This window comes from Prosopis cineraria, unplaced genomic scaffold (genome assembly GCF_029017545.1).
Source record: "Prosopis cineraria cultivar Desert tree isolate PC_DT_omini unplaced genomic scaffold, ASM2901754v1 PC7, whole genome shotgun sequence".
Classification (NCBI taxonomy): domain Eukaryota; kingdom Viridiplantae; phylum Streptophyta; class Magnoliopsida; order Fabales; family Fabaceae; genus Prosopis; species Prosopis cineraria.
The window spans coordinates 6,750,002-6,894,180 of NW_026555338.1; the positions used below are offsets into that span (position 1 = coordinate 6,750,002).

The following is a 144,179-nucleotide window of genomic DNA, read 5'->3' on the forward strand; positions in this document are numbered from 1 at the left end:
AAACCATAGGCTCATCTTAGACTAACGCACAAGTTCATTACCCTTAAGCTCACCTGTAGTGGTAAAATCACCTGGCTAAATGTGTTCTATGTCACTTCTGGACTATGGTTTTCCTATCACACAATGGGGTATCGTTGACTCCAATTGTAACATCCAGAATTTCTTAATCCCGTGATTAGTTATTAATTGAGGGTAAAGTGGTATTTAGTGTAGGATTATAGATTCGAATGATTACTTAGTAAATTGACTTGTTGGTATGTTGTATGAGTAGATACAAGTGAAAGGAGTACATTTTGGGTTGAAACAAGTGCGCATGGTGAGAAAAAATCTCACTGTGCCACGTGCCACGGTGAATGGACTAGAAAATCACTTCTTAAATTGTGAAATCTGATGATTTTCAAAAGGAAAAATTTGAGAAACACATGAGAGGAGAAGAGGAGAAGGGCTTATGTGCTAGGGCAAGCAATTTTAAGCCATTAAAAGGTACTTCTGATTGATAACTTATCAGGTAAGTTATGTATAACTCTTGCCTTCCATTCTACATAAATTTTTCTACAAATAAATTATATAGAAATTGAATCGGTGGAATTTAGGTGTTTGATTTATGCTTAATAGTAATAAAAAGGTTTTTAGGAGTTAAATTAGAGCTTTGCAACTGGTTTAAAGCTAAATGATAGAGCTTTGAACCCGTAGGCTCAATTTTAGCCCTTAGAGAGAGAAAGTTAGGGCAAAAATCATGTTTGAGTAAAATGAGATCAATTGAAGTGATGTAAAGCAGTAATTAAGTAGTAATGGGCCTAGAATGGATAAACAAAAAAGAGTTTATGAATGAATATAGCCCTAAGTAGTAAATATGAGTTTTTAGTCAAAAATAGAACAAATGACTAAAATGTGCCAAATGTGTTCAAATTGGTATATTGGATATATGAGCAGAGAAAGGAAGCTTAAGATAAGCTATAGAGGTTGTTGAAATCCATGGGTAACCTTTCTAGTGTAGAAGGGTTGAGGTAACCGAATAACTTCCTTTGTTTGACTGTTTATAGTAACTGTATATTAGTATGCTACATAGTGCATGAGCTTGTTTTAGATTAAGCATGATTTATAGCATTGCGTGAATGTTGCATGAGAAAGCTTTTGATTGAAATAAAGTATTGAAATGGGTGTTTTCAAATGGTATGTTAATATATATGCTATGTATAAGAAAATGAGTAAAATTGTAAATGGGAACCTTAAATGGTTCAGAAAACATGATCATAAGGGTAGGAGTTCACCCAAGTAGAGGTGGTGATAAAGACTATATGGAAAGTTTTCCTTAGTACTTGATAGGGTGTGGTGTTGAAAACAATTTTCCTTAGTACCTTATAAGGTGCAGTGTTAGAGAAGATCTCCTTAATGCTTATTGAAGTGCGGTATTAAAAATGTAAGACTCTTTAATGTCTATATGATATGGTGTTGAAGTAAAAAACACCCCAGTGTATATTGGGGGAAACCATAGTCCTTATGTGCGATAGAACATCTTTAGCCAGGTGATTTTGCCACTACAGGTGACCTCAAGGCTAATAAGAGTGTACATTCGTCTAAGGAGAGCCTATGGTTCGTGTTAGGGTGATTTGGAGGTTCGATCGGTAGTGATCATGCTAAGTGATGTTATGAGATGCTAAGGAATAGTATGTGAAAGTAGTGAAAAGTTGAGAATGGATATGTGTTATGTAAAAGTGAATGGAAATGAGATATGTGAAATAAATGCTACTTTAATAAGATTTTAAATGATATACTATGCTTTACTTCCATACTGTTACATGTGATAGTCAATAGGAGTGAGTCATTCTATTACTGAAATTTTTATCATACCTCTATGGTTACATATTTACAAGGCCGGGCAGTAAGCAGGGCAAGAGAAGACAGTTGGGACCGGCTTGAGTTGTGAAGCCATGTATACTCGAAGTTATGTAATGAACTAAACCAAGATCTTGTGTATATTTATGTAATGAATTTTCATAAGATTGCATGTATGACTTGAATAATGATTATTGTGGAATCCAAGCCCAAATTATATGTATTTGTGATGAAATAAATTAGGGGCTATGATTGGGATGATTGTGTGTTGAATTGTTATGATTAATGGTGAATCTTAAGCCTGAGTGACAAATTATGATGAAATGAGTAATTTAGGGCTAAAATTGTATTATGAATGTGAATGTATATGTTTATGTTGAGAAAATGGCCTAATGGGCTAAGTTATGCCAAGTAAGGGCAAAGTGTGTAAAGTTATAAAATGTGGAAATTGATTGTAGAAAGGTCAAATTTTGATATATGTGTATGATTGTGATGGATTGAGGTCAATCAGGTGTATTAAGTTCTTTTGAAATTGATTCAAGGCCTAGAGAGGTCTAATAAGAGAAAGGGATTAATTTGAGTGCTCGGGTATGCAAATTTTTCAAAAAAAAAAGTGACTCTTTGCACCCAGGTGTCCAAATTTTGATCGAACCGTTAAATCATGTCCAAACCTATCTCATTAGCTAGCTTACGAGCTAAGCTACACATGGCACTCAAATTACTCTGATCAGATGTCATATGCAAAAATGGCACACACCAAAAGTTTGTCATTTTTGCTGTCAAAATGATAGCAGAAATTTAGACAGGCACGATGTGTGGTTCTATGCCACATGTCGCATGATAAGTCATATTTGTTATACACTTTTTCTTAGGCATTTAGGACTACATTTCATGATAGAACACCCTAAAATGTACATTCTAGGTGTTAAATTAGGGTTTTGGGTCTCAGTAAAAAAGTGTGCATATTAGGGGTATTTTGGTCATTTTTACACTTCGTTGGAAATTCAAGGACAAATTGGGAATTTTATGTGTTTATTAGTTTTAGGGCCATTTTTATATGTTAAGAGTCTCCATATGCATTGATATCATATTTTTAGTGCAATTTTGCCTAAATGTTCAAATACATTAGGGGTAATTTGGTCATAAAATGCACTTTTTCATCAAATTAGGAATAAGCTTGAGATTTATATCTTTTGATGAGCTAAGATGATTGGTCTAATTAGTTTTCATTGATTCATCCTAGGTTGAGATTTATTAGAAAAAGACAGCATTTTAAGGTTGTCTCCTTAAGAGTTTCTAGTTAGCCTTTAATTTTGGTTCAAGTGTGTCCTTGTCTATGCTTGAGTTATGTGAGGTTTTCATATTCATTTTCATTTATTCATTTCAATACCTTGGATGAATTAAATATTTCCTATCTTACTCTACTTAAATAAATGTCACATTATGGTTATTTGATTATTTGATTTAATTGTGATTTAGGTGGATAAGTGTGATAAATAAAGAAATAACTCAATTGGCACATGGGGAAGCTTGAGCACGAAATTTCAGACCTGAATGGGCTTCAAAATGGTGTGATTTATCAGGTCTAATGAGGCACACATAAAGGCTCCATGCACTTGCACACAAGGGATCAAGTTTACTTGTCAAAGCTCAAATTAATTGCAATATGTTTGAGAAGCTTGGAGGCAAATTTTCGATCTAAATTTGAGCTTCATTTGGAGTGAATTCCAAGGCAATTGAGGGAGCATAAGAGCTTATCATATCCATGCACATATGGGATTAGAAGAGCATGTATTGGAATTATCACCCAAGTGACTTGCAACCTAAACTACCCTTAACCTCACGTGACCTAATGACTTGTAATTAGTTTTGTGGCAACTTATTTAGTAGGTGACCATTATATTTTCGTCCAATAACACATTTAGAGAGGATTAGGATCAGATTTTCAGATCATTCACTCATAATTTCATATTTTCATCTTCATGTTCTTCATTTTCTCTTAATTTTCTCTCTACACTTCCACTCTCTCTCCTCCATATCTCTCAATCTAACCATCCAAATTTAACCAAACCACCACCATTCTTTTCTTCTCTTCCTCCTCTACAAAACCTAATAGTTTCATAATGATCAAACCTTGTTTGATTTTGCTCAAAATTTATGGGAAAAAGAGCCAAAATTTTGGAGCTTTAACTTGGAGATTGCTTGAAGATGCATGGCTAGATTCTTGAAGGAGCTACTATTTGGAAGAGGAAACCTTGATTTATATTATTTTCTAGTTAGATTTAAATTTCTTCTCTCTACTTTTCTCTCTCTAGAATTATAAATTTGTATGATTCTTTGGTCTTGTAATTTTAAGTGATGATTTATATGATTGAGAGATACTTGTTGCTATTTGAGTTTTGTTACTTGAGCTCTTGATTTTGGCCTCTTCAAGTTGATTCATAATCTTGGTTAACTTGATGAGTTTAATATGTTTTCTTGTGTGTCATAATCTTGCCAACTTAAATACATGTAAATATCTTCATGAATCATAATCTTGAGCATGTTGATTCTATCATATGTGCTTGACCTAATTGACTCATATTTGTAAAACTCTGGTTAGGCTTAATGCTAGCTTTACTTTGGCTCTTTCTAAGACCATAACCTTGGATTAGGGTTGGTCAAGGTATTAGCTAAGTCTTAGTTGATATAACTAATTCACTAAAACCAAAGAGAAGGAAGAAGAAACTAAACTAGCTAGGTTATAATTAAACAAGGATAGGTGACAAATTCTATATAAGAGTTTCTACTTTTAATAGGTTTTCACACATCCACTTAATTCACCTTAAAATTAGGTTTAATAGCTTAATTAGTTTTGAGTTTAAATATGTCTCACACACTTTTTAACTTGTAACACAATTCAAACCTAATTTCCAACTAAGCATCCTCATAAAGATCAACCTAGATTCATACTAGTACTACATTAGTGTAGCTTAGTATTATCTTGTTAGGGTAGTGACAACCTTAGTCACCACAATGCATGTATTGCATGCCACAGCACACAAACCAATTCCCACTTGATTTTTGTTATTTTAAAGGCATGCATTTGAAAAGGGAATGCTTATGGGTTATGTCAACTGTGTATTAGATGATTGTGTAATTACTTCTGCTGTGTATTCTCTAATAGGGTATGATTTTACAAAATAAGTCTTTGGCCAAAGCTTTTCAAATGAGATTTAATTATTGTAATTGATGTGTTGATATGGTAACACCATTAATCTTCTCCTATATTTAGAGCATATGGAAGGAGGTTACACCAACACCGCATTATATCAATGCTAAGGAGTCCAAATCTCTAACACCACACCTCAATAGGTACTAAAGAGATAATCTCCAACATCATATTGTAATAAGTACTAAGAAGATATAATTCTCCAATACTACACCCCATCGAGCATTAAGGAAAATATGCCATATAGTCTTTCGCTGCTTCTCCCTACAAGTGAACTCCTGCCCTTAAGATCATACTTTTGTATAAACCATATATTCGCATATATATAACAAACCATATGTATATATAATTATAAAACATGCAATTCATTAAACTCACATCTTTAGAGATCACTTTCATGCATAAAACTATCACTTAGAAAATATGCAGACTCTAAAATATTTTATTTATTAATAGTTATATTTCCAAATGATTACAGTAGACAATCAATTAGAGGAAGTTATTCAATTACCACAATCCTTCTATCATAAAAAAGCTTACCCATGGATTTTCACAACCACTAATGACTTACTACAAGCTTTCTTTCTCACTTTATACACAAATTAGGCCAATCTACACACAATTGGCACTATAAGTCAATTATTCCAATTGATCAAAAATGATTAATTATTAACTAAAGCTACATTTAACCTTCCATTCTTTTCCACTTAAACAATCTAGGTTCATTACCCCGCAATTACTACTTTCTATCACTTCTATCAATCTCATTTCACTTCTACCCTATCTCCACTCCATTTTTCCTTTGATTTAGGGTTAATTGGAGCCTATAGCTTTAAAGTTCTATCATTTAATCCCAAATCAATCACAAAGCTCTAATTTAACTCTCAATAACATTTTCATTACAATAGGGTAAGAAACTAACCCCTTAATTTTTGCCAATTCAATTTCTCTATAACTTCTACTAAGAGAAATTATAGTAGAATCAAATATTAAGGTTGTACGATACTTACCCAATAAGCTACTAATTGGACATATCTTCCAACACTCTAAAATTTGATGCCTTAGCTAAGCTTTCTCTTCTTCTCCTTCCTGCTCATGCTTTCCTTTTGTTTCTCTCCAAATTCATGGGTTGACTCACACACTTATCAACCAAATTATGTGCCATACACACACGCTTTGTTCCGAGATGCAGTTTTGCCACCCATATCTTTCCAGTCAACACTCCAATGAATCAAAATATCAAGAATCATCTAAATTTTTAATAATTTACTAATTACTAATTCACCCCTTGATTAATAACTAATTATTAGATTAGAAAAATCAAGATGTTACAGGAGGTGAAACAATTTTAGTGTGCAAACTAATACATACATACATACATATATAATCAATATGTTAAAAAAATGAAACAAAAACAAAAACAAAGAAATAGAGGTGTGGGACCTATGTCTCTATTTAATATTATATTTCCCTCCTCCTCTATTGTTTTCACATATATAGTTTTTGAAAGTTAACAAACTATTAGAATAGTGATTCTACCTGTTGGTGCATTTTCTTATGAGTGACTGCTATAATCACACGTCAATTTACACTAGAATTATTCCAAGAAATTATATGTTATAAATTACGTGTGAACACCTTATCCTCTCACGTGTGATTTTGCACTTCTAAATAATCATTCAATTCTGTGTGCCAAATCACACGTGATACCATATTGCTCTCTCTCGTGGTCTTGTACTAATGAATATACATTTAGTTTTGTGTGCTAAAACTTGTGTGGTACCTCTTTGCTCTCTCGCATGGTTTTGCACTTATGAATATACTCATATATCAAAGTGCTAAAACTTGAGAGTGCAGTATTAGCTCTCACACATAATTTTGCACATAAGAAACTATCATCTATTTTATGTGACAAATCACGCGTAGAACCTCTTCTCTCTCACGCGTGAAATGATTGGTAGAATGCCAAAGCCATTTTATGTGATCAAAATTCATGTGGAACTAGAATGTTATCACCTGTGAAATTGCAAGCATTAAAGCACAAACTCGTCTAATGCATTTTCACTCATAAAACTTCAATAACTCAAGCAAGATTTTACATGATCAAGAGATATAGATTTGTGAATCAATGATCATACAAGTAAACAATTTTAGCTTGGCTTGAGTAGACTTAAGACTCAATAATTCAAAATGAGATTATGTAACAAGTGAAAAATCATGCGTGGCTACCATCAATCTCATATGTGGTTTTACACTTTGATACAATGCAATGAAATATAGATGCTAAAACTTACGTGAACAATAAAGGCTTTCACGCGTGGTTTTTCATGCAAAACCAAAACTTAAGGCATCACATAACATAAGTGCTTAATCACGCATCAAGCACTTCTTCACACTCGCATGATCTAGCAGTCAGTGTGTCTAATATGCAAAAACCTGTGAGTAACCTATAGAATCATGTGTGATTTTGCCTCTCACCATGCAAACATCTTCTATGAAAATCAACACGCAAGACATTGTTTGCAAGCCTTAACATACTTAAATGAGTCTTAATGCATATAAATGAGGCATATGATGCATTCATTAAATAATTATAAAAGGTGATTAACCTCTCTAAGTTTTCACATTGAATCTAAAAAAATTTAAATAACTTATTCTAAACTTCTTCATCTTCTATTAATTCTTCATGCTTTTAAGGTTTTGTCTTCATTCATAATTCTTTTTATCTGCACACATAACAAATGCCTCTTCTCTCTTAGTTTTGTAATCATCAAAACACATGATCCAATAATAATTTAAAGATAATAATAATAAGAAGAAGAAGAATAAAATCAAGAAGCAGTTATAATATGGAATAAAATAAATAAATATAAAAAATAATAAATAAATATTATATTTAATACCATATTTCCCTCTTCCTCCATTGTTTTCACATTTGCATAAAGAGAAATCGGCATCTTCTTCTTCTTCTCCGCTCCAATCCATGTTCACCATTTTTCAAGTGAATATTTAAGTTTTCATATTTTTTAAGTACTCAAAACCACTCCCAATCCCAAAACCCTCCTCATGAAAATTATCTAATGCAATAAGAGCTTTCTAATGGTATAAATATAGAGGGTGATAGAGCAAATTTAAGGATTAGGGCTTTCCTATAAAATAGTCAATCTGAAGTTATGATAGTTTAAAATGAATGTTGAGTTTGTTAGGAGTGTAATAAAGGCTATAAAACATTTCTTTAAGGTTGGACCAAATTAGTTTTTCTCACACATCTTCTCAAAAGTTCATTTTTAGATCAAAATACCCCTAATACACAAAAACTAGACACTTAGCCAAATTTTCAATTCTAAAGCAATATGTGTGCACTTTGAGATAATAAAGCCTTAATAATGGTTCTAATTGATATAGAAAAGTATGTAATAAATGTGTTCTATGAAAGATGCATGGGGACATTAACTACTGGGAAAAATCCACAAGTAACCTTTCTTGTGACAAAAAGATTGAGGTAACCGAATAACTTACTCTATGTGATTGTCTATTGTAACTATTTGTGAATATTATAGCAATTACATGAAATTTTTTTAAATTATGCATGTTTTGAGAAAATAAGTAATTGTTGCATGAAAAGGATTTCAAATAAAAAAGTTTGTGGGAATATACAATTATATAACTATATATATGGATTTGAATGCAAATTGTTCATTTGTATGTAAGCATGATCATAGAGGATGGAAGTTTACTCATAAGGAGAAGTAGTGAGAACTCCATATAACATAATTCTCCTTAGTTCGTAACGGTGTGAGTGTTGGAGAATTTTATCTCCTTAGTACTTGTTGAAGTACGATGTTAGAGATTATCTCCTTAGTACTCATAAGGGATGCGGTGTTGGAGATTTAAGCTCCTTAACATCTGTAAGATGCAATGTTGGAGTAACAACACCCTGATCATTGTGCATGATAAGGGAAATCATAGTCTGAAAGTGGGACAAAATGCCTTTGGCTAAGTGATTCTACCACTGAAGGTGCACTTAGGTCAATGAAAGTGTATTGGCCTAATAAAGCCTATGGTTTCAATTAGAGTGACTTGAAGGCTTGGATGGTAGTTGATTGTGCTAATGGTGATAAATTGTTGTGAAAAGAGTTTACAAAGTGAAAATGATTTTATAAAGTGAAATTATATTATATGGTTTTATTTGTTTATGTATATGCAATACTTGTTTATAGTTGCTTGCAATAGTTAATAGTAGTAAGTTATTCTGTTACTGAGATTATTATCTCACCAAGTAGTTATATTTTTTTATAGGTCTGAGTGGTAAGCCCAATAAGGGAAAAGATATAGGACCGACATAGTAGTATTATTGCTGTGTGACCCTAGAGTTTATATAATGAATTTAGCTCCTATATATTTGCATATGATTTAAGTTTCCACAGGATGCATATGCATGTTTTAGATTGTGACAAGTGGTGATTTTATGAATCTTAGCCTTATATTTGTGAATGTGTTACATGTGGTGAAATATGCAAGAGTGGGGTAAGATTTGATTCTAAATGCATAAGTAGTGATTATTAGGTAAATTTGAAAGTCATAGCAATCATAGTGAAAAGCAATTTAGGGTTAGGATTGTGTTATATGAAAATGTGTACGTGTGAGTATGATTGTATTAATGACTTTGTGGTAAATGTGTAAAGAATTGGCCAAGAAAATGTTTTATGTCATAAAAGTGAAAAATAGGCCCTATTTCTTATAAAAGGGTGATTTAATAGAAACAACATATAGGAAGAGCTAGTAGCTCTGTGCCATATGCCACGACGCATGTGGTACATGCTGCAACATATAGTCCCTCTTTTGGCATTATTTCTTTAATTTTAAATCATGTGTCGGGAGTGATAAATGCAAGAAACTATCTTTCACTGTGCATTGTTGATATGTAATTGATTTCAAAGGGTTTTAAAAACCCCCCAAGCCTTTTAAACAAATGTTTTTTTCTAATTGTGTTTAATATGATGTGGTAATTTTGTTAACCCCTCCTAATACTAGTTTAGTACAAGGATAACAGTTTGGTTTGGGGAGAGGTTACATTTGGCCTATGTATGGAAGAATATATTCCTTTTACATTTATGATAAAGCTTCCTGAAAAATGGCCAGAATGAAGAAACAAGGTCCCTCCATCGATTTGAGTTAATGCATGAACCTTGAGCTCAATGAAAGATGAAAAAAGGTGCCAAAACATACACTCCACCTTCCTTCCTATCTATTTTATAACATAGGTCTAAGGCGTCAAATAGATTTGGGGCTTCCAAATATCCTTATATTATTAAAGTTTAATAAAACAAAAAATTATGAATGGTTGAGATTAACACACGACAGATGGCCCAAATTTTCTTACTTTAATGAAACGGTGCATACAATTGATGAGCACCTTCATTCCTGAGCATCGAAGATGAACCCTAAATGGAGAAGGGTAAGTAGATGGAGTTAATATTTTTGTGAATTTTTAATTTTACACTGAAAATTGGAAAATGAGGATGACATCTCACATAAAGATAGTAACTAAACTTCAAAAGTGTGATACATACAATGGGAGTGAATGATAATTTACATTTTAATAAATTTTATTGACCAAACAAGATCATTCTATTGGATTTGTATTTTTTTAGTTAATATTATCCTTAGATTTTATAAAATATCTTATAAATTGAAACATTCAACCTTGCTTTATTAAAAAGAACAAAGGGAGCATTTCCTTGGAAAAATGACAAATAAATCCCTCTAAAATATATAAATGACAAGTTAGTCTCTAGAAATGCCATAATTCTACTGAAGTTCCTAGAGACTTTTCTATCATTAATGAATTTATATAAATAACTAAATTGCCCTTGTTAAAAATAAAACAATCCATAAGTTTTGTTTAAATAATCACAAATTTATTTCTTATATTCACAACAATGCAATAGCAAATCAGGAATTAGCATGCAAAGTTATAATTTGTTATTGCGTTGTTGTAAATATAAGAAAGAAAGTTGTGATTATTTAAACAAAAATTGTGAATTGTTTTATTTTCATCAAGGACAATTTGGTCATTTAAATGATCTCATTAATGACAGAAAAAAGTCCCTATGGACTTTAGTAAAGTTATGGCATTTTGAGGGGCTGTAAAGTCCCCGAGTCTAAACTGTAAAGTCCCATCTCAACCTGTACTTTACCATTTCCCATCACACAATCAATAAATCAAAATTAAAGTAATAGCCCTTTATTTGTTTTCAAAATCATGGGATCCCAACTTCTTAAAACATATATTCAAATAAGAGGGCTAATGGAAGCGTAAACACACTCGAAAGACTCAAAATATCACAATTTCTTAACCTTGAAAAGGGGCCTTGCGCTGCGACGTGCGACATATGTGCCGCAGCATGTGGCATAGAACTACATCTCCTATTTCTAACTGCATCATGCACCACAGTGGGCACATCATGTGCTATAGTACGCTTGTCCAAATTTTTACTGTCATATTGACAACAAAAATGATGAACTTCCGATGTGTGCCATTTTCACATCCGACATTCGATTAGAGTGATTCAAGCACCCACACGAAGCTTACGATGTATACTATCTAATGGAATAAGTTTAGACTCGATCTAATGGTTTGATCAAAAATTTGACACCTAAGTGCAAAAAGTCACTTTTTCTTTCAAAAACTTATACCTTAAGTGCTCAATTCTCATTCCTTATCCCATTAGATCACTTCGGGCCTTGAACTAAGTCTAAAAGGACCACATACACCTTATTAACATCACAATACACATATATCACATCAATAGCCCATTTTGACCTCTCAAAGCTATATTACACACTTGTGGTCTTACACGAGGAAAACACATATATAACACATAATTACATACACAATTAAACTTGTTTCACTTTCAACCCTCCAACTCTTACATATAGGGCTCTACCTTACCATATGGTCAAAAATCACAAATATACTCAACTTTTCTAAATGGGGCTCTACCTCACCATTTTTGTTAAGTTCATGCCATTTGTGTCAAGTTCTCATCTAACAACACAACACACATTCAATTCACATAATCAATCACAATCAACTCATATATACTTTAGCGAAACAAGTTACAACTTCATACACTTGCTTGTCTCGCATTTAGGCTTACCTACGTACCCTTCACTAGGCCACCTTCTGCACAGTACAAAATCATATATTATATATAAGCAAGATTCATGTCATAATTTACTCTCTCAAGTTCACATACATTTATGCATCCTAATTGGCAACTCAAACTCTATCAACATATTATACATTCATTTTTACTCAGAGTTAGTCATATCACTACCAATCAAGGCTACTCTTTCCACACTTCTTTTCTTAACCTTCTCAAACTCTCTTTACCTATATTTAAAAGTAACAGAGTGAGACATACATTCCAATAACTCAAAGGTAACTCCAATTACTAGTTAGTAAGTAAAATTATGAATAAGCGATAAAGTAGCATGTATATTCATAAAACAATAACATATACATATACAAGAATTTATTCTCATCAATCTCATTATGCTCATGTAATGTATTTGTGGTTCCCTTTGGTAGAGTAAACTTTACACCCAGACCAGGCCATCCAGTCACAAGGAATAGGGCCCACTATACCACTGCTCAGACCAGGTCATTTTCATATGAGTGGTCTCTTAAGTCTGTCATGGTAGAGTCAAGCTCTATGCTCTAGATCATCAGGACTTTCTAGCCTTATATAGAGTAGGACCATGGCCCTCTACCCTAGTCTAGAATAACCTCATGGATCATGCAATATCCTAAGTCTGTCGTGGCGAAGTCAAGCTCTATGCTCTGGATCATCAAGATTCTTCTCCTAGGTCAATCCTGGTGGAGTCATGCTTTACGTTTTGGATCATCAAGACTTCTTGGACCTCCTTATGGAAGGGCCGCGCTTTCCCCTACCAAAATCCAGGGTATATCTCATGGATGCGTTGCATGTTAGTGTATGTATCACTTCTCAAATTCATTTCAATCAATACTCACGCACCCGCATGCATAGACTTTCACAATGCTGCTACCCTATCAATTCATAATACACTACATGTAGTTATATCAAAATACTTGCAAATAATTTCACAAACAAACAAGTAAAAGGGTTACTCTAGTTACTTTTAACCCTTACTACTAAGGGTTATCAATCATACTAAGCCCCTAAGGGCAAGATTCTCATGAGCAACTTCACAAGTGCTCAATGTACATAACACAGTGCCCCTCAATCAATTTTCAACATATTTCATAGGCATTAATTTGGCTAAACTGAATCCCTTAACATATAAGGTTATTTTGAGCCTGAATGCTCAAAGCTTAATTACTCGACTCTATACTAGTCACAAAACCTTAGTTCTGTATTTGATATCTCATTTTAACCCTTTCTTTCAAATTACAACACCTCAGAATCTCATGATTTGATTTCTCAATCGATGAAATTCAATGAAAAAGGGGTAGAATTGAAGCTTGGGATTGCGTGATACTTACCTAGTAAGTTATCAATCAAAGCAGACTCCCGAGCTCTAACTATGGCTTACCCTAGCAAAGATGGCTTCCTTTTGCCCTCCAAACGCATCTCCAACTCTCTCTTTTCTAATTTCATAAGCTAGTCATGTCAACTTTAAGTGATTCCTAAAAGGTGCATTGTGGCGCACGTAGCTTCCACCGTGGTGTGTGGCACAATGAAAAAATTTTCACTTGTGCTCGTGCGTTCTATCCTGGATTGTCTCTCTACCCTTCAATCCTATCAATGTAACACCTAACAACATCAAAAATCAACTCAACATCCAAATCACAAGTAATCCCTTAATTACTAATTTAACCCTGATTAGCAACTAGTTTCTGGGTTTGAAATTCAGGATGTTAGAAGGGCTAAATTATCATTTATATAATTCAAAACGATTTTATTATTATTTTACCTATTTCCTTCCTAATTTATGTCTAAAATATGAGCTATAAAATGGAAGAATAATAAGATTGAAGAGCTCTATAGGTGGATAATAGAAGGAACATTAATTTGTTCGCTGTGAACATAATATGATGATTTTATTACGATCACAATACTCTTCATTATTTTACCTTTTACTTATGATTTTATTTGCATTTGAGGGCACCATGAGTCCATGATAACTTATTTTGGCTTTGTATAAATTAAAAATTAGGAAAGTTGTATTCAGCTATATATGTGGTTATGAATATAACGTAGTGGTGAGCTTAAAAACTATTTAGTATAATTGTTGATTTGACAACATGCACTATTATAGAAATGGGTATATATGACAAGCCTTAATTATAACCGTCCAATAAATTATAATATTAGATAGTTTAATAAATAACCGTCCAATATAAGAGATATATTGGATGGTTATTTTTAGAACCGTCCAATATATGTTTGAATTTTCCCTTTTCCACTATTTTTTTAGACTTTATTGGACCGTTATTCATATAACCGTCCAATAAAACTTATCAATATTGGACAGTTAATATTTTAACCATCCAATATGTGCTTTTTATATCAGCTCCAAGCTCCAAACTTCAGTTCCATTTTCAACGTCCTTGCTCCCTCCAGTTCCAAATCTGATTTTCGACATCTCTCCTCCAGTCTCCTCTCCTCTCATTTTAGCCATTGATCTCCTCCAAGCTCTCTCTTGCTCTCCCATGCCTCTCTTCTCCTGCTCTACCACTGAAGACTCATCTTCCACAATTTTTGTCTCTCCTCACGCCCCCATTCCGTAAGTGATTGCATTTTCTCTTCCCATTTCTTCTGAATCTCTTGCTCTTTAAAATGATTTAACTTAGTTTTTGTATTTCATTGGATTACTAATTCTTGATTAGGCTTATAGTTTTTTAGATTAGATTATATTGATTTTGAGTGTTATTGGTGTTGCACGCAAGCTGTTCGATAAAATGCTTCATAGAAAAAAATGACCTTTGGCAAGAACCCTCATAAAATTTAAGTTATGAGTCACTTGAAAATGTATGTTAGACTAATAATATATAATTAGAAGAGAGTTATATTTAGTTTTTATTTTTATCCAAATTTATTATCTATTTTTTATGTATTTTTTGTTTGAACAATATTTAACTAGTTTAAGTGAAAAAATTTTATCATTTGATTCTTTGATTGATGATTGAGTAGTATATAAAGCTTCACGGTAATTGGAATTATATATGAGTACTTTTAACTTACTTAAAATTATTACTTATATGTAATTTATAGTTTTAAATAACATGTGATATTGTTGTTTTTGATGATGATGATGATAATGTGATTAAAATGAGGGCAAAATGTTTAGAAAAATTTTATTTTTATGCCATTATGCTACTAAATTTTTATTTGAAATTAATAATTTAGAATTTTAAGGGCCTTTTTGTTTAACTTTTTTTAAATTAAAAGGTAATTTTTTTATACAAGAAAGTTTTTTTTATTTGTTTTGAATAGGGGTAGAAATTTTCAGTGAAATTAGTTTTTATAAATTAATGATATATTATTTTTATAATAGTTAGGCCTATATATTAATGTTAATATTGAAATATATATATATATATATATATTATATTACTTATTATTATAAGTAAAAACTGATTTTTTATGATTGTAACAAACATAAAATAATTCTTAATTTTTTTTAAATTCCTAAAGAAATTATAAAAATAAATGTTATAAATTATTTATAATTTATAAATAAAAGAATTCACTTTTTAACAATTTTTCACATAAGATAAAATACTTATAATTAATTTAATATAATTATAAGTATTATCATAAATTTAATTATCTTAGAGAGGGATGATGTGTGTGTGTGAAAACATGTGGCTCATGATTGAATAAGTTGGTAATTAATATATTCATTAAACTAACTCTTTTAATATGATTGAGTCACTAATATTATTTCTCTCAACAATTATTGTTAGATTGAGAGAGATTATGGACAAGAAATGGATGTCTGTGAATAGAGTCACAAAAGAATATGTCAATGGGGTGAAGGAGTTCATTAGATTTGCATTAGAGTATGAGGTGAGGCAAACCATAATAGCATTGTATGCCCTTGTGTAAAATGTGGCCTCTTGAAGCGGGTTAGTGCAAGTAAGTTGGAAGATCATTTAGTGTGTTTTGGAATTGATCATACTTATACATGTTGGCATAAGCATGGTGAGTCAAGGGATACAACTGATAGAAGCCTTGAGTATAGTAATACATACATGTCACATGATTTCAAAACAAGCATAGACAAGGATGATCATGTTGAAGAGATGACTAATGCTGTTGAAGAGGAACTCCAGGATTGTCTAAAAATACTTGAGAGGTTGAGAAATGATATAAGGATACCTTTATACACCAATTGCATAGAATTCTCAAAATTGACCGCTATGCTGAGATTGTTTAACTTGAAAGCAAGAAGCAGGTTGCTGGTACGATCTTCACATAATTTCTTTAACTTATTCATGAAATATTACTGAAGGGTAACAAGCTTCCAACCCAAACATATGATGCAAAACAAGTGTTGCGATCTGTAGGCATGAGTTATGAGAAGATACATGCTTACCCTAATGATTGCGCTTTGTTTCAGAATGAATATGCTTCATTAACTAACTGTCTTAAATGTAATGCATCACGTTATAGGGATAATGGAAAGAGTTTGAGAAAGGTGGTATGGTACTTTCCCATTGTGCCTAGGTTTAAACGCTTGTATAGCAGTGTAGTATATTCAAAAAATTTGATATGGCATGCAAATGAAAGGATTAGAGATGGTATTTTAAGGCATCCTGCTAACTTTATGCAATGGGAAAAGGTTGACTGAGTGTACCCAGACTTTGTAAAAGATTCTAGAAACCTTCGCCTCATACTAACTACCAATAGAATGAATCCATATGGCATGCAAAGCAATACCCATAGCACATGGCCAGTGATGTTAATCATTTATAATCTACCTCCATGGCTATGCATGAAGTACAAGTATTTGATGATGTCCCTGTTAATTTCTGGGCCAAAACAACCAAAAAATGATATAGACATGTACTTGACTCCTCTAATTGAAGATTTGAAGCTATCATGGGGGACAGGGGTTAAAGTGTATGATGCATACAGGGGAAATATTTAATTTAAAAGCCATGTTGTTTGGCATAATCAATAACTTTCCGGCGTACAATAATTTGTCTAGGTACAGTATCAAAGGGAAACTTGGATGCCCTATTTGTAAAGATAGCACACAGTCAGTGAGATTAAAATATTGTATGAAAAATGTGTACATAGGACATTGTAGATGGTTGCCTCAACAGCATTATTATCGAAGATTAAAAAAAATCTTTTGATTGTAATCCAAAAGAAGGTGGGCTACCTCCATTTTTATCTAGTGATTAGCTGTTTGAAAAAGTTAAGGATTTGGATATTAAATTTGGAAAACCTTTTGCAAGGCACATTAGTATAAGTGGGCGAAAGAAAAGATCTATTTTCTTTGATTTGCCATATTAGATGACCTTAAATGTGTGGCATTTTCTTGATATAATGCACATTGAAAAAAATGTATGTGAAAGTATTATTAGTACGTTACTACAAATTCCAAGAAAGAACAAAGATGGCATAAAAGCGACGCTAGACATGGTTTCTATGGGTATAAGGGAAGACTTGGCACCGGAGGAGAATAGAAGTTGTACATTTCTTCATCCAACATCTCACACATTGTCCAAAAAAGAAAAAAAGTCATTATATGAGTTTCTTGGTGCAATTAAAGTTCCAAAGGGTTACTTTTTCAATGTGAAGAATCTTGTGTCAATGAAAGACTTGAAGTTGAAAGATTTAAAATCACATGACTGTCATCTGGGTTCATACAGGTGAATCTTATAAGGCATGGAAATAAATATGAGCCTTTTATTTTGACATCGCAGGCTAAACAAGTGTTCTATGTTCATGATCCTGCAAAACAAAATTGGTCTATTGTTTTATTATCAAATAAAATAATTGGAGAGATGATTGATGTTTTTTAGGATGATCCATTTTAGGGGATTGCACTTGAAAGCAATCTCATTGAAGATGGTGCCAACTATATAAGACATGATCACAATGAAGGTATTTGGATTTCAAAAAGGGGCAAAAGAATGAAAGAGAAGATTAAGAAATTAAATCAAGCTATCAAGGTAGAAAAAGTTCAAAAGAAGATAAGGAAAAGAAAAAGATCGATTTAATCTTGTGGTGATCAGTTTTCTTAATTACTATTTATATTTTATTTGTACCTTGTGTATTTTAATTTACTTAATTACTATTTCTTTTTTATTTGTAACTTGTGTATTTTAATTTTCTTAATTACTATTTTTGTTTTATCTTTTAACTATTTCATTACAAGTAAATGGCTCCCAAAATATCACCTAGAGACTTGGTGACCGCACTTCAACCAATAACCTATACGATAATCCTCCTAATGCCACAAATTCACCCCCTGACTCACCGATTGGCCCACTTCCTGACCTACTGATGAGTGATCATCCCTTTACATCCACCAGTCATCCTATAGTTAAAAATGCTCAAGAAACTGTGGCTATATCAATTAGAAAAGGCTTGGTATTGATGGGTGAGGTTAATCAAAGACGGTTGGTTGGATAGAAATATTCTCTTCAGTGGAATTCAAAGGGTCAACCAATTAGGAACAAAAAGCATAAATTCTCCAGCTATATTGGGGTTATGACTAGAGGGCATTTAGGATTATCAATTAATAGTTGACGTGATGTAAATTCAGCCTCCAAGGATTTCATATGGGAACAAGCTGAGGTAATATATATGTATTTATAATATTAATTGATTTATTATATTATCATATCAATTTTCTAACTTATATCTTAAATCTACTAATTGAGCAGTCAACATTTAAGATTGATACCAGTCGAAGGCATTTTGTCATAGAAGTAGCATGTAAGGTACATCGTACCTTTTGATATTTTGTAGGATCAAAATACATAACTCATACTGATGGCCATATTAGTCCTATAATCCCTAAGTTGATATGACCTATTGTCAAACAAGAGCATTGGGATGATTTTGTTGTTAAGCGCCTTGACAAATCATTCTTGGTAAGGATTATGATATTTTGTGTAATAATTTTATATGAATTGATCACTAAAATCATGGTACTTTTTATTTTTTTAGCAATTGAGCCAAAAATAAAGATTTAAGGGCAAAAAATCTTTTCCCCTTCCTAAAAGGGCGCTTAAGGTATTCAGGGATTGAGTAACAAGTGGTATGTTTTGAATTTATTAATTGACATGCAATATGTGATGTCACTAATGTATTTTAATGCATAAATCGACGAAGAGGGCACACTAGAGAGCTCTATATCATGGGCTAAACTCTTTATATTAGGTCAGACTGATAAAAATGGCAACTATGTGGGTGAACATTGTAACCTCCTCTTATGTTCACTCAATATAAAAGAAGATTACGGTGTTATCACTACCTCACATCAATTACAATAAATAAATTTCATTTCAAAAGCTTCAGCTGAAGATTTATTTTGTAAAATAAATGAATTCATAATACAATCAAAGAAAAACACAGCAGAAATAAATCATACACTTCTTAAATATATAGTGGACGTAACCCACCAGCATTTTTATCTCAATTGCATATATTTTAACACAAAAATAAAACTAAAATTTGGTCGGTACGTCATAGCGTGCAGTTCGTGCGCCGTGGCATGTGGCACAGAGCCACACACTTTCCCTTTCTGTATTGTGTGCCACGGCATGTGTCACCATGCACCGCAGTGCGCTTGTCCGAATTTATGTTGTCATTTTGACAGCAAAAATGACGAACTTCTGGTATGCACTGTTTTCACATACGACATCTAATTGGAATGATTCAAGTACCCACATAAAGCTTAGCTCGTATACTAACTAATGAGATGGGTTTAGATATGATCTAATGGTTCGATCAAAAGTTAGACACCCAGGTATAAAAAGTCACTTTTTTAAAAAAATTTTATGCACCCAGGTGCTCAATTCGATCCCTTTCTCTCATTAGACCACACTAGGCCTTGAACCAATTCCAAAAAGATCTAAGACACCTGATTAACCACAATTAATCATAGTCATGCTTATATTTCAAAATTTGACCCTTCTACGACTAATTTCCAAAATTCACTAACTTTACACACTTTGTCATTTCTTGGCATAATTTAGCCTACTTGGCTATTTCTCAACCCATACATATTCAATCATATTCATAATATAATTCTAGCCCCAAATTACTCATTTCATCATAATTTATCCTTAGCTTATGATTCACAACAACACTACCAACCATATCAACACAAACATATACAAATCATAGCCCCTTTGTTTCAAACAACACATATACACATAATCAGGCTTGATTTCACAAAATTTCAATTCAATATATGCATGCAACCTATGACAACTCATATACACTTATATATATACAATCTCAGTTCAATTCATTACACAACCTCAGAGTACACGGCTTCACAACTCAAGTTGGTCCAAACTCTCTTCCCTTACCTAATCACTTCCTGGTCCTGTAACCAAGTACCCACGGGGGTGAGATAAAAATCTTAGTAATAGAATAACTCACTCCTATTAACTATCACATGTAACAATATAAAAGTAAATATAATATATCATCAAAACCTCATAAAATAGCATTTATATCATATCTCATTTCCTTTCTCAACTTTTCCTCAATCACAAAGGATTCCATATTATCTCAAGATATTTCATCATATCACATAATATACTAGCATGATCTCTACCAATTGAATCTCTGAATCACCCCGACATGAAACCATAGGCTCATCTTAGACCAATGTACACTTTCATTAGTCTTGAGCTCACCTATAGTGGTAGAATCACTCGGCCAAAGATGTTCTAATGCACAATACCGACTATGGTTTCCCCCAATACATATAATAGGGCATCGTTGACTCCAATACCATATCACAAGGATACTAAGGAGTCTCTCATCTCTAACACCGTACCTCAATAGACACTAAGCAGATCTTCTCCAACACCGCACCTTTCAAGACACTAAGGAGAATTGTTTCCAACACCGCACCCTTACAGGTACTAAAGAAACTTTTCCATATGATCTTTATTATTTCCTATACTTGGGTAAACTCCCACCCTTATGATCATGCTTTTTCAAACCATTTAAGGTTCCTATTTATCATTTAACACTTTCTTACACATAACATATACATATAATACTTTTCATTACAAAACACACATTTCCATGCTTATTTCAATCAAAAGCCATTTCACACACAATAATCAATGTTATAAAACATGCTTAATTTAAAATTGTTTCATACACTACATAGCATACTAACATATAGTTACAATAAACAATCAAACAAAGGAAGTTATTTGGTTACCTCAACCCTTCTATCACTAGAAAGGTTACCCGTAGATTTCAACTATCACACAAGCTTATCTCAAGCTTCCTTTCTCTACTCGCACATTTGATATGTCAATCTGAACACATTTGGCACATTTTAGTCACTTGATCTATTTTGACTAAAAACTCATTTTTACCACTTAGGACTATATTCATTTGTAAACTCTTTTCCATTTATTCATTCTAAGTCCATGACTACCCAATTACTACTTTACATCACCTCAACCGATCTTATTTCACACAAATTAGATTTTTGCCCTAACTTTCTCTCTCTAAAGGCTAAAATTGAGCTTACGGGTTTAAAGCTCTATTGTTCAACTCTAAACCAGTCACAAAGCTCTAAAATAACTGTCTAATATATTATTTACCTGTACCACCTATTTTGACACTATATTAGACGGGTCTTTGAACCGTCCAATATTTGTTTTATCAATATATGACGGTCCCACATTGGACGGTTCAATATAAGAAAAAATAACCATTCAATATTCCCTTTTTTAGTAGTAGTGGTAGGATTTTGAGAGGTTAAAATGTCTTGCCTCTATTCCTGACCTTTATAAAAGCTCTTATTGGCTTTTGTCAAGAAAACTCAAAATAATGTGGGGAATTAAAGGCCTTATTTAGCAATATAACATTTGACTTCGAGAGAGTCATTTTTCACTTTTAAGAAGTCTAAGGTTGTTTGGCTACAATTTTTTGCCCAAAATGAAATTTCTTGAAAGCACATTTAAATGCGTTTGGGTGTGGATTTTTGCCAACAAAAATATTTAAAATTGTTGGGATGTACATTTAAGTGTGGGAGAATGACAGTTAAATCCCAAGAAGATCAATTAACTCAATTAAGTTCCAATCAATTTCAAAATGCTAACAAAGTCTTTTGATCCGTTAGTGGTAATAAGTTTAACAAGGATTTGTAAATATTTGCAAATTTAGCTTCCAATTTTACAATTCCATTGTGATGCATTTGCTATTTATTTTTCAAATTTTAATAGAAAACCTAAATGTTCATCTTTAATATTGAGAAGTATTAAGTCTAATAGCTTTAGGAATTCACAAGTTTGGCTCTCTATTTTGCAATTTTGTTTTGTTGCATTTGTTCCTTATTTTCCTAATTTTATCAGGAAACACAAATGTTCATCTCTAATATTGAAAAATATTTAATCTAACAGATCTAGGGATTTACAAGTTAGGTTTCAAATTTTACAAATTCACTATGGTGAATTTGCAACTTGCTTTCTAAATTTTAATAGAGAATACAAATGTTCCTATTTAATGATAAAAAATATTAAGTCAATTATTTATTCTTTTCCTATTACTTATAAAACAAATATATCTCCATTTCTCCCTTGCCTATTGTTTAATTATTGTTCAGCCTTATAAAAATTTAGAAAATAAGTTGCAGATATATCACAACTATGATGCAAAATTGGGAGTTAAACTTGTAAATTTCTAGAGATGTTAAACTTATTATCACTAAAGGATCAAGAGAATTTGTTGGCACTCTAAAATTGATTGGGACATAAATTAATTCATTCTCTTAAAATTTAGCTATCATTCTCCTATTTAGGTAATGCAAGGCAAAGACAAAAGCAACCACATCAAACAATTTTGGCAGCTTGGAATTTTTATTTCTTTTTATTTAACCTATTAAATTGAAATTTAAATTAAATACTCCATATTTTAAAATAAAAATTCTCTGACAAGAAAACTTTTATTTTTTTTTATATATTTTTCAAAAATTCAATGTAAGACTTATTTATGTTTTCATTATCTCTTATTTATTATTACAAACAATCAACTACACCATTATTTTTTTATCACATATATTTTTCAAACATTTTGAATATATTACATTTGTCCTACAAGAATTATAAATTATGAAAGTCAATGTCATTTGTGATAATTTTACATTCAAAAGCATTTGTCATTGTATACAATCCATATAACTTACAGTTTATCAAACTAAATTTTAGAAGCAAAAAAGTATCTAAGCACAAATTTTATTACAATAATCGAATTTTACCAAACTTATTTTTATTAAATAAACTTTTGACAAATTAATTGACTTTTAATTAATAGAAACCAAACAGGCACTAAATCACACTAGAACTCAATATTAGGCACATTGTAAAATCAACCAAAGTAGATAACAAGAGAAAACTTGAGAGGGAGAGAGTGAATTCTTTCTTATGTTTTTTTCACTTATGTGTGGAACTTGCTCCCACATCTATGGTATGTTGGTTGTGCATGAGGGGTGGGAGGCAGTTTGTCATGATTCATCATTTTTCATGAGGTTGAGGAGTTCCGGAATGATTCAGAACCCTCCAAAAGGCTCCCGAACAACCTTAAGAGTGCTAAAGAGTGCAAGAACATTCTAGAGAAACCTACACAACTCTAGCCTCAATATTTTAATACTGGCCACTAGATATTTTCATGTAAATATCTAGATATTTGTTATAAATATCTAGGAGAGGATTCTAGAGAATCAATTGTAACCATATGATTGATTTAATCTCTACCATCCATTAAGGAGGTGGGAACTTTCTAGATCCAAGGGGGAGGTCTATAAATACCTCAACCTACCTCATTTGTAACCAACCCTTGAGTTCTCAAAGCAATACTACTCTCACATTCTCCAAGCTCTCTTTCAAGTATCCTTTGCCCTCAAGCTTTCCCTTTCCTCAACTTAGCCAATCATCCTCCTTTCATATAAGTTAGGCTTACTTAGCAACTTCCAATGAAGATTGTCTAAGTGCCGCACAGGTCGAGAGACTAGCCCCGTGACAAGTTGCTCCCTCCAATTCAAAAAAGGATAAATTAAATCCAAATGTCATGACTTTAGTCTCTTCATAAATAGACTCTTAAGTCGCCTCGAGTAAAAAATGGGCTTGGCCCAAATCTATTAAGGGTAGACTAAATCTATTAGATGATAAAAAAAAATCCTTTGAAATTTTAAGGGAAAATGATATAGGTCTTTGTAAAATCATATATAGGTCAAAGAGAGCTAAATTAGTATAATTTCTTCAAGCTATTTTATAGTCCCTTTTCCCTCCCCTCTATTCAAGTTGTTATCCCTCTCCCCCAACTCGTGCTAAATGCTAATGTTGTTGTTCCATCCGTTCAAGCCGTCATCCATGTCAAAGTTCTTCATGACTACTCGTGCTACTTCATCTTCCTACCATCATAGTCCCTTCGTCTTTGAAAACAATGGCTATTTCAAGCTTGTGATTCCCCATCTTCCTTTTTCACAAAAAAGCCTTTACCTAACTTTTTGAAATCACCAATCGCGATACTTGTTGAAGATGGATACGTTGTTGTTCCATTTCAACTCAAACTTCAATGTTGCCCCCTCCTTTGGAATATTTTTTTAATATAAGGCTAAAAAAAGCCGTGCATAGAAGGACAGAAATATTATCATGTCAAATTTTATGAGAATCTGTAACCTGAAGGTGGATGATTAAAAATAACAACATTTAAATTATTTTGGGAGGCCTAGCAAGCAAGCATGTCAGTGCATCTATTTGCTTCTCTGAATATGTAATTAAAGGTAACAATCCAATCTTTCATGACAAAATGTTTAATTTTCTTGATAGCTTCTAAAAAAAAGATGATTATTAGGGATATTGTATTGAATAAGTGAAAGAGCTTTCATGGAATCGGAACCTTTAAAATCATTTTTCAAATGAGAAAAATTTTGGGATTTACAAATTGCATGGTTATTTTTATCATGTTAGGTTTTTATCAATACTTTTTTAAAAATTAACATGCATATTTTATTAAATTCATAACAAATAGAGAAAACATTAATAAAATAAGAGTATAATTGTTTATATATAATTATTTTCTCTACCAAGGCGATGGCAATGAAATTTTCAGAGAAATCATGGAGAGGTTGTGGATTTTGTTCTTCGTGGAGGTGATATTATTTGTTGGTGATGAGGCTTGTGCTTTTGAATATAGCTGAAAAGAAAGAGGTTTGTATGTTAGATTTGGACTTCTAGCGGCAGGGAAGAGACGACAACCCATTAACGCCAAATCAGGCCAACAAGAAAGAGAAGGATGTTTTTGATTCTTTGCGATTTCTTGATTCCATTGTTATTTTGGTGGATTTCATTAGGTTTGATTGATTTACCCATTAATGCCCGAGGAGCTTTTTGCTTTTTCTGTGATTTCGTCAAATCTAATCGAAGTCGTTGTTGATTTGGGTAGAGGGGAGTTTTTTTTTAATAATTATTTTGGAGGGTCTTTTTGTATTTTCTCATCTTTGATGCATATATTAACTGAAAATTAAATTAGATTTCCATATTCATGTCAAACAAGTTTTTAACCCTCAAGTTAATGAGTAAATAAGATCATAACTTTTTGCTCAAAAATCACTATGAATTCTGAATTCTTAAAATATATAAAATAAATTTTAAATTTTTAAATTTATAGTAAAATAGATCATGACTGTCAACTTTTTTAACATCGTTACAGTCCACACGAGTACAGTAATAGTCAAGGTTATTTTTATAAAAAAATAAATCCTGAATCATACCTACATATGGTTTGTAAGAAAGTTAAAAAGTTAACGGTTAGTATTTATTTTATTATGAATATAAAAGTTTAAAATTTATTTTACGTATTTTAAGAGTTTAAAATTTAAGGTGATTTTCGAATAATAGTTTAAAATTTTTTTTATTCATTAACCCTTTCTATTTTTATATTTATATTCATATCTATTTTTATATCTATTTTTGTTTTTTTTAAAAGTTACTTTCATTATGTTAAATAAGGAAAAGTGAGCCCATCCCTTCTACTTTTCCATCCAAATAATAGGAGAAAAAATTTCATTAAAATATTCTCTCTCATTCTCTGCCTGTTTTTCCAACCAAACAAGATACAAATTATGCTTTGCTTGGTACCTTCGAGGTTAGAATTGCACCTTGTCTTTTTTGTTTTATGTATTTTTCCAAGAATTCTTTGAAGGACCTCTTAGCAATTAATCTATTTTGGTTACGGATTTGTGTATTTTCCTAAAAGCAAACAGTGCTCGAGTGACGAGACGCGACCATTGCACTACTGAACCATGCTCCTATTATTCGCTTCGTAGTAATGACGACACGGGGAACTCAAGATTCCCTCAGTTGTTCGGCTCAAGAACTAAACCGGAGTTTTAATTGGAATTTCAAACTTGGTTGACGATTTCCATTCCCTTTTCCATCGAACTCTAATCCAGAAAACGGATGAATGTTTTTTTTTTTTTTTGAGATTCTAGGGTTTTGGATTCTTTGGAGCTGAAGACGATGACTGATACCAACGGCAACAGCAGCGGCAATAACGACCACCACCACCACCACCACCACCACCATCAACAAGATCTCGGCCTGTACTTACTGGAGTTGTCTCGCCATGGCTCATCCCAAGTTCCGTGCGACATGGACGAGGACGAGGAGGCGCCGACGGAGCTCAACACCATAAACAGCTCTGGAGGCTATCTGGTAGTGTCCACAGATAAGCTCTCTATTAAGTACACCAGTGTGGACCTTCATGGCCATGACGTTGGTGTGATTCAAGCTAATAAACCTGCTCCGAAGAAGCGCCTCGTCTACTATTTCGAAATCTACGTCAAGGATGCTGGAACTAAGGGTCACGTGGCAATTGGGTTTACCAGTAAAGGCTTCAAGATGCGAAGACAACCAGGGTAAGGACTTTGTTTTTTCTTGTTTGTTGGGTAAACGTATTAAGACCGAATAGCAAATAATGTTACTTCTGGTTTGTCGAGTTGTGTTGAAAGATGCAAATCTTGGTACTCTCTCGATTTTTTTTTTTTGGGAAACGGAGCAATTTTCTAAAGAGAACAAGACTGAAGAAATGGGTGTAGTAGATCGACTAACTGTATAATCTAAAATCTTATTTCTTATTTTCTTCAGGAACTTCCTTTTCTTTTTTAAATACGGATACCTATGCCTATTTCATTAGATCTTGATGCGGAAAAATCATGTCTCTTGAAGTAACAAAGTTCTTTTGCACACCAATCTCATTATATTTCTTTCAATTAGTTATGTGTGCAAGAGAAATAGGATGGTGTATTTTTTGTACAACTTGAATGATGAAGCATGAATGTAATACTTTTCTTGTATCTAACTTTAAGGCTAAAGCATTACGTTTGGAATTTCATCAATTTGGTGACCATTTCATTATAATCTTCTGCATTCCGTGTGACATAAGATACAATATTCTGCATCTTCAAAATATGGATACTGAATGAAGAGTTTAATTCTTTCATGTGCTTTGCTATCAATTTTTTTAGTGTCTTTCTTCCATGCAAAATCAGATCAGTGGTCCATGAGTTATAAAATCTTACATGAGATGAATGTAGACAGTCTAGTTAGTTTGTCTTATCTTGATGCATCTGAGCATGAAATTCTTCAATTATTTTCATAAAGGCTTTACCTATCCCTTTCCTCTGCATGTTTTAGAGTGATATTTCTCTAAAATTAGGTGCATGGCTGATACTATAGCTCAGATGTGGAGCTGTCCTTTGGTACAAGTGTTATTGGATTCGTGTTACAATGGTATAAGTTTAATGACGCTGATTTTTTTGCTTTTTGGGCCAACATGACATTGCATTAGTTGGAGCTTATAGCTAGGTAATTTGGCTGAAAAATTATTTAGAGAAAAGAGGCAACAAAAGTATATTGCATTTTATGTGTCACTCAGTTGAGCAGTTAGTGAATGCTTAAACTTCAGATTATTCTTATTAATTTATTGATTAAATGGGTTAAGGTGCATTTTTATTCTTGAACTTTTCCTTGAGGATCAATTTTACCCCTGTATTGATAAGTGGGGCAATTTTACCTTTGAATTATTTTTTAGAGGAGTGCTAGGCACTTTGAAGAAGAGGTTTTTTGCTTCTCCAAAAAATAGTTTAGGGGTAAAATTGCGTCACTTATTAGTACATGAATAAAATTGCTCCTTGAGGAAAAGTTTAGGGGTAAATTGCACCTTAACCTATTAATAATTAATAATTCATAATAATTTAAATAATTAATTATTATGAGTATCATGGTTTGCCCCCTGGAATTTTCGGCTGTGACTGAATGTGTAGGTCTTGAGGATTTGGTTGTTACATACCTAGCCAGGTTGATGATAAATGGTTGCTTGTGATTTGGTAAAAGTTATCTTCAATTGGCTTTTCTCTGCACCTTTTCTTGTGGAAGGGTGATGTAAATCCATTAATGTTGCTCAAATTCGTGTGAAAACGGGAATTTCGAGTTTGAAACTAGCATGAAAAATTAGATTGAAGTTTTAAATCCATTCTTTGAAGCATTTTATTATATTTAAATGTTTTAACATAAATGTGGCTTTTAGTGTATCTTTTCCTCTGTTTGTGACGGTAGGTGGGAGCCCAATAGTTATGGATATCATGGGGATGATGGATTACTTTACCGTGGACCAGGGAAAAGTGAAACTTTTGGCCCAACATTTACGTCAGGTGATACAGTTGGTGGTGGAATTAACTATGCCACCCAAGAATTCTTTTTCACGTAAGATGTGCTTCATCCTGCTTTGTCCAATGCTTTAATGCTATATCTCCCTGATGATAGCAAGGCAGATAATGAGATTATTATGAGTTAAAAAAAAAAAAAAACCAGCAATTATTTTTCTGTTTTTGACTGCAGCAATAGTTTTTTATCTTTGTCTAACTTATAAAATTTTATCAAAGATATAAGCAGTAAAATCATTGAATGGAGTATATTTTAAATGTTTGTTCCATTTAGCTTATTAGCATTTTTGCCTTCTTGCTGAAACAGAAAGTTATTTGTCAATTTTTTTTTTTACTGTTTTGATGGCAGCAAAAATGGGCAAGTAGTAGGTACAGTTTACAAGGACTTGAAGGGTCCTCTTTTTCCAACCCTTGCTGTCCATAGCCAAAATGAAGAGTATGTTGTTGTGCTGCTCCCTTTGAATATTATTTATTTCTTGCATTAATTTTTTTAATTATCGTGCATATGCTTCCCCTCTGTGATAGTGGATTGTTGCGTTAACATCTTTCATCTGTTGAGACTTGAGAATGTTCAATTGATCACATTTTTAATGCTTAAATGGATATGTTATTCCAATATATGCATTAAGTTCTAATTTATACTTTTGAGCTTGGGGATCATTACTATAAGGAAATAATAAATGAAAAAGGTGACATGTGCATATAAGAGTTTTATTTGACATGTTCTGTAGTTGTGAAATAAATATTAATTTATCTGAGGACAATTGTGCCCCTTGCCTACATCTGCTGGAGGTACTTTCATTTAGTTCTTATTTTCCTTTTCTTTCGAGACATTGATATATCTCATTTGTTTGTATTTCTGGACCCTTGAATTACTGTCACTCGCTTTGCTTTTCTGATTCTTGTGGAGAACATTGTTGTAGCATAGTTTCACTATTTGAAAACTGGTTGGGGTGTTTAATTTTTACGAGTGTTTTGCTATATCTGACAGAGTGCATGTGAACTTTGGGCAGAAAGCATTTGCTTTTGATTTGAAGGTAAGAAGCTTTATCAATTCCATTTTTTCCTATTTAATTTTTGTTGTGTTTAACTGCATTCATCTTCTTACCTTGCAATAAGGCTTTTTAACCTTTTTTTATAATTTACTATGCCTATCACATCTGCAAACTTTACTCTCCTGTAATTTTCTTGCAGATTTTTTCACCCCTGGAACATAAGAAAATGGCTATTTCAATAATTGGAGATGTGGGAAATTGTGTGAATATGATAGAATTGTCCTTTCATTCGACACTTATGCTTGTGTTAACAGTTAATTGCTGTGAAATCAATCAGAACAGAAGTGTCTGCCATCACTGTCGTAGGCCACTATCGTTAACTTTGATTTTTCTTGTTTACTATACATAATTGGTAATATTTTGGTGTTAGTGTTAGTATTTAACAAAGATGAAGCTACCGTGTACGCTGTGCCTCCCAAGTTCTCCCTGCATGGATTGTTAGATGCACAAGTTGACTAAATGTACAAAGGCCCTCAAAGGGAGAGCAACTTTGCCACATCACTGATTATCTCCACAAAGCCAATTATTCTTCTGTGTTTTATTTCAAAAAACTATCAAAATTCAACTTGAAGTTATTAGATTTCTGTGTTTATATATTTGCTTATTTGCTAAATATTTCTATTATTGGATAAGGAATTTGAAGCTCAAGAAAGGATGAAGCAACAACTGAAAATAGAGGAAATACCTCTGCCACCAAATGTTAGTTATGGGTGAGATAATTACGCTGTAATATCTTTCTTGGAATATATTTGTATTACCATTACTTTTTATTCTTAGAGGAGTAAAGTTTATGGTTAATAGCTCTGTCCTTTTTGAAGAGATGACTTAATTTCACAGCTCATCCTTCCATTATCAAAATCTACATTGCCCTTCCCTGGGGGAAATGGAGAAAGAAAAAAAAAAAAAACTATAGCTAACCTCATTTTGCCCTCTCCTGAATTAAAAACAAAAACGATTGTTTAATAAATTTGATGGTTTATTGGTCAAAATGGATTTAGTTGGAAGTTGCTATTTGGCCTCAAGGGAGGCTGGCATTGTGGATTTTCCTAATTAAGGGGAAGGTCATGTAAATTGGCTGTCTCTGAGGTGAGGGGGAGGGTTTTTATCCTTTAAATTGATCTTTCTGGTTTTTGTAGAATTAATATATCTTCTCTTTTCAATTTTGCTTGATCTGATATATATATATATATATATATTTTGGTGGGTTTGTAATGAAAAGACCAATTGTCTTGCTGCTGATCACCTGGGTTAGCTCTCTTTCTAGGGTTTTCCCATGACCTTTTGATTCCAAAAGAGGACAAAAACTCTTGCTTGCTAATGATATCAGACAACTACTGGTCAGTGTTTTTTGTGGTTTTAAAAAGTTTAGTGCTCGAAGCTATAACCTTGAGTTTGAAAGGCTTGGTATGCTAGCAAAAATGAAGGTTAGAATCTGTTATGTTGTACAAATGAAAGTCTAATTGTCTGGTTAAGTACTTCTCAACTAGTTGTAAAGATGAAAAGGATGCTTAATTTTAGAAAAGTACTTCTGTTACTTTACAAGTGTGATTGAACAAGGTATATAGTTACTTTTTTCTCGGTAAGTTATATAGTTGCTTTTAAATGGCTTCATAATTTTTTTTTTGGGGGCTGTGGAATGGAAGATAAAACTGTTGATTTTCCTTTGAGCCCTTTAATTCTTCCTTGCTTAAAAATTTCCCTTGCTCACTTAGTTTAATTAACCCTTTAACTATTAGCAATTGAAATATCAATATAAAATCTATAGCAAGTCAAAATTTGTAAAAGCCTTGGATATTGTGTCTTATTTTGACAATTTGCTCATTGCATGGGACCCAATATTTAGTTTTAGTGTAAAACTCTAACTCTATGGATTTGATTGATGACAGAATCGAACTCTGATTGTATAATTTTTTATAAAAGTGTGTTTATAAAAAATTTATATTCTTATTGTACTTTTTTTTTTTTAAATTAAAGATGACATTAGAACTTTAAATAAAATTAACCATTCAACAACAACAACAACAACAACAAGCCTTAATGCATTTAATTATTTTTCCATCTAAACAATATTCATTTCAAATCCATGTCTAATTATTTCTTGTTTTAATTTTGTCATATGAAATGTATAAAGGTTTGGCAGACAGTAATAACTGTGATAGTAATGCTTTCCTGATTTGGCAAACTACCAATATTTTGTTCTCTACTCTTTTTTGGGAAAATCGTTAAAAAGAAGGAATTTTGAAATTAGCTGAAGTTGAAAGCATAGCAAACTTACTAAGGATTGTGGATAAAACTAGAAATTCTTGTTAGTTTTTATGGTTAAACTTATCTTTCATTGGAAGAAAGTTATTAACATCCCTATGTTATGGGTTTTATGAGGATGAAATATGGCATTACTCATAACAAATAATAATAATTTGTACTTGGCAGAAATCTAAGAAAAGAAGCAAAACAGTGAGATGTGGTAGCATTCTTAGTTTAGTTTTCCTTCTGTTACACCTTACAAGAATTCAGAATTTCCCTATTGGTTAAATTAAACATTTAATCACATATATTATGTCTCCAGGCTTAAAAAAGTATATTATGTCTCAATCTGCTTTCAACTCTGGTCCCTCTCTGATAGGTGCTCAAAATAACTAAAATAAGAATAACTCTATTAGGATGATATAGAACAAGAATCTTGTTCTATATTTCTCTTAATAGCCATGCTCAGGAGAATCTCCAAAGGGTTTAAAAGACTATTTTATTGATAAACTGATATGATAGCTTCTAAGTTGCTAGTCATATTTATAATGCTAAATACAATCTAAAATAATGGATAAAATCTAGATAACTAGATAACTAAATAATATCTCCTATAATCTAAAATAACTAAATAACTAAATAATATCTTCTATAATCTAAAATACTATAAATAATATCTAAATAGATAAATTACTAGATCTAAATAAAATCTAAAGAATAAAATCTGACTAAATAAAATACTAAATCTAAAGAAATATAAAATACTGAGCAAAATAAACAATGAAATCAATCTGAATTTATCTTTTGACGCTTTCTTCTTGAATAAGTCTTTATGGGAATATTATCTGGAATCTTATCACTCTCCCAGCCCCATTTCAAATGAGAAATTAGTAGATATAGAAATAAGAAGAAAGGTATGAAAGAAACTGTTGGCCTAATAATTTATGAGGAAGCCTTAGTCTTTGGTTAGAGAGAATTTAATTTTTTGCTGCTAAAGTTGCACTTTGTTCTTTTATAAAGGCTGAAGTCACCCATCACTCATTGGCCATTTCATCACTGATTTTTTGGGAAGTAATGCTATATAGTGAATAATGAATAAATCTATGTTTCCTGATTTCTGAGGTTCTCTTGTCACCAGAATTGTTCGTTCCTACCTTCTACACTATGGCTACGAAGATACACTGAATTCATTTGATGTGGCTAGTAGAAGTACTGTTCCTCCTGTTTATATAGCTCAAGAAAATGGAGTTGATGGGCAAGGTATAACATATGCTTTAAGTCACCGAAAGACTCTACGACAGGTATGGCGATATTTTGCACATTTTGTTGAGTGTTTGGCTGCTTTTGTGAGATTTTGGTTTGAACTTCTGTTGAAGTGCTTTTGCAATGAAGAGAAAGAACATGCTCCCTAATGAATGAAATGAAGTTTCAATAGTATTTTGTATTAGGACTCATGAGTCTTGCATGTATGTATGTTGATTGATCCATGTCCGTTCAGCTACAGCCTAACTAGGATGTATAGCAGAGAGAATAACGAGGATACATGAGATAAAGGGAGGCCCATTGAGAGGAATGATGAAGTTTCACAAGATGAGGTGTTCTTGCTTGACAAACTAGTTACACAGTGCCATGATTGGGAATATATGAGAAGCTTTTTAGATCAAAGGCAGGGTAAGGAAGAATTTGATGAGCCTGTAGCTACAGTAGTGTTAAAGGGCATATTTTGAGGAGCATAGAGAGAGTAGTATGCATGAAGGCTCAAGATTGTATTGCCCGCTGATGAGAGGGCTGAAGAGATAGAAAAAGGGAAACGTGTGATGTTAATTAACTGTTTCTATTTAGATGATTATATCCATGGCATTGATGTATGAAAGTCACTGGATCTGCTTGATACCATTGCCACTTTGCTGATGAGTTAGTATACTGCCAGGATGAGTGCGAACTCCAATAAACTATCATGTGATTTGATAAAAGGGAATTGCCAATGCACACGATCAGGGAATTGCATGCACAAGGAAATAAATAACAAAAGAAATAAAATTAAAAACTATAAGCAATCTTTGGTATTCTATCTTTTAATCTGTTGTAAATATTACAATTCGTGTATAATTTTCTGTAATTGAAGTCTGATATCTTGTCACATTATCTCCTAAGTTAATAGGAAAGTATGGGAAATGTATATTAGTGTTGTTATTGGTGATTATTTGTAAATTAGGGATTAAACCATTAGTAATAGCAAAGATGAGAATTGGAAAAGTCTAGGAAGTTTCCCTTTTTTTAATTTTAATTGCTTTTATATTATTCTAGGTTTTAATCATCCTTTTGTTATTTATAGTTACTTTTATTTCTTTTCCACGTCAGAAGTTATTTCTTGTGCTGTATACGAAGCCCTTGTGAATCATAATTGCACTAGGGCTATTTAAGGTTTTCAATTGGTTCTCAATAAAAGTTTCTGATTCTCCCTCAGGCCCCTGCTTCCACTCTTTATTTCTCACCATTATCTGCTTCGTTTTCCATCGTCTCCCTGCTTTTTCAGATTCTCGTTTCCTCTCTGTTACTTCTCTGTTTGTTATACATTTGTTAATCGAAGCTATGATATGGAAGAATAATGTCTCAATCACTCATATTAAACAGTGTTCAATGTCCTTTATCCTTATGAATACACGTGTCTGTAGCATTTCCCTTGATTTTGTTGCTAATTTACAATTTTAGTTTGTCTGATGTCTCTTCTCTTTTAATGAAGCTAATCAGAAACGGGGAGATTGATGCTGCCTTTAGTAAATTGCGTGAATGGTATCCACAGATTGTTGAGGTCGGTTGGCTTGGACACTGTTTGCTTACAATAGTATCTGTTTATATTCTGCTTCTGATCTAACCCTACAAATTTATTAAATAAAGTGCTATCTAGTCTGGTTGTGCTGGAGTATATGTGATTTCTAGTGCAAATTAAATGTACAAGTGATTCCATTAAAAGAGATTGTCCTTGGCCATTCTAGCTAACGTTGTTATATACTCGGTTTGTAGAACGAGTACTGCTTTGTTTACATTATTCACCACTATTCAATGGAAGTTATGATATGCTTCATTTTCGTGTCCATTGTTTGTCACTTTTTCTGTGTTTATGTTGTTTAAGGACTCATCAACTACACAAGAAGTCATATTTTCATCTCATCGATGAAAGAACTCATGGTTAGATGGAAGTTGACATCTGTACTTTCCTCTCTGCATAAATAGAGTTGAAAAAATCCAGCGCTCCTCGTTAAGTTGGGAAGTAAACAATCAATAAACCCAGCTTCGAGCTTAATTCATTGAAATTGTTCATTGTAGTGCTTTTGTTAATAAATCAAACATTGGAGTTTAATTCTTTGAAGTCGTTCTCTTACTAAATATGTCATTCACTGTACCCAAAAAAAAAAAAAAAAAGTCATTGAACGTCAGTACAAATTTCAACAGCATTTTGTTGACTTCTTCCCTTTTAAAAGAAGTGCCTCCCTCTCCCCAACCCAACCTCTTCCTCTCTTGTTTTATTTGATTAGAGTCAGGTGTTGGAGTTGTTGTATGTTTAGTAACCAACGCAAACAGACGCAAACAGTTCTTATATACTATTATTTTGCGTAGATCATGGACCAATAGTTAATTTCTTTCTACTCTCCTACTTTACTTCAGCAAATAATTCTCTTGGAGAGGGTAATAGTTATATGGTAGTGATATTTTCCCTTACCCCTAAAGAGTAGGATTAATTTTTAAGAGGAAATGGTATATTTTTTCAACAATTTTATTATAATAATCTATGCCAACACTTCAAGATCGCTTGTGAGTTTTCTACTTAACTAATTGATGCCTGCACACTAAAAGAGAATTATAGTATTGGCCTATTGGGTAATATTCACCTTTAAATACTGTCCCTTGATTTAAACTGGAGCAATTGCGGTTCTACTATGGAATAGGATTCTCTAATGGCACCCCATATTCTGCTTGGAGGTCATGCAAAGTAGTTCTCGCCTGTCTCAAGTGTCATGGAGTTAACTAGCCTATGGTGATGACTGTTGCACAGCAGTGTCTGGATTCTTTGTTGTTGGTGCATACTTTTGATGGGAATGAAGTGTCACACCCTTTTAACTTATCTAGTACATGTTAACCATTACACTGGTGATGGTGTGTCATTTTGGGAGCCTTGCTTTGACATATCTAATTAAAGTATGACTCCGTTATTATTATTATTATTTCTCGAGTGATCAGTTAATTTTGATTTTTGCAGGATAATACATCAGCTACGTGCTTTCTTCTTCATTGTCAAAAGTTTATTGAATTAGTTCGGGTATATTCTTTTTTATATTTACTTTGCTATATATAAAATTCTGTACTTGAAAACCTTTTATTGTGCTTAGTTTTGCAAGTCTAAATAGGTGACGTTTTATATTTCTGTATGTGACATATAGGTAGGAGCACTGGAGGAGGCTGTCAAATATGGAAGAATAGAATTGGCAAGATTTTTTGGGTTGCCTACTTTTGGAGATTTAGTTCAGGTGAATTTTCTCATTAGAATTGGAAACTATTTACTGCTGCACCTGCACTAATAATGGCTCCTATGATTCTAAATTTGTGAGGATCTTGTTAATGAGCTAATAAGAAATTGCTAACTTTTGGGTATTTGGCAGAGTCAAATTTTCTTCAGAAATTAAAGTTGTTTGCTTCTGTGAATATACCTTCTCTGCTTTTAAATTTTAGAGTTCATGCTTATAAAACATTTAATTGATAATCTTATTTGGCACCATTTGAACTCCTGCATTTCACTTTAATCTGTCTGAGAATGTCGAATTATTTGGTTACATTTGCACTGTTATACTTTGAGTTGACAATTACTTTGACTTCTAATTTCAATTTTTCCATTTGTGAATAAAGTTTTATATGCTTTGATAGATTTCATGTATATTGGTGGCCAATTTTAAGTTTTCCATCGGATTCTCTTTGGTTTTAGGATTGTGTCGCATTGCTCGCGTATGAACAACCACAGGAATCCACTGTAGGTTATCTTCTTCAGGACTCACAGCGGGAAGTTGTTGCTGATACGGTAAATGCAATGATCTTGTCCACAAATCCCAATGTGAAAGACTCAAAAAATTGCTTGCGCTCGAATCTCGAGAGGTTGCTCAGACAGCTCACTGCTTGTTGCTTAGAGAGACGGTCTTTGAACGGCGATCAAGGAGAAGCTTTTCAGCTGCAGAGACTGCTTAGCACCGGTAAAAATTGCTAGTGCCAGATCATCTCAATGTTGTCAATGATCATAGTTCTTAGAAGACAATGCCAGGTCATCAAATTGATCTATCTAGTCTCTTACAATGTTATCCTCCCCCAGCCCACCCGAAGAACGACCACCTGTTCCATATGCTCCATTACTTTGAAACCGGGAATTCTCTTTGTGCAAGCAAGCTTGTAGCCTCATCTTCATGATTTAATATAAATGATTAATTGAACTCTGTATGCGCTGTAGCCGCATCGTCAAACGTGTTTTTTTTTTTTTTAAATGAATTCTTGAACAACATCATGAACTTTTCGAGGTTAGATGAATTATGCAAATTACAAATCCAAGAAAAAGGGGAGAGTTACACCCAAGTCATCCCCATGGCTTTATGGGTTTTTTTTTCCCTTATTGTTGTGACCTTATGGTATTTAATTATGTTATGGGGATTTAAATGTAATTTTTCTTAGAAAACCGGACCTAGATATTTTTCGTCTGCACTAACGTATGCATGTGAGGAAGGTGTACTGTATTTCTAAACAATTCAATAGAGGAAAAATATTAGATCACCATTGATACCAGATTAAGAATATGTACAAGGAAATTTGAGTCGTACAGGATTAAAGAATGGTTTATGTGAAATTCATCAACTAACAATGTGTCAGTGGGGTCGTTTGATTTAAGATATCAAGATTTTTCTTAACTCCACAAGCATCACTTTTTTCCATACTTTTCTAAGAACAAATGTTTTTGTGGCGCTACTATGAGATTGATCTAGCAGACAACAACCAACATAACATCACCCATGAGTTCTATGATATTGGTTTTGCAATTTTGATAGCTGCAAATAAACTCACTCAAGCAAAATGAAATTTATCAATATCTTTCTGCTCTTTTGACATATTAATTACGGCACTGATATTTTTCTTGGAAAAAAAAATGAAAGGCGGATAGAGTTTAAGGAAATAAAAACAAATGGCCTGGTATATGAATCAAGTAACTAAAATATAAATTAAAAGCATACTTTTCTTTTGGAGACCAAATTGCCAAATCAAATTATGAGAAGTAGATTTTCAAAAAATCACCCTAATATTCTTTATAATAGTGCTAATGAGTTTGCTGCCTTCTTTTTCGTAAAACATCCATATGTACCCCATTCAAATCTAGAGTAAGGAAACAACAAGAAGCCTAACTCGTGTTGCTCTGGATATTTCCATCCATGGTTGCACGATCGAGCTCAATAGAAGAGGATGATCAACTGATGAGAAGCTCTAAAAAGATTAAAAATGCAGAGGGTGCTATAGGAGGTGGGATTCTACAGGATGATTGGCCAGTACTAGGAGCAGCTATAGCTTCTGGTCCAAGTAATAAGCCCTCCTTTGCAGAAAAGCTTAAAGGTGTTTGTATGGACGATGACCTCTCTGATGATGATATTGAAGATGTCGGTGGGGAGGATTCTGAGAATGTTGCTTCGCAAAACTCTGGATTCAAGGGGCTAACTAATGAGGAACCTGATTTCAAGACAGTAGAAGATCCAATGAGAAACTTTCCCACTTTTATTTTCTCTAACAGAGTGAAGAAAAGGCTCTATAAGGCTTGGAAGAGAGCAGTTATAGTGAAGTTACTGGGAAGGAGTATTGGCTTCAAAGCTCTAGAGGCTCTAGTCCAGTCTTTCTGGGCGAAGAAAGGGGTCATAAAGCTTATCAACATTGGTCATGGTTATTATGTTGTCAAGCTTACTAACAAAGAGGATTACTTTAATGCGCTTACAGGTGGACCATGGATGATATACGATCATTACTTAACAGTTAGACCATGGGAACCCAGATTTAAACCAGAAAGTGCAGCGATAGATAAGGTTGCTGTTTGGGTTCGGGTTCCCAGAGTTTTCTTGGAGTACTATGATATGGATGCGTTAACTTACATTGGCGACAGAATAGGAAAGACGATTAAAGTGGATATGAATACTTCTTGCCACTTAAGAGGACATTATGCTTGAATTTGTGTATTAGTGGAACTAGAAAAGCAGTTAATGTCAGGTTTTGTTTTAGATGGCGAAGAATATCATCTTGAGTATGAAGGCTTGCCTCTCTTATGTTCGAGCTGTGGAGTATATGGTCATAGACATGAAGTATGTCCTATGAAGAAAACTGGAAGTCAAGTTGAGTGTAATGGTGAATCCATGGAGCCAAATGTACAGAAGAAGGTTGATGGAGGAAACGACATAGGAGAGCAAGTGATAACTCAAGAGACATGGACAGTGGTATAGAAGCAAAGACGCTTAAGGAGAGGGAAGGAGAAACAAGGAGACAACGAGCAGTACAATGTGGCAGGTTCTAGGTTTGGTATTTTGGCTAAAGAGGATCACCAATTTCAGGTAAAAGAGAATAGGGTTTTGAATGAGACGGGAGCAAATGAGGAAACAGAGGAAGTGGTAGCCCTACAATGTAGAACGAAAAGAAGACAGGCCAAGGCGAAAAGGACAATGGCTGCAGAAAAGGATGTGTTCCAGGAATTAGGCGTAATTATAGGGGACACCAACGATCACATTTTAGCTGTACAAAAGCAAGAAAAGCAAAGAAGAGCAGAGAAAAGGACAAGGGATATGTTCGTGAACCACAAGAGGCAAAAAGACATGCTGATGATTACTATGGGTGACGGAGAGGATCATAAAGAGGATGAGGAAATGATTCAAGAGGGGGCCCACAAAGTGAATATTCATGTTGAGGAATTGGGTCAATTTATGCCAATTGATCTAGGTGAAAGATCCATACAAGAAAATGATCTAGGAGATAACCATTTTAGGCTAGAACTTGAAAGCCCAATGCAAACTGAGCCAGCGTCAAGTAAATTGAGTGGGGAGATTGTTGTGCCAGAAACCCAATGTTAGATTGGGCTTTCTGTGTTTGTTTGGGCTGACTCTATTTTTTTTTATTACGATTTTATGATTAATATGCTTTATTGGAATACCAGGGGATATTGTGGTAATGGACTCCTTAAGAATTTAAAGGAGGTCTTAAAGGGGCCAAAGCCCAACCTCATTGTCCTAGCTGATACACGCTGTGATGATGCATTGCGTCTTCAAAAAATCAAAAGCCTCGGTTTTGATATGATAAAGATAATCCCTAGTATTGGTCATTTAGGTGGTTTGGCAGTAGCTTGGAAGAGTGATGAGATTGATGTACAAATAATCGAAGCAGATCGCCAGTTTTTCCATATGCATTGCCTCCTAAAATGAGTTGCGATTTTTTTGGCAACAGCTGTTTATGCATTACCCCATTTGAATTTGAGAGAAGAGCTTTGGGCTCGATTAAAACTCCTTTCTACCACCATATTAGAACCATGGATTGTTTATGGTGATTTTAATGATATAACCTCACCAGTAGAGCGAATTGGAGGAAAGGCCGGAAACTCAAATAGGTACACTTGGTTTAGTGAAAGAATTGATGATTGCTCACTTTTGGATATGGGATCGTCAGGACCCAAATTCACCTGGAAGGGTCCTCGCATGCATGGGTGCTCACGATTGTATGAGAGATTGGATCGTGCTCTCGCCAACTCTTCTTTCATTTCAGAATTCTCTGATTGTGCTGTTAAGGTACTGCCACGGACTCTCTTCTCTGATCATAATCCAATTTCCATCAAGATACATGATACTCAAGCTCTTGGAAGAGGGAAAAGACCTTTTCGTTTTGAGGCTATGTGGTTATCTCATTATAATTTCAAAGAATTTTTACTAGACAGCTGGCATGTTGATGATAATTTAAACAAAAACTTGAATGATTTCAAGCATTCTCTTATGGTGTGGAATAAAGAGGTATTTGGTTTTGTTGAACAAAAGAAAAAGAATATTATGGCTAGGCTAAGAGGAATTCAAAATTCTACAGCTTATCCCTTTTCTAATTTTTTGGTGGATTTAGAATTTTCTCTTCAAAGGGAATTAGATGAAATTCTTAAATGGGAAGAAACTAAATGGTTCCAGAAAGCACGTACTGAATGGATAAATAGTGGTGATCGTAATACTAGGTATTATCATCTGAAAACCAAGATGAGAAGAAGGAGAAATAGAGTTGTAACTCTAAAAAATGATGTGGGTAGCTGGGTGGAAGATGAAACTGAACTCCGAGATTTAGTTGTCCAGTATTTTAAAGACATATATATCTCTGATTTTTGTGATGATGACTTTGAACTCACTACTAATGCCTCCTTTCCAGCTTTGGATCATTCTATTTTAGCGAACTTAGATGCGACTCCTTCTAAGGAGGAAGTTAGGAGGGCTCTTTTCTCTATAGGGCCATATAAAGCACCTGGATATGATGGTTTCTCACCCATTTTCTTTCAAGCTAATTGGGAAACAGTGGGGAATACACTGTGTAATTTTGTTATGGAAGCTTTTGATAATAAGATATCTTTAGATGAAGCTAACAAAACACTCATCTCTCTTATTCCTAAAAGAGACAAGCCTGAGTTGGTTGGTCATTTTCGTCCAATCTCCTTATGCATGGCTCATTACAAATGTGTTAGTAAAATTCTTACTCATAGGTTGAAAAGATGTATGGATAGCTTAATTTCTCCTTTTCAAGCAAGGTTTATACCGTGAAGACAAATTCAGGATAATATTATTGTGGGCCAAGAGATTTTACATACTATGAAGAAATCAAAAAGGAGAAAAGGCTTCTTTGTAATGAAGATAGATTTGGAGAAAGCTTATGATCGGATTAGATGGGATTTTCTTCACACAGTTCTTCGAGATGCAGGGATGAGCGATAAACTTATTCATTTACTTATGGATTGCGTTTCAACTGTTTCTTATAATGTTCTGTGGAATGGGTTAGAATCTGAATTTTTTGGTCCGCAAAGGGGACTTCGTCAAGGAGATCCCATCTCACCTTTTTTGTTTATGCTGTGCATGGATAGGTTTTCACATTTGATTACTAATGCTGTGGATTCCAACCAGTGGTGACCCATCTATGTTACAAAGCAAGGGCCTGCAGTGTCTCATCTTATGTTTGCAGATGATTTATTACTGTTTGGAGAGGCTAGTGAAACACAAGCTCAGATTGTGATTGATTGTCTGGATAAGTTTTGTAAGGCATCAGGAGAGAGAGTGAATAGATCCAAGTCATCTCTCTTCTTTTCCAAAAATATCCCTCCAGATCTCAAGGGCAGAATAAAAAGAATTATGGGGATAAAGATTTCTGCAGAAATTGGACATTATTTAGGTTTTCCTCTATCTATGGAACGAAAGTCAATGAACAAGTTTCAGTATATTGTGAATAAGGTTAAAAGCAAACTGGCAGCGTGGAAGTCCAACTGCTTAACTACTGTTGAAAGAGTTACTCTTGCAAAATCCGTGCTAAGCTCTATTCCATTATACCCGATGCAGGTCGCTAAGGTGCTAATAGCGATCTGTCATGAAATTGAAAAGCTTTAAAGAAACTTCATTTGGGGATATAATGGAAACTCTGGTTTTCATCCTCTAAGTTGGGAAAAAGTCTCTTTACTAAAGACTTATGGTGGTCTGGGTTTTAAAAAGCTTTCTTCTGTGAATAAGGCATGTGGTGTGAAACTCGCATGGAAGTTACTTGCAGGATCTAAAGGTTTGTGGGTTGAAGTTCTACAAAATAAATATATGTTCAGATCAGAAGAGAGTTTTCTGAATATTAAAATACAAGATTCACAGCTGTGGAAGTTCATCTGTCAGCAAAAGGATGTTATACAAGAGGGTACTAGGTGGCAAATAAGAAACGGCCAACAAGTTAGTTTTTTGAGGATGTTTGGCTTTTTCCTGATAAGAAAATTCAAGATTTTATTTTCAGACCTTTAACCGAGGAGGAAAAAAATACTTGTGTGGCTGATTGGGTTAAGTATGGGTATTGGGACTTGGCTCGAATATCAAAATTACTCCCTCGAGAGGTGACTCAGCGGCTCATTGCTATCCTTCCTCCGCTGCAAGGTGCTGGATGTGATATAATGGTTTGGAATGGGAATGCTAATGGAAATTTTACTCTTAAAAGTGCTTATTTCATGATAGAAAAATTAATTCCTGATTTGTATGATCCTGTTTTTAAGCTTATCTGGAAATGGAAGGGTGTGGAAAAAATTCACTTATTTATATGGATCTCTATTCATAATCGGCTTCCAACTAATTCATGGAGGAGTTCTTGGGCTGGTTGTTCGTCTTTATGCCAGTGGTGCCAAGATGCAAATGAAGATGTTATCCACATTCTAAGGGACTGTACTTATGCAAAGAGTATGTGGCGCAAGCTTTTCCCTAGAAGTTATTACTCTAATTTCTTTGCTGCTAATCTGAGTGACTGGTTTACTTTCAATCTTAAGTTGAAATTTGGCTCTAACTTTTCTTATAAGTGGAGCCTAATTTGGGGTATTGGTATTTGGAAGTTATAGCTGTGGAGGAATAATTTCATTTTTCAAAATTTGCAAAAACCTCCTGACCCAACTAGTATTATATTAAACTCATGGAATTATTTTACCATTCATGGAGAGGAGAATACAATGGATATTATTCATTCAAGTGACATTACTCAATTCAGGAAACCTCCACCTCATAGTTGGGTAAAGTTGAATGTTGATAGAGTTGTCTCTCAATCGACTAATAAGGCGGGTTGTGGGGGAATTTTGAGGGATCATAAAGGGGTGTAGATTGCTGGATTCTCTTCTCAAATTGGTAGCTGTAATCCTTTTGAGGCAGAAGAATGGGCTATGCTAAAGGGTCTCAAGTTTGTATGGGACATGGGATTCAAAGAGGTTATTTTAGAATCTGATTCTAAAGTACTTGTTCACTTTCTCCAAGAAGGAAATGAGGTGCGAAGCTCTTCTAGCTTGGTGTTGCTGCAAATTTCTAATTTGCTACTCTACAACTAGAAAGTGAAGATTAATTATGTGCCTCGCCATCAGAACTGTGTTGCGGATAAGTTGGCTAAAAGAGGAATAGACAAATCTGAGATTTTCGATCATGTTCCTTTTTTCCTAAAGGACATTGTGCATAGGGAGATTATGGGGGCCCAATCCCCAAACTCTGTTTAATTTGTTCTTGTAATTGGGCTTAGCCTCTCCTTTATCAAAAAAAAGTAAGGAGTTTCCTTTTTTAAGGAGCCATGGGTAACTAACAATCTTCAAAATGCTTCTCGATCATAACATGGACAAAAGACCATTTTTTCACATAAATTTTTTTAAGGAACGTTAGGCACTCTATATTGAAGGATGGGGTAATATCCCCCTAAATATTTTTTTAGTAGCATATATTGTGATAAAAAAACATTCTTACCTATTTTGGCCATTTGATGTGAACCAAAAGGGTTGGAAGTGGCAAAGATAATGGTAGGAAACAAGCCTAATTTTAGTAGTGAAACAACAATAGAATGGGTCAAATACAACTATTCCACGTCATTAGATAACATAAAAGATGATAGATCTTTGACGGAAGAACCATTTTGCTCTTAAAAAAATTATTTAGGGGGGATATTGCCCCACCTTTTAGTTCATGGTGCTCAATGCTCCTTAAAAATAAGTTTAGGGGTAAAAATTGTCTTTCACCAGTCAGAACATTGGAAAATACTTTTGGTTGGATCAATTGACACTTCAGGAGCATTCAAGGGTGGAGTATGAGGAACACTAAAGATGGGAGAAAGATTTAAAGGTTGAGTAGAAGCAAGTGGTATGGGTTGAGAGGAAGGAGAGGGTTTAAGATCAACATGTTTTAAGTGCTTTGATGGCTTGGCAACATGATGAGAAGGCATATGTTTCCTCTAGAAATATTTTGTAGTAGAAGAGGAATCAGTAATGGATTTAGAAGAAGGATGGGTTTGTTTTGTAGAAGGTGAGGGTGATTTTTATTTTTTAGGGGCCTTTGGAGATGAGGAATGTTTTGGTTTTTCAAGACATGATTTTTTGCGGTTCAAGTGAGGAAGATTTTTTATTTTTAAAAGGTTATGGCCTTGCAGGATGTGATTTGTTTTGTGGAGAGGATTGTTTGTTATGTGGAGAGAGGGTGTTTGAAGAAAGATGGGTTTGTTCTTTTACAGGTGAGGGTGACTTTTGTTTTTCAGAAATATTGGAGGTGAGGGAGAATGTGATTTCTTATATGAGGATTGTTTTTGTGGTTCAAGTGAGGAAGGTTTTGGAGTTTTAGAAGGTTGTGGCTATTCATGGTAAGATATATTTTGTGGAGAGGATTATTTGTTGTGTGTAGAGAGGGTGAAAGACTCTCCAATAGAGGGTGAAGAAGTGTTTTGCTTATGGTGTCATTGGTCAAGATTATGAAGAGAGGAATGATGAGAGGGTGACTCCTTGAAGGTTCTCCTTTCTCAAAAGGATTTTGGCATACATGTGTAGGAATTTTGAGGTGATCAACAATTGCTTGAATGTGATTGTTCACAGAATCATGTTTTTCATCAACGACATGAACATTTCTTCATGAGCAGAGCTTTTAGACATAATCTAATCCGTTTTGGCTTGTAGAATAAATATTTATTGGTAAATGAATTCTGGTGTCAAAGGTTGGGTAGGTTGGAAAGGTTGGGCATGGATTTGACTTTCAATTTGGTGTGAGGAGGAATGTTGTTGTACTTGTTAACAGCTATAAGGGAGAGATTGATCCTACTTGGCCTTCTTTTCCTTGGAGGCTCCATCCTCAGTTGCTTCATCACCTTTGATTGTCCTATCTGTCTCTACCCATTGCCATCTTTTTCAACTAGCTTCATTCTATATAGAGATATATTGTCAAACTTTGCTGGCTTTTTCAACTTATCATTTTTCTCTGTGTACTTTACATGAAATCTCCACATTAGACATGATATTGGCATAAGGGAGACTATAGTTATCCTTGTTGTGAGTGAACTATTCAGACTCTAGAAGATATGTTGTGATCTTGTGTGCTAGAGTTGCATAGTAGTTGGGAGAGCTATTTGCCAATAGCTGAATTTGCGTATAACAATAGTATCATTCCAGCATTTAAATGGCCTCATATGAAGCTTTATATGGAAGGAAATGTAAATTGCCATTATGTTAGACCGAACTGAGTGAGAGAAGCATAGTGAGACTAGATATTGTAGACCAGACCACTCAGAACATCGAGTTAATATGGCAGAAGTTATTAACAGCTCAAAGTAGGCAAAAGAGCTATGTCAATTGAAGAAGATCATTGGTGTTTTTAGTAGGCAATCACGTGTTTCTGAAAGTTACACCAATAATGGGAATTGAGAGATCAATTAGAGCCAAGAAATTGACTCCTAGATTCATTAGTCCATTTAAAGTCTTAGAGAGAATCGGGCTAGTTGCTTATCAAATTGCTTTACCTCTACAATTGTTTAGGATTCATAGTGTATTCCACGTGTCTCAACTCAAGAAGTATCAATCGGATCCTTCCTATGTGATTGAGCCTGAAGAGGTGGAGCTACAAGAGAATATGACCTATAGAGCAAAACTTGAGCGAATAGTGGATGTGAAGGATAATCAATTGAAAAACAAGACTATTCGATTGGTGAAAGTATTCTGGAAGGGTATGACTCTTGGTGATGCAACCTGGGAGATAGAAGCTAAGATGAGACAGCTATACCCTCATTTGTTCCCTTAGGTATATGCGAGTTAGTAGTTGTTTCAATTTTAGGGACAAAATTCTTAAAAGGAGGAGAAAACTATAACATCCTGAATTTCTAATCCTGCATTAATGACTGATTAGTGGACGAATTAGTGATTTAATGTGGGATTAGGGTTCTGAGTGGTAAAGTGTTATATTCACTCATTAAGACATTATGTGAACCAATATGAGTAGAAGAGCGAAGTCACAAAGCAGAGCGTGTAAGCATAGTGAGGATTTCCCTCATTATGCCACGCGTTATGGGGGGATAGATGTGCCGTGACGCATGGAGAAAAAATTAGATTAATAGGGACGTGTCTAGCTTATGGAAATAGAAGGGAGAACACGAGAGAAGAGCTCAGACGTGGAAAAGAGCAAGGGATGTGCTAGGGCAAGCATAATCAAGAGTAAGGACGGTGTTTCTGACCTGTTACTTATTGTGTAAGTCATGTACTGCCTTAACCTCTAAATCTACCCTATTTTTTCTTAGTTTTAACGAGTGAGAAATTGAATTCGAGAGTTTTATGGAGTTGATTTCTTGCCCTATAGTAATAAAAAGGTTCTTTAAAACTAAGCTAGTGCTTTGTGATTGGTTGGAGTCGAAATGATAAAGCTTGGAATGAGGGATAATCAATGGCAATATGCATAATTGAGTATGAAATGTGGAATTGATAGCGATTAAGTGTTTAAATGTGATAATTGACACTTTTGGTCAATAGAAGAATTGACTTGGAATGCTAATTTTGTGTAGATTCTAGTGTGTGACACATAAATTGTGAGAAAGGAGCTTGAATAGGGTTGAAGTTACATGCGTAACTCTTTTTATCGAACAGAAGAGTTGGGGTTGAGGTAATCATATAGTTTATTATGTTTATTAACTATTATAACTGTGTAGAAGTGAATACCAAATGATAAATTGTGAATTTATGAGTTTTATACATGATTGTTATTGAAATGGTTTTAGCATGGACTTTGAATTGTGAAATGAATTTGAAAAGTTATTGATTTCAATGATACATATATGATATGGAAGTATATATGTTGTGGAAATGTGTACAAGTAGTGAAAATTGTGAAATAGCATGATCATAAGGGGTGGGAGTTCGCCTAGGATATATAGGGGTGTGTGTGTGTAAAGATATGTGAGTGATAAAATTCATATGGTCAGGCTGGTACCATGGGACATTTGGTGCAGTATTATACGGGCTGTTATCATGAAAAACCAGTACAACATATTATGGGATTGTTACCATGGGACATTCGAATAGTCTAGCAACTCCCTAGTGCCGATAGGGTGAGGGGAGTCAACGACACCTCTATCACAAGTGTGTGAAGAGGGAAACCATAGTCTATAGGTGAGTTAGATTACCTTTGGCTGGGTATTTCTACCACCGAAAGTGTGCTCAGGTTGACAAGTGGTTGATCCAAAAAAGCCTATGATTTCATGTCGGGGAGCATTGGAGGTTTCGTAACTAGATAATCATGCTAGTGTGTATTTGTAGGGAGTTGTTTTGAAAAGATGATATTTCTTTATACTTTGATATATATATGTGTGTGTGTGTGTGTGATATTACTTTATTTTGTTACTTTAGCATGGTTATCTGTGGTAATAGACATTTAATGATCTATATTGGTTACTGAGATTTTTTATCTCACCTGTGGTTATTTACATTTTTCAGGCTTTGGTGCTAGTGGTTCGAAGGAAAAAGACATTAGCTGAGTTGAGATTGCTCGCTAAGCCTTTGTAAGAATTTAGTGTAATGAAATTATTGTTAGTAGCTGTAAGTATATATAAGTTGCCATAGGATTCAAACATGTACATATTGTGTTTTGTGATTTTGAGCTCCCTAGTCCTGGTATATGTGTGAATATGTGATATGTGAAGTGGTTGGGTGGTAATTTAGCTATGTATGAGATTAAAGAAGTGAAAATGTGATTTTGGCCCAAAGTGTGAAATGGGCAGTTTACAAGCCAAATGTTTGTATGTGTGATATATTGTGCATGTGTGTGGTCAAATTAGGTGTGTATTGTCCATTTGGACTTGGTTAAGGCCTAAAAAGTGGCTAATAACAATTGGTTTCAAATTGAGATACTTAAGTGGCAAAATTTTGGCAGAAAATGGTCAAAATGCACTTAGGTGTTCAATTTTTAATAGAGATATCAAATTGAGTTAAACCTAGTGTCATTAGTTAGATTTTGAAACAAGCTTCGTGTGGGCACTTAAACCATCCCAACCGAACATCATATGTGAAAATGGCACGCATTTGAATTTTGTATTAGAAATTGCCATTTGATAGCAAATTCAAGTGTGTGCACAGCAGCACAAGTACTCACATGTTGCAGCGTATGGCACATAATGAGTGACTGTGGCCTCTATGCCACATGCCACAGCACATGGTGCAAAATTGCACTTTGTTTACTTATATGCACATGTTTCTTTTGGTATTCAGTACTCGAATACTTGTTGCTTCCGCTGTGTATGTATTTGTGTGTTAGGGTTTATAACCCGAATGAGTTATGAAATGATATTTCTAAAAATATTTTATTGGGATCCTAATGCTTTCAATATTTACAACTTAAATGATTTCAAAGTAATTGGATTAATTGTAGTGGAGCGTATAGTAATGTCAATGAGCATTACACATATGATAACAATTTCTGTTGTCATAAACAGCTTAGAAGATGAACTTTTGTCATGCATCATTTCCACATCTATGGTCCGATCGGAGTGATTCAAGTGTCCACACAAAGCTTATAACATAATCTATCTAATGAGATAAGTTTGGACTCAATCCAATGGTCCAAACCAAAATTGAACACCCAAGGTTTAAAAAGTCACTTTTCTTTCAAAAACTTGCACCCTAGGTACTTGATTCTCATTTCTTGCATCATTAGACCACTCTAGGCCTTAAACCATGTCTAAAAGGACTATATACACCTGATTGACACTTTATATTACATATATCACATCATATACTCAAATTGACCTCTCAATACCACATTATATACTTGTAGACTTATATGAGACACAATTTGTATAACACATAAACAAATAGATTTGTTTCACTTTTAACCATTTGACCCTTATATATAAGGCTCTGCCACACTATATAGTTGGGAATCACAATATATTCGACTCTTTCAAATGGGGCTAAGTCTCACCATTTGTGTCAAGTTCTCACATATATACACAATTCACAATCAATTTCACATTCAACACATATATACAAGTGGAACAAGTTACATAATGACATACACTTGCTTGATTAGTATCTAGGCCTACCCACATACCCACTACTGAGACACCCTCAATGAGATGCAACATCGCATATAGACAAGTAAGTTTCCACAACACAATTCATATACACATTCATATCTTTCCTTTCACATACACTCATGCATCCTAGTTGGCAACTCAAACTTTAACAGTATATTATACATTCATTCCACTCAATGGTAGTCATACCACTACCAAATGAAGCTACTATTTCCTCTCTTCCTTTTCTGGTCTTCTTACAGCCTATTCACCTGTGCACAAAAGTAACAGAGTGAGACATACATCCCGATAACTCAAAGATAATCCCAATTACTGATTAGTAAGAAAAATCATAAATAAGAGATAAAGTAGTATGTTATTCAATAAAAATAGTATAGTATGCATATATAAGAATTCATTCTCATCAATTTTATCATGCTCATGCTAATACATTCCTGGTTCTACCTAGTAGAGGAATCTCTACCCTTAGACCAGGAATTTTAGTCACACAGAATAGGTTTCACAATACCTGTAACATCCCAAAAATTTTAAGACTCAAATTTATTTTAAAAAAATAAAATAAAATATCTATAATTAAATTAAAATTAAGAATAATTTGATAGAGATCTAGAGTTTGAATTTTACTAAGCAAAAGTTAGGTTTTATTTTATTTTTAACTATAGGAAAAATTACCAAAGTTGACCCAGGCTTTTGTGCTATAATAAAAAATGTTGGGCCCTTTATTGTAATTTTCTCTAAAGTCTTATATTAGCAATTTAAGAGGAAAAGAGAACGTAGAAAATAGAAATTGAAACAAGGAAAGAAATGCACGAACGTGAGAGAGGAAGAAGAGAAGAGAAAGAGAGGGAGTTAGGCTTGGATTTAGGAGGCTTTGCGACCGTTGCGAGCTCAGCTACACGATAGATAAACTCCCTACTTCAATCCTTTTCCCTTCCTCTTGATTTTCTTCAATTTTTGGAAGAAAAAATTTCTAAATTTTGATCCTAAGGGCTTTATTCTTGTAAGCTTTTGTTTCTTTAGATTCTAGGGAGGATGTTCTGAGTTTCTATAGTGATCTAATATTTTGAGTGGATAATTAGATGAAAAGAGGTGTTTTGGGCACAAATTAAACCCTGAAAGATTGGGTTTTTCTCCTCAATGGTTTAAGCTTATTGACTTAGTTATAATTTTGCTATTTGAGCCCAATAAGATTTAAATTAAGGTTTGGTTTTCATTATAAGGGCTAATGGTGAAAGTTGGTGACATTAAGTGAAGTTTTTTAATTGATAAAAAATTATATAAATTGAAAATTAGCCTAATGATGGCTAATAAATGGTTTTGGTGGTTAAGTGATACTATGTGAATGGTTGGTTTAATATATGGACCATTAGGATGGATTATGGCTCATTGACCCAAGTTGTGTGGTATGAGTTATAGTCTTCATTAATGCTATTTGACATGATAAGTAATGTGGATCACTTATATATTGTAGGGATTGTTGGTGGAATTTGTTTGGAAGTTAAGGAACAAGCCGAGACCTATTTTGTATAAGAGGAACTCTTTTGGTACCAAAGGATTGAGGTAACAGGAGAATTTATATTTCTTATTACTTTGTTTTAACTATTTTTGAATAAATATTACTAGCTATCATGCATTACATGTTTTAAAAGATTAAATGTGTTTTATAAGGGGTTATGGGGTACTACTTTGATTATAGTGTAAATATATTTTTTAATTGTTTAACAACATTGTTTTTATGGAAACGAAATTTGTTTGCATGTATTGTAATAATAAAGAATAGAAGTTGCACTTAAGGAAGTGTAATTAAGTAAGATACCTTAGATAGGCTAAGGAACCATTTAAGGGAAATTTATAAATTTTATATTACCTTAGAGTGTTGAAGTGGTCAATACTTAGGAAAGGCAGACACAAATAAAAGGCATGATCTCGGTAGGAGTTCACCAATGAGAAGGTGTGGACTTTTGATATTCTATGGCACATTGCCAGTACTTAGTGTTACCTTACGTATTGTGGGCTCAGTGCACTAAAGTAGTTAGTGTATTGAGTGTTCGACACCTCTTAGTGGGGGAGGAAATCCAACATATGAAGTGTGAGGTTGAGTGCCTAGGTCAAGGTAGCCCTCACATTGAGAGTAAGTCAGGCTGGCTCTGGGAGGGAGTTAGCTTTGACTGCTCAGGATTCACGTCGAAGGGGCATAGGCGGTTCGATAGATTAGATCATGCCTTAGATTATGTTTTGTACTTGTAGAGGTACAAGTAGGTATAAAGGTTTACCTGTGAGTTAAAGAGTACTAGGGGGCATTCTGTTGGTCATGAAAGGCCATACCAGCCTAGGTCATGCATTCATGCATTTTAAATGGCTAAATTATATACTATGTTGAATTTATTATTCATTTATTCGATTATAGCTTGCTTTGTAATAATCAATATAGATTTCTCTGTTACTAAGACTGTGGTTGTCTCACCCCTTTCTTTTCAATATTTCTAGGTCCAGGTGAAGGAACTAATAGAGGACAGGGAAAGGAGCAGAGCTAGGGGTTGTTTGTGAATTGTAAAGAACTACAACCCCTTTCTTTTGAGCAAATCTATTGTAATGTATTTAGGATTAGGGTGCTAGTAGGATATGATTATGTATATGTGCGTGAGTATGTGTGGATTATATAGCTTGTGTATGAATTTTTGTTTGCTTGTAGACTTGTAGCTAAGAAACTTAGCTATGGTGTGTGGTTTTAATAGATTTATTTAGTAGATCAAGTTTTCACTACAAGCAAATATTTATTTTGGTATATATGTGATTCCACAAGCAAATGCAAAGTGGTTGCATTGCAAATGGTGTGCTATGGGCAAACATACACCTTAGATAGAGAGAGTGGGTGCATGGGCCCCACAAAGATCTCTGAGCCAAGTGAAAATGTTTAATGTGTGTATTCATATGTGTATATGATATTTGGAATAGTTTTTGACCACTCTTGTGTGATTTGTGCATTTTGGGGGTTTAGGGTCCATTTTGGGAAATGGCACCCGGGTGGTCAAATTTTGATATAAAGGATTTTTCTATTATTTAAATGTTCTATCAGGTGTTTTTAATCCTATTTGACATGTCCAAAGTGATCCCACAAGCTTGTGACAATTAGGATGAGATTTGGACAATTTTGAAAATGGTTTTTACCAAAAAACTACACTTTTTCATCTGGGTGTCCAAATCTTAATCCGACCATTGGATTTCTCTAAAATTTGGGTCAGAAGTAAAACCTTTTATAATCTTTGTGTGGACTTTAGAATCACATCAATCGCATACCAGATAGAGAAATAGTGAACTCTAGAATTTGGTCTGGAGGACACTGTCATGACAGCAAAAGTGCTGTCTTGACAGCAATATTTGTTAATGTTGCAACATGCACGAAATTCAATCTGTCTTTTGGATCTTTCCAAAATTTGGTTTGCTAATAGTACTATTTAAAAGTGACATATGGGCTTTGGAATTGCTCCGATCGGAGGTCTGATGATGAAATGGTGCACCCCGAAAGTTAGTCTGGAGGTACTGTCTTTTAGCTGTCATGATAGCAAAAATAGCCAATCTTTTAACATGTCTAATTTCTAATCCGACCGTTGGATCTTTTTGAAATTTGGTATACTTATAATACCCTTTGAATTTGATGTGTGATCTTTAAAATCACTTCGATCGGAGGTCGAATGACGGAACAGCACCTCCCAGAAGTTGGCCCAAGAGGGCTGTCATGACAGCAATTTAATGCTATCATGACAGCATCTTTTTATTCCACTTTCATCTAGCTTGCTTCCGTGCGCTATAGGTAGAACCTATTATTTTTTTTTAGGTTTTAAATGTTTACTTTGCAATCATGTATTTGCTTAGTGATTTAAATGATTTATTTCTTAAGTTGGTTAAAGGATCAACTCCTTAACCACACTTAGTTTATTTGAATTATGTGATTTTTGGATAACATTCAGAGCAAGTGTTACAATACCACTACTCAAACTAGGTAATCCTCTCCACATATGGGTGGTCTTTTAGGTCCATCATGGCAGAGTCAAGCTTTATGCTTTAGATCTTTAGGATTTCCTAGCCTTATACAAAGTAGGACCATGACCTCTTACGTTAGTCTCAAGAATAATCATGGACCATTCCATATTCTAGGTCCACTATGGCAGAGTCAAGCTCTACACCCTGGATTATCAAGATTCTCTTAGGTTCATCCTGGCGAAGTCAAGCTCTACACTCTAGATCATCAAGACTTCTTGGACTTCCTCAGTGTAGGGCCACGTCCCCCAACTATAATTCATTGTATACTTGCGAATGCAATGCACATGTCTGCATATGTCTCTTCAAATTCATTTCATATACTCACACATCTGCATGCATACTCTTTCACAATACTGCTACTTTAACAGTTCATAACACAATGCACATAGTTATATGAAAATACTTGTAAACAATTTCATAAACAAACAAGTAAAGTGTTACTGTCACCTTTAACTATTACTTCTAGGGGTTACTAATCACACTAAGCTCCTAGGGGTGTAGATTCTCATGAGCAATGTTATACGTGCTCAATATATACAACACAATGTCCCTCAGTCAATTCTTAACACTTAACATAGGCATTGATTCAACTAAACTGAATACCTTAACATACAAAATAGTTCAATTAGACTCTGTAAATTTATAAGTCCATTATCTATAGTCATTGGCCTTATAGGCTAGTCAAATGATCATAACAACCTCCTAGCTCATTTATCCATACAATTTCATCCTTTTAACCTAACTTTTTAGGCTAAATGAGCCAAATTCTCAAGGCTCAACTATTTAACTCTATATTAGTCATAAAACCTTAGTCTCATATTCGATAGCCCTTTTTAGACCTTTCTTTTAAAGTCCAACACCTTAAAACTTCTTGGTTCAATTTCTCAACTGATGAAATTCAATGAAAATGGGGTAGAAATGAAGCTTAGGGATATACATTACTTACTCTACAAGTCACTAGTCAAAGCAAACTCCTGATCTTTGAATATTGCAAGCCTTAGCAAATCACAACACCTCCTCCTCTCCAAACACATTTTCCTCACTTCTCCCTTATGATTTCACAAGTTCTAACTTAGCCTTTAAGTAAAAATTTGTACCATGCATTATGGCACGTGTAACTTCTACCACGATGCGTGGCATAGTGAGAAAACTCTTACTATTGCTCGTGCATTATGTCCCAGATTGTCATCCTACCCTTCAATCCTATCAATACAATAGCCAACCAACACAAAACATTAAATCAATATCCAAACCACAATCAATTCACTAATTACTAATTTACCCCTGATTAGCAACTAGTTTTTTTGGATTGAAATTTAGGATGTTATATATGTGCTTTCTGTAGACTTCTAGATTGCCTCATTTAGACGTTAGACAGAGATTTAGGGTGTACTAAATGTTGGCCCTCTGATCTATTTTTTGTTGTTTTCATATCTGTGCAGCTCATTATGGTGAATAGCGCCTTTGCCACAATGAACTACATAGAGGAGGCTCGCCGAGGCACACATGTGCATTGGCTATAGCGAATGGTCTTAGTATTGTCTGCCACGATGAGTGCACAGTGAGTCGCGATGAATGACCTAAAATTTTTATAAAATATCATTTTTGCCTCTCTTACATTTTTTTTCCAAAGAAGTGGTATCCTATGCTTCCTAGCAATATAAAAATTCTAATTTTTTTATTTTAAATAGATTATTTAGAAATAGTAAATGCTTGGGGTCATCATTATTTTTTAAGATTGTCTTGTTACACAAATGGAAGGGTTCTTCACCCACATCAATATTCATGGCTTGCATGCTACATGTATCCAAAAATATCTTATTAATTATCAGAGATCCACATGATAAGCAATGAAACAAATGAACTCATTTTCATGAGTGAGAATACAAAACTAAATGTTCTTTTGAATTGAAATAAAGGGATGTGAAAAGAAACTTATCCAAACATTGAAAACAAGGGGAATGACATACTCACATAGAGTCCATTGTGCATATGACCCATAATAGAGAAAGGGAGATATTGGGTTGGAATGAAGGAATGGAGAATTGAAACGGTAGCAATTTTTGAAAGAAAAGTACATTTAATATTAATATATTAATATTAATTAATATTGATATATTACAATCTTTTTTATTCAAATATATATATATATATAATATTCATAAATTTTTATATGTAATTACATGCTTTTTCTATGCTATACTTCGATGAAATATTAACTTAGAATCATTTTTCAAAAAATGAATAATGTTTCATATTAATATTGATATATCATAATATTTTTTGAGTCAAATATATGTAATTGATATTTATAAATTGTTATATGTAATTAGATTCTTTTTTATGTGCTATACTTTGGAGAAATATTAATCAAAGTTTTGTAAAGGTTCTACTATTTTTGAACAATAATAATGAAATATGAATTTTTAAAGTTGGATAAAAATATAAATTGTACCTCTCTATGAAAGAAATAACCTCATGGATTGATGGGTGAACCAACAGGCATGGGCAAAAGAAGGTGCTTGAGATTTTTTTTTGATTTGTAGCTAAAAATAAGCAACGTATGGAAAGCTCTATATATACATATATGTGTATATCTATATACATAAGTAGTAAACAATAATTAAACATATATAGTACCAAAGAAAAAAAGATATACTTATGGAAGTTTTGATCTTGCACCATTGGATGATGACAATAATAGAAAATTTTGGAGATGTATTCATGTAGCTAATAATGTCCTCAACAAAATTGCCCCACAGTGTGGGAGAAAGATGATAATAACTTACAGTAATTGGAGAAAAGGAAAAAATATGTCAAAATTAGTCAAAATTAGAAAAAGAAATATTGAAATTAAAAGTAATTAAGGGGTCTTAACGTACAAATCATCCTCCAACTCTATATCGATCCTATGTTCTGGGTTTCCATTAACCATAGAAACTTGTATCTCTCAAACATCAGATACCTTTTCAATCATATTTAACAAGAAAAGAATGAAAAAGAACAATATTAACACATTTTCTTTTAATGACAAAAGATAACATATGACAAAAATAAAAGATGGGTTGAAATGTCAAACCAACTAAAAATTCATCCTTTGATACACCAAAGTTAATATCTACAAACTTTGTAAAGTGGAAATGGCATGGGTGTATATTCCTTGTATCCTAGAATGCTTTAATGGATGTTGAAAATTGAAAAAGAATCTTGTACTTGTGTTGTGTTGTTCTGTATGAGCCAATGTTTGTACTGACTCCAAATTGGGTAATCACAAAATTCTCCACTCTTTTATCCACTTTTTGTGATGTAATTATCTATATCGTAATGGATATAGGCTCCTATGCAATCACTTTGTCAATTCATAAATGACAACAACGTCAGAAGACAGGAGAGTACATGCAAAAGAAATCAATACAATTGATAAAGCATATATCAATTCCTCTTGGAAAATTATCTCAATCGCAAAACCATCATCTTGCATCTTAGTATAAGTCACAAACCATAATTAGACTATTCAAACTTTGATTTCCACTGTTTATGGGTGTTATCAATATCTCACACAGCATAATCAGCCATATGGGACATCGGAGTATTGCATGCAACAATAAAAGACCAACATAGAAATAATATTATAGCAATTGCAAAAAGCTAAACTCGTGATAATCTCTCACGTCGTGGCTTTGTTGGAGATAAATGTAATAGGTGGGTTGTGAGAGATAATATGGGTTAAAGGGGATAACCATATTAGGGAGAGGTCTGGGAGGCAACTAGCGATCACATGGCATATAGTGAGTTGTAGTTAAAATATATAAATTTTAAATTTTAAATTTTGTAACAATTACAGATTTAAACTTTAAATAGCTAATTTTAGAAGTATATATTATTTAATAATTAAAGTAAAAATTGTGAGGGATTTAGATGGCATAACTATAGTTTAAACAAATTTTATTCAAATGAACTAAAGTCAATATTAAAATAGTTATTATACTTGATAAATGTGTCGACTGTTATATATTTGTTAAAATAAAATATTAACTAAATATAATATATAATCTAATTAGATTGTAAGTTATATATGTTATTTAAAATTATATGAGGTGGTAGATAATTCCAATACCCACGACCGTTTTCTATCTTGTGGATGGCTACTTAAAATTTTTATTTAAATTTATGTATTTTGTAAACTAAATATAAGTTTAAAACTTAAAATTAAAATTATTATTTAAATTTATATATTTTGTAAAATAAATAAAACTTTAGAAACTTAAATTTTAAATGCAAATTTTTATTATGAAAATGAAATTAATTTAAATACATTGATTTAGTTTTTAAATTTAAATTAATTCCATAATATTAAGATATGATTCGGTTCTTTGGATAATTTCTAATGCTAATAATATTTTTTTTATTTTTTTTAATAGTGAGCTTAGTTGATTATGGCTGAATCACAAAAAAAAAAAAAAATGCATATGGAATTGGGTAGTTATAAAAAATACCTATTTAAAAATATGTTCATTTAAAAATTACAAAAGTTGTTGTGGGATACAAATCTATATATAATTGAAAGTTATCATGATCGTAGGTGATTGTGAAATTTAAAAATACAGAAACAATATCAAAAAAATTGGAAAATATATTAAATTTTATATTTTGTATATAAAATTTAAAATTTTATGCATCTAATTTAAGTACATGTGGTATATAAAAGAAATTCTATACCTACTATGGATTTCAAATTTACCTTTAAGGGTCCAGTGTGAGAGAGTGCATCTCCATTCTTCACGATGGACTACTCAGACCATCAAATGATATAGTTCTTCTACAAAGTTAACATGGCCACCACAGCATACTCACAAGTCACACCTTTATGGTGGTGCCCTCCTATGGAATCTCTTCTGACTGTTAATGTGTCCTTACAAAACAAAAATGATGAACCTCTTGAATGGAAGAGAAAGGCATAATCCAAACTTAGAGTCATAGAGACTTGTCTTTTATCATATCCCCTATTGCAACAAATAATGATGTGACACTTGTAGATCATAATCCAAAGTTAGCCGCACTGCAAGATGTGTGTTGATATGTAGGCGATATAATAGAATTAAGAGGAGGCTATACTGGATGCTTGACTACTCTGTTACAAATGCATGATGCAACTAACACCTTCTCTCAATCTAATTTTAGTGTTTTTAAGTATGTAAAAGTTAAGGTCATTTGATTCTTTTTTATTTAGAATGTCTAGTGCTTGTATGTTATGATTAATATACTATCTATCATTATTATAAATAAACTAAACTCTTAATATTTAAAAAATTTCTTTATTTCGATTTTTGCAAGACAAGCAACGAAGGGACAAACAATTTGCCTAATATTAATTAAATTAGAAGTCTTCTTATTATTTTTAAATTAGACTAAGCTTGTAAAGCATCGGTAAGCTTGAATTTAGCTTAAAAACCAAATTGTGATTGAGGGGTAACCTTTGACTTCTTAAATGTTTGAGGTAATTGAGGAAAATTTAGCTTGTGCATTTGCTTAATTAATTGATTTTATGTGTGTGAAAAATTATTTGATAATCATGTTATATTTCATAAATTTATATTTGATACAAGTTGTGGCAATATGAATAAGTTTATGTGATGTGATGAAATTGATGTGAATGAAAATTGTAAAGATATATGTTATGTATGATTATTGTTGTGAGTAGACATGAAAGTATGTACAGGTGACAATGAAAGAGAAAAATTGAAAATTTTAGATATGTGTTGAGCATGATTGTGTTGTGATATTGTTGAGCATGATATGATGATTGATGTCTAAAATTTTCTTGCTAATTGTTATGGCAAGATCATATAAGGCGAGAGTTCACCTATAGGGAGAGGAATAGATGTTGTAAATTCATGTGGTATTGGTGGTTTACCATTAGAATGGGAAGCTAATTAGACTAACAACCATTGAAATTGAGAGGTAGTTATTGTCTCATTATTGTATAGGGACTATCATACTTGTTCTTTAAGGGATTCAAACTTAATTAGTTTTCACTAGTTCATAAGGAGGCTAAATTAGGGATACAACACTACATAGTTATTAGTATTGGGGAAAACCTTGTTGCATAAGTGTATTAGCCTTAGCTGGCTAGCTCCTCATGAATGGAAGGTTGGCATTGTTCATGCATATCATATCACAGCCACATGGTTGTAATTTTTATGGTCTGACATAATTTGACAGGAGCACATGATTGTTAGTATTGTAACCTCATATGTGTTTAGATTTATATTATTATATGACCATATGGTTGTTATTTTTATGTTCTTGCATGTCTTATAAAGGGAACATGGTTGTTATTGATGTCATCCTTGCATACTAAGTAATCGAATGTTATATGATTGTTAGTTTTTAACTATATGAATTGGGTGGTTTAGTATGTGAATGTGTTTCATTTGAATATGCCATTTGCATCACTATGATTAATTGACCTGTATTTATATGTGCTAGATTAACCTTCATTATTGAGTGGTTGTACTTACCCCTTTATTTAACATTTTATAGGTATTAGTTCTGTGAAGGATAGAGGGAAAGCACCAGAAGCTTAAGAACTTGGTTTCCTACTGTGGGCCTCTTGTAATTTTAGATGCATATGTGTGTGATATTACCAACTAGGTTGTTTATATTTTGTTATTACTTGTGCTATTAAATATTGAGTATTGAAATATGTATTTTGGGCCCTAATGTGTGTGATATCTTTTTGTTTGAGATATTTGAGCAAGGTCAAAACATTAGTACAAATACACATTTGACTATATGCCTGTTTGTATTGGATTATATTGAGTTTTGAAGTCAAAAGGCCTCCTTATGCTATTTGTGAAATCGAGGGGTTGAGGGTTGAATTTATGAAATATGTGATATGTGGTTGTTATGGTATGTTACATAGGTTGTCCTAAGTCTATTGAATGTCGTCTAGGTGTTTAGTTGCGCTTTTGGCATTTGGAGTGAATTTTGGATACCTAAGTTGTGGTTTATTAGTGAAAATGTGCTAGTTTGCATTTGGTTGTCCAATTTGTGATTAGATTAGAGTTTGTAAATGAAACTAGTGCCATTAATTAGAGTTTTGAAAGATCTTTCTATAGATAGCTAGATCACCCCAATTGGATATCAAATGGAGATTTGGTGTGTGTCGGATGTTTGGCTAGAAAATTTGTCATGACAGCAATAACAAAAAAATTTGTCATGCAATACATTGTTGTTATGGGTTATGCATTTTATGCCGCAACATAAAATTTTATGCCATGGTATACTGCACCAAAAATGTTGTTTTGGGCTTTTTTAACCCTAAGTTGATTTGTTACCTTATCTCATATATGATTTTCACACTGTCGTATATGTTTTTACTATGTTTTAATTAGTTACATTTAATTTCAAAGTTTAAGCATTAAAATTTGGATCCCAACTTTGAAAGGTTTATATTTTCAAATGAAGTTGTTGTTAGATTGTAAAGTGAGTATTCTAATACTTGTTTTGAAACCTTTTAAACCATAGTAGATATATGGTTTGTCTTTTTCTTCCTATTATGGTTATTTTTTTAATAAATGGTTAAAGTCTACAACCATGGTTTGGTAAATCATATGGTTTAATCCATACTTACCATGGAGGTTTCGACTAAATGTTGAGGTATTAAGGAGAATGTTACACATTGCACCTACCCCTCAATATCTTGAATCTCATAATATAATGCCCTCACTAACATTACCATACAATCCTCTACTTAACTACCCATCAATCCAAAATCATTTATTTTGTAAATCTTGGGATCCCAAGAGGACATTTTCAAAATCATATAATAATATACTCGAGTTGTAAAATAACAGGCGAAACATTTTCATATCCACAAGCAAACATGTGCATTTTAATGTTATTAAGTCAAAATTAGGATTGTGTGCTACGGCTCGGGCGTGACTCTCTATGTTATGCACCACGACATGTGGATACATACACTACAATCAATCTAATCCTTTCGAATATACTTTGTTTAAAAACATTGAAAGCCTTGGGATCCCAATAAAAATATTTTAAATCATTTTATAGATCACTCGAGTTATAAAACCCTATACACAAATACATACACAGTAGAAGCATTTAGACTTGGTGCATTAAAGATCAAGAAAACATATGCATCTCACAAAATTAAGTGAAATCTAGCATAGTGCATAGTAGCTTGTGCCATATGCGTCACGGCATGTGGCACAGAGGCCACATTCGCTCGCTCTGTGCCATGTGCCGTATCATGTGTGTACATGTGCCAAGGCACATACACTCGAATTTGCTGTCAAATGGCAATTTCTGATACAAAATTTAGATACATGCCATTTTCACATACAAGGTCCGCTTGAGATAGTTCAAGCACTTACACGAAGTTTTTTTTGAAATCTAACTAATGACACTAGGTTCATTTCAATCTGATATCTCTATTAAAAATTAGACAATAAATGCAATTTGACCATTTTTTGGCAAAATTTTTATCACTTAAGTGTCTCAATTTGAAACCAATTGTCATTAGCCACTTTTTGGGCCTTGACCATGTCTAAATGGAAAATACACACCTAATTAACTACACACATGCACAATATATCACACATATACATGTTTAGCCTAGCAACCACCCATTTCACACTTTGGACCAAAGTTACATTTTCACTTCTTTAATCCCATATAAGGCCAAATCACTACATATACACTTCAACCAACTCATATTCACACACATATGCATTCATCTACTAGCCCATCCATTCATGTCATCTTTCACACATACACAAGGGCTAAGGAACTTCAAATCATCAAACATACCACAAATACAACTTTATACACATGATTGAATCCTATTGCAACTTATACATATTTACAACTACTGACAACCAAATTCATCACACCAATTCTTACAAAGATTTAGGCGAGAGATGACAACTCAGCCTATATCCTTTCCCTTTGATTCACTAGCACTAGAGCCTCAACATTATAAATAATCATGGGTGAGATAAAAATCTTAGTAACCAACATAGTTCATTTAATGCATATTACCACAATATAACCATGCCAAAGTATTAAAACTAAGGTAATATCACATATATATAATTTTATGAATACATAACATCATTAATTACATACTAGCATGATCATCTAGCTACCAAATCTCCAATGCTCCCTGATATGAAACCATAGGCTCTCCTAGATCAACCACTTATTGATCCGAGTACACTTTCAGTAGTAGAAACACTCGGCCAAAGGTAATCTAACCTACCTACAGACTATAGTTTTTCTCTTCACACAGCTGTAATAAAGGCGTCGTTGACTCCTAATCGCACCCTATTGAGCACTAAGGAGTTGCCAGAATGTCTTATAGTAATAGTCTCATAATATGCTGTACCAAATTACCCATGGTAACAGCCTGTACAATGCTACACCAGATGTCCCATGGTGTTAGCTCAACCATATAGATTTTTCACTCACATATCTCCACGCACACATATCCCATATATCCTTGGTGAACTCCTACCCCCTATGATCATGCTTTTTCACAATTTTCACTATTTTCTTTCACATTGCCACAACGTGTAATGTCATAACACACACACACACATATCATTTGAAATCAATTATCCTTATAAATCTCATTTCACAAGCCATTGTACATGCTAAAACCATTGTAATAACAAATCATGCACAAAACTCTTAAAATAACAAATTCATCAATTTGCATTTACTTCTACATAGTTATAATAGTTAATAAACCTAATAAACTATATGATTACCTTAACCCTTCTGTTTATTAGAAAGGGTTACCCATGTTCTAAACAACCCTATTCAAGCTCCTTTCTCGTAATTCATGCATTATGCACTAAAATCTAGACAAAATTGATAACTTAAAGTTAATTGTCACTATTGACAAAAGTGCCAATTGTCACATTTAATCACCTAATTGCTATTAAATCCACATTTCATACTTGATTACATGCTTTACCACTGATTACCCCTCATTTCAAGCTTTAACATTTTCTAGCAATTTTCTCTCACTACTCTTTCTAGATTAGGGCAATTCTAGCCTACAATTTCAAAGCTTTATCGTTTCGACTCAAACCAGTCACAAAGTACTAGTTTACTTCCGAAGAACCTTTCTATTACCATAGGGTAAAAAATTAACTCCTTAAAGCTCCCGAATTCAATTTCTCACTAGTTAAAACTAAGTGAAAATAGGATAGAATTAGAGGTTAAAGCAACATATGACTTACTCGATAAGTAACAGGTCAGAAACACCATCTTTGCTCTTGTTTATACTTGCCCTAGTACACCCCTTGCTGTTTTTCATGCCAGGCCTCTCCTCTAATGTTCTCCCTTTCTATTTTCACGAGCTGGCACGTCTTTATTAATCAAAATTCTGCACCATGCATCACGGCACATCCATCCTTCACCGTGATGCATGGCACAATAAGGGAAATCCTCACTATGCTCACACGTTTGCTTCGAGATTTTTCTCTTTCGCTCGTATCTATTCATATAACATTTCAATGGGTCAATATAACACTTCACCACTTAAAACCCTAATCTCGTATTAAATCACTCATTTATTCCTAATCAGTCATTAACGTAGGATAAAAATTCAAGATGTTACAATATTCACCACATCATGCACATGTTTTGAATCCTAAGGCAACTTATACACATTCTTAACTAACAGCATACAAGTTCATTACACTAAATTCTTATAAAGGCTTTAATGAGAGATCCTAACTAAGCCAATATCTTTTCCCTTTGAACCACTAGTATTAGAACATGAAAAATATAAATAACCATGGTGAGATAAAAATCTCAATAACTAGTATATTTCATTAAACGTCTACTACCACAAATAACCATGCCAAAGTAACAAAACTAAGGTAATATGAAATATATATATATATATATATATAACAAAGTATGAAGGAATTTCATCTTTTCATAGTATTTTTACATAAATATGCACTAGTATGATCATATAGTCACCCAACCTCTAATGCTCCTCGACATGAAACCATAGGCTCTACTAGATCAATCACTCCTTGACATTGAGCACACTTTCGGTGGTAGAAACACCCGGCCAATAGAAATCTAGCCCACCTACGGACTATGATTTCCCTCTTCACATACTTGTAATAGAGGCATTGTTGACTCATAATCACATCCTAACAGGCCTTAGGAAGTTGTCAGACTATCCAGATGTCCCATGGTAATAGTCTTATAGTATGATATATCGACTACCCATGGTAACAACTTATATAATGCTACACCGGTTGTCCATGGTGTCAGTCTGACTATATGAATTTTTTACTCACTTCTCTATGCACACACATCCCCAAATATCCCCACACATCCTGGGTGAACTCCCACCCCTTATGATCATGGTTTTTTCATAATTTTCATTGCTTTCTTTCATATTTTCATGCCATATACTTTCATAATATATATATATATATTCATTCATTCATTCAAAGCTAAAAGTTCTCAAACTTTCCTTTTATAAATCCATTTCATGTTAAGCTTGTTTTCAATACCAAATCAAGCATAGATCAATAAAACCACAGTTATACAAATACTTCTACACAGTTATAATAGTTAACAAACATAACTGACTATATGGTTACCTCAACCTTTTGTTTACTAGAAGGGTGACTTGAGTTCCAACAACCCTATTCATACTCCTTTTTTCATAATTCACGCATCACATACTAGCATTTAGACCAAATTGGCAAAAAAAGTCAATAACCCTATTGACAAAAGTGCCTATTACCACAACTAAACATCTAACTACTATCACTTTGGGAAAATGACAATTAAGGACCTCTAAGGACATTAATCCCAATTGAGGATCATAACATATGAAAAACCCAATTAAGGACCATTGGGATTTAAAAAAATGTAGATGGTCCTAAATGCTCTTGAGAAAAAAATGCAAAATACTTGTGCATGCAACTTCATTTCTTGCTCTATTTCGGTGTCTCCTTCTTTCTTCTTTCATTCTCCTTCATTCTCGTTCTTTTTCATTCCTTGGCAGGTCCATATTAGCTCCAGTATTGTCAACATATCATGCTAGATCTAGAATTTGCTATGGTTCATCTCTGTTAAAGCTTCATACTCTTTCCTTCTACTCAGCTTCACCCTTCTTAAATGGTAGTGACATTCCCATTGTCAGAGAGAAGATTGATTAACAAAGCTGAAGAAATTGTTGATGATGAGTATGCCATCGAGTGAAAGAGTACATTACTGTGAAAAGATTGTTTAGAACATAAACTTGCAACCCAGGAATGGGGAATGTAGGATTGGCTATTCTAACAAATGAGGAAGAGAAACTCTCCCTAAAATATAAAAATGACATCTATATGTATTGAAATCAGTGTAACATAATGTTGATGTCTATTTCAAGTTTAAATATGTGTAAGTGTAAATGCTATTATCATATAAGACCGTTGAAATCACTAACATAGCATAGGAATATATCTATTATAACTAGTGAAAACATAGAACATCACTTGGGAATAGATTTTTCCATAATATTTCATATTTTGAAGTGTAAATGCTGTCATAACATAAAACTCACTTTTGAAATGTTCTAAGGCTGCTTATGAAAATACAAAATCACTTAAGAAGTCACTAACTTCAATAAAAAATATGAATACTACCGTGACTTATCAAATTTTACTAACTCGACTAAATTGGGATCTACTAATGTCACTTAGAAAATCACTAACCCAACTTAGCAAAATGGCTAACGTGTATTGTGAAAACATGAAACCCCACTTAGAATAGACTGTTTAAAAGAAAGTGACATCCAAATTGCGATTTGGTAACATTACTTGGGAATCCACTAACCCAACTTGGAAAGATGCCTAACGTATATTATGAAAACATAAAACCTTACTTAGGAATAAATTGTTTAAGAAAAAGTAACTTGTCAAATTGGGATCCAGTAACGTCACTTAGGAATCTACTAACCCAAGTTAGGAAAATGCCTAATGTATATTGTAAAAACATTAAACCCTACTTAGGAATAGATTGTTTAACATGGACATGTATTTTGGTTTACTTAATCTTGAGTTTAACTATACTCTGTTCCTTACTAATTGGATTAGAGTCTAAAAAACTCAAAAATTTTCATGGTCCTTACTAACTATACTCTGTCACTTTTTCTTAAATAATCTATTCCTAAGTAGGGTTTCGTGTTTTCACAATATACGTTAAGCATTTTCCCAAGTTAGGTTAGTGGATTTCTAAGTGATATTACTGGATCTCAATTTGGACAAGTCATTTTTTCTTAAACGATCCATCTTGAAGTGGGGTTTCATATTTTCACAATATATGTTAGCCATTTTCTCAAGTTGGGTTTAGTGAATTTCTAAGTGACATTAATGGATCCCAATTTAGTCAGGTTATTAAAATTTGACAAGTCACATTAGTATTCATATTCTTCACTGAAGTTAATGACTTATTAAGTGATGTTTGTATTTTCATAAGATGCCTTGGAACATTTCAAAAGTGAGTTTTATGTTGTGATAGTATTTACACTTCATAGTCTGAAATATTACAGAAGAATTTATTCCCAATGAGGTTCTATGTTTTCACTAGTTACAACAGCAATATTCTTGTACTATGTTAGTGACTTTAATGGTCTTATGTGATGACAACATTTACACTTGCATATATTTATACTTGAAATAGACATTAGCATTATATTATACTGATTTCAATAGATGTAGACATCATTTTTATTTTTGAGGGAGAGTTTCTTTTCCTCATTTATTGAAATAGCCAATTTTATATTCCCCATTTTTGGGTTGCAAGTTTATGTTCTAAATAGTCTCTTTACCATAGTGTACTCTTTCTCTCAATGACATGCTCATCATCAACAATTTCTTCAGCTTTGTTAATCAATCTTCTCTCCTACAATGGCAATGTCACTACCCATTTGAGAAGGGTGAAGCCGAGCGAGAGGAAAGAGTATAAAGCTCTGATAGAGATAAACCACAATAAATCTTAGATCTAGCATGATGTGTTGACAACACTGGAGCTAATATGGACACGCTGAGGAATGACAAAGAACAAGAACAAAAGAAGAAAGAAGAGACACTAAAATAGAGTAAGAAATAGAGCTACATGCACGAGTATTTTGATATTTTTTCCTAAGGGGCATTTAAGACCATCTATATTTTTTTAAATCCTAATGGTCCTTAATTGGGATTTTCATATTTTATGATCCTAAATTGGAATTAATGTCCTTAGGGGGTCCTTATTTGTCATTTTCCCTATCATTTTCTCTATTTGTATTCATTCACGTGCATTCTAACCAACTACCACTCACATCATGCATTAACATCCTCCCAATCCAACTTTCTCTTACTCTTGCTCTTAATTTTGCTTGTCCTAGGAAATCTCCTACTCTTCTCTATGTTTGAGCTCTTCTTTCATGTTTTCCCTTTTGTTTTCACGAGCTAGACACGTCCCTATTAATCTAATTTTTACTCCATGTGCCGCAGCGGGTGGCACAGTGAGGGAAATCCTTACTGTGCTCACAAGCTCTGCTTCATGACATAGTGAGGGAAATCCATGGAAATGCTGTCCCATTTTCATTTAGGTATTTCTAATGGCTATAGCATCCTAGTTAGCCTTTGATGCTTGATTTTCACCTTTTGACAAGTCAAGCATCGTGCTACAAACTTAGTCACCTTACTTTTCATTCCTGGCCTCTACTAATAATACTTAACATCCTGATACTTCTTCGTAGCTCCCAAATAAATAGTGTATTTACTGCAGTGTGCTTTATTTAAGATCACTCTTCTCAAGTCCTCATCACTAGGCACATAAATTCTATCTCGGTATACCATAAATCTATCATCATTAAAGCTAAAATCTGTAGCCAGATTTGACTCAACCTCTTCTCGAATCTTAAAAAGATACTTATCCTACAGCTATGCCATTCTTAATTCCTTCTAAAAATCACTACTGATCATAGTAATATAGGCACCAACTAAAGCTTTCAATAGTGCATCTTATTAAGAATCAATGAAAGACTCCATCAAATTGTGTTCTCAGATCATTAAATTAGCTATGTGTAGCGTCTTCCTACTCAACACATCAACCACTATATTAGCTTTTCATGGTTGGTATTTTAACTCAAAGTTATAATCTTTAACTAATTCCATCCTCGTCTCTATCTCATATTCAACTCCTTTTGATTCATCAGATACTTTAAACTTTTATAGTCACTGAACATACTAAACATCGAACTAAACAGGTAATGATGCTAAGTCTTTATCGCAAAAACCACTACTACAAGTTTTAGGTCATAAGCTAGGTAATTTTCTTCATGTAGCTTGAGTTTTCTTGATGCATATGCCACTACTCATCCATCTTACATTAGTACACAACCCAAACCTTATAGAGACGCATCTGTGTACACTTTATATGGCAGTCTTGAATTTAGAATTATTAACACAAGTATAGTAGTCAATTTCTCTTTCAACTTCTGAAATAGAATCTCACACCTGTCATCCTAAACAAAAGGTTAATCTTTCCAAGTCAACTTTGTTAATAGAGAAACAATATGAGAGAAACCCTGGATAAACCTTCAGTAATATCTAGGTAATCTCAAAAAAGTTTGAATCTCCGTAACTGAACTAGGCCCCTCCCATTTCAACACAACATTTATGCGAATTAACAGAAATCCCATTTGTTGATACTACATGGCCTAATAATCTAACTTCTCTCAACCAAAACTCACACTTATTGAGCTTGGCATACAGCTTGTTCTCTTTAAGAACTTAAAGGATAATCTAAAGAAGCTTGGCATGTTGTTCCTCATCTTTAGAATAAACTAGAATGTCATCGATGAAAACCACAACAAATTGGTCTAAATGTAGTCTAAAGATACAGTTCATGTAATCCATAAAAACTATAGGTGCATTGGTAAGACCAAATGGCATGGCAAGGAACTCATAATGCCCAAAATGCATACAAAAGGCTGTCTTAGGTACATCTTTCTTAGAAACCTTCAATTGATGATATCTTGACCTCAAGTCAATCTTGGAAAAGACTGAGGCTCCAGCCAATTGATCTAATAGATCATCAATTTTGGGTAAATAGTACTTATTCTTCACCGTTAACTTTTTAAACTGTCGGTAGTCATACACAACCTAAATTACCATCCTTCTTTCTCACAAACAACACCGATGAACCTTAAGGTGACACGCTCAGCTCGATAAATCCTTTGTCAAGCAATTCTTCAATTTGCCTCTTTAACTCATTCAACTCTGATGGTGACATTTGATAAGGGGCCTTAGAAATTGGTTTTGTACCAGGAACCAAATCTATTAAAAATTCAACTTTTCTTTCCGAAGGCAATCTAGACATCTCCTTAAAAAATACCTCGAGAAATTCACTTACCACTCCAATCTTCTCAATACCACCATCATATACACTATTAGTCACACAAATCACCATGTAAGCATTACACCCTTGCTTGATTAGCTTCTCAGCTTGCATAATTGATAAAAATCTAGGTTGCTCAACAGAACTAGTTCTTGCCAACAATATTGGCAAAGACACTAGCTTCCTGGCACAGTCCAACATAGCATTATTAATTGCCAACTAATCCATGACAACTATCGCATCAATCCTTTCATGGGAATGTAAATCAGATTGATCACACATACTTAATTCTCAAATACAATCTCAACTTTCTGTCATGCTCTACTAGTAATACTTAAGGACCCAAAAGGTGTTGTCACTTTAACTACTATAGGTAACTCTTTCAGCTTCAGCTTCAACTTATTTACACATTCTTTCGAAATAAAGGAATGTGTGGCTCCAGAATCAAACAAAGCTTCTATTATATTACCATAGATAGAAATAATACCATTAATCAAGTTCGGAGATGCTCTGGCCTCTTCTTGCATAACAACAAATACTCATCCTAGAATCGTGGCTCGCTGCTCTGCCATCTTAACTCCACCTTTAGAGCAATGCCTAGTGATATGGCCTGACTTCCCATACTTGAAACAGGACCAACATCTTTCTGCATGGAATTATCATAGATGTTATACTAGGTGACCTTCCAGTGGTAAAAATAGGAGCTAATGTGTTTGAGGCTTTCCTTGAAGGTTGTTGTGGCCCAATTTTAACCCTACTATTCCTCTGCATAGATCCTCTTAGAACTGATCAGGTTTGGGAACCTCTACCAAAACTTCTCTTCCCAGAAGCTCCAAAACTGCTTGAGCTATACATAGGCTTCTTCGATACACCACTTGACGGACCTAGAGAAGGTATAAATCTTCCCATACTGTCTTTTTTCTTCTTAGCCTTTACTTCTCTACCTCTCTTTGCAGCTATTCTTAGCTTATGACACATATCCTCATAAGTGGTGATGTAAAAAAAAAGCAATTTGCTACCTGTACTCTAGATGCATTTTCTATAAAAACTGTTCTACCTTCCACTTAGTATCATTATGGTGATATAGGTATGTAAAATAGGCTAATAAATCATTGAATCTCTTAATAAATTCCTCTTCATCTAAGTCCCCCTGCCTGAACACATGGAATTCTTCCTCTTTCTCAGTATTGAAAGATGTTTGGAAGTAATAGTCAAAGAACACCCACTTGAATTCTTCCCAAGAATACCTCACACCACCAGATGGCCTTACTGAATCCCACCATCTCTTAGCTATTCCAACTAACTGAACAGTAGCTAAGCTTACTCTCTGCTTTGAACTACAAGTCACTACCCTGAATATTGTCTCAAGGCATTCCATTCACTACTCAACTTCTCCTTCTCTCATACTATTGTGAATGTAGGTGGACTGAACCTCACATATGTCTTCCAAGCTCGGTTGATAGATAGATTTATAGTAACTCCCATAGTCTGTCTACTACTTGAAGCTTGAGGTGGCTTAAGTCTGCTATGAACTTCTTTCGGTATTGGCCTTTCTTGAGCTTCTCTTTCCTCTACTTGATCTTTAGCTCACAATAACACATCATGGTCTCTAACTGTTTGTCAGATATCGATCATCATATCTCTCAATTCTTCTAACAAGTCATATCTTCTATTGGCTTATTAAGGCACATCTAGTTGAACCTCAGGCACAAGTTCATTCTTAACCAGATGCTTAGATACTCGAGTGCTATGTGTGGCTTAAGTACTTCTTCTTCTCATTTTCTCCTCGCCTAAGGATCAAAGTAACATAAAAGTTAAGCAAAAAGGAAAGAATAGGTGTAATGAATGATATATAAGTTGCCAAAGTCTATATTGAATGCACCAACAAGGAGAAAGACCATATCTCAAAACTTAAAAAACTGATACCAACTAATAATGTAATGCCCTCACTGACATTACCATACGCTCCTCTACTATTAATCTAATTACTTTGAAATCATTTAAGTTGTAAATATTTAAAGCATTAGGATCCCAATAAAAGATTTTCAGAAATCATTTTATAAATCATTCGGGTTATAAAACCCCATACACAAATAATACACAGTAGAAGCAACAAGTATTCAAGTACTAAATACCAAAAGAAACATATGCATACAAGAAAACAAAGTGCAATTTTGCACTGCGTGTTGCAGCTTATGCCACATGCACCATAGCTTGTGGCACAGAGGCCACAATCACTCTCTCTGTGCTGTACACAAGTATATGCACTACAACGCATACACCTGAATTTGCTGTCAAGTGGTAGTTTTTGATATGAAATTTAGATGCATGCCATTTCCACATACAATGTCCGATTGGGATTGTTAAAGTGCTTACTCGAAGCTTGTTCTAAAATCTAACTAATGACACTATTTTCATCTCAATCTGATATTTATATATAAAATTAGACACCAAAGTGCATTTTGATTATTTTTTGCCAAAAATTTGTCACTTAAGTGTTTCAATTCAAAACCAGTTGTCATTAGCCACTTTTTAGGCCTTGACCAAGTCCAAATGGATAATACACACATGCATAATGACACACATACACATATTTAGCCTGTAAGTTGCCCATTTCACACTTTGGGCCAAAATCACATTTCCATTTCTTTATCTCATACATAGCCAAATCATCACATATATTCTCCACATATTTCATATTCACACATATGCACATGCTCAACTCCTAAGCCAACTTATACATAATGTTGGCTAATAATTTTCAAATCATTACATCATATCTTACAAGGACTTAGGCGAGAGATGTCAACTCAAACTATATCCTTTCCCTTTGATTCGCTAGCACTAGAACCTAAAAAATGTAAATAACTAAGGGTGAGATGAAAATCTCAGTAACCAATACAGTTTATTAAATGTCTATTACCACAAATAACCATGTCAAAGTAACATAAATCATCTTATAGCATATATATGTAGTATATCATAACTAAATTATCACTTTCGCATATAAATCACGTTCCAAATACTTTTACACCTTAGCATGATCAACTATCCACCAATCCTCCAAAGCTCCCCGGTATGAAACTATAAGCTCTCCTGGATCAACCACTTGTTGACTTGAGCTTACTTTTGGTAGTAGAAACAGCTAGCCAAAGGTAATCTAATCCACCTACGGACTATAGCTTCCCTTTTCATGCACTTGTGATAGAGGTGTCATTGACTCCTAATTGCACCCTAATGGGCATTAGGGAATTGTTAGACCGGTCTGATGTCCTATGGTAATAGTCCCATAATATGCTGTACCGAATTACCCATAGTACCAGCCAGTATAATGCTACACTGAATGTCTTATGGCGCCAGCCTAACCATATAGATTTTTCACTCATATATCCCCCACACATACTCCTATATATCCTGGGTGAACTCCCATCCCTAATGATCATGCTCTTTCATAGTTATCACTACTCATTCACATTTTCATAATATATAAGGTCATAACATATATGTATATATCATGTGAACTTGATAACCTTTCAAGAACTATTTCACAAACCAATGCTCATGTTAAAATCATTTTCAATACACATCATGCATAAAAACTCATAAATGACTATTTCTTAATTTGTATTTACTTCTACATAATTATAATAGTTAATAGACATAATAAACTATATGATTACCTCATCCCTTTTATTCGAAAGAAAGGGTTATCCGTGTAATTTCAACCCTATTTAAGCTCCTTTCCCGTAATTCATGCGTCACATACTAGAATCTACATAGAATTGGCATTCAGAGTCAATTCTTCTATTGACTAAAAGTGCCAATTATATCATTTAAACACTTAATCGCTATCAAATCCACATTTCACACTCGATTACGCATATTACCACTGATTACCCTTCCTTCTAAGCTTTAACATTTTCTAGCAATTTTCTCTCACTATTCTCTCTCTAGATTAAGGCAATTCTTGCCTATAGCTTTAAAGTTTTATCATTTCAACTCTAACTAGTCATAAAGCACTAGCTTAGTTTTGAAGAACCTTTCTATTACTGTAGGGTAAGAAATCAACTTCTTAAAACTTCCAAATTCAATTTCTTATTAGTTAGAACTAAGTGAAAACAAGGTAGATTCAGAGGTTAAGGCAGTATGTGACTTACCTGATAAGCAATAAGTCAGAAACACTGTCCTTGCTCTTGATTTTGCTTGCCTTAGTAAATCTCCCACGCTTCTCAATGTTTAAGCTCTTATCTCATGTTCTCCCTTCTATTTCCATGAGCTAGATATGTCCCTATTAATTTAATTTCTGCTCCATGCACTGTGGTGTAATTATCACCCACCACGTTGTGTGGCACAGTGAAAGAAATCCTTACTACGCTCACATGCTCTACTTCAAGACTCCCTCTTCTACTCATATCTGTTCATATAACATCCTAATGAGTTAATATAATACTTCACCACTCAAAACCCAAATCCCACATTAAATCACTAATTCATTCACTAACCAGTCATTAATAAAGGATTAAAAATTCAGGATATTACACACCATGTGTCCTAAAAATTAAACTTCTCTTAGCTAGAACTCATACTTATTGAGCTTGGCATACAACTTCTTATCCTTAAGAGCTTGGAGCACCACCCTTAAATGCTTCGCATGCTACTCTTCATTCTCTAAGTAGATCAGAATGTCATCTATAAAGACCACCATAAACTAATCCACGTACGGCCTGAATATTAGGTTCATGTAGTCCATGAACACTATAGGTGCATTGGTCAAACTAAATGGCATAACCAAAAACTTATAATGGCCATACCAAGTCCTAAAACCTATCTTAGGTACATCTACTGCACTGATGCTTCACTGATGGTACCTTAAGCTTAAGTCTATTGTGGAAAAGATTGAGGCACCAGCTAGTTGATCCAAAAGATCATCAATCCTTATTAAAAGATACTTGTTCTTCACATCACCTTGTTCAACTATCGGTAATCTATACAAAGACACAAATTACCATCCTTCTTTCGAATAAACAACATTTGTGCTCCCTAGGGTGAGACTCTTGGCCTAATAAACCCATTGTTTAACAAACCTTTAATTTTCTTCTTTAACTCTACCAATTTTGATGGTAACATTCTATATAGGGCCTTTGATATTGGCTCAGTTCCAGGAACCAAATCAATTAAGAACTCTACTTCCCTTTTAGGAGGTAATCCAGTCATTTCATCTAAAAATACCTTTAGGAACTTACTCACTACTTTGATCTTCTTAATTCCACCATCATAGATGGTACTAGAGGCAAAGAACACCATATAAGCATCATAACCTTTCCAAATCAACTTTTTAGCACTAAATACTGATAAGAACTTGAACTGCTAAGAGGAATCCATTGCTATAGGCAGTACTAGTAATGAAACTATCTTTTTAGTACAATCAAGCATAGCACTCTTTGCTGCTAGCTAATCCATGCCAATAATTACATTTATTCCTTTCATAGGAATACAAATCAGATCAATCTTGGAAACTCTATCATCAAATCAAATCTCTACACCCTAACACGTTCTATTTGTAATATTAGATGATCCAAAAGGCGTCGTTACTTTAATAAGCACAGGTAACTCTTGTAAAGATAATTGCAATCAATTTATGCATTCCTTAGACATAAAAGAATGTGTGGCACCATAATCAAATAATGTCTCTATTTGATGACCACAAATAGAAATCATACCTCTGATTGAGTTTAGAGATGCTCTGGCCTTTTCTTGTATATGCTCTGGCCTTTTCTTGTATGACTGCAAATATTCGGCTAGGAACCATATATCTCTGCTCAATCCCCTCAACTCTACCCTTTGGGCAGCCTCACTATGTAACCTAACTTGCCATACTTGAAGCAAGCCTAACATCTCTACGAATGAGACTAGCCATAAATGTTGCATTGGGGTGACCTTCCAGTACTTGGGGTCGGTGCTGGAACATTTGATGCTTGCCTTGAAGACTGTGAATGCTTAATCCTCACACCCTCACTCCTTTACATTGATCCCCTCAGCACTGATCGAGACTGGGATCCTCTACTAAAATCCTTTCTTCCGGATGAACTAAAACTGCTAGCATTAAACTTAAGCTTCTTTAAAATTCCACCCTTCAAACCTAATGGGGATGAGAATCTCTCCATACTATCTCGTCTCCTTTCAGCCTCTGCTTTTCTACCTTGTCTAGCTACTACGCTTAGTTTATGGCACATCTCCTCATATGTTGTCATATTAAATAGGGCAATTTGTTATTGGTACTCAAGCCTCATCTTTTGTAGTAACCTCTCAACTTTCCACTTAGTATCACTAATGGGTTGGAGGCATATGGAATAAACTAATAGGTCATTAAACCTTCTTATGAATTCCTTCTCATCCAAGTCTCCCTACCTGAATGCATGAAACTCTTCTTCTTTTTTGGTTCTGAATGAATCTAGGAAATATTAATAAAAAAAGACCTTTTGGAATGCATCCTAACTTAACCAAATACCAACCGAAGACCTTATGAATTCTAACCACCTCTTAGCAGTACTAAATAGTTTTATTATAGCCAGGATAATTTTTTCTCTAACATACAAATCACCACGTCAAAGATGGTTTTCAGTTACTCTATGTGCAACTCAGCTTCCCCCTTTCTCATACCACCATTAAATGTAGGCGGGTTAAATCTAATGAAAGTCTTTTAAGTATGATCAATTGATGGATCAGTTCCAAAAACTTCTTGCTAACTACTTGAACACTGAGATAGTCCAGGTCTGCTCTGTACTTCCTCTTGCATCAGAATTCCTTGAGCCTCAACTTTCTCTTCTTGTTCTCAATCTTTCAAGATCATATCATGATCCCGAACCGTCTACCTTATATCTACCACTATATCTCTCAATTCCTCTAGCAAGTCATCCTTCCTATCCCTTTACAACTAAACTGGTTGAACTTTTAGCTCCTGTTCCTCCTTAACTACTCATCTAGAAATAGTACTTCTAGCATAAGTGCCTTTCCTCATAATGTACTATTTTCTCCCCTCCTAAGAACAAAAATAAGAAACATAAGGACATTAGGGAAAGAGTCGTGTAATGAACAATAAGAAGTTGCCATTCTAGAAAGTATGAATGCATCAAAGAATCACCACAATTAGGTCTTGAAACTAAAAAAACTGATACCAAAATGTAACCTTCCTCTATATCCATTAGATATAGGAGAAGATTAACTAAATCACCACACTATCACACCAAACAGTAATCAAATACTTTATTTGAAAAGCTTAGGCCCAAGACTTATTTTGCAAAATAATCAAAATCATAGAACATTCGAAAAATGTGCTGTGGAAATAACCCATATGCATTCATAGCACTAATTGCATGCAATGAAAACTGTAAAATCGGGTCAGATTAGGGACCATGTACTGCAGCAAACAACACATGTGCCATGGCATGTGGCACAGAGCCACATACTTAATCTCATCTATGACATGCAATAGGGCGTAAGACATCATGCACCGTGGTGCATAAGTCTGAATTTGCTACTATCATTTGACAGCAGAAATGATGAACTTCTGGCATGAGTCATTTTTACATACAATGTCTGATAGGAGTGATTCAAGTGTCCACACATAGCTTATCTCATAAGCTAACTAATAAGATAGGTTTGGATACAATCTAATGGTCTGATCAAAATTTAGATGCTCGAGTGCAAAAAATCACTTTTTATAAAAATTTAGCGCACTCAAGTACTCAAATCGATCCCTTACTCTCATTAGACCATTCTAGGCCTTAAACTAAGTCCAAAAGAACCTAACACACCTAATTGACCTATTTATATAGCAATTACACAAATATATCACAATTTGCCCTCTTAACGGCCTATTTCCATAAATCATAAATTTGCACAACTTGGATCAAAACTTTCCTTTGGCCATTTTCACTACATTTTCCCTACAAATCTCTACTTTACACATTCACAACTCAATCTTACCCACAATTACTCATTTAATTACTTATTCTCACATATAGGCTGAGATTCACAAAAATCACTACATTTTCCATAAAACACAACTCAAACATGCATGCAATCTCCTATGGCAACTCATTTAAATAATATCCATATCAAATTAGTTTATTACACAAACTCAAAGGGTCTCACAGCCACATCACTATTATACCGGTCTAAACTCTTTTCCTTTGCCCTAATTACTATTTTGTCTTGTAAAAATGTAACCATAGGGGTGAGATAAAAATCTCAGTAATAGAATAACTCACTTTTGATAACTATCACATGTAACTATATGAAAGTATAGTAAATATATAGTTAAACATAACATATATCATATATTCACTTCAAATTTCACATATATAAATCATTTCAGAGTTTTACGCTTGTTTCACCACTTGTCAATATATAGCATGATCATTACCAACCAAACCTCCATATCACCCCTACATGAAATCATTGGCTCGCCTTAGACCAATATACACGCTCATTAGTCTTGAGCTCACCTTTAGTGGTAGAATCACCTGGCAAAAAGTTCCCCTAATACACATAATAGGGTGTCATTGATTCTAACACCACATCATATCAATACTAAGGAGTCTAAATCTCTGGCACTACACCTCAATAGGTAATAAGGAGATAATTTCCAATATCACACCTAGAAAGGCACTAAGGAGATAGAATTCTCCAACACCATACCTTATCAGGCACTAAGAAGAATATGTGATATGGTCTTATCACTATAGTCCACACAGGTAAACTTTGACCCTTATAATCATGCTTTTTGAACCAATCATAGGTTTCCAATCACCACTATCTCATATATACACATATAAACACTGTTGTATCAAATTACACAATTGCATTTACTTATTTAACTAAAGTTCCTTTTCATGCAATAAATAATCAATACTACAAAACATGAGTTGAAAACGATTTCATACACTACATATCATACCCACTCATAGTTACAATAAATAGTCAAATCAAGAAACTTACTCAATTACCTCAATCCTTTTGTCACTAGAAATGTTACTTTTAGATTTCAATTACCATTATAGTAATAGGAAATTAGTTGCTTATCCTCAAAATTAAACTAAAGGTAACCCTAATGCAATATAGGGTCAACCGTAGGTCATCTCCCAAGGAATGATTTTAAGTTTAATTAAAAGTTATCTAGTGAAATAAATCAACCAAAGTTTGTAGGAATTTAGTTACCTAGCTAATTATCTAAACTAATTACCTAATGTGCAAGTAATTAAAATGCTAATGAAAGTGAGTAAAATGAACTTCCCTTTTCACAATAATGGAACTCTAGAGATTAATTGATTTTGAACTCATTATCTTCTAATGATTAGGCTAAGTTTAGCTTTCCTTTCCTCTTGACTAAAGCTGTCATGACTTAAGAAATTATCCTAAGCCAATTAACCTAATTAGCTAACTTTCCTAGATCTTAAATTAAAGTCCCTATTTCAATTAACCAATTGGTGAAGAAATTAGCCAAGTGATTCACTCAAAATCTCCTCTCAACAGCCACGGTCAAAACAACAATGTGAGTAACCACAAGATTATGTCAAGCTACTCAACAATACAAGTATTAACACCACAAGATTATGCAATATTAACACAAGTAATTCACTAATTGAAAAACACAAGATTATGTGCCAAATAAAGAGTGGAAAAATTCAGTCATGGCTGTCCAAGGAAGAAATTAAATGAAACAATCCTCTCTTTACATCAACATCAAATTCAAATTAGAAGTTATAAGTTAAGATGATTAAATCCTAGATTAAGGAATCTAACTATCTAGTAAAAAGAGAAGAGGATAGGAAATAAAAGAAATTAGCCAATTTGAAGCTCAAGACTCATCCTCCATCTTCATCTCTCTAGGATTCCATAAAGAAACTTAGCCAATCTTCATCTTTAAGAAGCCTAGTGATTATTTGTGAAGGCCAAACTCCATAGCTCTTGAATGATGGAAATAAGCTTCAATCCTTGTGAAAATGGAAGGGATGGAATGAAAATGAAGAGAGGAGAAGAATGGTATGAGTTTTGTGGAGGTTTGGTGGCTAAAAATGGAGGTTAGGGTGTTGGAAAATGAAGAACAAAAGAGAGAAAATGAAGAACACTATGAACAAGAGAGAGAAAATGTGGAAGATGAATGAGATGAGTGTTGGATCTGAAAATGAGGTGTATGGACGTGCTCCTTCTGTTTCCCATCAGTTGAAGGCTTAATTAAAAAATAAGAAAAGAAATTAAAATAGAAATGGGAGCCTTGTCACAGTTGCAAAGTGGCAACCTCCTATTGAATTGTAGATGATTCTAATGTGTGTGTAATTTCTCATCTGTCATCCACATCATTTAAGCTGATTTAATATCCAAAAAGTAGCATAAACCACGTGAAAATGCTCAGCCATTGACCTTAAGGAGTGTTGACTTCAATTGCCCAATTGATGCACAAGTTAGATGTCACCTATGTCACATAAATCACATAATTCAATTAAATGGCATATGATATAATAAAATCTAATTAATGTCTAGAATTAAATTCATAATTAGAAGAGAGAATTTATTAAATTAACTAAGTTTCAGGCTGCACAAAATTATATAAAAATTTCCACACAAAGGCAAACCGAAAACTAGGTCAAGCTAAGACACTTAAGAAAGTGTTGACTTTTTTATTTAATTACTTCCAAACTAAAATGAATTTTAAAAATATAATTTTACCACTCATCAACTGGATATAAAATTTACTTTGTCAATTTTTCTTGTACATTTTTTCAAAATTTTATTTTTTAGACCAAAATGCCCCTAGTGTACTGAACTTAGAAACTTGGGCAAAATTCCAAATCTAATGCAATGCGAGTACTTGAAGGTGATAAATCATTAATAAAAGGGTCCTAATTGACAAATACAAGTGGGTAACAAATGTGTTCTATCATATAGCTCATCACAAGCTTCCTTTTTTAACTCACATGCACTATATACCAATCTACACACAATTGGCACAATTTAGTCAATCAGTCCAATTGACCAAAAACCCATGGCTGTAACTAGCCATTTATTCATTCCTTTCCACTTATTATTTTTTAGTTAGTTACCACTCAATTACCACTTTACATCATTTCAAATAATCTCATCTCAACTAAATACGATTCTCACCCCTAATTTCCATTGATTTAGGGCCAAATTGAGCTTACGGGTTCAAAGATCTATCATTCAATTTTAAACCAATCACAAAGTTCTAATTTAACTCTCAAGAACCTTTTCATTACCATTGGGTAGGAAATAAACCCTTTAAATTTCATTGATTCAATTTCTCTATAACTCATACTAAGAGAAATTTAGGTAAAATGGAAGGTAAGGATTATACGAAGCTTACTCGATAAGTTACTAGTTAGAAGTGCCTTCCAATGCTTTAAAACCTCTTTCCCTATCACACCTCAACTTCTTCTCTTCTCCTTCTCGTGTGTTTCTAATTTCTCCTTTAAAATTCACCCTAATTTCATGACTTAAAGGGTCATTTTTTGGTCCATGCATCACAGCGCACGTAGCTTGTACCACGGTGCATGGCATTGTGAGGAGAATCCTTACACTTCATATTGGCTTTGACTTGAAACACTATCCTTCCACCCATATCTGTCCAAACAACGTCCCAATGAGTGAAATTATTAAACAATCATCTAAATCTCTAATCATTTACTAATTACCACTTTACCCCTAATTAATAGCTAATAATAGGATTAGAGAAATTAGGATGTTACATAAAACATACAATGAACTCATTAAATAGTAAATTATGCATAAATAATTCGATGTCTTATGAATTTATCCAACTTAGGTGTAAATTATGAAAACGTGATGAAGTGAATTAAAGTGATTAAATGAAATATTAGGAGATGAATTTAGTTATCCAACTCAGTAAATTTTCATTTTTGAATTTGTTTACTATTGGATCTAGCTTATATTTTGTTAGCTAGTTCTTGACATTTAAATTGGTATTTTCAATGGTTGGAACTCTGATTCTTTTTTTTTTGTAAAATTTATTAACTTTATCTTTCATATGAGATTTAACTTGAAACCCTAGATCTAATAAGAATCCTTATAGTTAAATAACAAATTATGTAGACTTACCCTTTATTTGGATGGGGAGAAAAGTTGAGAGAAGAGAAAATGGAAGGAAAGAAAATTGAAAAGAAAATATTATTACTCCTCCTACTTAGGTGGACAGGAGAAAAAAGGAGGAAAGAAAATGAACAAATATCATAATTACCGTAATGTTCTTATATCAAAATATATCATATTTCATGTAATTGTATTGTAAAAATGAATTGAAAGAACAAATTATATTATAATTAGCATAATAAAATTAATTTAAAATCAAATTATTTGTTAAAAATGTATTTTAATATTATATTTTAAAATTAAATAATTTAGTAAAAAAATATGTCATTTTATAGTTTAAAATCAAAAGTGGGCTCTAATGAAATTAAACATGGTACTTATAGAAACAAAATCTCTAACACATTGATAATGAAAATATTATAGACACCATGGTGAATTTGTCAATACATCAAAAGCATTATGACAATATATATATATATCTATATGTTCACTAAAAAAAAAAAGACCAACATGTCATCACATTAGAAAAAGCATGATATAATAAATATGTTCTCTAAGCAAAAAAAAAAAGGGCCAATATGCTACCACAAACTAAAAATATTAGTATCCATAAACAAAAATGTCTAACCCCATATCTTTACTTCTTTTATTGAATTCTAGCTTCCATCATCATATTAAGCAATGTCCATAATCATTTATGTCGTGGAACCCCAAAGAAAGTTCTCTTGCATTTCTCATCATCACATAAGAAGAAGTAACATTTTTCTTTATTCTCTTCAAGTACTTTAATCTCCTCAATTGTAGCCCACACTTTCTCTTCATTATAATGACGAGGTCTACTCTTTTCAAGTATTAAAAGACCCTTCTCAGCAACTTGAGCTTGCTTCACTACAGCTTGAGCTTGCCTCTCAAAAGCTTGAGCCTGGCTCTTAGAAATACTATTTTCATCTCACATGAAATCAATCAATTCATTATTTCTATTGTCATTTTTTCACACATTTGTTAAATAGCTTCAACCATTAAAGCCTTATGGTTTTGTCCTCTACCTGATGTAGTTCCTACTGATGCCCCACATGTTAGGCTATACTCTAAATTAATTGTTGAATTTGGTGACTCATGTTGATAATTACAATTAGTTGCATTTGCAACAAAGTTAAATAATTGATTTCCCTTTTGCTCCTATTTGGCAACCCTTTCCTTAGCACTTTTAGTGCATTTTCTTGTTGCTCTAATAGCTTATACAACTTGTCATAATGTAATATAGGTGCATTCTTCCACTTTCTTGCATTTGGCTTTTTCAACAAACATTAAAGGAGATATGACTTTATAAATAAACTACTCACCTTAATTAAATCATTCACAATATTTATTCCATTAACATAAATAGATTACTTATGTCAATCAAATCATTCCTCTGCTTCAAACAATTTTGTGATGGGACTCCATGAGAATCTGCTCAATATGTTAATCAAATCATAAAGATTTACAAATTATTATGATAATGTCTTCTTTCTATTCTTCAAATGTTGTTTTGTAATGTGAGACCAAAAGGAACTATTAAGAGTCTCTACCATGTTATCATATGCTAATGTTGAAAATGTGCCATTAGGACTATTTCTTTCATTATCTCTTTCAATAAGGCATCAATGAATTTTTTATCCATTTTAAGAGTCCAATGCAAATTGTCCTTTGTTGATTCCTTCCTTTTTTATACCATTGTTCAAGCTACATGAAAATTATGCATACATTATTTAAGAAGCAAGCAATTCTTATAAGCAAGCAATTGTTCAAATGCTTAACTTATAAGATAAATATCATTGTACTTCAAATAATACAAGGCCACAAATACTTCAAACTAATACATTGAAACACATACTTTCAAGTAATATAAGGCAACATCTAAAGCAAATAGTTCAAATCACAATCCATGATTCATATAGGTTAAATAGTCATGCCATGCATGAGTGCTATGTTATGTCTTAAATTGATCCTTGTCTATAATCTTCCTCTTGACTGGATGCAAATTAATCATCTACGTCATGACTGTATGATAATTCACAATCAACATGAGCAATGTAGCAATTTTTGTGCCATGTGTTGCGGTACACATACAAAGCACTGTAGCGCACAGCCAATTTCAAGAATAAACTTAATGCAAAATGTGTTGAATTTCAAAGGAAAGGAAGGAAAGAAAACAAGAGCAATGATGAAGGAAGACTTAGGGCTACTAAGGTTGCTTCTAATATCATCTTGGAGGAACATTGAGCTTACTACACCTTGGGCAAGCTTCCTTCACATCTCCCTCTCCATTTTTGTGTGATTTTTTGACTTGAGGTAATAGGGTTGTGACATCAGCTTCCTTGGGTTTAGATCAAAACCATTAACTTTGTTAAAGTTTTAGGGAGTTAAATCAAGCCTCTAACCCTAGATTTATAGATTTTATAATGATTTGAAATTTTTGGCTAGGGCTTGAATGAACCTTATGTGAGAATTTAAAGTTTTAGGACAATGTGGGTCAATAATTGGTGATATTGGTGTGTTCGGATGATATATCGGATTGTTGGATTGTGTTGCCAAGAGTTGATGTTGTTAGGTAAGGATTTTAGGTGTAATAAGTACTCAAAATCTAGTGATTTTAGTGTTTATTTAGAGTGATAATTGGTAATTATCACTTAATTGTGTAGATTAAGTATTCCTCAGGTGTTACTGTGTGAGTGAAAATGTGTGGAGTAAATGTTGAACCACGGTAACCCTTTTTGTGATAAAAGGGTTGAGGTAACAGAATAATTTATACTATTTTATTAAAATGCTTAACTGTCTATGAGTAGATTTGTAAATTGTCTTTATGTGTTTTGCAAGCGTTGCCTATTATGAATGTAATGTTTTTATGCATTCAAAATGATTTTAGAATAATAAAAAAATCTATTATATGAGTTAAATATAGTTTGGATATAAACATATTGAATGTATGAGATGTGTGAGCATGATCATGATAAGGTAGAAGTTCATATGGCATGTATCTCCTCAGTTCCTAGTGAAGTACAATGTCGAAGACTATCTCCTTAGCATCCAAGAGGAATACAACATTGGAAATTAATGCTCCTTAGCATCAATGTTATGGAGTTGGAGTAATGACACTCTGATTCGTGTGTGATAAGAGGAAACCATAGTCTAGAAGTGGGATAGGACACTTTTAACTTAGTGAGCTCAAGCCCTTATGAATGTGCACTTGGTCCAAGAGCCTATGGTTTCAGTCGAGGTGATATGGAGGCTTAGATGGTAGAATGATTATGCTAAAGTAAGAATGAGTAATTACTATGGAAGAAGATTATGTTGACTATGCTAAACATATGTTTTTATGTATATTAGCATTACTCACTTATAGTTATGCATGTTAAATGATAATAGTGAATTATTCTATTATTGAGATATTTATCTCACCCCATGGTTGTATTTTATAGGTGAGGGCTTTGGTAGGAGCAAGGAAAAGGAAGGAATGACTGAAGAATGAAGAGCCTTGTTTTTATAGCTCTTCCTTTTCATGTTATAGTTTTTGTAATGAATATGCCTTTATTTTATGACAACTTAGGAGCATTTCATTGTTTTTCTATCACTTGTATGAAAATTTGTGAAATGGGTATGTATCTTAGTCTAAATTTATGGTGCTTGTAGTTAAATGAGTGTGAATGGCCAAGATACTAGTGCAAGTGGTATATTTTTATTAACTATGCATTGGAATGACCAAAATGATGTTTATGTTGAATTTTTCTCCACCCCTTTGCATTATTGAGAATTATGGGTTTGGTAGTCATTTTGTGTATAAATAGTTATTTGTGTGATATGATTGGCCTAATATGTTGTATGTGGTCCATTTGAGTTGGTCCAAGTAGTTCCAGGGCTATTGGCACTAGGTTGTGTGAATTGGACACCCTTGAATATGTTATAATTTGAAAACAGATCATTTTAGGTTCAGGTGTCCATCTTTTTAATGGATGATTATTTGAGTATGAGATTGATGGTAATAACTAGAGGGCTCGAAGAGCTAAATTAAGGCACTTGAACTGCTCAAATTAAACATCAGATGGCAAAATAGCGTGCTCTAAAAGTTAGTACATGGTCTTGTCATGATAGTAGTTTGTTGTCATGGCAACAAGTATACACTGCAGTACATGTGCTTGTGAGAGCATAGCTCTCTATGCCATTCGTCGTGGTGGGTGAGGCCTGCGCCGCAATGGATAGTGCAAATTTTAAATTTTATAGATTTGCTCTATGTGTACTTTTAGGTGCTGATTTGTATTTGTATGCTTCTATTACCTTGTTTAATTGATTATAAACTATAGTTTGAGCTCAAATGACTTTTGAAAAAGGATTTTCTTAGGATCTCAATATTTTAAACTATTTACTTTTAAGCCCTTGAGTTGTGATGAATTTTCTTGAGGATTTTAATGAGTTTTGGTTATCACAATGGTGTGTTAGAATGTTGTCCTAGATGTCAAGGCAGACAGTACACTTTGAAGTCTCTCACACAATAGCAAAAATGCTTGTGGTACCATGCGAAGAATATCATGAAATTGTTCTTTACATTGTAATTTTTACATGAATATTCTCCTTATGTTGTCTCTTTGAACATTACCATCACTTATGGGCTTATTAACTAGTCTTGAAATCTCTCCTAACAAATAAATTACCTGTATAATCGTACAAAAAAGTTGTGCAATACATATATGCCTACGACATTCCCAATCTTGTAACACATGGTTCAAGTCTATATGACCTCCATTAGCCATATTTAATTATTATAATTATGGGATTTCAAGTTGGAGATTCCATCTCTAGAGTTTTCAAATATTTTTTGAGATATATATATTGTCTAGAATTTAATGTTCAATTTCACTTGGCTCAGTTATCATTTACTGTATTTTAAAGGAGAGCTCTAAAACAAGGTTTCTATCATAATCATATGGAAGAAGTGATTAGATTTCTCAAGACTCATCATGTTGTAACATAATATCTATTTCAATTATGAGGTCCTAATGGCTACCTATTCCATTTACCTAAAACAAAAAGAAATGAACTATTATAAAAGATTTATAGATTTTTCTATGTAATACTTCAGTAGCTAGGCATTCATAAGAATGAAATATCATTAATGAGAGTTGAGAGATGCAAAATGGAGAACAATTAAGTGCAGTGAAAAGAATTTTCAAACCCATGGAAAAACTTCACACTAGTCAAGCATGAAGAACAGAACAACACACAATCGAACATCATGAAATCAGTCTGATAAAGGTCTTAATGAAATAGATTTCTATAGGGAACTAGGGACCAAATCAAGATACTTTTTTTTTCTAGATAGGTAGGAAGGGTAATTTTTATATGAGCAAAATCCTTTACCATAGTAAAGTGATGTGCATTGCTTGGACAGCTATAATCCTACTGAAGTACAGCACACCTTTTACATTGAGGCTGTGATGATAAATCATAAATTTTAAGTTTAATAGATAGAAGGATTGAATTTAGAAGCAAAAAAATCTACATCTTCTTCTTGTAAATATTGCTGATTGATCTAAATAGGAACAAAAAAAAATAACTTTACATAAGTTGAACTGAAAAATCTATAGATTTTATATCTTGCTTTTTTGTTCCCTCATTCACCAACTCAAAATTTCACAAAAATGGCTAGAATCAATGCTCTAAATGCTGAAGAAACAAGAATAAAATGATGATAGGAAATATATTGCCAATACAAGAATGTATTGGACTTAACAGGATGAAGACGATGTTATAGAATAGGAAGAAAAAACCTTAATGAGTCAAGGACTTATAGCAAGAGCATGTCAAAGAAGAAGATGAAGCCACTGATGAATACAATACTGTTGCCTAGGTTGGTCAAAGATAGGAGTCTCTTGAGCACTACTGCGCATGAAAATGAGAATAAAGGAGAGTCGAGCGTGTAATCAGATAAGAGGGAGAGGGAGGGTAGATGTTAAAAAACATTTTATTCCTAAAATCTCTCCAATTTTAGAGAAAAATTTGGAAGGAAAATATAATGGGTCCCACACCTTATTTTCTTCTCACTTTTTCTTTCCTCTTGTTTTTTCTTTCCTATCCAAATAGGGGAAGAATTATTTGTTCCCTATATTTTCTTTCCAATCCATGTCTTCTTCCCAAACAAACAAAGTATTAGAATGAGTTTAGTTAGATTCTTAGGGGGTCTAATGAATTCAATGAAGCTAACGAAAACTGTAACCTAATTAACAAAATGAGTTAGAGTGTTATGTTAGGTCATAGATAGCATTGGGTATATACCTGTGCCCAATAATGATAAACTATATGATGTTAATTGTAGATTGATATTTTGTAGCTTTTGTATGTGATTGGAGACCTTCTAAAGCATGCTTTGAGTGCTCTTTTGATTGAGTTAAAGGGTGGAGGTAATCAAGAACCTAACTTCTCATATAATAATTCTAGCATTTATTTTACATTTTTCATAAATACTATTCTTGAGGAAAAATGTGTAGGTATGAACTATATATATATATATATATATGAGAATATGTGAAAGATGTATGTTTATATGATTTATGTATTGCAAGCTATGAACTAGAGTATTGAATGTGATATATTATGAATTATTGTGGAATCATGAATTATTGATATTGTGAAATTATGAATTATTAAGGAATATGTGATTTGCATATATGGTAAAAATGTTAGGAATATAAGACTAGCATGATCATAAATGTGATGTATATGTATGATATAGATGGGTGGCATGGACAATATCTAGATAGTATCCAGAGTTGTTTAGCTATGGCACTGACTCCGACGAGGTTTGAGTGTAGTTCTAGCTTAGTTGATGATACTCACTCTAGGAGTGGGTAAGTGTATTGGCTATTATATGTGATGACTCCCTAGTTTGTATTATAATTGACATGTTTTTGGTTATATTTTAGGAGTCATTCATGAAAAAAAGAATATTTTTTTGCTTTTATAAAGAGAAATTAATCAAGTGCCTCATGTGGATTTATTGTAATATTTTTGTAGGAAATTGTTTAAAATTATGGAAATTGAAGAAAGAAAATATTTCACTCATATTTATTAATTGTGGATAGGTGGGGCATGAAAATATAAAGTAAGAAAGAGATAGGAGACAAGAAAAAGGTAGTTGTGATCCTAATATACAAAGCAAAAGTTCCTGCACATCGTCATAATTTTTTTTCCAGAATTGCTTACTAGTGCCATGGCACCAGACGAAAATGTAAAAAATGCACAATTTCATTTTCTATGCAATAATACCCTACATAATTAATTTTTCTAGACTGGAGGATACATCTTTTAGCTGCTGCAACTAGAGAAAACCCTAGGAGAGCAATGCTAAACATAATGGCTTGTAACATTATGTTTAGCTTAAGTTTTTATGATGACAAATATAGATGAGTTGACTATACTTATGCCTAATTGTTTTCATATATATAAAGTAGTTAACTATGACGATGGAATAAGTACTTTAAAATGCTTTTATTTATTTTATTTATGTTGTTCCATATTAAATTAGATTTGGAAAAACGATTTATGTGCATATACTATCATATTTTTCCTTATCTTAAATTAATTCTATATCCAAGAATGTTCATAGTATTATCTTTCACAACTTGGATATATGCCATGGCACATTGCACAAAAATTGACAGCATCAGTATTGTCATATGATAGCATAGGGTGCGAACTTTTGATGCGTCCCAAATCTCCGTTCGACATCCAATTGAGGTGATTTCAGTATCTATAAGGAGCTTTCTCCTAACTTTAGCTAATGGCACTAGTTTCACACTCAAACTCATTTTCTATAAAAAGTTAGACACCAAAGCCTGTTTTGACCACTTTTTCACAAAATCTCCTAAATGGGGTATCCCAACTCAACCACACGTGCTAATAGCTTACACCAACCATCCGACCACACTCAATAGACTCTTACGGACTCATGTAATGTACCACACAAAATTCAAAACACTTATATCTTAAAATCACCACTCAATCTCGATTTTTACAAAACATAAAGTGGGAGGAAATGTTGCATAAAATCAACTATTTCATTCCAAATTTCTCAAATACATATGTTTTCTACTTGCACAAGTATTTAACCCTATCTACAGGTTTACAACTAAAACTCACTAACCTAGGGCAAAATACACTAGTTATACACAAAATCATGCAAGTAGTGGATAAATCATATCAAATATTCCTAGTTACCAATTACAATAACAAATAAACATGAAAGTAATAAAAGAGAGACATATAGAGGATTAGTCCACAAATCCTAAGCCTCTGTATGTTTTCCCTAACTCAGATCTAACGTGCTAGGTCCTAAAAATATTGAGAATTGAGGGGTGAGTACAACCACTCAATAACTAAGTTTCACTTGACCTATACAGTTGCATATTAATTGTAAATAGATGAAACTAGGAAAATAATCACATATATCATATAACACTCAGTCACAGTTTACAAAACTAACAACCATGAGACTAGGCGTGCTTTATCAGGTTATGTAGAAAAAACATAACATAAGGTCACAATAATAACAACCATGCGCCCTCAACACATGCCAGACCACAAAACTAACAATCATGCGACTAGACTTATATGCATAATCAAATGCTAAATTTATATCCTCCTATTACCTTCGACACGAAACCGATGGCTATCACGTGGTTATGTCCTTTACGGACTAACCCAGCCTTTAACTTGAGAGGAGTTACCAGGCCAGGGTGAACTCACTCACTTATGTAATCTGGTTTTCCCCAATACTAACAACTATGGGATGTTGTACCCTTAATTTAGCCTTCTTATGAACTAGTGGAGACTAGTTAGCTTCCAGTCCCTCATAGAACAAGTGGGACAGTCCTAAATCAACCATAGGACAAGGGCTACCTCCTAATTCCAATGGTCGGTGCCACAGCTAGTTCTTAATTCCAATGTTCACTGCCAAATACTACGTAGATTTTAATCAATCTACTCCTCTCCCTAGGCGAACTCCTGCCAATGATCATGTTATACACATGTTTTCACATAATATGCATTTTAATAATCAATTTTTAACACATGAACTCACATAACACGAATGCTCCACAATTCAACACACAATTCATCGCAATTCTCCACCCATAGTAACAAATCACAATTAAATTCATAAAACATCAAGGGTGGAAGAATCAAGGTTTCCTTTCCAAAAACCATTTCACAAATCAACACTTTACCAATATGCATTATCAATTTAACTAATAAATCACATTTCACAAACACAATTAACATTCAAATATAAAGATTAAGTTTTCCCCGATTACCTCAAATCTTTGAGAGGTTAACTATTACCTAAATAGCATCATGTCTCGATTTTGTTCTTGGCAATTCGGAGATGAAATCCATAGAAATGCTGTCCTATTTCTATTTAGGTATTTCTAATGGCTGTAAAGTCCCAGTCAGCCTCTGATGCTCAATTTTTACCTTCTGACAAGTCAAACATTATGCTACAAACTTAGTCACCTCTCTTTTCATTCCTGGCCATCACCAATAACATTTAATGTCCTGATACATCTTTGTAGCTCCCAGATAAATAGTATATTTACTATAGTGTGCTTTGTTTAGGATTACTCTTCTCAAGTCCTCATTAGTAGGCACACAAATTCTATCCCAGTAAACCATAAACCCATCATCATTGATGCTAAAATCTATAGCCAGATTTGACTCAACCTCTTCTCGAATCTTAAGAAGATACTTATCTTCCAACTATGCCATTTTCAATTCCTTCCAAAAATCACTACTGACCATATTAGTATAGGTACTGATTGAAGCTTTTAATAGTGCATCTTGTTGAGAATCAATGAAAGACTCTATCAGATTGTGTTCTTGAACTATCAAACTAGCAATGTGTAGCATCTTCCTACTTAATGCATCAGTTACCACATTAGCTTTTCCCAAATGGTATTTCCTTAAGCAATTCCATCCATCTTCTTTGCCTCATGTTTAATCCCTTTTGATCCATCAGATACTTCAAACTTTTATGGTCACTAAACACACTAAACATAGAACCATATAGGTAATGACGCCAAATCTTCAGCGCAAAAACCACTGTTGCAAGTTCTAGGTTATGAGCTAGGTAATTCTCTTCATGTGGCCTAAGTTGTCTTGATGCATATACCACTACTTGCTCATCTTGCATCAACACACAACCCAAACCTCTCAAAGAAGCATCTATGTATACTTTATATGGTAGTCTCGAATTTAGAATTATTAACATAAGTGCAATAGTCAATTTCTCTTTCAACTTTTAAAATGTAGTCTCACACCTCTTATCCTAAATAAAAAGGTCAATCTTTTCAAGTCAATTTCGTCAATGGGGAAGCATTCTAAGAGAAACCTTGGATAAAACTTCAGTAATACCCAGCTAATCATAGAAAACTTCAAATCTTAGTAAATGAACTAGGCCGTTCATATTTCAACACAGTATTAACTTTATGAGGATCAACAAAAATCCCATCTGCTGACACCATATGGCCTAAAAACCTGACTTCCTTAAGCCAAAACTCATACTTACTGAGATTGGTATACAACTTGTTCTCCTTAAGAATCTGAAGGACAATCCGAAGATGCTTGGCATGTTAATGTCATCAATGAAAATTATAACATTTGAAAACTTTAAATCTGGAAAAATTGATTAATTAAGGGATAAATTAGTTAAAAATATGATTAACTTATTTAATTATGTTTTTTGGTTGCTAATTAGATTTTTGGGTCATATTTGGCTCTAAATTAAGATAGGATGAAAGACGGATCAAGTCAGGTGGTATCGGGGGGAGTAAAATCAACATTTTACTCACTGTGTCGTGAGCCGTGGCTTGCATGGCATGTGCTGTAGCGCACGGCACAGTAGACAACTTGAAATCTCAAAAATGATTAAAAAAAATTAGATTTTATGGTAGGAAACCTAGACCACGAAGGGGGCAACTTTGGACACTGTTAGGGCATCATTTTGGGAGGATTTTGAAGATAAATTGAGCCTTCAAACACTTTAGTAAGTTTCCTACCCTTCTTCTCTACCTTTTCATCTCATTTTCCATAGGATTTGGAAGAGTGAGAATTTGGTCTGATTGGATTAAGCCATTAGTCAATGTTTTAAAGGTTTCTATTGACTCTAAAAGTTTAATTTAGGTTTATTAATCTTAAATATGTGGTAATATGAAGCTACTTTGTTGCTTAGTAGAAGTTGGATCAAGCCCTAACTTGATCATAGGATTTTAAAGTGTGATAAGTTGATATTTTGAGCTTTATGTTGTGATAGAGTTAGAAGGAGACTTAAAGGGATGATGTGAACAAATTCTAATCTTGACAAGCCTATTTATTGAGAATTTGAGTGAGAAGTGAGAGAATTGGGAGGTTATTGGTAGTTAATAGTGCTTGTGTTAATTGAAAATTAACATATAGTACTTGTTGATGTAGATTGCAGTGTGGGAAGACTTACCTTGACATAAGAAGAGAATTAGTACCACGGGTAACCCTTTTAGTAATAAAAGGGTTGAGGTAACTAGATAATTTGCATTGTTTATTACCTTGTATAAGTTATTCTCAAGTTCTTTTCTATGATTTGTTGAGTATATATATGCATAAATTCTTTAAAGGTTATATATTTTAGAAAAAGTGGATTATTGGTTTTGTAAAATTCTATATTTGTTTCCCTAGGTATGTGTGTGGTTGTTGTTGAATTTTGGGGGCAAAATTCCTTTAAGGGAGGGGAAAACTGTAACATCCGAGAACTTCAAATCTAGAAAAATTGATTAATTAAGGGATAAATTAATTAAAAATATAATTAATTTATTTAATTATATTTTTAGGTTGCTAATTAGATTTTTGGGTCATATTTGACTCTAAATTGGGATAGGATGAAAGTCGGATCAAGTCAGGTGGTATTAGGGGGAGCAAAATCAACATTTTGCTCACTACGTCATGAGCCGTGGCTTGCATGGCATGTGCTGCAGAGCACGGCACAGTAGACAACTTGAAATCTCCAAAATGATTAGAAAAAATCAGATTTGATGGTGAGAAACCTAGAGCACGAAGGGGGTAACTTTAGGTACTGCTAGGGCATCATTTTGGGAGGATTTTGAAGACAAATTGAGCCTTCAAACTCTTTAGTAAGTTTCCTACCCTTCTTCTCTATCTTTTCATCTCATTTTCCATGGGATTTGGAAGAGTGAGAATTTGGTCTGATTGGATTAAGCCATTAGTCAATATTTTAAAGGTTTCTATTGACTTTAAAGGTTTAATTTAGGTTTATTGATCTTAGATATGTGGTAATATGAAGCTACTTTGTTGTTTAGTGGAAGTCGGATCAAGCCTTAACTTGATCATGGGATTTTAAAGTGTGATAAGTTGATATATTGAGCTTTATGTTGTGATAGAGTTAGGAGGAGACTTGAAGGGATGATGTGAACAAATTCTAATCTTGACAAGCCTATTTGTTGAGAATTTGAGTGAGAAGTGAGAGAATTGGGAGGTTATTGGTAGTTAATAGTGCTTGTGTTAATTGAAAATTAACTTATAGTACTTGTTGATGTAGATTGTGATGTGGGAAGACTTACCTTGACGCAAGAAGAGAATTAGTACCACGGGTAACTATTTTAGTAACAAAAGGGTTGAGGTAACTAGATAATTTGCATTATTTATTACCTTGTATAAGTTATTCTCAAGCTGCTTTTCTATGAATTGTTGAGTATATATATATAAATTCTTTAACGGTTAACTATTTTAGAAAATGAGTGGAGTATTGCTTTGTGAAATTCTATATTTTTGAAATAAATGGTAAGATTTCGTTATATTTGTTTAGAAAGTTGTTTATGCATGGTCAAGTGGAGATATGTAGTGAAATGTGGCATATTAGAGGGTGGGAGGTCACCCTAGTGGAGATAGTAAAGATTAAGTCCATATGGCATTGCTGGCACCTCGGGACACTAGATGCAGCATTTACTCTCCTTAGTGCCTGAAAATGGGTGCGGTGTTGGAGACTCACTCTCCTTAATACCCAAAAGGGTGTAGAGTTGGAGATTATGGTCCTTAGAATCTATGGGATGTGGTGTTGGAGTAACGATACCCCAATTACTTGTAATAGGGGAACCAGTAGTCCAAAAGTGGTTTAGGACACCTTGGCCAGGTAGTCCTTCTATGAATGGTGAGCTTAGGGACCATACATGTGGTTTGGTTCTGTTAAATAGCCTACCAGTTCGGTCAGGAGTATTAGAGGACCGGGTGGTTAGGGATCATGCATGCAATTTGTGGTGATCTTATATGATGTGATTATGTTACTTATTTTAATGTTTGTTTATAACTTGGCTTGTTAATCAATAATGTAGATTATCTTAGTTACTGAGATTTTTATCTCACCCTGTGGCTACCATTTTACAGGTTCTACAGCTGAGACTGAGCGAGGGAAGGAATCGGGCAAGGATTTGTAGATTTTCTACATCAAATAGTAATGCCCGATTTTGGTTTCAGTGGTGTACATAAATTTATCATATGATATTACATGTTGCCAACTAGGAATGCATATCGTTGTGATTAATTGTACTTGTTTCATACTATATAATTTTGTATTTTAGCCCGATATTGTATATGATGTAAATATGTGAAAATTTTTATGGTGATGGGCTAAAATGCTAATACAAGTGCAAGGAATGTTTTATCTATATAGTGACAACGTATTTGTGGTGTATTCTGTGGCAATAGAGGCCAAATAGCGCTTGTCGTGTTGATTGTGCATTTTGGCCATTTTGGACAAAAGGGCCATTGAGTGGCCAAGTTTTGTGTTTGGTATATTTTTGTGTATTTGATTGGTAAATCAAGTGTATTTTGGTCAATTTGACTTGGTTTAAGCCTTACTATGGGTTAATGGTATAAGTTATGAGTTTTGGGTACTTGGATGCTTGAAAATCTCTTTAAAAACTGACTTTTGCATTCGAACATCTAAAATTCTCATACAGTATTAGATCATAATGAAACTTTTATCATTAGTTAGCTTATTGAATAAGCTTCGGGTTGGCACTTGAATCACTCCAATCAGACATCGGATGTGAAAATGGCGAGGGTTTGAAGTTCGTCCAAAAAAGCTGTCATGACAGCATTGTGATAGAACACATTTGTTACCCACTTTTATTTGTCAATTAGGACCATTTTATTAATGATTTATCACCTTCAAGTGCACACATTGCATTAGATTTGGAACTTTGCCTAAGTTTCTAAGATCAGTGCACTAGGGGCATTTTGGTCTAAAAAATGAACTTTTGAGAAAATGTACAAGAAAAATTGACAAAGTGCATTTTATGTCCAGTTGATGAATGGTGAAATTATATTTTTAAAATTCATTTTAGTTTGGGAGTAATTAAATAAAAAAGTCAACACTTTCTTAAGTGTCTTAGTTTGTCCTAGTTTTTGGTTTGCCTTTGTGTGAAAATTTTTATATAATTTTATGCAGCCTGAAACTTAGTTAATTTAATAAATTCTTCCTTCTAATTATGAATTTAATTCTGGACATGAATTAGATTTTATTATATCATATGCTATTTAATTGAATTATGTGATTTATGTGACATAGGTGGCATGTGACTTGTGCATCAATTGGGCAATTGAGGTCAACACTCCTTGAGGACAATGGCTGATGGTTTGCATGTGAATTATGATTATTTTGAGGGATTAGATCAGCTAAAATGATGTGGATGACACATGGAAATTAGGCACACATTGGAATCATCTACAAACTAATAGGAAGTTGCCACCTTGCAAGTGTGACAAGGCTCCCATTTACATTTTAATTTCTTTTTCCTTATTTTAATTAAGCTTCAGCTGATGGGAGACACCAAGGAGCACGCCATTTTAAGTCCCAAATGGGATCCAACACATATCTCATTCATCTTCCACATTCTCTCTCTCTTGTTCATAGTGTTCTTCATTTTCTCTCTTTTGTTCTTCATTTTCCAGCATCCTAACCTCCATTTTCAGCCACCAAACCTCCACAAAACTCATACCATTCTTCTCCTCTCTTCATTTTCGTTCCATCCCTTCCATTTTCATAAGGATTGAAGCTTATTTCCATCATTCAAGAGCTATGGAGTTTGGTCTTCACAAGCAATCACTAGGGTTCTTGAAGATGAAGATTGGCTAAGTTTCTTTGTGGAATCCTAGAGAGATGAAGATGGAGGATGAGTCTTGAGCTTTAAATTGGCTAAGTTCTTTTGTTTCCTATCCTCTTTTCTTTTTACTAGATGGTTAGATTCCTTAATCTAGGGTCTAATCATCTTAGCTTATAAATTCTAATTTGAATTTGATGTTGATGTAAAGAGAGAGGATTGTTTCATTTAATTTCTTCCTTGGATAGCCATGACTGAATTTTGCCACTCTTTGTTTAGCACATAATCTTGTGTTTTTCAATTAGTGAATTTCTTGTGTTAATATTGCATAATCTTGTGGTGTTAATGCTTGTGTTGTTGAGTAGCTAAACATAATCTTGTGGTGTTAATGCTTGTGTTGTTGAGTAGCTTGACATAATCTTGTGGTTGCTCAATTTATGTGTTTGACCATGGCTGTTGAGAGAGGATTTTGAGTGAATCACTTGGCTAATGTCTTCACCAATTGGTTAATTGAACTAGGGACTTTAATCTAAGACCTAGGGAGGTTAGCTAATTAGGTTAATTGGCTTAGGATAATTTTCTTAAGTCATGACAGCTTTAGTCAAGAGGAAAGGGAAGCTAAACTTAGCCTAATCATGAGAAGATAATGAGTCCAAAATCAACTAATCTCTAGGGTTCCATTATTGTAAAAAGGGAAGTTCATTTCACTCACTTTCACTAGCATTTTAATTACTTGCATATTAGGTAATTAGTTTAGATAATTAGCTAGATAACTAAATTCCTACAAACTTTGGTTGATTTATTTCACTAGATAACTTTCAATTAGACTTAAAACCATTCCTTGGGAGATGACCTAGGGTTGGCCCTATATTGCATTAGGGTTAGCTTTAGTGTAATTTTGAGGATAAGCGACTAATTTCCTATCACATTGCTGTCATGGACACGTGCACCGTGACACATTTTGCACAAGCCGCAATGCACGGTACAGCAAGCGAACTTGGCTTTCTGTGCCACATGCCGCGGCGCATGGACCATGAGCCGCGGCGCATGGAACAAAACACTCAAAAATGACATTTTTGGCCCTGTTTTGAAGTGGTTTGCTTCCCAAAACTTTTCCATGCTTCCAATAGCTTTATAAATCATTAAGTTTGAGCTCAAACTATCAATTTAAAGGGTTTTTATGGAATTCCAATTATTCCATAATTATTTTGAAAAGATTAATTGTTTTAACCCTTATATGAATAATGTGAGCTTGGGAGCAATCCTTGCTCCTAATTATGATTGTTTGTTGTGATTGTGTGGTGAATTTTGGTCATGTCAAGGTGGACATTACAAAAATCACAATAAACTGGTCTAAATATAGTTTAAAGATATGGTTCATGTAATCAATGAAAACCACAGGTGCATTGGTTAGACCAAATGGCATGACAAGGGACTCATAATGCCTATAACGCATACAAAAGGCTATCTTAAGTATATCTTTCTCAAAAACCTTCAACTAATGATACCCTAACCTTAAATCAATCTTAGAAAAGACTGAGGCTCCAGCTAACTGATCTAACAAATCATCAATCTTGGGTAAAGGGTACTTATTCTTCACTGTCACCTTATTTAACTGCCAGTAATCGATGCACAGTCTCAAACTGCCATCCTTCTTTCTCACAAACAATACCGACAAACCCTAGGGTAATATGCTTGGTCTAATGAAACCCTTGTCAAGCAAATCTTCAATCTACTTCTTTAACTCATTTAACTCTGAGGGTGACATTTGATAAGGGGCTTTAGAAATCAGTTCTGTATCAGGAACCAAATCTATTGAAAATTTAACTTCTCTTTCCAGAGGTAATTCAAACCAAACCATGCCAAAGTAACAAAACTAAAGTAGTATTAAATATATAGCAAAGTATGTAGATATTTCATCTTTTTAAAATTTTTCCACACAAATACATATTAGCAAGATCATCTATTTACAGAATCTCCAATGCTCCCCAACACGAAACCATAGGCTCTCTTAGATCAACTACTTGTTGATCCAAGCATACTTTTGGTGGGAAAAACATCTAGCCAAAGGTAATCTAACCCACCTATGGACTATAGAGGTGTTGTTGACTCCTAACCGTACCCTAACGGGTATTAGAGAGTTGCCAGACTGCTCGAATGTCCTATGTTAATAGTCCTATAACATGCTGTAACGGATTACCCATAGTAACATCTCATATAATGCTACACCAGTTGTCCCATAGTGCCAGCCTAATCATATGAATTTTTTACTCCTTTCTCCACACACACACACATCCCCAACATATCCTGGGTGAACTCCCACCCCCTATGATCACGCTCTTTTTACAATTTCCACTACTTTCCTTTACATTTCCACAATATATAATATCATAACATATATATATATATATATATATCAATTGAAATGAATAACCTTTTAGATTTCATTTCACAAATCAATGTTGATGCTAAAACTATTTTCAATATCAAATCATGCATAGAAATTAAAAAAACCACAGTTATATAATTACTTCTACATAATTATTATAGTTAACAAACATAACAAATTATATGGTTATCTCAACCCTTCTGTTCGATAGAAAGGTTTACTCATGTAATTTCCTTATTCAAATTTCTTTCCACTTATTTACTCATCACACACTATAATCTACATAAAATTTGCAAACTGAAGTCAATCCTACTATTGATAAAAATGCCAATCATTATAATTAAGCACTTAATCGCTATCAATTCCATAATTCACACTCAATTACACACATTGCCATTGATCGGCCCTTGCTAGAAGCTTTAACCTTTAACTAGACACTTTCTCTCACTAACCTCTCTCTAGATTGGGGCAATTTGTGTCTATAGCTTTAAAGCTTTATCATTCTAACCCAAACCAATAACAAAGTACTAGTTTAGTTTTGGAGAACCTTTCTATTACTATAGGGTAAGAAATCAAATCCTTAAAACATTTAAATTCAATTTCTCACTAGTTAAAACTAATAGAAAATAGGGTAGAATTGGAGGTTAAGGCAGTACGAGACTTATCCGATAAGTAACAAGTCAAAAAAGTCATCCTTGCTCCCAAGACCACTTACCCTAGTACAGCTTGGACTCTTCTCCATGCTATACCCTCTTCCTCTTATTTTTCCATTTTGTTTCACGAGTTAGACATATCCCAACTTATCAAAGTTCTACACCATGCATTGTAACATCCTAAGTTTCTTAATTAGTAATTATTAGTGTTTCCAAGGGTAATTTAGTCAATTTAGATAAATTATTGATTAACGAGGTTTATGGGAAACTAATATAGTTTTTGGATCCTTAGACAACCTTAGAAGAGGGCTAGGTCAACGTTTGAGCTAGCCATGGCACGGAAGGGAGAAATTTTGGTGGGACTTTCTGTGTCATGTGCCGCAGTAAGCGTGTCAACATGCTACGTTACACATGCAAAATCAATACTTATCAGTTCATAAAAATAGACTAGAAATAGAAGAGAGAAAGAAGGAAAATGAGAGAGAGTGACAGAGAAGAGCTTGTGTTCTACTAGGGCACAATCCCTAAACCACATTGGGACCATTTATGGCTTAAATCACCATTAGGTAAGTTACACATTCCCTCTTCTCCCTCTTTATGTGAAATATGGATTGGTAGGGTAATGGGGCTTTGATTTCAGTTCCCTTGGGTTTAGACTAAACCCATTAGTTTATTTAAGGTCTTGAAGAGTTAAATGAAACTTCTACCCCTAGGTTTGTGAGTTTTATGGTGATTTGAGATTTTTAGTTAGGGTTTAGACAAACCTTAAGTATAATTTGAAGATTTTGAGACAATGTGGGAAATTAGATGATGGATTTAGTATGTTGGGAGGTTTAATAGGATGGTTAGAGTGTTTGGGAATGGTTGATATTGTAAGAAAAGGAATTTAGGTATTTTAGACACTTAGAACCTAGTGATTTAGAATTATCCCAAGTGATAATTGATGATTGTTACTTGATTATGTAGATTGAGCATTGCTCGAGCTATATCGTGTGTATAGAATGAGTGTAGTTAACGTTGAGCCACAGTAACCCTTTTGTGTGACAAAGGGTTGAGGTAACGAAATAATTACACTAATTAATTATATTGCCTAACTGTTTGTGAGTAGATATGTTGATTTGAACTTGAGATTTGATAACCTTGCATATTGCAAAATGTGGTTTTGTGCATGAAAAACTATTTGTGAATGATGAGAATGATAAAAGTTTTATATGACCTGATTAAGAAAATTTGAAGTATATAAGTGTTATATATGATGAGTATGAGCATGATCATGTTTGGGGGTGGGAGTTCACTCATGGAAAGGAGTAATGAAAGTCTATATGGCATGGTATCTCCTTAGTGTCTAATGAGGCATGGTGTTGGAGATTTTCTCCTTAGCATCCATGCGAGATATGGTATTGGAGAGTGATGCTCCTTAGCATCAATGATGTGGTGTTGGAGTAATGATACCCTGATTTGTGTGTGATAGGGTGAGATTATAGTCCAAAAGTAGGATAGGACACCTTTACCTGAGTGATCCTACCACCGAAGGTGAGCTTGGACCATTGTGGACATACACCTGGTTTAAGAGCCTATAGTTTCAATCAAGGTGATATGGAGGCTTAGATGGTAGAATGATTATATTAGTGGTAAAAGATTTATAATGATGAAAAGAGTATGTGGTGATATGCTAAAAGTATATTTTAGAGTTTTATAGTTTTGCTCTCTTATGGTTATGCATGTTAATTAATGGTAGTGAATTATTTTGTTATTGAGATGTTTATCTCACCCCATAGTTATATTTTACAAGTGAAGGCTCCAATAGGACTAAGGGAAAGGAAGGGGCATCTAAAGAGTGAAGAGCATAGTTGTATAGCTCTTCCCTTTTCTCTTTTTAAGTATTGTAATGAATATTGCCAATATGTAATGCCAACTTAGGAACATGACATTATTTTAGGATATCACTTGTATGGATTTATGATAAGTGTGCGTATCTTAGTCCAAGGTTGATGTGGTCGATTATGTATGTGTGTGTTGGGCCAAGTTACAATTACAAGTGATGAATTTAAAGTGGATTATTTTCCAAAATAACTAAGTTGATATGTGTGCTAAATTTAATCCACCACTTTGTGTTATTGTGAAATAAGGGTTTGGTGGTCATTTTGAGTGTGATTTCTTATTTGTGTGATATGAATGACTTGTCATGTTGTGTGTGGTCTATTTGAAATGGTCAAGGTGTCCCTAAAGCTAATGGCATTGGGTATTGTGAGTTGGACACTTTTGAATTTGTTTTGAAATGGAAACGAACTATTTTGGGTTTAGGTATCTACCTTTTAAACAAATGATTGTTTGAGTATGAAATAGGCACCATTAGCTAAAGGACTCGAAGAGCTTCATGTGGATACTTAAATAACCTTAATCAGATGTTGGATGGTGAAACAGTGTGCTCTGGAAGTTCAAAGAGCTATCATGACAGCAATCTACTATCATGACAGTAGGTGCGCACTGCGGTATATGGTAGTTGCGTCACGGTGAAAACAGCCTTCGAGGGACTTGTCCCTCTATGCCATCCTCCTTAGTAGATAGGCTGGATTCTTAAAAGAATAGCTGATTTCAGCCTATTTTGAAGACTATTCAATTTTCATGCATCCGTATTTATATTTATTTGATTTCTAACTACAGTTTGAGCTCAAACAATATTTTGAAAAGGGTTTTCTTAGGATCTCCTTTATTTAAACATATTATCTTTTAAACCCTTGAGTTGTCATAACCTTTACTTGGGATTTTATCTAATCTTAGTTATCATAACAGCATGTAAGAGTGTTGTCCTGGTAATGTTAAGGAGGACATTACAATTTGGTATCAGTTTCAAGCGTTACAAGACTGGTATGTGTGATTGTTGTGTTGGATAGTTTTGCTTATTGCATTCATGTCTAGAAGTTAGCATATATATTCATTACACTTACCTTTCCTTTTGCATAGTTATTTCATTTAACGCTTACTTTTTATGTGGTTACTTCCATCCTTAGAAGGGGAGAAAGGATGGCAAGAAGAATAACTAACAGAAATGCTACGGGTGGTAACCCATCTAATACAGATGTGGTACCAAAGACCAATGAGCTACCACCAGAGAATCACATTATGGTTGGTCAGAACTTGGAATAACTGAGGAATGAGCCGCAAGATAATGAGGCCTTTCTATTAGAAATGAGGAATTTGATGCAAGAAATACATAATTCAGTGTAGGGGCAAGGTACATCAAGAAATGATAGGGCAAGAGGAGATAGTAGAATAATAGAAAATGAAGAAGGAATGTATGAGGAAGAAAATGAAGCTTATGAGGAGAGCATGCCTAAGCAATCTAGAGTTGTAGGTGGTAATGGTTCATAGAATTCCATGGATAAGGCATGGAAGAGTTTCTCACAGCTTATTCGCCTACCTTTAATGGAATAATGGAGGGCAAAGCTGAAAAGTGGATCGAGAAAATTGAGACAATATTTGAAGTAATGCCATGCTTAGAGGAGCAGAAGGTGACTTTGGCCTCCGTGTTGCTTGTAAAACAGGCTAAACATTGGTGAAAGTCATTGAGACCAATGGGTGGAATTAAGTGGAAATAGGATGAATTTAAAGTAAGGTTTTTCAACTTCTACTTTCCAGTTGCCTTTACAACAGAGAAAGAGCTTGAGTTCCACGAATTTAAGCAAGGGAATCTTGATAAAGAAGCTTTTATCGCTAAATTCAATCAATTGTCAAAGTATTCTACCTATCTTATAAGAAATGACGACTCAAAATGGAAGGCAGAGAGGCTATTTGAGAAGATAAGGCTTAAGTATCGACAGTAGTTGGCCTTGTTTGAGATCACATCTTATGATGAGATGTGCAATAATGTGAAAATAGCTGTGAGAAAGGGCAAAGAGGTAGAGATTGAGAAGGGTAGATTCTCATAATTGCTTATCCTCACTGGTGGAGCCAGTAAGAGGTCTGATTTTAGCTCCAGTAGTTTTGGAAGTTTTAGGAAGAAAAAGACTTTTCAGAGGGGATCACAGTCCTAAGGTTCTTTCTAGAGGAGCAGTGGGCTAAAGAATAGTACTAATAGTGCACAGCTATCTTAAGCAGGCTTTTATAGTGTTAGTGCCGACTCTTAGCACGACTAGAACCTCGATGCTTCAAGTATGGGAGATATCATGTGGGAAAGTATTAGGCTTGCTTTAAGTGTGGCAAGATAGGGCACAAAGCTAAATATTGTGAAGAGAGCAGAGTGGGTACCACATAGTAGAGATCAATTGTTTTTGGGAGGGTATTCGTGTTGTCCCAAGAGGAGGTAGGTGCGTCTCTGAATTTGATTAGAGGTAAAATCTCTCTACACAACTATGATATAGATGCTTTGTTTGATTCGAGTGCTACCCATTCTTGCATTTTTGATGACTGTGTGTTGAGGTTGAAATTTTTTATGTATACCTTGCCATATGTGATTAATATGTCTATGCCAGCAAGAATTTCTATAAGAACCGACCGCACTTGTTTGGGTATTGATTTGAGATTTGAGAATAGATCAAATACCATAGACTTGATTTGTCTACCCATAGTTGCAATTGATGTAGTTGTTGGTATGGACTGGTTGTTGGCAAACATGTGACACTAGATTGTGCAAGAAAGATAATATCCTTGCTAGTGTACACTGTACCTAAAGTGAAACTAAGTCAGTTAACATTCTTGTCTGTAATGCAACCAGAAAAGTGCATTCAACAGGGTTGTCAGGAATATATAATGTTCTTTTTTTTAATGTTGCTTATGATGGAGTAATTGAGAGAATCAGAGTGGTGAATGAATTTTTTAAAGTATTCTCAAAAGAAGTGTATAGATTGTCGCTTGAATGAGAGGTGGAATTTTCTATTAACCTTGTGCATAGAAAAGAACCCATATCGAAAGCTCCACATCGAATGTCTCCATTTGAGTTAGTAGAGTTAAAGAAACAATTGGAGGAATTGCTAGAAAAATGTTTCATAAGACCGAGTATGTCTTCGTGGGGATTATTAGTATTGTTTTTAAAGAAAAAGGATTATAGTATAAGACTTTGCATTGACTATAGAAAGTTGAGCAAAGTGACAGTCAAGAACAAGTATCCATTGCCCAAAATTGACGATTTGCTAGATCAGTTGGTTAGGGCTGTAGTGTTTTCTAAGATTGACCTGAGATCAGGCTATCATCAGCTATGAGTGAGGATTGAGGATGTACCAAAGATTTCCTTTCGCACTAGATATGGCCACTATGAGTTTCTAATGATGCCATTTGGATTAACAAATGCTCTGTTGGTGTTTCTGGACTACATGAATAGAATCTTTTGTCCTTATCTGGATAAGTTCATGGTGGTATTCATCGATGATATTCTAATTTACTCAAGAGACGAGGAAGAGCATGCGAAGCATTTTTGTAACCTCCTCTCATTTATCTACTCAATATAAGAGAAGATTATGGTGTTATCACTATTTCACATCAAACATAACAATCAAATTTCATTTCAAAAGCTTCAGCCGAAGACTTATTTTGTTAAACCAATTAATTCACAATACAATTAGAGAAACACGGTGAAAGTAAATCACACAGACCTCAATTATATAGTGGACATAACCTACCAGCATTCCTGCCCTAATTGCATGCATTTTGGCATATTAATAAAACTAAATTTTAGTCCATGCATTGCGGCGTGCAGTTAGTGCACCGCAGAATATGGCACAGAGCCATATGCTCACCCTTTCTGTGCCATGCATCACGGCATGTGTCACCATATGCCGCAGCGTACCTGTCTAAATTTCTGTTGTCATTTTCATAGCAAAAATGATGAACTTCTGGCATGCAATGTTTTCACATACAACATTTGATTAGGGTGATTCAAGTACTCTCATGAAGCTTAGCTCGTATACTAACTAATGAGATATGTTTGGACACAATCTAATAATCCGATCAAAATTTGAATACCCGGGTGCAAAAAGTCACTTATTTAAAAAATTTTATGCACCCAAGTACTCAATTCGATCCTTTACTCTCATTAGACCACACTAGGCCTTGAACAAAGTCCAAAAGGATCTAATACACTTGATTGACCACATTTAATCATAATCATACTCATATATCAAATTTTGACCCTTTTACGGCCAAATTTCCACAATTCACCAACTTCACTAACTTTGGCATTTCTTAGCATAACTTAGCCCACTTGGCTATTTCTTAACTCATACATATACAATCATATTCACAATACTATTTTAGCCCTCAAATCATAGCTCCTTTGTCTCAAACAAAACATATACACATAATCGGGCTTGATTTTGTAAAAAATCAGTTCAATTCATGCATGCAACCCTTTGGCAACTCATATATGCTTATATATACAATCTTTTAGTTCAGTTTATTACACAAACCTAGAGTACACGGCTTAACAATTGAAGCCAGTCCAGACTCTCTTCCCTTGGCCTGATCACTTCTCGGTCCTATAAACATGTAACCACAGGGGTAAAATAAAAATCTCAGCAACAAAATAGCTCATTCCTATTAACTATTACATGCAACAATATGAAAGTAAACATAGTATATCATCAAAAGCTCATAAAATAGTATTTATATCATATCTCATTTCATTCTCAGCTTTTCATCAATCAATCAGGATTCCATGTTATCTCAAGATATTTCATCATATCGCATAATATACTAGTATGATTTCTACCAATCGAACCTTTAAATCACCCTGACACAAAACTATAGGCTCATCTCATACTAATATACACTCTCATTAGTCTTGAGCTCACCTGTAGTGGTAAAATACCCAGCCAAAGATATTCTAATGCACAATACGGACTATGGTTTCCCCTAATACACACAATAGGGCATCATTGACTCCAACACTGCATCGCAAAGATACTAAGGAGTCTCTCATCTCCAACACCGTACCTTAATAGGCACTAAGGAGATCTTCTCCAATAAAAGACCTTTTAAGACACTAAGAAGAATTGTTTCCAACACCACACCCTACTAGGTACTAAGGAAATCTTACCATATGGTCTTTATCATCTCCTATACTCAGGTGAACTTTCACCCCTATGATCATGCTTTCTCAAACCATTTAAGGTTCCCATTTATCATTTAACACTTTCTTACACATAACATATAATACTTTTCATTACAAAACACACATTTCCATGCTTATTCCAATCAAAAGCTGTTTCACATACAACAATCACTCAATGCTATAAAACATGCTTAATTTAAAATTGTTTCATGCACTACATAGCATACTAACATATAGTTACAATAAACAATTAAACAAAGAAAGTTATTTGGTTACTTCAACCCTTCTATCACTAGAAAGGTTACATGTAGATTTCAACTATCACACGAGCTTATCTCAAACTTTCTTTCTCTACTCACGCATCCAATATGCCAATCTAAATACATTTGGCACATTTTAGTCATTTGGTCCATTTTGATTAAAAACTCATTTTTTACTACTTAGGGCTATTTTCACTCATAAACTCTTTTCCATTTATCCATTCAAAGTCCATGACTATCCAATTACTACTTTACATCACCTTAATCAATCCTATTTCTCTTAGATCAAATTTTTACCCTAACTTTCTCTCTCTAAAGGCTAAAATTGAGCCTACGAGCTCAAAGCTCTACCGTTCAGCTCTAAACCAGTCACAAAGTTTGTGTGAGATTCTAAATTTTGAGGGTAAAATTCCTAAAAGGAGGGGAGAATTGTAACATCCTAAGTTTCTCAATTAGTAATTATCAGTATTTCCAAGGATAATTTAGTCAATTTAGATAAATTATTGATTAACGAGGTTTATGGCAAACTAATATAGTTTTTAGATCCTTGGATAGTTTTAGAAGAGGGCTAGGTCGATGTTTGAGCAGGCTATGGAATAAAAGGAAGGTTAAATTTTAATAGGACTTTCTACACCATACACTGTGGCGAGTGTGTTAATGCACCACGATGCATGTGCAAAATTAGCACTTATCAGTTCACAAAAATAGACTGAAAACAGAAAAGAGAGAGAGAAGGAAAATAAGAGAGTGATAGAGAAGAGGTTGTGTTCTGCTAGGGTATGATCCTTAGACCACATTAAGACCATTTGGAGCTTAAATCACCATTGGGTAAGTTCCACATTCCCTTTTCTCTCTCTTTTATGCAAAATCTAGATTGGTGGGGTAATGGGGGCTTTAATTTCAGTTCCCTTAGGTTTAGATCAACCCATTAGTTTATTTAAGGTCTTGGAGTATTAAATGAAGCTTCTAACCCTAGGTTTGTGAGTTTTATGGTGATTTGAGATTTTTAGTTAGGGTTTGGACAAACCCTAAGTATAATTTAAAGATTTTGAGACAGTGTAGGGAATTCGATGATGGATTTGGTGTATTGGAAAGTTTAATGGGATGGTTAGAGTATTTAGGGGAATGGTTGATGTTGCAAGAAAAGGAATTTAGGTATTTTAGACACTTAGAACCTAGTAAATTGGGAGTTATCCAGAGTAATAATTGATGATTGTCACTTGATTGTGTAGATTGAGCATTGCTCAAGCTATATCATGTGGAGCTAACGTTGAGCGATAGTAACCTTTTTGAGGTAACGGAATAATTTACACTGATTGATTATATTGCGTAATTGTTTTGAGTAGATATGTTGGTTTAAACTTGAGATTTGATAACCTTGCATATAGCAAAAATGTGGTTTTGTGCATGAAAAACTATTTGCGAATGATGAGAATGATAAAAGTTTTATATGACCTAATTGAGAAAATTTAAAGTGTACATATGTTATATACAATAAGTGTGAGCATAATCATGTTAGGGGGTGAGAGTTCACCTAAAGGAAGGAGAAGCGAAAGTCTATATGGCATGTATCTCCTTAGTGTCTAATCAGGTACAGTGTTAGAGATTTTCTCCTTAGTAGCCACGCGGGATACAGCATTGGAGAGTAACGTTCTTTAGTATCAATGATGTAATGTTAGAGTAATGACACCCTAATTCGTGTATGATAGGGGGAGATCATAGTCTCGAAGTGGGATAGGACACCTTTGGCCGAGTGATCCTACTATCGAAGGTGAGCTCGAACCAATGTAGACATGCACTTGGTTCAAGAGCCTATGGTTTCAATCGGGGCGGTATGAAGGCTCAGATGGTAGAATGATCATACTAGTAGTAAAAGATTTGTACTGATAAAAAGAGTATGTGGTGATATGCTAAAAGTATATTTTGGAGTTTTATAGTTTTACTCTCTTATGTTGTGCATATTAATTAATAGTGTTGAATTATTTTATTACTAAGATGTTTATCTCACCTCGTGGTTATATTTTACAGGTGAAGGCTCCAGTAGGAGCAAGGGGAAGGAAGCGGTGTTTAGAGAGTGAAGAGCATAGGTGTATAAATCTTCCCTTTCCTCTTTTTGAGTATTATAATGAATATTGCCAATATGTAATGCCAACTTAGGAACATGACATTATTTTGAGATATTACTTATACAGATTTGTGATAAGTATGCATATCTTGGTCCAAGGTTGATGTGATGGATTGTGTGTGTATGTGTGTTGGGTTAAGTTACAATTACAAGTGATGAATTTTTAGTAGATTATGTGCCAAAATGACCAAGTTGATATGTGTGCTAAATTTAATCCAACCCTGTGTCATTGTGAAATGGGGGTTTGGTGGTCATTTTGAGTATGATTGCTTATTTGTGTGATATGAATAAATTTTCATTTTGTGTTTTGTCCATTTCAGGTGGTCAAAGTATCTCTAGAGCTAATAGCATTTGGTATTATGAGTTAGATACTTTTAGATGTGTTTTAAAGTAGAAATGAACCATTTTGGGTTCAAGTGTCCATCTTTTAAATGAATGATTGTTTAAGTGTGGCACTAGCACCATTAGCTAGAGGGCTCGAAGAGCCTTTTGTGGATACTTGAACTACTCAAATCAAATGTTAGATGGTGAAACGACATGCTTTGAAAGTTTAAAGAATTGTCATGATAGAAATCCACTATCATGATAGTAAGTGCGCGCCACAGCGCATAGTAGTTGCACTATGACAGAAACGGCCTTCGAGGGACTCGTCCCTCTATGCCATCTGCCGTGGCAGATAGGCCAAATTCTTAAAAGAATAGTTGATCTTAGCCTATTTTGAAGGCTATTTGATTTCCCAGCTTATGTATCTGTATTTATCTGATTTCTAACTACGGTTTAAGCTCAAACACTATTTTAAAAAGAGTTTTCCTGGGATCCCCTTTATTTCAACTTATTATTTTTTAAACCCTTGAGTTGTGATAACTTTTACTTGGGATTTTTTCTAATCCTGGTTATCACAACAATGTGTAAAAGTGTCATCCTGGTAATATTAAGGCAGACATCACATGCATCATGGCACATCTACCCTCTGTTGTGACGTATAACATCCTGAATTTCTTAATCTTAAGTTTAGAGGTTAATTGAGGGTGAAGTGAAAGTTAGTGTATGATTAGAAATTCGGATAATTAATTGGTATTTTGACTTGGTTGTATGTTGTGTGAGCATATACAGGGAAGAGGAGTGCGTTTCGGGTCAAAGCAAGTAGCGTGGTGAGAATAAATCTCACTATGCCACTGTTGTAGCTTGTGCTACATGCACTATAGCACATAGACTAAAAATTGCCTTCATAAGTCATAAAATTTCAGAAACTTCAGAGGAGTAAAATTGAGAAACACAAGAGATAGAGAGAGGAAAAGGTCTAAGAAGCTAAGTCAAGGCATTTTGGAGCTATGGAAGGTAATTAAGATTGATAACTTGTCAGGTAAGCTACATATAAATGTTACCTCCCATTCTACACAAATTTCTCTGATATGAGTTATAAGGAGATTGAATCAATAAAATTTGAGAGGTTTGATTCTTTCTCAATAGTAATAAAAAGGTTCTTGAGAGTTAAATTAGAGCTTTACAACTGGTTTAAAGTCGAACAGTAGAGCTTTGAACCCGCAGGCTTAATTTTAGCCTTCAGAGAGAGAAAGTTAGGGCAAAAATCTTATTTGAGTAAAATAAGACTAGCTGAGTGATGTAAAGTAGCAATTGAGTAGGTATGAACTTGGAATGGATAAATGAAAAATATTTTATGGATAAAAATAGCCCTAAGTGGTAGAAAAAAGTTTTTGCTCAAAATGAACCAAATGACTAAAATGTGTTCAAATTGGCATAATGGATGCGTGAGTAGAGGAAGGAAGCTTGAGATAAGCTTATGTGATATTTGAAATCCACGGGTAACCTTTCTAATAACAGAAGGGTTGAGGTAACTGAACAACTTCCTTTGTTTGACTGTTTATTGTAACTGTATGTTAGATGCTATGTAGTGCATGAAATGATTTTAAAATGAGCATGTTTTATAGCATTGAGATATTGTTGTGTGAAATGGCTTTTGGTTGAAATAAGCATGGAAATGTGTGTTTTGTAATGTAAATTATTATTTGTATATATTATGTGTAAGAAAGTGTGAAATGGTAAATGGAAACCTTAAATGGTTCGAGAAAGCATGATCATAAGGGCAGGAGTTCACCCAAGTGTAAGAGATGATAAAGACCATATGGCAAGGTTTCCTTAGTACTCGTTAGGATGCAGTGTTGGAAACAATTCTCCTTAGTGCCTTGAAAGGTGCGATAGTAGAGATGATCTTCTTAGTACCTATTGAGGTATAGTATTGGAGATGAGAGACTCCTTAGTGTCTTTGTGATACAGTGTTGGAGTCAATACTGCCCCATCATGTGTATTGGGGGAAACCGTAATCCGTATTGTGCATTAAAACATCTTTAGCTGGGTGATTCTACCACTGCAGGTGAGCTCAAGACTAATGAGATTGTATACTAGTCTAAGATAAGCCCATAGTTTCGTGTTGAGGTGATTTGGAGGTTTGGTTAGTAGAGATCATGCTAGCATGTTATGTGATATGATAAAATATGTTGAGATAACATGGAATCCTTTGTGATTGAGGAAAAGTTAAGAAAGAAAATGAGATATGTGATATAAATGCTATTTTATGAGGTTTTAATAATATACTATGTTTACTTTCATATTGTTGCATGTGATAGTCAATAGGAGTGAGTTATTCTATTATTGAGATTTTATCTCAGCCTTCTGGTTATATGTTTATAGGACTGGGAAGTGATCAGGTTAAGGAAAGAGACTTTAAACTGGCTTGAGTATGAAGCCGTGTAATCTGAGTTTGTGTAATTAATTGAACTGAGATTGTATACATGTGTGTGTGTGTATAAGAGAGTTTCCATAGGGTTGCATGCATAAATTGAATTGAGATTTTGTGAAGTCTAGCCCGATTGTGTGTATATATGTTGAAATGAATTAAGGGGCTATGATTTGAGTATATTATATTGAATTGGCTATTTGTGTTGGTGAATTCTTAGCCTAGGGACAAATTATGATGAAATGAGTAATTTAGGGGCTGAGATTATATGGTGAATATGAATACATTTGAATGTGATGAGAAATAGCCAGGTGTGCTAAATTATGTCAAGAAATGGAAAAGTGTGTAAAGTTAGTGAATTGTGAAAATTTGCTATAGAAGGGTCAAATGTTGATGTATGAGTGTGATTAAAATATATTGTTACTAATTAGGTGTATTAGATCCTTTTGGAATTAATTTAAAGCCTAGTATGGTCTAATGAGAGAAAAGGATTGATTTGAGCAATTGGGTGTGGAAAATTTTTAGAAAAATGACATTTTGCACCCAGGTGTCCATATTTTGATCAAACCATTAGATCGTGTCCAAACCTATCTTATTAGTTAGCCTATGAGTTAAGTTACGCATGGGCATTTGAATCACTTTGATTGAATGTCGTATGTGAAAATGGCACCCACTGGAAGTTCGTCATTTTTGCTATCAAAATGACAGCAAAAATTCAAACAAGCACGCCATGATGCATGGTGACCCATGCCGCAGTACACAGCACATAAATGGTAAGCATATGGCTCTGTGCCACATGCTGCAGCACACGGACTGTATGTCATGATACATGGACTAAATCTCAGCTTTATTTTGTGATAAAATGCATGCCATTGGGATAAGAATACCAGTGGGTTTTGTCCATTATGTATTAGAAGAGTGTATGATCTACTTCTGTTGTATATTTCTCTGATCGTATTGTGAATTGATTTATTTTGCAAAATAAGTCTACAGCTAAAGCTTTTGAAATGAAATTTGATTATTATGATTTATGTGAGGCAATAGTAACATCATAATCTTCTCATATATTGAGTAAGATTTATAAGAGGAGGTTACATGACGTATGGCATAGTGAGGAAAATCCTCACTATATGCTCACATGTTCTACTCTAGATTTCACTCTTATACTCATATCTATTCAAATAACATCCCAAGTAGTTAAATTAACACCTTACTATCTAGAATCCTAATCCCACATTAAATCACTAATTCATTACATAATCAATCATTAATGTAGGATTAAAAATTCAAGATGTTACAATATACACATTTACTTATGCATCCTAGTTGGCAACTCAAACTCTATATACAACTTTATACATTTATTTCATTCAATGGTAGTCATATCACTATAAAATAAAGCTACTCTTTCCTCGCTTCTTTTCCCGGCCTTTTCATGCTCTCTTTACCTATGTTCAAAAGTACTGAGTGTGACATACATCCTAGTAACTCAGAGACAACCCCAATTATCAATTAATAAGCAAAATCATAAGCAAGACATAAAGAAGCATGTGTTTCAATAAAAGCAATAACATATGCATATATAGGAATTCATTCTCATTAGTCTCATTATACTCATGCTCATGTATTCTTGGTTTCACTTAGCAGAGTAATCTTTACCCTCAGACTAGGACTTCCATCCACATGGAATAGGATCCACCTTACCTCTACTCTAACCAGGTAATCCTCCTCACGTATGGGTGGTCTCCTAGATCTATTGTAACATCTAGAAATTTTTAACCCTAATTTATTAACTTAATTAGGGTAGTTAGTGAGTTAATGAGGTGTGTGGCTAGAGAGGCTTAACTTGGCATAATTGATGTGATTTCAGCCCTAGAAGTGGGTCTGGATCGATGGCGGGCCACCCAAGTAAGGCAAGAGGATAAAAAAGTATAGAGTTGTGTTCTATGCCATATGCCACGGTGCGTGGTTGGTCAACCGCAGTACACAGACACAATTTAAATGTAACGGGCTCCTTTGTGCCATGCGCTGTGGCGGAGGGCATCATGAGCCGTGGTGCATGGCCAAAAATTTGATAAATCAACTCATGAGCTGCATGAAAACAGAAGAGAGAAAGAGAAGGAAAACAAAGAGCTTGGTTTTAGCTCTGTTAGGGCACAAATTTTGGTCCTATTGTTGATAGATTGGAGCTCACAAACACCCAAAGTAAGATCATGGTGCTTTCTTCTTCCTTTCTCTCCCTCATTTATGATTATTTATGGTAAGGTTTGAGTTGGAAGATGAATTTTCAGTCTATAAGAGTATGGGTCCAATTCCATTAGTTAAAATGAGATTAATGGGAGTGATTTAATGTATTGGAACATGACATTAATAATTTTAGAAGTGGTTGGTCCATAAGAGCATTTAATATCTGAAATAGGTATTTATGAGGCAGTTGGGAGAAGTTAGTGTGCAATAATGAATGGTTTGAGGTGTTATTGATGATAATGTGCATTAATAAATCTAATGAGCTTATTGGGTATGAATTTATAGTGATTATGAGTTGGTAAAATAGTGTATGAGGAGTTTTATGTTGATAAAGCTTAAAGAGCTAGGTGATGATGATATCCTTGTGATTTAGTTGTAGAAAGGTTCATTTTGGCACCTTTCGAGCTTGTTGAAGCTTTGAAAAGTTAATATAGTGAGGGGTAAACTTTTGACCTCTTAAAGATTTAAGGTAACTAGGGAAACTTAATTTTTATAGTTACATGTTAATTGTGTTTTGTGCAATGTGATTTATGAGTTTAAATTGATGATGCATATTGGAAAATACTTGATTGTGAAATGGTTTTGGAGAAGAGAAAACCTTGATTCTACCATCCTTGATGTTTTATGAAATTACTTGTGATTTATTACTATAGGTAGAGAATTGTGATGAAATATGAGTTAATTATGAGCATATGTGTTATGAGTTTATTCTTTGAGAAAAGACTGTTAAATGCATATTATGTATGAAATGTGCATAACATGATCATTGGCGAGAGTTCGTCTAGGGAGAGGAGTAAATTGGTTGAAATCTATGTAATATTGGCAGTGACCATTGGAATTAAGAACTAGCTTCGGCACTGACTATTGGAATTGAGAGGTAGCCCTCATCTTATGGTTAATTCGAGACTGATCCACTTGTTCTATGAGGGACTCTAACCTAACTAGTCTCCACCAGTTCATGAGGAGGCTAGATTAGGGGTACAACACCCCATGGTTGTTAGTATTAAGGGAAACCAGATTACATAAGTTAGTGAGTTAACCTTAGCCCGATAACTCCTCACAAGTGGAAGGCTGGGTTAATCCATGAAGGACGTAGCCTCATGATAGCCACCGATTTCATGCCGGAGGTAACAGGAGGATATAAAGTTAGTGTATGATCATGCATGTAAGTTCGGCCACATGGTTGTTAGTTTTGTGGTCCATCACATGCTAAGGGCTCATGGTTGTTATTTTTGTAACCCTGAGTTATGTTTTGAAAACAACATGATATGGTGTTTTGTGGCAAGCCCGGTCACATGGTTGTTAGTTTTGTGAATCGTGGCCTAATGCTATGTGATATATGTTTTTATGTGCCTAATTGAATCTACTTACAATTAATATGTAACTATAAGGGTTAAGTGAAACTTGGTTACTAAGTGGTTGTACTCACCCCTCAATTCTCAATATTTTCAGGACCTAGCTCATCAAATCCAAGTTGGGGGAAAACATACTGAGGCTTAGGATTTGTGGAGTAAATCCTCTTTATGCCTCTCTTTTGTTATTTACATGTGTATTTGTTATTATAATTGCCAACTAGGATAAATTATCATGATTGGTGTACTACTTGTATGACTTTGTGTTTAACTAGTGTATTTTGTGCCCTGGGTTAGTGAGTTTTTGTTGTAAACTCGAGGATAGGGCCAAAATACTCGTGCAAGTATGAACATATGTATTTTTGAGAAATATGAATGAAATGGTTGATTTTGTGTAACTTTTCCCCCCTCTATGTTTTGTGAAAATTGAGGTTGAGGAGTGATTTTGTGAAATAAGTGTATTTGATTGCATGTGGTGTGTTGTACAAGTCTGCAAGAGTCTATTGAGTGTGGTTGGAGCGTTGGTGTAGGCTATTGGCACGTGTGGTTGAGTTGGGACACTACATTTGGGAAATTTTGTGAAAATGTGTCAAAATGGGTTTTAGTGTCCAACTTTTGATAGAAAATAAAGTTGAGTATGAAACTGGTACCATGAGTTAGAGCCAGGAGAAAAAGCTTCATGTAGACATTGAAACCACCTCACTTGGAGGTTGGATGAAGATTTGGGACATATTGGAAATTCGCTCCCTGTGCTGTCAAATGACAGCACTAATCTATCAAATTTCATGTAATGCACCACGGCGCAGGATGCCTCACACTGTGGCGCATGGCACAAAGAAGACACTCTGCAGCGCATGAGCCGTAAGCCATGGTGCACGTGTCAAAATTCTATGTGAAAATCTGTTTTAAGTTTAAAACTCATTATTTAGGTCCCATAGCCTTCCAAGCTTCCGCTTTATGTTAAAACTCTAATTTAGAGTCCTTAAATTTATGTATGGGATTTAAAATAGCAAATTGGAATTCCTTGGAATTAATTTTGAGAGATTACTTTTAAAAAACTTGGATTTCAATATATTGGAGTTAATGGTGGTTTAACCTCAGCGAGGTTACATCTGTCATGGTGGAGTTAAACTCTATGCTCTAGATCATTAAGACTTCTTAGTCGTATATAGAGTAAGATCATGACCCCCAACCCTAGTTTAAGGGAGCCTCATAGATCATTCGATATCCTAGGTCCGTAGTGGTGGAGTCAAGCTTTACACTTTAGACCATTAAGATTCTCCTATCATAGTGGAGTCAAACTTTATACTTTGGATCATCAGCACTTCTTAGACCTTGTTAGGGTAGAGCCACATCCTACTAACATAATCTAGGGTATACTCATGGATGTGATACATATCAATACACATGTCACCTCATTCATTTTAATCAATACTCACATACTCACATGCAAACTCTTTGACAATGCTACTACTCCATCAGTTTACCAGTATCTGTTCATATAACGCACACTTGCTTTGACCTGAAATGCACTCTTCTTACCTATTTCTGTTCGTATAACACACCAATAAGTCAAATCATCAAGTAATCATCTGAATTTCTAATCCCATACTAATTATTACTTTACCCTCGATTTACCACTAATATCGAGATTAAGAAATTCAAGATGTTACATGTGTCATAAGGATATCTTGATACATTTCTATAATGGCACTACATTTGCTAATTGATGTCTTCATATTATTAGTGTTCAATTCATACACAGAGAAGAATTAATACTCAATAACAAGTAATTCCTATAACTCCCTATGTAAAAGAAGAGTTAATCCTTTCAAGACAATTCATCAAATTAGTGTACCAAGTACTCTATCAGCTTATCACGAAATAGTGTCACTAAGGAGGAGAAATCATCTTCAAAGAGAACTTCTCAAATCAAGAACATGAAGAAGCCTTATGCTTATATATCTCAAATGGAGGGAAAAAATTCAAAAACAAGGCCACCTTGAAGCAGTCAAAGAAGAGAGAATGCAAATTTAGATTTTTAATTCCTCCATATGACAATTAGGGGGAGAAGTTAAAATGAAGGGGGAACTCTAAACCTTATCTTATTCTTGTATTTCCTTTCATTTACTTTAATGCCATTTTGTTAATGACAAATAGGGGGAGAAGTTATCATGAAAAATATGATTTGCTAAAAATTTGTTTTCTATCATATGAGCATATTTTTCATAGGTGATTTGTCATCATCAAAAAGTGGGAGATTTTTGGACATAATGGCTTGTGACATTATATTTAGCTTAAATTTTGATAATAACAAATATTGATGAATTAAATATACCTATGCCTAATTGTGTTCATATATATAGAGTAGTTAACTATGACTATAGAACAAGTACTTTAAAGTATTTTATTTATGTTGTTTCATATTAAATTAGATTTGGAAAAATAATTTGCGTGAATATACTATCATATTTTTCCTTATATTAAATTGATTCTATATCCAAGAGTATTCATAGTATTATCTTTCACAACTTGGATACATGCATATTGACACTTGGACTAACCATTCTATTTGTGATATATCATTTAAGGTTGTCCAAAGTGAAGATGAGAGTGAGCATGAAGAGAAATAAATCAAAGACATCATTAGCATGCATGTCAAACTCAAGATAAGAGAACATATGTTAAACTCATTGATTTAGATATGAAGTACTGGCTCAAGATATCTTAAATCAAAACATGCATTTTAGCTATTAAGAAAAAGCAATATAGTCTTCTATAATTATGGTTTTTATCTTTGATCACATATGTCTCACAAAGTTTGAAATGTTTTGATTAATAACTCCATAAAGTTTTCAAAGCTGTTCTATTTACTTAAAATGGAGTTAAGTTGAAAAAATCATGAACACTTGAAGTTTAAACTTTGAAAAGGCAATTGTGCAAAAAATTTGTTTTGACCTTTGGTCATGTTTCATGTCATATCTCTGACTACAAAGATTATTTTAATGTAAAACATATTTCATTTGAAAATAAGCTCTAACAAATTTTCAATGATAGTTTATTTATTCAAAATTAAATTCTATTATGAATGATATGAACTTTAGAATTTGAGTATTGAGATATTGATTTTGTATGGCATTCAGTCTTGACCTTCATCCACTCTTTTGATCATATCTAAAAAAATACATCGCATTTGAGTGTGAAACATTTTCATTGAAAACTAGACTTCAAGAGCTTTCTAACAATATATAATTTGTCAAAATTGGAATTATATTGAGTGAGTTAAGAAATTATCAAATTATGTACAGTGAATCCACAAAATCACGCATGGGAGCAGCAATCACGCACACATGATTTAGCACCAGTGTCCAATCTCACGTGAGAGCACCTTGTATCCATGTGTGAAACAACTGCTAGAAGTCTATTTTCACACTGTATAGCCTCTATATGCTAAATTATGTGTGAAACACATTGTATATGTGTGAGAAATAACCTCCAGAGCCATGTTTTGCATTCTATAGCTATTATGGTCCAAATCATGCATGAAGACACCTTAGTCCCTTGTGTGATTTGCCTTCTGGGCATTACAACATGTATTTTCTTGTATGAATTAGCACTAGTTGCTTACAAGATTTTGCACTATAGCTATAATCATTGTGCAATGATTATAAACAGTTATTTGATGTCTCTAACAAATATTTTACTTTATAAGCTATAAATTTAATACTCTAAACTTATCTAAACAAGAGATTAACCCCAAAAATTATCAAGCTATGAAATTCATGATTATATACTCTTGTTATATGAAAATCATTGTTCTTGAGCCAATATCATCTATAGCTTCATTACTTGAGTAGTAGAGCTTCATTGTACTCATTATTACTCTTAGAGAGAGTTTTAATTGAGTAATTCACATACTTTAAACCTTTGTAAATAAGAGGGAGAGATTTCTATTGAAATCAAGAGAGGTTGTTCTCTTAGGAATAGAAGCTCACTAGTAGAGTGAGTTATTGTACTAAATTGTGGATGTACTAAGGTGGAAAGCATCCACTCAAGCTTATGTTATAGTGAAGAAATCTCAAGTGGTTACTTAGGGATTGAATGTAGGCTCAAGAGGATGAGCTATACTAGGATAAATCATTGTTTGCAATCTCCCTTCCCTTATCTCTTTATATTTCTAACAACATAGTTTTTTTGCCATATTTTAGTATGTTAAATTGAATTTGAAAATAGGCTTCTGGGTGTCATTTCACGTGTGGATATAAGGTGTTCTCACATGAAATTGGACACTATTACTAAATCACGTGTGTATGACTACTGCTTTCACGCATGATTTTGTAGCTTTACTATGCATAATTTCATATTATCCTAATTCACCCAAAACAACTCCAATTTTGACAAATTATATATCTTTGGAAAGATCTTGAAGTCTAGTTTTCAATAAAATAAGTTTCACACTCCATTTCAATGTATATTTTGAGATACAATCAAAAGATTTATTGAAGGTCAAGACCAAATACTATGCAAAATCAAAATCTCAACACTCAATTTCTAAAGTTTATATCTTTCACAATAAAACTCCATTTTGAATAAATAAACTATCATTGAAAATATGTTGAAGTCTATTTTAAAATGAGAATGTTTCACATGAAAATTATCTTTGTGGTGAGAGAAATGACATGAAACATGACCAAAGGTCAAAATAGATTTTCTACACAATTTCCTTTTCAAGGCTTAGAATTCAAGTATTCATGAATATTTGAAATTGAATCCATTTTGAGTAAATAGAATAATTTTGAAAACTTTATGAAGTTAATAATCAAAACATTACAAACTTTGTGAGACATATGTGATCAAAGATGGAAACAATGATTATAGAAAGTTATATCTCACTCTTTCTCTTGATAGATAAAATGCATGTTTTGATTTAAGATATATTGTTCCAATACTTCATATCTAAATTAATGAGTTTAATATAAAGACTCCTAGCCTACTAATATTATATCTATAAAGTCTAAGGCTTCTAAGGTGCATCCAAGCTTGTATGAATATCTTTCTTCTTCTTAAGCTCTTTATAACATCTTGAATTTCAATTCCAGGAACTAGTTACTAATTAGAGGTAAATTAGAAATTGATGGATTGATTATGGTTTAGGTGTTAAGTTGATAATTTGTGTTGATTAGATGTTGTATTGATAGGATTGAAGGGTAGAACAACCATCCAAGGCATATCGCACGAGCACAAGTGAGATTGGACTCATTATACCATGCACCACGACAGAAGCTACATGCATTGCGGCGTATTGTGAATGAATCACTTAATGCTAACGTGATCAGTTCGTGAAATCAGAAGGAGAGGTGTTTGGAAATGCATCTAGAGAGGAAGAGGAGGTCAGCTCTATTAGGGTAAGAGATGTCCAAAGCTCAAGAGTTTGCTTTGATTAGTAACTTGTTGGATAAGTATCATGCAACCCCAAACTTCCTTTCTACCCCATTTTTATTAAATTTCATTAGTTGAAAAATTGAATCATGAAGTTTTGAGATGTTAGAATCTAAAGGTCTAAAAAAGACTATCGAATACAAAACTAATGTTTTCTAAATAGTATAGAGTTGGTTAAGCTTTAAGCTTTAAGGATTTAGGCTTAAATAGCCTAAAAGTTAGGTTAAATGGTGAAATTGGTTGAATAATATATTAGGAGGTTGTTATGATCATTTGAATAACTATAAAGCCAATGACTATAGATAGTGGATTAATGAATTTAAAAGGCATTAATTAAACTGTTGTGTGTGTTAAGAGATTCGATTTAGCCGAATCAATGATTATGGAATGTTGAGAATTGACTGAGGGGCATTGTATTGTGTAGATTGAGCACTGTGGCATTGCTTATAAGAATCTATGCCCCTGGGAGCTTAGTGTGATTGGTAACCCTTAGTAGAGTTAAAGGTAACAGGAGTAACCTTTTATTTGTTTGTTTGTCAAATTGTTTACAAGTATTTTTATATAACTATGTGCATTATGTTATGAACTAATAGAGTAGTAGTATTGTGAAAGAATATGCATGTAAGTGTGTGAGTATTAATTGAAATGAATTTGAGGTGGCATATGTATTGACATGCATCATACCTGTGAAGTATACCTTAGATTATGGTAGAGGGATGCAGCACTACCGTGAGGACGTCCAAAAAGTCCTAATGATCTAGAGTGTAACCTCCTCCTATATCCATTCTATAAAAGAAGATTACAGTGTTACCCTCATCTAATATCATTCACAAAAATCAAATTTTATTTGAAAAGCTTCGGTCGAAGACTTAATTTATAAAAATTACTCAGTTCACAACACAATCAGAGAAAAACATAGCAGAAGTAATTCATACACAAATTATTTAGTGGACATAACCCACCAGCATTTCTATTTCTAATTGCATGCAATTCAACACACAAAAAAAATTGAATTTTAGTCCATGCACTGCGGCAGACGATCAATGCACCGTAACATGTGGCACAAAGCCACAGGCTCACCCTGTCTGTGTCGTGCACTATGGCGTGCCTGTCCGAATTGCTACTGTCATTTTGACAGCCAAAATGACGAACTTCTGACGTGCGCCAATTCCTCATATAACATCTGATCGGAGTGATTCAAGCGCCCACATGAAGCTTAGCTCATATACTAACTAATGAGATAGGTTTGGACACAATCTAATGGTCCGATCAAAATTTAGACACCCAGGTGCAAAAGTCTCCTTTGTTGAAAATTTTGCACACCTAAGCGCTCAAATCTTTCCATTTCTCTCATTAGACCACACTAGGCCTTAAACAAAGTCTAAAAAGATCTAATATACCTGATTGACCACAATTTATCACAATCATATTCATATTTCAAAATTTAACCCTTCTACGACAAATTTTCACAATTTACTAATTTGACATACTATGCCATTTCTTAGCATAACTTAGCCTACTTGGTTATTTCTCAACTCATACATATGCAATCATATTCACAATACAATCTTATCCCTCAAATTACTCATTTCATCATAATTTATCCCTTAGCTTAAGATTCACCAACACAAACAACTAATTCAATACAAACATACTCAAATTAAAGCTCTTTTGTCTCAAACAATACATATACACATAATTGGGCTTAGTTCCACAAAAATTCAATTCAATACATGCATGCAACCTATGGCAACTCATATACACTTATATATACAATCTTTTAGTTTAGTTCATTACACAACCTCAAAGTACACGGCTTCATAACTCAAGCTGGTTAAGACTCTCTTCTTTTGGCCTGATCACTTCTCAGTCCTATAGACATGTAACTACGGGGGTAAGATAAAAATCTCAGTAATAAAATAACTTAATCCTATTGACTACCACATACAACAATATGAAACTAAATATAGTATACCATTAAAACCTCATAAAGTATTATTTACATCACATATTACATTTCATTTTCAACTTTTCATCAATCCCAAAGGATTTCGTGTTATCTTAAGATATTTCATCATATCACATAAAATACTAGCATGATCTCTACCAACCAAACCTCCAAATCACCTCGACATGAAACCATAGGCACATCTCAGACTAATGTACACTTTTATTAGTCTTAAGCTCACTTGCAATGGTAGAATCACCTAGCCAAAGATATTTTAACATACAATACAGATTATGGTTTTCCCCCGATACACACAATGGGGTGTCATTGACTCTATCTTATATCACAAAGATACTAAGGAGTCTATCATCTCTAACACAGTACCTTAATAGGCACTAAGGAGAGATCTTCTCCAACACTGCACCTTTCAAAGCACTAAGGAGAATTGTTTTCAACACCGCACCCTAATAGGATACTAAGGAAATCTTGCCATTTGGTCTTTATCATCTCCTGTACTTGGGTGAACTTCCACCTCTTAGATCATGCTTTCTCAAACCATTTAAGGTTCCTATTTATCATTTAACACTTTCTTATACATAACATATAATACTTTTCATTACAAAACCTATTTCCATGCTCATTTCAATCAAAATCTGTTTCACACACACAAAATCAGTCAATGCTATAAAACATACTTAATTCGAAACCATTTCATGCATTACATAGCATACTAACATACAATTACAATAAATAGTCAAACAAGTCAAAATACCAATTAATCATCCTAATCTCTAATCCCACTTTAATTTTTACTTCACCCTTGATTAACCTCTAAACTTAGGATTAAGAAATTTAGGATGTTACAAATCTCCCCTCCTTTAAGAATTTTGCCCTCAAAATTCATAAAAGACATAAATATATACATATGGAAACAGGTAAGGATATTGCTGCTTCATTCTATCCTCTGTCTCCCAGGTAGCATCACCAGGAGCCATATCTTGCTAAAAAAACTTTAACTAATCGTATAGTCTTGTTCCTTAACTGCTTCTCTTTCACATCTATGATTTTCTTTAGCTTAGCCTTATAGGTTAAATTCTCCTAGAGTTCAATCTCTTTCAGGTATATCACATGTGAAAGATTAGGTTGATATTTCTTGAGCTACGACATGTGAAACACCTCATGCACACCCAATAACTGTGGTGGCAAAGAAATCTTATGTGCCGTTAATAGCTTTTGCCTGACCAACTCAATCTTTTGAGTTGTTTGAATCCACAATATCTGGTCCTAACATACTCCTTTCGCTCAACTCCGTCCAGCAAAGAAATGATCTGTATTTTCTCCTATATATGAATGCCTTTATTGGGCCATTTGTATACTAGAGTGGTAACTGCTGTTGTAAGCAAATTCAACAACAAAGGGAGATGGCTATCCCAGCTATCTTTCAACCCAATACACAAGCTCTCAACATATCCTCTAAAGTCTATATGGTTCGTTTGGTCTACCCATCTGTTTGTGGATGATAAGCTGTATTGAATCTCAACTCAATACCCACGGCACACTGTATAGCTCTCCAAAACTTAAAAGTAAATCTTGGATCTCTATCAAAAATTATACTCTTTAGTACACCATATAACCTTACCACTTCTTAGATATAGATCTCTTCTAGCTTTTCCAGAGAATCATTAATCGGAATAGCTAAGAAATAAGCTAATTTAGTAAGTCTGTTGACTATAACCTAAATGACATCATGTCTAGATTGAGTTTCTTGGTAACCCAGTTATAAAATCCATAGAAATGCTTTCCCATTTCCACGTAGAATATCCAACGGTTGTAACATTTTTGCTAGTCTTTAGTGCTCTCTATCTTAACCTTTTGACAAGTCAAACACTGAGTCACGAACTCTGTTATGTCTCTTCTTCTCATACCAGCCACCACCAGATACCGCTTTACGTCCTGGTACATCTTTTTAGCTCCTGGACGGATCGTGTATTTGATATAATGAGCCTCAATTCAAGATAATTTTTCTACAAATCTACATTATCAAGGCACACAAATCCTATCCCAATAAACTATAAAACCATCATCATTGAATCCAAACTCAATAGCTTGATATGCTTCAATGTCCTTCTCTAATCTTTAAAATACTTTCATCTTCTAGTTGTGCCATTCCCAATTCCTTCCAGAAATCATTGCAATCTTAATGGAATAGGCACTAACTAATGCCTTTAATGGTGCATCTTACTGTGACTCCACGAATGACTATTAATCTGTAGTTCCTTAACCATAAGACTTGCCACATACAAAGTCTTCCGGCTGAAAGCGTCAGCAACCACATTAGCTTTACCCAGATGGTATTTCAATTCAAAGTTATAATCTTAAGAAGCTACATCTACCTTCTTTGCCTCATATTCATTTCCTTTTGATCCACCAAGTATTTCAAACTCTTGTGGTTGCTAAACACAGGTGAACACTGCACCATGCAGGTAATGGCACCATATCTTTAAAGCAAACATCACTGCTGCAAGCTTTAAATCATATGTAGGATAATTCTTCTCATGTGGTCTCAATTTTCATGAAGCATAGGCTACCACTCAATTATCTTATATGAAGACACAACCAAGACCTTTTAATGATGTAATATCCTCCTTCTTTTATCCCATAATTAAAACCCAGTAATTAGGAAAATGAGATGATAATAATTATCAAATATAGAATTCTCATTGGTTAACAAAATGAGGATCCCAAGTTTATAAAACCAGAATCAAATCAAATCTTACAAAGAGGCAAATCAAAGTTTGCAAATACACGGAGCAAGGGATCATCACATAAGTGAGTACATTGGTGCAAAAATCTAAAAAAGAAAAATTCTGGAAATTTTAAGGCATGCACTGCAGCTCGTGACACCATGCTACGGCACAAATGCACGAATTTTGATAGTGAATTCTGCTATCAATTTGATAGCATTGGGGCCAACTTTCAACGCAACCCAAATCTTTGTCCTGTCATCCGAATGACATGAACTAGGAGTCTATAGAAGCTCTTTTCAGGCTCTAACTAATGACATCGATCTCATACTTAAATTATTTTTTAAAATAAAAATTGGATACCCTTTTTAAAACTTACACCTTTACAACAAATTCACAAATTTCAAGTGTCTTAACCCAAAACCAAGGACCAATGCCACCGATACTAGATGATCACATACAAATCATCAAGATTAACTCATGCAATGCACCAAGACACAAGAAATAATTCTAGATCAAATTTTCTCTACTCAACCTCTTAAATCTAAAGCATAGGTAGGGGGAGTTTACTATAATTTTCATCAAGATTTCCCAGAACATTACATAATATTCACTACCCCTCACTTGTGTTAGTATTTTGGCCTTATCATCATAACACATAACAATCAACCCTCTCTTAAGAGCCTAAAATACTATTACAATGTACATTTCACTTAATGTAAGTAAGTAACAAAAAGGGAAATCCTAGTTGGGCAATCAAAATTATCATACACAAAGTTACCCAAAATAAGGAGGCCTATTACAAATGGGTCGCGATTCTAAGCCTCGGGGTGTTTTTCCGTTGTTCAACACTTCTTAAGCTATTTTCTTGAAATATTGAAGATAACATGGTAAGTACAGTTACTCAGTAACCAAGGCCCAACCTAACCCATACTAATGCATATCCAATAGTTTAAATGCACGTGTCAGTTATATTAATCTTTAACCCATGTGAGACCATTGAAATTAGATATTCACAATTCAGCTCACATAATAGCATCTAGCTGGAAAACAATAGCTTTTAGCACCTTTCATATAATAGAGTTGATCACACAATCATTGACAAGCATAATGGCAAAAATTAATACTTAACTCAAAATGTCATCATTGTGGACTCAATATAGACAACAAGTGCCTTTACTCACTATTTGCATGATCAACACCTCTCTTGTATCCTCCTTAATTCCTCTGACATGAAACCAGGGTTATAACCAATGGAATAGTCTATGTTTTCTTGACTTCCTTAGCCTAAACACTTGTGAGGAGATTATTCGGTAAGGCATACCCAACTCACTTATGGATCATGGTTTCCCCCATTTCTCATACTATAGGGGTGTCATACACCCTAACTAGCTTCCTCATTAAACTGGTGGATAGCGGCTAGGTTTGAGTCCCTTGTTGAACCAATGGGATAGTCCCTCATTGAACTGGTAGGAAACATATAGATAAAAATTAATCTAGGCAATCTATCACACAAATGGGGGCCTTACCATGTGGATTTATCATCTACTCTACTTCCTAGGCAAACTCCTGCCGGCCTTTCAAGATCATGCAGTGCATATTTTTGCCATAATTCACACATAACCATTCATAAGAACTTCACATTAACAATTTTTTATTGAACTTCATCATTACACAATCATTGGATTTCTCCACACATTTTATGGAACTTTTAAAACCACACAAGTTGTTGAACCCCAAATCATAATCATTGTACCTCACATTTTTAAATTAGTGAACTTCCTTAGTTTCAAACATCATTGAGCTCCTCCTAAAACAAAGATTCACTTTGCTTCTCAATTTAAAAATCATTGCACTCCTAATAAACATTAATATGAAAATCACACTATTGTTCTCAAGGAAAATTTTGCATCATAAGCATAAAACTCCTTAATTTGATCCAGTGGATTTTTTTCATAAATTAAGCCATATTTGCATTTTTTTATTTTATACATTTTAAATGATAATTTGTAAATCAATAAACGAATAGACACACATAAGCATAAGATAGAATTTTCCCAGTTACCTCAAACCTTGAGAGCAAAGATTTCACCCTTCAACTATTCACTCCCAAAGCTTCCCAAGAAGCTTGGAATGGTATTAATGGTAGTTACACTACAAGCATTTACCATGCAAAACATCAATATTCCTTTTTGAGCTAATTCCATTAACATTTCACATTTCATCATTTCTTAATACTCAAGATTTATTCTAGACTCATGTAGAAGTACCCATAAGGCTTCTTAGCTTTCTTTAACTCTCATTTATAACATTGAGCTCTTAAATGGCATTGATGAATCCACAAAACCCAACCACTAAATTTATGGGAATTTCGAACATTTAATGTCCTCCAACCACCAATTATCATAAAATTATAAATATCAAGTTTACTTAGCTCAATCTATCCCTCTTAAACTCTATTTAAGTCAATGGGTTCAAGCCCATAACTTTTATAGATCAAAAATCACCATTAAAAATCAAATCCTAACAAAATTACATTTACTCAGAATGGAAGAAGAGAGGAAGATTTTAATCAAGAAAGTTTACGTTTGGTGTTTTATAAGCTCCAAATTACTCCCAACAATCAGTTTCTTCAAGCCCTAGCTCAGCTTTTTTGCCACTCTCGCTCGTTCTCTTTTGTTTTCTCTCTTTTCACTTTAGATTCGTAACTTAATATTGCAAAAATTTGACCATGTGTTGTGGTGGATGCACAATGCAACCGCAGTACATGGCACAAAGGGCCTCTTTCCAGGCATTTTGTCACACATGTGCTGTGGTGGACAAACCATAAGCTACAACGTGTGACACAGAATAACTACTCCCTTAAAAAATGCTTCCTCTCTCTATTCCTGGGTGACTAATTCTCCTTTGGACCTACATTTAAAACTAAAATTGAGACCAAACCACCATTAGGCACCTATTTAGCCGCACACCTCATAAATACACTTTATGAGTCTATTTAAGTTTAATTAATCTAGATTTAAAATTGAGGATGTTTACAATTCTCCCTCCTTTTAGGAATCTTATCCTTAAAATTCATACAATTTCTCAAAACATACCTCATGAAAACAAATGAGGGTATAGTTGTCTCATTCTCTCCTCAGTCTCCCATGTAGCATCTTTAGGAGTCCTTCCTTTCCATATCACTTTAACTAGACGAATGATCTTATTCCTCACTGATTCTCTTTTACATCTCTATTCTCTCAAGCTCGGTTCAATAAGTTAAGTTCTCTCATAACTCAACATTTTCAAGTTTATTATGTGAGACGGGTTAGGCTGCTACTTCTTTAATTGAGAGATATAAAACACGTCATGCACACCCGCGAGATGAGGTGGCAACGTAATCCGGTAAGCAAGTGTCCAAATTCACTCTAGGATTTCAAAAGGACCAATAAAATGTGGAGTCAACTTCTTAGCTCAAATGATCTCCCAATGCCTGTCATTGGCATAACCTTAAAGAAAACATGGTCGCTCACCTCAAATTCTAACAGTTTTCTCCTTTTGTTTTCAGCATAACTTTTCTGTCAAGTCTGAGCCATTGAAAGCTTTATTGAATCACCTTTATTTTCTAAGTAGTTTGATCTACCAAATCAGGACCCAAAATGCTCCTCTCACTCAACTCGGTCTAACAAAGTGGGTGATCAATACTTTCTCCCATATAAAGCTTTATAAGGAGCCATTTGGATGCTTGAGTGAAAACTGTTGTTATATGCAAATTCTGCTAATGGTAAGTGTGTTATCACCAACTACCAGTCCACTCAATAGCACAAGCTCTAAGCATATCCTCCAGTATTTGATTCGTTCTCTTGGGTTTGACCATTCGTCTGGGGATGGTAAGCAGTACTAAATTTCAATTTTGTCCCCATAGCTTGATTTAAAGCTTTCCAAAAGTTCAATGTGAACCTTAGATCACGGTCTGATACTATATTCTTAAGACTCCATGTAATCTCACTATTTCTTGTAAGTAAACCTCAACAAACTTCTCCATAGGATAATCCACTCTAACAACTAGAAAGTATGCAGACTTGGTCAGTCTATCCACAATGACCTAGTTAGCATTATAACCTACTTGGGTACAGGGTAAACCTATAATGAAATCCATTGAAATGCTATCCCACATTCATTCTAGAATTTTTAACGATTGTAACATACTAAGTGGTTTCTTTCTGATGTTCAATTTTGACTTTATGACAAGTTATGTAGTTTGACACATAATCGGTCACATCACACTTCATACCATGCTTGTAATGTCCACCTTGACATTACCAAAATTCACTACACAATCACACATCCAATCATAATTAAGAGCAAGGATTTGCTCCTAATCTCACATTATATATATAAGGGTTAAAACTAATAATCCCTTAAAATAATTGAGGAATATTTGGGATCCCATAAAAACCCTTTAAATTGATAGTTTGAGCTCAAACTTAATGTTTTAAATAGGTATTGGAAGCATGGAAAAGTTTTAGGAAGCAAACCACTTCAAAACAGGGCTAAAAATGTCATTTATGAGTGTTTTGGTCCATGTGCCGCAGCTCGGGGTCCGTGCGGCCCAGCATGTGGCATAGAATGCCAAATTTTCTCGCTGTACCGTGCATCGAGGCTTGCACGAAATGCACCGCAGTGCACCTGTCCATGACAACAATGCTATCATGATAGCTTTTCTAAACAAACTTTGAATGCGCGCCATTTTCACATTCGATGTCCAATTGGAGTCATTCAAGCGCCCACGCGAAGCTAACTAATGGTATAAGTTTCAATATGATCTAATACCGTATGAGAATTTTAGACACTCGGATGTGAAAGTCAATTTCTCAAAGAAATTTTCAACCATCAAAGTACCTAAAACTCATAACTAATACATTTAACCCATTGTGAGGCTTGAACCAAGTCCAATAGACCAAAATATACTTAAGTGACCAATCAAACACACAAAAAATACCAAACACAAAATTTGGCCACTCAATGGCCATTTTGCCTAATATGGCCAAAATGCACAATTAGCACTACAAGCACTATTTGGCCTCTATTGCCACATAATACACTACCTATACATTATCACCACTTAGATAAAACATTCCTTGCACTTGTATTAGTATTTTAGCCCATCACCACAAAAATTACCACATATTCACCTCATATACAATATTGGGCTAAAATACACAACAACATAGTATGAAACAAGTGCAACCAATCAAAATGATATGCATTCCTAGTTGGCAATATAAATATCATATAACAAGTTTATGTAAACCACTCAAACCAAAATCGGGTTATACAAAGAGTGTAGCAGATATGCTAGCCCCTGCCCGATTCCCTCCCTAGCTCAGTCTCACTGGTAGCACCTCTAAAATGATAATCCACGGGGTGAGATAAAAATCTCAGTAACTAACATAATCTACATTATTGATTAACAAGCCAACTTATAAACAAGCATTAAAATAAGTGACATAATCACATCATATAATATCACCACAAATTTGCATGCATGATCCCTAACCATCCGGTCCTCCAATACTCCCGACCGAACCAGTAGGCTATTTCACAGAACCAAACCACATGTATGGTCCCCAAGCTCACGATCCATGGTACGACTACCCGGCCAAGGTGTCCTAAACCACTTCCGGACTACTATTTCCCTCTATTACAAGTAATTAGTGTGTCGTTACTCCCACACCGCATCCTACAGATGCTAAGGAGCATAGTCTCCAACTCCACACCCTTTTGGGTACTAAGGAGAGTAAATGCTGCACCAGGCGTCTCGAGGTGCCAGTAATGCCATATGGACTTAATCTTCACTATCTCCACTAGGGTGACCTCCTATCCTCTAATGTGCCACATTTCACTACATATCTCCACTTGACCATGCATAAATAACTTTCCAAACAAATATAACAAATCTTATCATTTACTTCAAAAATATAGAATTTTACAAACCAATACTCCACTCATTTTCTAAAATAGTTAACCTTTAAAGAATTTATACATATATACTTAACAAATCATAGAAAATCACTTGAGAATAACTTATACAAAGTAATAAACAATGCAAATTATCTAATTATCTCAACCCTATTGTTACTAAAAGGGTACCCGTGGTACTAAATTTCTTCTTGTGTCAAGGTAAGTCTTCCCACAACACAATCTACATCAACAAGTACTATATGTTAATTTTCAATTAACACAAGCACCATTAGCTAATAATAACCTCCCAATTCCCCCACTTCTCACTCAAATTCTCAACAAATAGACTTGTCAAGATTAGAATTTGTTCACATCATCCCTTTAAGTCTCTTTCTAACTCTATCACAATATAAAACTCAATATCTCTACTTATCACACTTCAACACCCTATGATCAACTTGGGGCTTGATCTAAAATTCACCAAACAAGAAAGTAGCTTCCTATTACCACATATTCAAGATCAATAAACCTAAATTTAACCTTTAAAGTTAATAGAAACCTTCAAAACATTAACTCATGGCTTAATCCAATTAGACCAAATTCTCACTCTTCCAAATCCCATGAAAAATGAGATGAAAAGGTAGAGGAGAAGGGTAGGAAACTTACCCAAGAGTTTGGAAACTCAAACGATCTTCAAAATCCTTCCAAATTGATGCCCTAGCAGTGCTTAAAGTTACCCCCTTCGTGCTCTAGGTTTTCTACCCCAAAAACTGTCCATTTCTGATGATTCCCGAAAATTTAAGTTGCCTGCTGTGCCATGCGCCGCAGTGCATGCCATGCAAGCCGTGGCTCACGGCGCAGCGAGCAACAACTTGATTTTGCTCCCCTTGATGCCTCCCGACTTGATCCGACTTTCATCCTATCTAAATTTAGAGCCAAACATGACCCAAAAATCCAATTAGCCACCCAAAAACATAATTAAATAAATTAATCATATTTTTAACTAATTTATCCCTTAATTAATCCACTTTTCCAGATTTGAAGTTTTAGGATGTTACAGTTCTCCCCTCCTTTAAAGGAATTTTGCTCCCAAAATTCAAGAACAACCATAATACATACCTAGGGAAAACAGATAAGGATATTGCTGCTTTATTTTGTCTTCTGTCTACCAGGTAGCATCACCAAGAGCCATTCCTTTCCACACCACCTTAACCAGTCGAATAGTCTTGTTCCATAATTGTTTATCTTTAACATCCACTATTCATTCTGGCTCTGCTCGATATGTCATATTCTCTTACAGCTCTACCTCTTCAGGTTCAATCACATGAGATGGATCAGGTTGATATTTCTTTAGTTAATAAATATGAAAAACATCATGAATCCTAAATAATTGTGGTGGCAAGGCAATTTGGTAGGCAACCGGCCCAACTTTCTTGAGGATCTCAAATGGACCCATGAGTCGAGGAGATAATTTCTTTGCTCTGATTGACCTCCCGATTCCTATCACAGGTAAAACTCTTATTAATATATGGTCACCAACCACAAACTCCAACGGCCTTCGCCATTTATCCGCATAACTCTTTTGCCTACTCTGAGCCGTTAGAAGTTTCTGCCTTATCATCTGAATCCTTTATGTCGTCTAATCCACAATATCAGGACCAATAATGCTTCTCTCACTCAATTCAACCCAACAGAGAAGAGATCAACATTTTCTTCCATATAGTGCCTCATAAAGAGCCATCCCTATACTGGAGTGGAAACTATTATTGTAGGCAAACTCAGCCAAAGGAAGGTGGCTATCCTAATTGCCTCTCAGTTCTAAGGCACAAGCTCTCAACATGTCTTCTAGAGTTTGTATAGTCCTTTCTGTCTGTCCATCAGTCTGTGGATGATAAATTGTACTAAATCTTAATTCAGTACCCATTGCTCTCTGCAACGCTTTCCAAAAATTTAAAGTAAACCTCGGGTCATGATCAGAGACAATGTCTTTTGCCACCCCATGCAATCTCACAACTTCCCGAATGTAGATCTCTGCCAACTTCACTAATGAATCACTTATTCGCACTGCCAAGAAATAGGCTGACTTTGTCAACCTATCTACAATCACCCAGATAGAATCATGACTAGATTGGGTTCTTGGTAATCCAGAAATGAAATCCATAGATATACTATCCCACTTCCACTTCGGTATCTCTAGTGGTTTTAAGGTTCCTGCTAGTCTTTGATGCTCAATTTTAACCTTTTGAAAATTTAAACACCAAGACACAAAATCTGTGACATCTCTTTTCATTTCAGGCCACCACCAATACCACTTTATATCCTGGTACATCTTAGTTGCTCCAGGGTGAATTTTATATCTACTCTTATATGCCTTATTCAAAATTTTCTTTCTTAAATCACCCTCATCTGGTACACAAACCTAATCTCGATATACAACATATCCATCATCATTGAAACTAAAGTTTGTGGTTCACCTTTCCTCTACATCTTCGTCAATTTTAAATAGATACTCATCCTCAAGCTGTGCTGTCCTTAACTCTCTCCAAAACTCATTGGTAATCTCTGTGAAATGCAGGCTACACAAAATAAATTTCGATGATTCGTGTTGAATATCCAAGTAGGATTCCAACAATTTGTGCTTTTACACCATTAGATAAGCGACGTGCAATGACTTTCGACTTAAGGCATCTGCAACCACATTTGCTTTCCCCGGATGGTATTTAATTTTGAAGCTATAGTCCTTTAAGAACTCCATCCACCTTCTCTGCCTCATATTAAGTTCCTTCTGATCCACTAAATATTTCAGGCACTTATGGTCACTGAAAACACTAAACACTGCTCCATATAAATAATGCCGCCAAATCTTTAGTGCAAACACAATTGTAACAAGCTCTAAGTCATGAGTAGGGTAATTTTCTTCATTGGCCTAAGTTGTCTAGAGGCATAAGCCACTACCCACTCCTCTTGCATCAACACACATCCCAGACCCTTTAAAGATGCATCATGGAAATTGTGGATTAGGAATAATCAACACTAGTACCGTAGTCAGTTTCTCCTTCAACTTTTAAAATGCGATCTCGCACTTGTCATCCTAAATGAATGGCTGATCTTTTCGGGTCAACCTAGTTAATGATGAAGCTATCTGAGAGAAACCCTAGATAAATCTTCGATAATATCCAGCCAATTGAGAAAGCTCTATATTTCAAACATAGAACCAGGTCTTTCCCATTTCAACACCGCATCCACCTTATGTGGATCCACTGCAACCCCTTCCGCTGACATAACATGTCCTAAAAATCAGACCTCTCGTAGCCAGAACTCACACTTGCTAAACTTGGCATAAAGCTTGTTGTCCTTCAAAATTTGTAGCACAATTCTCAAATGCTTTGCATGCTGCTCCTCATTTTCAGAATATATCAGAATGTCATCAATCAATACCACTACAAACTGATCTAGGTAAGGCCTAAATATACGGTTCATGTAGTCCATGAAACCGCAGGCATATTTATTGACCCAAATGGCATGACTAGGAACTCATAATGCCCATATCTGGTATAGAAAGTTGTCCTGGGCATATCCTCTAAGTGCACTCTCAATTAATGGTATCCTGACCTTAGGTCAATTTTTGACAACACAGAAGCTCCCACTAATTGATCTAACAAATCATCAATCCTTGGTAAAGGATATTTGTTCTTCATCATCACCTTATTGAACTGTCTATAATCAATATCGAGCCAAAAGCTACCGTCCTTTTCCTTAACAAATAGCACAGGTGATCCTAAAGGTGACACACTAGGTCTAATAAATTCCTTTTCAAGTAACTCCTCTATCGACTTCTTCAATTCAGCTAACTCCATTGGTGACATCCGATATGGTGCCTTTGAGATTGGTTCAGTTCCTGGCACTAAGTCTATGGTGAATTCTACTTCCCTATCTGGAGGAAAACCGGATATATCATCTATAAATACCTCAGGGAATTCATTCATTACCCCAATCTTATCAATACTTCCATCGTAGACCCCATGGACTGAGAAGAAAACCATATAAGCCATACATCCTTGTTGCATTAATCTCTCTGCTTGTACCACTGATAAGAACTTAGACTCACTAGGAATATTAGTCGGTGTAGTATGTACCGGTAATAAAACCATCTTCCTAGCACAGTCCAAGGTGGCATTATTTGCCATAAACCAATCCATACCGATAATCACATCCAAACCCTTCATAGGAAATCTGGATCAAATCTAGAATGGTCGAATGATTTTCAAACCTCACTTTTACATTCAAACATGCTTTGTTAGTCATATCAGATGACCCAGATAGCGTAGAAACTTTAATCACATAAGGCAATTCATGCAAAGGAAGTCCCAACCTCTCTACACATTCATATGAAATAAATGAATGTGTAGCACCAGAATTAAATAATGCTTCAATTTTTTGCTCGCAAATAGAAATAATACCTTTTATCAAATTCAGCGATGCTCTTGCCTCCTCCTGAGATAGTATGTAGACTCGTCCTAGAATGGTAGATCTCTTCTCTGCCATCTCCATTCTTCCCTCGGGGCATTGTCTTGCTATATGGCTAGGTTTCCCACATTTGAAACATGCCCAGCATCTCCTATGATGTGACCGCCTATACTTAGCACACGGTGGTGGTCGAGCTGTACTCAAGGTCGGGGCAGGCATATTAGAAGCCTGTTAGGATGGTTGTGGAACACTAAAACTCCTAAATCCACCCCTTTGAAATGTTCCCCGAATTTGTGATCCTCTAACAAAACTCTTATTGCCTGATGCTGCAGAACTACTCGGGCCATAACCCGTCTTCTTAAAGACTCCACCTGAAGGGCTTAGGGAGGACGAGAACCTCCCATAACTATCTCGTCTCTTTTTTACTTCTACTTCTCGACCCCTTCTTACTATAATTCGAAGCCGATTACACATGTCAACATATGTGGTTACTCCTAGCAGAGTAATTTGTTATCTATATTCAGGCCTCATCTTTTCCAAAAGCCTCTTAGCCTTCCACTTGCTATCATTAGTCTCATTCAAATAAGTAGAAAATTTTAATAGCTAATTAAACTTCTGGATAAATGCTTCCTTATCAAGATCTCCCTGCCGAAATGCATGGAACTCAGCCTCTTTCTCATCTCTAAATGCTAGAGGAAAATGATGATCAAAGAACATTTCCTTGAATTGTTCCCATGTTAGCTGCGTCCATCTACTGGTCTTACAGAATTCCACCAGTGTTTAGCATCCTCAACCAGATACATTGTGGCTATAATCACCTTCTGTTCTGTAGAGCATGGTACCACCTCAAAGACGGTCTCAACTCTTTCTATCCATTTCTCCGCTTCTCCTTCCTTTATAGTTCCATTAAAGGTTGGAGGGTTAAACCGAGAGAAAGTCCTCCATGCTCGATCAATAGCCATCCCTTAAACATCTCTATCTGCTCTCATCCCAGACGATCCAAGTCTACTACCAGAACCATGAGTTGGTTCCAATTTGCTCTCATGATCTTCCTCTTGTCTCTTTTGTTCCTCCTCACGACCTCTATTTCGGAGCAGAACATCATGGTCTTGAAGAGCTCTCTGGATGTTCATCATCACATCCTGCAATTCTTCAAGAATTGCATCATTACCCTAGGGACTTTATTGTTGTTCTACTTGTATCTTTGGTTGTACCTCTGGTATAGGCCCATCATTCTCCAATAAATTACCAGCATTTCGAATGCTTCTCCTAACCATTTTCCCCTCCTAAGGAAGAAAGCAACTGGAAAAGGGGAATTAGTGGGAAATAAAGGAAATGAGACAAAGAGAAAGAGTTGTGTACATAAAACTGCCAACTAATGAGAATGAATGCAATAGACACATCACCACAACCAGATCTCATAACCCGAAAAACTGATACCAAACTATAATGTCTACCTTGACATTACCAAAATTCACCACACAATCACAACATCCAATCATAATTAGGAGCAAGGATTTGCTCCTAATCTCACATTATAAATATAAGGGTTAAAACTAATAATCCATTAAAAATAATTGAGGAATATTTGGGATTTCATAAAAACTCTTTAAATTGATAGTTTAAGCTCGAACTTAATGTTTTAAATAGGCATTGGAAGCATGGAAAAGTTTTAGGAAGCAATCCACTTCAAAACAGGGCCAAAAATGTCATTTATGAGTGTTTTGGTCCATGCACTGCGGCTCGTGGTCCGTGCGCCACGGCATGTGGCACAGAATGCCAAATTTTCTCATTGTACCATGCACCGTGGCTTGCACGAAATGCGCCGCAGCGCACCTGTCCATGACAGCAATGCTGTCATGATAGCTTTTCTGGACGAACTTCAAACAAGCACCATTTTCATATTCAATGTCCGATTGGAGTCATTCAAGCACCCACGTGAAGCTAACTAATGGTATAAGTTTCATTACGATCTGACACCGTATGTGAATTTTAGACACTCGGATGCAAAAGTCAGTTTTTCAAAGAAATTTTCAACTATTAAAGTACCTAAAACTCATAACTAATACCTTTAACCCATTGTGAGGCTTGAACCAAGTCCAATAGACCAAAATACACTTGAATGACCAATCAAACACACAAAAACATACCAAACACAAAATTTGGCCACTCAATGGCCATTTTGCCCAATATGGCCAAAATGAACAATTAGCACTACAAGCACTATTTGGCCTCTATTGCCACATAATACACTACCATTACATTATCACCACTTAGATAAAGCATTCCTTGTACTTATATTAATATTTTAGCCTATCACCACAAAAATTACCACATATTCACCTCATATACAATATTAGGCTAAAATACACAATAGCATAGTATGAAACAAGTGCAACCAATCAAAATGATATACATTCCTAGTTGGCAACATATAATATCATATAACAAGTTTATGTACACCACTCGAACCAAAATCGGGATTTACAAAGAGTGTAGCAGATATGCTAGCCCCTACCCGATTCCTTCCCTGGCTCAGTCTCACTGGTAGCACCTGTAAAATGATAATCCTTGCGGTGAGATAAAAATCTCAGTAACTAACATAATCTACATTATTGATTAACAAGCCAAGTTATAAAAAAGCATTAAAATAAGTGACATAATCACATCATATAATATCACCACAAATTTGCATGCATGATCCCTAACCATCCAGTCTTCCAATACTCCCGACCGAACTAGTAGGCTATTTCACAAAATCAAACCACATGTATGGTCCCTAAGCTAACCATCCATGGTACAACTACCCGGCCAAGGTATCTTAAACCACTTTCGGACTATTGTTTCCCCCTATTACAAGCAATTGAGGTGTCGTTACTCCAACACTACATCCTATGGATACTAAGGAGCATTGTCTCCAACTCCGCGCCCTTTTAGGTATTAAGGAGAGTAAGTCTCCAACATCGTACCCATTTTCTGGCACTAAGGAGAGTAAATGCTGCACCTGGCGTCTTGAGGTGCCAGCAATGCCATATGGACTTAATCTTCACTATCTCCACTAGGGTGATCTCCCACCCTCTAATGTGCCACATTTCACTACATATCTCCACTTGACCATGCATAAATAACTTTCTAAACAAATATAACAAATCTTATCATTTACTTCAAAAATATAGAATTTTACAAACCAATACTCCACTCATTTTCTAAAATAGTTAACCTTTAAAGAATTTATACATATATATTTAACAAATCATAGAAAATCACTTGAGAATAACTTATACAAGATAATAAACAATGCAAATTATCTAGTTACCTCAACCCTATTGTTACTAAAAGGGTACCCGTGGTACTAAATTTCTTCTTGTGTCAAGGTAAGTCTTCCCACAACACAATCTACATCAACAAGTACTATATGTTAATTTTGAATTAACACAAGCACCATTAGCTAATAATAACCTCTCAATTCTCCCACTTCTCACTCAAATTCTCAACAAATAGACTTGTCAAGATTAGAATTTGTTCACATCATCCCTTTAAGTCTCTTTCTAACTCTATCACAACATAAAACTCAATATCTCTACTTATCACACTTCAACACCCTATGATCAACTTGGGGCTTGATCTAAAATTCACCAAACAAGAAAGTAGCTTCCTATTACCACATATTCAAGATCAATTAACATAAATTTAACCTTTAAAGTCAATAGAAACCTTCAAAACATTGACTCATGGCTTAATCCAATTAGACCAAATTCTCACTCTTCCAAATCCCATGAAAAATGAGATGAAAAGGTAGAGGAGAAGGGTAGGAAACTTACCCAAGAGTTTGGAAACTCAAATGATCTTCAAAATCCTTCCAAATTGATGCCCTAGCAGTGCTTAAAGTTACCCCCTTTGTGCTCTAGGTTTTCCACCCCAAAAACTGTCCATTTCTGATGATTCCTGAAAATTTAAGTTGCCTGCTGTGCCGTGCGCCGCAGTGCATGCCACGCAAGCCGTGGCTCATGGCGCAGTGAGCAACAACTTGATTTTGCTCCCCTTAATGCCTCCCGACTTGATCTGACTTTCATCCTATCTAAATTTAGAGCCAAATATGACCCAAAAATCCAATTAGCCACCCAAAAACATAATTAAATAAATTAATCATATTTTTAACTAATTTATCCCTTAATTAATCCACTTTTCTAGATTTGAAGTTTTAGGATGTTACAATGCCACCACCAATACTTCCTCATATCTTGGTACATCTTGGTAGTACCAGGGTGAATGGTAAACTTACTCTAATGAGCTTTTGATAGTACAATATCTTTGATGTACTAAGTGTCAGCAACACAAACACGATCATGATACACCACGAAACCATCATCATTGAAACTAAACTCTGAAGTCTATTTCTCTTCAATATTCCTAAAGACAAAAATATGAAACACAAAGGGCATCAAGGAAAAAGTTGTGTAAAGAACAATATAAGTTGCCATATTTCTAAATGAATGCATCAATAATGATCAGGTCTCAAAAATTGAGAAACTAATACCAAAATTTGTAACCTCCTCCTATATCCACTCTATAGAAGAAGATTACGGTGTTACCCTTATCTCATATCATTCACAACAATCAAATTTTATTTGAAATTCTTCGACCGAAGACTTATTTTATAAAAATTACTCAGTTCACAGCTCAATTAAAGAAAAACACAGGGGAAGTAATTCATACACACCAATTATCTAGTGGACATAACCCACCAGCATTTCTATTTTCAATTGCATGCAATTTGGCACACAAATAAAACTAAATTTTGGTCTATGCACCACGGCAAATGGCATAGAGCCACATGCTTGCCATTTTTATGTCATGTGTTGCGGCATGTGTTACCATGTGTCACGGACCGCCCGTCTGAATTTTTGCTATAATTTTGATAGCAAAAATGATAAACTTCCTACATGTGCCAATTTCTCATACAACATCCGATCGGAGTGATTCAAGTACCCACATGAAGCTTAGCTCGTATACTAACTAATGAGATAGGTTTGGACATGATCTAACGGTCCAATCAAAATTTGGACACCCAAGTGCAAAAAGTCACCTTTTCTAAAAATTTTATGAACCCAAGCGCTCAAATCTTTTCCTTTCTCTTATCAGACCATACTAGGCCTTGAACCAAATTTAAAAGGATCTAATATACCTGATTGACCATAATTTATCACAATCATATTCATATTTCAAAATTTGACCCTTCTACAACAAATTTCCACAATTTACTAATTTGACATACTATGCTATTTCTCGATATAACTTAGCCCACTTGGCTATTTCTCAACTCATACATATGCAATCATATTCACAATACAATCTTAGCCCCCAAATTACTCATTTCATTATAATTTATCCCTTGGTTTAAGATTTACCAACACAAATAACCAATTCAACATAAACTTACCCAAATCAAAGCCCCTTTGTCTCAAACAACACATATACATATAATCGGGCTTGATTTCACAAAAACTCAATTCAATACATGCATGCAACCTATGGCAACTCATATACGCTTATATATACAATCTTTCAGTTTAGTTCATTACAGAACCTTACAGTACACAGCTTCACAACTCAAGTTGGTCAAGACTCTCTTCCCTTGGCTTGATCACTTCTCGGTCCTGTAAACATGTAACCACAAGGGTAAGATAAATAACTCACTTCTATTGACTATTACATGCAACAATATGAAGGTAAATATAGTATACCATTAAAACCTCATAAAGTAGTATTTACATCACATATCACATTTCATTTTCAACTTTTCATCGATCCTAAAGGATTCTGTGTTATCTCAAGATATTTCATCATATCACATAAAATACTAGTATGATCTCTGCTAACCAAAACTCTAAATCACCTTGACACAAAACCATAGGCTCAACTCAGACTAATGTACACTTTCATTAGTCTTGAGCTCACTTACAGTGATAGAATCACCTAGCTAAAGATGTTCTAACGCACAATACAGGCTATAGTTTTTTTCGAATACACACAATAGGGTGTCATTAACTCCAACCTGTATCATAAAGATACTAAGGAGTCTTTCATCTCCAAAATAGTACATTAACATGCATTAAGGATGTAATTTCCACCTTGACATTACCAAAATTCACCACACAATCACAACAACCAACCATAATTAGAAGCAAGGATTGCTCCTAAGCTCCTATTATCCATATAAGGGTTAAAACTAATAATCTTTTAAAAATAATTGAGGAATATTTGGGATTGTATAAAAACCCTTTAAATTAATAGTTTGAGCTCAAACTTAATGTTAAAAATAGGCATTGGAAGCATGGAAAAGTTTTGGGAGGCAAACCTCTTCAAAACAGGGCCAAAAATGTCATTTTTGAGTGTTTTGGTTCGTGCGCCGCAGCTTATGGTCCATGCGTCGCGGCTTGTGGCATAGAATGCCATGTTTTCTCATTGTACAGTGCATCGCGGCTTGCGCAAAATGGTACAAGTATCGTTATGATCCGACACCGTGTGAGAATATTAGACACTCGGATGTAAAAGTCAGTTTTTCAAAGAAATTTTCAACCATCAAAGTACCCAAAACTCATAACTTATACCATTAACCCATCGTGAGGCTTG

At 34.2% G+C, this 144,179-nt stretch overlaps 4 protein-coding genes across 4 annotated transcripts; all 4 read left to right on the plus strand.

Moving 5' to 3' along the window:
* Window positions 1-26,517: 26,517 nt before the first annotated feature.
* On the plus strand, window positions 26,518-37,764 carry LOC129315254 (ran-binding protein M homolog). Its single transcript, XM_054958839.1, has 10 exons — window positions 26,518-27,178; window positions 28,878-29,024; window positions 29,334-29,420; window positions 29,976-30,021; window positions 30,673-30,749; window positions 33,422-33,584; window positions 35,027-35,095; window positions 36,542-36,601; window positions 36,723-36,809; window positions 37,262-37,764. Exons 1-10 carry the CDS (start codon window positions 26,781-26,783, stop codon window positions 37,535-37,537), a joined length of 1,410 nt encoding a protein of 469 aa, XP_054814814.1. The 5' UTR covers window positions 26,518-26,780; the 3' UTR covers window positions 37,538-37,764.
* Window positions 37,765-38,741: 977 nt separating this feature from the next.
* LOC129316441 (uncharacterized) lies at window positions 38,742-39,521 on the plus strand. Its single transcript, XM_054960870.1, has one exon. The coding sequence runs from the start codon at window positions 38,742-38,744 to the stop codon at window positions 39,519-39,521; it is 780 nt and encodes a 259-aa protein (XP_054816845.1).
* Window positions 39,522-39,554: 33 nt separating this feature from the next.
* Window positions 39,555-42,956, plus strand: LOC129316442 (uncharacterized). Its single transcript, XM_054960871.1, has 5 exons — window positions 39,555-39,785; window positions 39,900-40,363; window positions 40,496-40,689; window positions 40,783-41,993; window positions 42,504-42,956. Exons 1-5 carry the CDS (start codon window positions 39,555-39,557, stop codon window positions 42,954-42,956), a joined length of 2,553 nt encoding a protein of 850 aa, XP_054816846.1.
* Window positions 42,957-46,733: 3,777 nt separating this feature from the next.
* On the plus strand, window positions 46,734-47,117 carry LOC129316443 (uncharacterized). Its single transcript, XM_054960872.1, has one exon. The coding sequence runs from the start codon at window positions 46,734-46,736 to the stop codon at window positions 47,115-47,117; it is 384 nt and encodes a 127-aa protein (XP_054816847.1).
* Window positions 47,118-144,179: the final 97,062 nt, after the last annotated feature.

What these genes read in the sequence shown, in the direction of transcription:
- LOC129316441 (XM_054960870.1), top strand. Translation starts at nt 38,742, where the DNA reads ATGGTTGCACGATCGAGCTCAATAGAAGAGGATGATCAACTGATGAGA.
- LOC129316443 (XM_054960872.1), top strand. Translation starts at nt 46,734, where the DNA reads ATGGGAATTGAGAGATCAATTAGAGCCAAGAAATTGACTCCTAGATTC.
- LOC129315254 (XM_054958839.1), top strand. Translation starts at nt 26,781, where the DNA reads ATGACTGATACCAACGGCAACAGCAGCGGCAATAACGACCACCACCAC. An exon ending in ACCGAAAGACTCTACGACAG is followed by an intron (nt 33,585 to 35,026) that starts GTATGGCGATAT and finishes CTTTTAATGAAG; the next exon opens with CTAATCAGAAACGGGGAGAT. An exon ending in GGTATCCACAGATTGTTGAG is followed by an intron (nt 35,096 to 36,541) that starts GTCGGTTGGCTT and finishes TGATTTTTGCAG; the next exon opens with GATAATACATCAGCTACGTG.
- LOC129316442 (XM_054960871.1), top strand. Translation starts at nt 39,555, where the DNA reads ATGTCAGGTTTTGTTTTAGATGGCGAAGAATATCATCTTGAGTATGAA. An exon ending in CCAATGCAAACTGAGCCAGC is followed by an intron (nt 40,364 to 40,495) that starts GTCAAGTAAATT and finishes TTGGAATACCAG; the next exon opens with GGGATATTGTGGTAATGGAC. An exon ending in AAAGAGACAAGCCTGAGTTG is followed by an intron (nt 41,994 to 42,503) that starts GTTGGTCATTTT and finishes TATGTTACAAAG; the next exon opens with CAAGGGCCTGCAGTGTCTCA.